The 144179-nt window shown below is 42.3% G+C and overlaps 27 non-coding genes across 27 annotated transcripts; all 27 read left to right on the top strand.

The window, feature by feature from the left end:
* Nucleotides 1-33877: 33877 nt before the first annotated feature.
* On the top strand, nucleotides 33878-33950 carry TRNAV-UAC (transfer RNA valine (anticodon UAC)). The gene has a single exon. It is a non-coding gene; the product is annotated as a tRNA-Val (tRNA).
* A 2395-nt stretch (nucleotides 33951-36345) lies between these two features.
* TRNAV-AAC (transfer RNA valine (anticodon AAC)) lies at nucleotides 36346-36418 on the top strand. The gene has a single exon. It is a non-coding gene; the product is annotated as a tRNA-Val (tRNA).
* A 919-nt stretch (nucleotides 36419-37337) lies between these two features.
* Nucleotides 37338-37410, top strand: TRNAV-UAC (transfer RNA valine (anticodon UAC)). The gene has a single exon. It is a non-coding gene; the product is annotated as a tRNA-Val (tRNA).
* A 2395-nt stretch (nucleotides 37411-39805) lies between these two features.
* On the top strand, nucleotides 39806-39878 carry TRNAV-AAC (transfer RNA valine (anticodon AAC)). The gene has a single exon. It is a non-coding gene; the product is annotated as a tRNA-Val (tRNA).
* Nucleotides 39879-40798: 920 nt separating this feature from the next.
* TRNAV-UAC (transfer RNA valine (anticodon UAC)) lies at nucleotides 40799-40871 on the top strand. Its single transcript has one exon. It is a non-coding gene; the product is annotated as a tRNA-Val (tRNA).
* A 4367-nt stretch (nucleotides 40872-45238) lies between these two features.
* On the top strand, nucleotides 45239-45311 carry TRNAV-UAC (transfer RNA valine (anticodon UAC)). The gene has a single exon. It is a non-coding gene; the product is annotated as a tRNA-Val (tRNA).
* Nucleotides 45312-47706: 2395 nt separating this feature from the next.
* TRNAV-AAC (transfer RNA valine (anticodon AAC)) lies at nucleotides 47707-47779 on the top strand. Its single transcript has one exon. It is a non-coding gene; the product is annotated as a tRNA-Val (tRNA).
* A 919-nt stretch (nucleotides 47780-48698) lies between these two features.
* On the top strand, nucleotides 48699-48771 carry TRNAV-UAC (transfer RNA valine (anticodon UAC)). Its single transcript has one exon. It is a non-coding gene; the product is annotated as a tRNA-Val (tRNA).
* A 1656-nt stretch (nucleotides 48772-50427) lies between these two features.
* Nucleotides 50428-50500, top strand: TRNAV-UAC (transfer RNA valine (anticodon UAC)). Its single transcript has one exon. It is a non-coding gene; the product is annotated as a tRNA-Val (tRNA).
* A 2395-nt stretch (nucleotides 50501-52895) lies between these two features.
* On the top strand, nucleotides 52896-52968 carry TRNAV-AAC (transfer RNA valine (anticodon AAC)). The gene has a single exon. It is a non-coding gene; the product is annotated as a tRNA-Val (tRNA).
* A 919-nt stretch (nucleotides 52969-53887) lies between these two features.
* Nucleotides 53888-53960, top strand: TRNAV-UAC (transfer RNA valine (anticodon UAC)). Its single transcript has one exon. It is a non-coding gene; the product is annotated as a tRNA-Val (tRNA).
* Nucleotides 53961-56605: 2645 nt separating this feature from the next.
* On the top strand, nucleotides 56606-56678 carry TRNAV-UAC (transfer RNA valine (anticodon UAC)). The gene has a single exon. It is a non-coding gene; the product is annotated as a tRNA-Val (tRNA).
* A 2638-nt stretch (nucleotides 56679-59316) lies between these two features.
* TRNAV-UAC (transfer RNA valine (anticodon UAC)) lies at nucleotides 59317-59389 on the top strand. Its single transcript has one exon. It is a non-coding gene; the product is annotated as a tRNA-Val (tRNA).
* Nucleotides 59390-61039: 1650 nt separating this feature from the next.
* Nucleotides 61040-61112, top strand: TRNAV-UAC (transfer RNA valine (anticodon UAC)). The gene has a single exon. It is a non-coding gene; the product is annotated as a tRNA-Val (tRNA).
* Nucleotides 61113-61776: 664 nt separating this feature from the next.
* On the top strand, nucleotides 61777-61849 carry TRNAF-AAA (transfer RNA phenylalanine (anticodon AAA)). Its single transcript has one exon. It is a non-coding gene; the product is annotated as a tRNA-Phe (tRNA).
* Nucleotides 61850-63507: 1658 nt separating this feature from the next.
* Nucleotides 63508-63580, top strand: TRNAV-AAC (transfer RNA valine (anticodon AAC)). The gene has a single exon. It is a non-coding gene; the product is annotated as a tRNA-Val (tRNA).
* Nucleotides 63581-64498: 918 nt separating this feature from the next.
* TRNAV-UAC (transfer RNA valine (anticodon UAC)) lies at nucleotides 64499-64571 on the top strand. Its single transcript has one exon. It is a non-coding gene; the product is annotated as a tRNA-Val (tRNA).
* Nucleotides 64572-69828: 5257 nt separating this feature from the next.
* On the top strand, nucleotides 69829-69901 carry TRNAV-UAC (transfer RNA valine (anticodon UAC)). Its single transcript has one exon. It is a non-coding gene; the product is annotated as a tRNA-Val (tRNA).
* A 1300-nt stretch (nucleotides 69902-71201) lies between these two features.
* TRNAV-AAC (transfer RNA valine (anticodon AAC)) lies at nucleotides 71202-71274 on the top strand. Its single transcript has one exon. It is a non-coding gene; the product is annotated as a tRNA-Val (tRNA).
* Nucleotides 71275-89519: 18245 nt separating this feature from the next.
* Nucleotides 89520-89592, top strand: TRNAA-AGC (transfer RNA alanine (anticodon AGC)). Its single transcript has one exon. It is a non-coding gene; the product is annotated as a tRNA-Ala (tRNA).
* Nucleotides 89593-89771: 179 nt separating this feature from the next.
* Nucleotides 89772-89844, top strand: TRNAV-CAC (transfer RNA valine (anticodon CAC)). The gene has a single exon. It is a non-coding gene; the product is annotated as a tRNA-Val (tRNA).
* Nucleotides 89845-93546: 3702 nt separating this feature from the next.
* Nucleotides 93547-93619, top strand: TRNAV-AAC (transfer RNA valine (anticodon AAC)). The gene has a single exon. It is a non-coding gene; the product is annotated as a tRNA-Val (tRNA).
* Nucleotides 93620-130532: 36913 nt separating this feature from the next.
* Nucleotides 130533-130605, top strand: TRNAV-AAC (transfer RNA valine (anticodon AAC)). The gene has a single exon. It is a non-coding gene; the product is annotated as a tRNA-Val (tRNA).
* Nucleotides 130606-131129: 524 nt separating this feature from the next.
* TRNAV-UAC (transfer RNA valine (anticodon UAC)) lies at nucleotides 131130-131202 on the top strand. The gene has a single exon. It is a non-coding gene; the product is annotated as a tRNA-Val (tRNA).
* A 2441-nt stretch (nucleotides 131203-133643) lies between these two features.
* Nucleotides 133644-133716, top strand: TRNAV-AAC (transfer RNA valine (anticodon AAC)). The gene has a single exon. It is a non-coding gene; the product is annotated as a tRNA-Val (tRNA).
* A 1754-nt stretch (nucleotides 133717-135470) lies between these two features.
* TRNAV-AAC (transfer RNA valine (anticodon AAC)) lies at nucleotides 135471-135543 on the top strand. Its single transcript has one exon. It is a non-coding gene; the product is annotated as a tRNA-Val (tRNA).
* Nucleotides 135544-137006: 1463 nt separating this feature from the next.
* TRNAV-UAC (transfer RNA valine (anticodon UAC)) lies at nucleotides 137007-137079 on the top strand. The gene has a single exon. It is a non-coding gene; the product is annotated as a tRNA-Val (tRNA).
* Nucleotides 137080-144179: the final 7100 nt, after the last annotated feature.

The following is a 144179-nucleotide window of genomic DNA, read 5'->3' on the forward strand; positions in this document are numbered from 1 at the left end:
GTAAGTCACTCTGTGAATCAAACTATTATCACATTTCAGTGTATAGTGTGCATGAACAGCGCCTTCAGATCACTGCTGTTTCTATAATGGCGATAGCCATTTTTTTTTTTTTTTTTCTTGTCTTCCTTCCCTAAGCGCGCGCGTCTTGTGGGGCTGGCCAGCATGTCAGCCAATCACAGACACACACACACCTAAGTGGACTTTGAGGCAGAGAAGCAACGGCATGTGTGATAGGATCTGCATGTCACATGTCCCTGCATTATAAAACCGGACATTTTCTTCACGATCGCCATTATCTGCCTTCTGCGTCTTTGGTGTCAGACATCACTGTCGCAGTTCCGTCCTTTGTCCTATCGCCGATACAGCTGTATGCGCTGCATACACAGCGTTAGACAGCTTAGGGAGAGCACATTCTAGCAGTCCTTTTAAGGGCTCGTACCGGCAGGGTCAGAGAGCCATAGGTGACAGGTCCTGCAAACAGCAACAGCGTCTGTGTAGCCCAGGTCAGGGATTTCCTCCCTGCATTTCACCATTAGGAGGGAATAGAAAGGCAGGCTTCCATTCCTCTACCCAGAGCACCACAATCCTTCCACTGTACCCTCTTGTCCTCTGCACACTCCAACTCATTCTAACTAAGCCATTATACTAGCAAACACTCAGTGTACCTAGTGGCATCCTATCTGTGGCTATTGGACTTTGCTATAGTCCCACTAGTGCAAAGACATTTGCAGAGCACATCTGCCTGCATTGCACACTCCAAGTTTTTTAAACTAAGCAATTTTACTAGCAAACACTCAGTGTACCTAGTGGCATCCTATACGTGGCTATTGGACTTTGCTATAGTCCCACTAGTGCAAAGACATTAGCAGAGCACATCTGCCTGCATTGCACACTCCAAGTTTTTTAAACTCAGCCATTATACTAGCAAACACTCTGTACCTAGTGGCATCCTATACGTGGCTATTGGACTTTGCTATAGTCCCACTAGGGCCAAGACATTTGCAGAGCGCATCTGCCTGCGTTGCACACTCCAACAAATTATAACGAAGCCATTATACTAGCAAACACTCAGTGTACCTAGTGGCATCCTATACGTGGCTATTGGACTTTGCTATAGTCCCACTAGTGCCAAGACATTTGCAGAGCACATCTGCCTGCATTGCACACTCCAAGTTTTTTAAACTAAGCAATTTTACTAGCAAGCACTCAGTGTACCTAGTGGCATCCTATACGTGGCTATTGGACTTTGCTATAGTCCCACTAGTGCAAAGACATTAGCAGAGCACATCTGCCTGCATTGCACACTCCAAGTTTTTTAAACTCAGCCATTATACTAGCAAACACACAGTGTACCTAGTGGCATCCTATACGTGGCTATTGGACTTTGCTATAGTCCCACTAGTGCCAAGACATTTGCAGAGCGCATCTGCCTGCTTTGCACACTCCAACTAATTATAACGAAGCCATTATACTAGCAAACACTCAGTGTACCTAGTGGCATCCTATACGTGGCTATTGGACTTTGCTATAGTCCCACTAGTGCCAAGACATTTGCAGAGCGCATCTGCCTGCGTTGCACACTCCAACTAATTATAACGAAGCCATTATACTAGCACACACTCAGTGTACCTAGTGGCATCCTATACGTGGCTATTGGACTTTGCTATAGTCCCACTAGTGCCAAGACATTTGCAGAGCGCATCTGCCTGCGTTGCACACTACAACAAATTATAACGAAGCCATTATACTAGCAAACACTCAGTGTACCTAGTGGCATCCTATACGTGGCTATTGGACTTTGCTATAGTCCCACTAGTGCCAAGACATTTGCAGAGCGCATCTGCCTGCGTTGCACACTCCAACTAATTATAACGAAGCCATTATACTAGCACACACTCAGTGTACCTAGTGGCATCCTATACGTGGCTATTGGACTTTGCTATAGTCCCACTAGGGCCAAGACATTTGCAGAGCACATCTGCCTGCATTGCACACTCCAAGTTTTTTAAACTAAGCAATTTTACTAGCAAACACTCAGTGTACCTAGTGGCATCCTATACGTGGCTATTGGACTTTGTTATAGTCCCACTAGTGCAAAGACATTAGCAGAGCACATCTGCCTGCATTGCACACTCCAAGTTTTTTAAACTCAGCCATTATACTAGCAAACACTCAGTGTACCTAGTGGCATCCTATACGTGGCTATTGGACTTTGCTATAGTCCCACTAGTGCCAAGACATTTGCAGAGCGCATCTGCCTGCGTTGCACACTCCAACTAATTATAACGAAGCCATTATACTAGCAAACACTCAGTGTACCTAGTGGCATCCTATACGTGGCTATTGGACTTTGCTATAGTCCCACTAGTGCCAAGACATTTGCAGAGCGCATCTGCCTGCGTTGCACACTCCAACTAATTATAACGAAGCCATTATACTAGCACACACTCAGTGTACCTAGTGGCATCCTATACGTGGCTATTGGACTTTGCTATAGTCCCACTAGGGCCAAGACATTTGCAGAGCACATCTGCCTGCATTGCACACTCCAAGTTTTTTAAACTAAGCAATTTTACTAGCAAACACTCAGTGTACCTAGTGGCATCCTATACGTGGCTATTGGACTTTGCTATAGTCCCACTAGTGCAAAGACATTAGCAGAGCACATCTGCCTGCATTGCACACTCCAAGTTTTTTAAACTCAGCCATTATACTAGCAAACACTCAGTGTACCTAGTGGCATCCTATACGTGGCTATTGGACTTTGCTATAGTCCCACTAGTGCCAAGACATTTGCAGAGCGCATCTGCCTGCGTTGCACACTCCAACTAATTATAACGAAGCCATTATACTAGCAAACACTCAGTGTACCTAGTGGCATCCTATACGTGGCTATTGGACTTTGCTATAGTCCCACTAGTGCCAAGACATTTGCAGAGCGCATCTGCCTGCGTTGCACACTCCAACTAATTATAACGAAGCCATTATACTAGCACACACTCAGTGTACCTAGTGGCATCCTATACGTGGCTATTGGACTTTGCTATAGTCCCACTAGTGCCAAGACATTTGCAGAGCGCATCTGCCTGCGTTGCACACTCCAACTAATTATAACGAAGCCATTATACTAGCAAACACTCAGTGTACCTAGTGGCATCCTATACGTGGCTATTGGACTTTGCTATAGTCCCACTAGTGCCAAGACATTTGCAGAGCGCATCTGCCTGCGTTGCACACTCCAACTAATTATAACGAAGCCATTATACTAGCAAACACTCAGTGTACCTAGTGGCATCCTATACGTGGCTATTGGACTTTGCTATAGTCCCACTAGTGCCAAGACATTTGCAGAGCGCATCTGCCTGCGTTGCACACTCCAACTAATTATAACGAAGCCATTATACTAGCAAACACTCAGTGTACCTAGTGGCATCCTATACGTGGCTATTGGACTTTGCTATAGTCCCACTAGTGCCAAGACATTTGCAGAGCGCATCTGCCTGCGTTGCACACTCCAACTAATTATAACGAAGCCATTATACTAGCACACACTCAGTGTACCTAGTGGCATCCTATACGTGGCTATTGGACTTTGCTATAGTCCCTCTAGTGCTAAGACATTTGCAGAGCGCATCTGCCTGCGTTGCACACTCCAACTAATTATAACGAAGCCATTATACTAGCACACACTCAGTGTACCTAGTGGCATCCTATACGTGGCTATTGGACTTTGCTATAGTCCCTCTAGTGCCAAGACATTTGCAGAGCGCATCTGCCTGCGTTGCACACTCCAACTAATTATAACGAAGCCATTATACTAGCACACACTCAGTGTACCTAGTGGCATCCTATACGTGGCTATTGGACTTTGCTATAGTCCCTCTAGTGCCAAGACATTTGCAGAGCGCATCTGCCTGCGTTGCACACTCCAACTAATTATAACGAAGCCATTATACTAGCAAACACTCAGTGTACCTAGTGGCATCCTATACGTGGCTATTGGACTTTGCTATAGTCCCACTAGTGCCAAGACATTTGCAGAGCGCATCTGCCTGCGTTGCACACTCCAACTAATTATACCGAAGCCATTATACTAGCACACACTCAGTGTACCTAGTGGCATCCTATACGTGGCTATTGGACTTTGCTATAGTCCCTCTAGTGCCAAGACATTTGCAGAGCGCATCTGCCTGCGTTGCACACTCCAACTAATTATAACGAAGCCATTATACTAGCACACACTCAGTGTACCTAGTGGCATCCTATACGTGGCTATTGGACTTTGCTATAGTCCCACTAGTGCCAAGACATTTGCAGAGCGCATCTGCCTGCGTTGCACAGTCCAACTAATTATAACGAAGCCATTATACTAGCACACACTCAGTGTACCTAGTGGCATCCTATACGTGGCTATTGGACTTTGCTATAGTCCCACTAGTGCCAAGACATTTGCAGAGCGCATCTGCCTGCGTTGCACACTACAACAAATTATAACGAAGCCATTATACTAGCAAACACTCAGTGTACCTAGTGGCATCCTATACGTGGCTATTGGACTTTGCTATAGTCCCACTAGTGCCAAGACATTTGCAGAGCCCATCTGCCTGCGTTGCACACTCCAACTAATTATAACGAAGCCATTATACTAGCACACACTCAGTGTACCTAGTGGCATCCTATACGTGGCTATTGGACTTTGCTATAGTCCCACTAGTGCCAAGACATTTGCAGAGCGCATCTTCCTGCGTTGCACACTACAACAAATTATAACGAAGCCATTATACTAGCAAACACTCAGTGTACCTAGTGGCATCCTATACGTGGCTATTGGACTTTGTTATAGTCCCACTAGTGCCAAGACATTTGCAGAGCGCATCTGCCTGCGTTGCACACTCCAACTAATTATAACGAAGCCATTATACTAGCACACACTCAGTGTACCTAGTGGCATCCTATACGTGGCTATTGGACTTTGCTATAGTCCCACTAGTGCCAAGACATTTGCAGAGCGCATCTGCCTGCGTTGCACACTCCAACTAATTATAACGAAGCCATTATACTAGCACACACTCAGTGTACCTAGTGGCATCCTATACGTGGCTATTGGACTTTGCTATAGTCCCACTAGTGCCAAGACATTTGCAGAGCGCATCTGCCTGCGTTGCACACTCCAACTAATTATAACGAAGCCATTATACTAGCACACACTCAGTGTACCTAGTGGCATCCTATACGTGGCTATTGGACTTTGCTATAGTCCCACTAGTGCCAAGACATTTGCAGAGCGCATCTGCCTGCGTTGCACACTACAACAAATTATAACGAAGCCATTATACTAGCAAACACTCAGTGTACCTAGTGGCATCCTATACGTGGCTATTGGACTTTGCTATAGTCCCACTAGTGCCAAGACATTTGCAGCACGTCTGCCTGCGTTGCACACTCCAACGAATTATAACTAAGTTACATTGTCAGGGATATTTATTCTTTATTATTCTGCTGTTAATAAAGCTAGACCACCACTGCAATCTTCACCACCTCTCAATTTTTACTACCACATTTTCAGTCCACAATCTTGTCGCAATCAACATGAGTGGCAAAATGACAGATGCTGGTGGAAAGGGGAAGAGGGGTGGTGGAAAAGGCAAAAAATGTTTTGTCAGTGGGGAAGGTGGCAAAGCTCCATTATCATCTGCTGAAGATAGACCATCTACTAGCAAAAGTAAGATGTCTACTACTTATTGTGGACAATCCGATGTGCTCCCTTTTTTACGGACACGAACAAGAGGAACAAAGGTAGATGATGGGCAAAAAAGGAAAATGCTTGAATGGATCTCAAGTGGTCCAACAAGTGCCCTCTCAGCCACTTCAAGTACCGCATCCAAAAAACACCATTCCTCTGAGTTGTCATCCCAATCACACTTGATTTCTCCCAGCTCTGAAGTCTCCATCAGCCCTGCACAGTATGGTGGAACTGAGATGGCTGAGTCTGCAGAGCTGTTCAGTCACACTATAGCCTGGGAATCAGAGGTCTGCTCCCAAGCTACAGTGAGTACAGAACAGGAAATGGTCTGCAGTGATGCCCAGAACCTTTGTGACTCAGATTCAGGCCGTGAGGACCAAGTTTCTGAGCATAATGTTGACCCTTTGTCACAAACTGTAACACCTGTGGTTATAGACAATGAGGAACATACTGATGAAGATGAGACGCAGATACCCGATTGGGATGACAACTTAAATATTCGGTCAGGGCAAGAAGAGGCTCGGTCTGAGGGGGAGGGGAGTGCAAACACAACAATTGATGATGACGTTCTAGATCCCACCTACTGTCAACCCCCAGTCAGGCACTCGAGGAGGTCAACAGAGGCGGTGGAGGAGGATGCAACCGACGACGAAGTTACCTTGCGCCTTCCTGGACAGAGTCGGAGCACTGGTAGCACGTCTACAACTGCATCCTCAGCCACCACTCTGCCTATGAGCATTATTCGGGGTGGATCAACAGGTCGCATGGCCTCTAAGCCTTGCCTAGCCTGGGCCTTTTTTCACATCGAAAAAGATCGCCCAACTCATGTGATATGTAACATTTGTCATGATTCTGTTAGTAGAGGTCAAAACCTCAGCAGTTTGACAACTTCTTCCATGAATCGTCACATGAATAAATATCATAAGTCCCGGTGGGAAGCTCACCGTGCTGCAATGCCGGCTAGCGGAGCGAACCATCCACCGCCCGCCCCTTCCAGTGCATCCGCGCGCTCTTCATCTTCTAGGACTGTGGGGACAGCTGTCACACCTGTTTTTCCACGCAAAACTTCCACCACTGTAACCGCAACAGGCAGTTTGCTTGTAAGGTCGTCAGTTGGTTTGGAAGGGGAAACAAGTGAGTGTGTACAGCTCTCTCAGACATCGATAGCACCAACGTTGGATGAAGGCAACATCATGTCTCCGCCTGCACTTTCCTCACAAACCTGCATTTTTCCAGGGACACCCTACTCAACACCGTCTACACACAGCAGCCAGATCTCTGTCCCTCAGATGTGGTCAAATAAAAGGCCACTTCCTCCGACCCATGACAAAGCTAAGAGGTTGACTCTATCCCTCTGTAAGCTGTTGGCTACCGAAATGCTGCCTTTCCGCCTAGTGGACACACAGGATTTTAGAGACCTTATGTCTGTCGCTGTGCCCCAGTACCAGATGCCTAGTCGCCACTACTTCTCTAAGAAAGGTGTGCCCGCGCTACACCAGCATGTCGCACACAACATCACCGCTTCCTTGAGAAACTCTGTGTGTGAACGGGTGCATTTCACCACCGATACTTGGACCAGTAAGCATGGACAGGGACGTTACATGTCGCTGACTGGGCACTGGGTAACTATGGTGATAGATGGTGAAGGGTCTGCTGCACAAGTCTTGCCGTCCCCACGACTTGTGTGTCAATCCTCTGTCTGTCCAAGTTCCGCCACAGCTTCTGCATCCTCCACCTCATCTGGGTCCTCCACCTCCGCCCCAAGCCTGCCTGGTCAGGCCACCAGCGTTCTCACTGCGCAGAAGGAATCACGCACGCCTCATTACTATGCTGGCAGCCGAGCGCAACGGCATCAGGCGGTCTTTAGCTTGACATGTCTTGGGAATAAGAGTCACACAGCTGAGGAGTTGTGGTCAGCTCTGCGGTCCGAGTTTAATAAATGGTTGTCTCCACTCAACCTGCAGCCTGGTAAGGCCGTGTGCGACAATGCTGCAAACCTGGGTGCGGCCCTTCGCCTGGGCAAGGTGACACACGTACCTTGTATGGCTCACGTGTTGAACCTTGTCGTGCAGCAATTTTTAACACACTATCCCGGCCTAGATGGCCTTCTGAACAGGGCACGAAAACTGTCTGCTCACTTCCGGCGTTCAAGCGCCGCAGCTGAGCGACTTGCATCGCTCCAGAAGTCTTTCGGCCTGCCGGTTCATCGCCTGAAATGCGATGTGGCGACACGCTGGAATTCAACTCTACACATGTTACAGCGACTGTGGCAGCACCGCAGAGCCCTGGTGCAATACGTCATGACGTATAGCCTGGGCCAACGAGATGCAGAGGTGGGGCAGATCACCCTGATGGAGTGGTCTCAGATCAAGGACCTATGCACCCTTCTGCACAGTTTCGACATGGCGACGAATATGTTTAGCTCTGACAATGCCATTATCAGCATGACGATTCCAGTCATTTACATGCTGGAGCACACGCTAAACACTATTCGGAGTCAGGGGGTGGGACAACATGAAGGGGAGGAACTACAGGAGGATTCATATGTGCAAGGGACAACAACATCACCAAGATCCAGACGTTCATCATCACCAACGCAGCAGGCATGGGACCATGGGGAACAGGGATCGACAAGGGCGCATAGTAGCAGGCGAAATGTTGAGCAAGGTGCAGGAGAACATGAAGAAATGGAGGACGAACTGTCCATGGACATGGAAGACTCAGCGGATGAGGGAGACCTTGGTCAAATTTCAGTTGAAAGAGGTTGGGGGGAGATGTCAGAGGAAGAAAGAACGGTTAGCACCTCTATGCCACAAACACAGCGTGGACTTGGTCCGCATGGCTGCGCAAGACACATGAGTGCCTTCTTGTTGCACTACCTCCAACATGACAGTCGTATTGTCAAAATTAGAAGTGATGATGACTACTGGATTGCCACACTATTAGATCCCCGGTACAAGTCCAAATTTTGTGACATAATTCCAGCCATAGAAAGGGACGCACGTATGCAGGAGTATCAGCAGAAGCTGTTACTCGATCTTAGCTCGGCTTTTCCACCAAACAACCGTGCAGGTGCAGGGAGGGAATCTCCCAGTTGTAACTTGACAAACATGGGACGGTCTCGTCATCTTCACCAGTCTACCCGTACCAGTAGGACCGTATCTGGTGCCGGTAACAGCAATTTTATGGAATCTTTTCATAATTTTTTTAGACCCTCTTTTGCAAGGCCACCAGAGACAACAAGTCTGACACATACTCAACGGCTGGAGAGGATGATACAGGAGTATCTCCAAATGAACATCGATGCCATGACTGTGCAACTGGAGCCTTGCTCCTTTTGGGCTTCAAACATAGAAAAATGGCCAGAGCTCTCCAGTTACGCCTTGGAGATTTTGTCGTGTCCAGCTGCCAGCGTTGTCTCTGAACGTGTATTCAGTGCTGCTGGGTGTGTGCTGACAGATAAGCGCACGCGTCTGTCCAGTGACAATGTGGACAGACTGACGTTCATCAAAATGAACAAGTCATGGATCCAGAAGGAATTTACTACCCCTGTGTCATCCTGGGGAGAGTAAATGCTTGTGGATTTGGAATGTGCTTGATGCAAATCAAAACATCCTGTTTGCAACTAGGGCCCAAGTGCTGCCACTGATGGGGTGGGTGTCTGTGTGGCCCAATTTTTGGAAAAAAGGGAGACTCCGCTTGGAGTAACCCTTGCTTGCTGTGTTTTTAAAAGAAGCCAAGATGAACAGAGCTGGGATCAGGAAAGACTTTGCTACCTACCCCGGTGTCATCCTGGGGACGGATAAGAATGGCGTATTTTTGAATGTGCTTGATGCAAATCTAGCTGTGAAGTGTACAACTGGGGCACAACTGCTGCCACTGAAGGGGTGGGTGTGTGTGGGCCCAATTTTTGGAAAAAAGGGAGACTCCGCTTGGAGTAACCCTTGCTTGCTGTGTTTTTAAAAGAAGCCAAGATGAACAGAGCTGGGATCAGGAAAGACTTTGCTACCTACCCCGGTGTCATCCTGGGGACGGATAAGAATGGCGTATTTTTGAATGTGCTTGATGCAAATCAAAACATCCTGTTTGCAACTAGGGCCCAAGTGCTGCCACTGATGGGGTGGGTGTCTGTGTGGCCCAATTTTTTGAAAAAAGGGAGACTCCGCTTGGAGTAACCCTTGCTTGCTGTGTTTTTAAAAGAAGCCAAGATGAACAGAGCTGGGATCAGGAAAGACTTTGCTACCTACCCCGGTGTCATCCTGGGGACGGATAAGAATGGCGTATTTTTGAATGTGCTTGATGCAAATCAAAACATCCTGTTTGCAACTAGGGCCCAAGTGCTGCCACTGATGGGGTGGGTGTCTGTGTGGCCCAATTTTTGGAAAAAAGGGAGACTCCGCTTGGAGTAACCCTTGCTTGCTGTGTTTTTAAAAGAAGCCAAGATGAACAGAGCTGGGATCAGGAAAGACTTTGCTACCTACCCCGGTGTCATCCTGGGGACGGATAAGAATGGCGTATTTTTGAATGTGCTTGATGCAAATCAAAACATCCTGTTTGCAACTAGGGCCCAAGTGCTGCCACTGATGGGGTGGGTGTCTGTGTGGCCCAATTTTTGGAAAAAAAGGGAGACTCCGCTTGGAGTAACCCTTGCTTACATTGTTTTTAAAAGAAGCCAAGATGAACAAGTCATGGATCAGCAAAGACTTTATCTACGTACCCCGGTGTCATCCTGGGGACGGATAAGAATGGCGTATTTTTGAATGTGCTTGATGCAAATCAAAACATCCTGTTTGCAACTAGGGCCCAAGTGCTGCCACTGATGGGGTGGGTGTCTGTGTGGCCCAATTTTTGGAAAAAAAGGGAGACTCCGCTTGGAGTAACCCTTGCTTACATTGTTTTTAAAAGAAGCCAAGATGAACAAGTCATGGATCAGCAAAGACTTTATCTACGTACCCCGGTGTCATCCTGGGGACGGATAAGAATGGCGTATTTTTGAATGTGCTTGATGCAAATCAAAACATCCTGTTTGCAACTAGGGCCCAAGTGCTGCCACTGATGGGGTGGGTGTCTGTGTGGCCCAATTTTTGGAAAAAAAGGGAGACTCCGCTTGGAGTAACCCTTGCTTACATTGTTTTTAAAAGAAGCCAAGATGAACAAGTCATGGATCAGCAAAGACTTTATCTACGTACCCCGGTGTCATCCTGGGGACGGATAAGAATGGCGTATTTTTGAATGTGCTTGATGCAAATCAAAACATCCTGTTTGCAACTAGGGCCCAAGTGCTGCCACTGATGGGGTGGGTGTCTGTGTGGCCCAATTTTTGGAAAAAAGGGAGACTCCGCTTGGAGTAACCCTTGCTTGCTGTGTTTTTAAAAGAAGCCAAGATGAACAGAGCTGGGATCAGGAAAGACTTTGCTACCTACCCCGGTGTCATCCTGGGGACGGATAAGAATGGCGTATTTTTGAATGTGCTTGATGCAAATCAAAACATCCTGTTTGCAACTAGGGCCCAAGTGCTGCCACTGATGGGGTGGGTGTCTGTGTGGCCCAATTTTTGGAAAAAAAGGGAGACTCCGCTTGGAGTAACCCTTGCTTACATTGTTTTTAAAAGAAGCCAAGATGAACAAGTCATGGATCAGCAAAGACTTTATCTACGTACCCCGGTGTCATCCTGGGGACGGATAAGAATGGCGTATTTTTGAATGTGCTTGATGCAAATCAAAACATCCTGTTTGCAACTAGGGCCCAAGTGCTGCCACTGATGGGGTGGGTGTCTGTGTGGCCCAATTTTTGGAAAAAAGGGAGACTCCGCTTGGAGTAACCCTTGCTTGCTGTGTTTTTAAAAGAAGCCAAGATGAACAGAGCTGGGATCAGGAAAGACTTTGCCACCTACCCCGGTGTCATCCTGGGGACGGATAAGAATGGCGTATTTTTGAATGTGCTTGATGCAAATCTAGCTGTGAAGTGTACAACTGGGGCACAACTGCTGCCACTGAAGGGGTGGGTGTGTGTGGGCCCAATTTTTGGAAAAAAGGGAGACTCCGCTTGGAGTAACCCTTGCTTGCTGTGTTTTTAAAAGAAGCCAAGATGAACAGAGCTGGGATCAGGAAAGACTTTGCTACCTACCCCGGTGTCATCCTGGGGACGGATAAGAATGGCGTATTTTTGAATGTGCTTGATGCAAATCTAGCTGTGAAGTGTACAACTGGGGCACAACTGCTGCCACTGAAGGGGTGGGTGTGTGTGGGCCCAATTTTTGGAAAAAAGGGAGACTCCGCTTGGAGTAACCCTTGCTTGCTGTGTTTTTAAAAGAAGCCAAGATGAACAGAGCTGGGATCAGGAAAGACTTTGCTACCTACCCCGGTGTCATCCTGGGGACGGATAAGAATGGCGTATTTTTGAATGTGCTTGATGCAAATCAAAACATCCTGTTTGCAACTAGGGCCCAAGTGCTGCCACTGATGGGGTGGGTGTCTGTGTGGCCCAATTTTTGGAAAAAAGGGAGACTCCGCTTGGAGTAACCCTTGCTTGCTGTGTTTTTAAAAGAAGCCAAGATGAACAGAGCTGGGATCAGGAAAGACTTTGCTACCTACCCCGGTGTCATCCTGGGGACGGATAAGAATGGCGTATTTTTGAATGTGCTTGATGCAAATCAAAACATCCTGTTTGCAACTAGGGCCCAAGTGCTGCCACTGATGGGGTGGGTGTCTGTGTGGCCCAATTTTTGGAAAAAAAGGGAGACTCCGCTTGGAGTAACCCTTGCTTACATTGTTTTTAAAAGAAGCCAAGATGAACAAGTCATGGATCAGCAAAGACTTTATCTACGTACCCCGGTGTCATCCTGGGGACGGATAAGAATGGCGTATTTTTGAATGTGCTTGATGCAAATAAAAACATCCTGTTTGCAACTAGGGCCCAAGTGCTGCCACTGATGGGGTGGGTGTCTGTGTGGCCCAATTTTTGGAAAAAAGGGAGACTCCGCTTGGAGTAACCCTTGCTTGCTGTGTTTTTAAAAGAAGCCAAGATGAACAGAGCTGGGATCAGGAAAGACTTTGCTACCTACCCCGGTGTCATCCTGGGGACGGATAAGAATGGCGTATTTTTGAATGTGCTTGATGCAAATCTAGCTGTGAAGTGTACAACTGGGGCACAACTGCTGCCACTGAAGGGGTGGGTGTGTGTGGGCCCAATTTTTGGAAAAAAGGGAGACTCCGCTTGGAGTAACCCTTGCTTGCTGTGTTTTTAAAAGAAGCCAAGATGAACAGAGCTGGGATCAGGAAAGACTTTGCTACCTACCCCGGTGTCATCCTGGGGACGGATAAGAATGGCGTATTTTTGAATGTGCTTGATGCAAATCAAAACATCCTGTTTGCAACTAGGGCCCAAGTGCTGCCACTGATGGGGTGGGTGTCTGTGTGGCCCAATTTTTGGAAAAAAGGGAGACTCCGCTTGGAGTAACCCTTGCTTGCTGTGTTTTTAAAAGAAGCCAAGATGAACAGAGCTTGGATCAGGAAAGACTTTGCTACCTACCCCGGTGTCATCCTGGGGACGGATAAGAATGGCGTATTTTTGAATGTGCTTGATGCAAATCAAAACATCCTGTTTGCAACTAGGGCCCAAGTGCTGCCACTGATGGGGTGGGTGTCTGTGTGGCCCAATTTTTGGAAAAAAGGGAGACTCCGCTTGGAGTAACCCTTGCTTGCTGTGTTTTTAAAAGAAGCCAAGATGAACAGAGCTGGGATCAGGAAAGACTTTGCCACCTACCCCGGTGTCATCCTGGGGACGGATAAGAATGGCGTATTTTTGAATGTGCTTGATGCAAATCTAGCTGTGAAGTGTACAACTGGGGCACAACTGCTGCCACTGAAGGGGTGGGTGTGTGTGGGCCCAATTTTTGGAAAAAAGGGAGACTCCGCTTGGAGTAACCCTTGCTTGCTGTGTTTTTAAAAGAAGCCAAGATGAACAGAGCTGGGATCAGGAAAGACTTTGCTACCTACCCCGGTGTCATCCTGGGGACGGATAAGAATGGCGTATTTTTGAATGTGCTTGATGCAAATCTAGCTGTGAAGTGTACAACTGGGGCACAACTGCTGCCACTGAAGGGGTGGGTGTGTGTGGGCCCAATTTTTGGAAAAAAGGGAGACTCCGCTTGGAGTAACCCTTGCTTGCTGTGTTTTTAAAAGAAGCCAAGATGAACAGAGCTGGGATCAGGAAAGACTTTGCTACCTACCCCGGTGTCATCCTGGGGACGGATAAGAATGGCGTATTTTTGAATGTGCTTGATGCAAATCAAAACATCCTGTTTGCAACTAGGGCCCAAGTGCTGCCACTGATGGGGTGGGTGTCTGTGTGGCCCAATTTTTGGAAAAAAGGGAGACTCCGCTTGGAGTAACCCTTGCTTGCTGTGTTTTTAAAAGAAGCCAAGATGAACAGAGCTGGGATCAGGAAAGACTTTGCTACCTACCCCGGTGTCATCCTGGGGACGGATAAGAATGGCGTATTTTTGAATGTGCTTGATGCAAATCAAAACATCCTGTTTGCAACTAGGGCCCAAGTGCTGCCACTGATGGGGTGGGTGTCTGTGTGGCCCAATTTTTGGAAAAAAAGGGAGACTCCGCTTGGAGTAACCCTTGCTTACATTGTTTTTAAAAGAAGCCAAGATGAACAAGTCATGGATCAGCAAAGACTTTATCTACGTACCCCGGTGTCATCCTGGGGACGGATAAGAATGGCGTATTTTTGAATGTGCTTGATGCAAATCAAAACATCCTGTTTGCAACTAGGGCCCAAGTGCTGCCACTGATGGGGTGGGTGTCTGTGTGGCCCAATTTTTGGAAAAAAGGGAGACTCCGCTTGGAGTAACCCTTGCTTGCTGTGTTTTTAAAAGAAGCCAAGATGAACAGAGCTGGGATCAGGAAAGACTTTGCTACCTACCCCGGTGTCATCCTGGGGACGGATAAGAATGGCGTATTTTTGAATGTGCTTGATGCAAATCTAGCTGTGAAGTGTACAACTGGGGCACAACTGCTGCCACTGAAGGGGTGGGTGTGTGTGGGCCCAATTTTTGGAAAAAAGGGAGACTCCGCTTGGAGTAACCCTTGCTTGCTGTGTTTTTAAAAGAAGCCAAGATGAACAGAGCTGGGATCAGGAAAGACTTTGCTACCTACCCCGGTGTCATCCTGGGGACGGATAAGAATGGCGTATTTTTGAATGTGCTTGATGCAAATCAAAACATCCTGTTTGCAACTAGGGCCCAAGTGCTGCCACTGATGGGGTGGGTGTCTGTGTGGCCCAATTTTTGGAAAAAAGGGAGACTCCGCTTGGAGTAACCCTTGCTTGCTGTGTTTTTAAAAGAAGCCAAGATGAACAGAGCTGGGATCAGGAAAGACTTTGCTACCTACCCCGGTGTCATCCTGGGGACGGATAAGAATGGCGTATTTTTGAATGTGCTTGATGCAAATCAAAACATCCTGTTTGCAACTAGGGCCCAAGTGCTGCCACTGATGGGGTGGGTGTCTGTGTGGCCCAATTTTTGGAAAAAAGGGAGACTCCGCTTGGAGTAACCCTTGCTTGCTGTGTTTTTAAAAGAAGCCAAGATGAACAGAGCTGGGATCAGGAAAGACTTTGCTACCTACCCCGGTGTCATCCTGGGGACGGATAAGAATGGCGTATTTTTGAATGTGCTTGATGCAAATCTAGCTGTGAAGTGTACAACTGGGGCACAACTGCTGCCACTGAAGGGGTGGGTGTGTGTGGGCCCAATTTTTGGAAAAAAGGGAGACTCCGCTTGGAGTAACCCTTGCTTGCTGTGTTTTTAAAAGAAGCCAAGATGAACAGAGCTGGGATCAGGAAAGACTTTGCTACCTACCCCGGTGTCATCCTGGGGACGGATAAGAATGGCGTATTTTTGAATGTGCTTGATGCAAATCAAAACATCCTGTTTGCAACTAGGGCCCAAGTGCTGCCACTGATGGGGTGGGTGTCTGTGTGGCCCAATTTTTGGAAAAAAAGGGAGACTCCGCTTGGAGTAACCCTTGCTTACATTGTTTTTAAAAGAAGCCAAGATGAACAAGTCATGGATCAGCAAAGACTTTATCTACGTACCCCGGTGTCATCCTGGGGACGGATAAGAATGGCGTATTTTTGAATGTGCTTGATGCAAATCAAAACATCCTGTTTGCAACTAGGGCCCAAGTGCTGCCACTGATGGGGTGGGTGTCTGTGTGGCCCAATTTTTGGAAAAAAGGGAGACTCCGCTTGGAGTAACCCTTGCTTGCTGTGTTTTTAAAAGAAGCCAAGATGAACAGAGCTGGGATCAGGAAAGACTTTGCTACCTACCCCGGTGTCATCCTGGGGACGGATAAGAATGGCGTATTTTTGAATGTGCTTGATGCAAATCAAAACATCCTGTTTGCAACTAGGGCCCAAGTGCTGCCACTGATGGGGTGGGTGTCTGTGTGGCCCAATTTTTGGAAAAAAGGGAGACTCCGCTTGGAGTAACCTATGCTTGCTGTGTTTTTAAAAGAAGCCAAGATGAACAGAGCTGGGATCAGGAAAGACTTTGCTACCTACCCCGGTGTCATCCTGGGGACGGATAAGAATGGCGTATTTTTGAATGTGCTTGATGCAAATCTAGCTGTGAAGTGTACAACTGGGGCACAACTGCTGCCACTGAAGGGGTGGGTGTGTGTGGGCCCAATTTTTGGAAAAAAGGGAGACTCCGCTTGGAGTAACCCTTGCTTGCTGTGTTTTTAAAAGAAGCCAAGATGAACAGAGCTGGGATCAGGAAAGACTTTGCTACCTACCCCGGTGTCATCCTGGGGACGGATAAGAATGGCGTATTTTTGAATGTGCTTGATGCAAATCTAGCTGTGAAGTGTACAACTGGGGCACAACTGCTGCCACTGAAGGGGTGGGTGTGTGTGGGCCCAATTTTTGGAAAAAAGGGAGACTCCGCTTGGAGTAACCCTTGCTTGCTGTGTTTTTAAAAGAAGCCAAGATGAACAGAGCTGGGATCAGGAAAGACTTTGCTACCTACCCCGGTGTCATCTTGGGGACGGATAAGAATGGCGTATTTTTGAATGTGCTTGATGCAAATCAAAACATCCTGTTTGCAACTAGGGCCCAAGTGCTGCCACTGATGGGGTGGGTGTCTGTGTGGCCCAATTTTTGGAAAAAAAGGGAGACTCCGCTTGGAGTAACCCTTGCTTACATTGTTTTTAAAAGAAGCCAAGATGAACAAGTGATGGATCAGCAAAGACTTTATCTACGTACCCCGGTGTCATCCTGGGGACGGATAAGAATGGCGTATTTTTGAATGTGCTTGATGCAAATCAAAACATCCTGTTTGCAACTAGGGCCCAAGTGCTGCCACTGATGGGGTGGGTGTCTGTGTGGCCCAATTTTTGGAAAAAAGGGAGACTCCGCTTGGAGTAACCCTTGCTTGCTGTGTTTTTAAAAGAAGCCAAGATGAACAGAGCTGGGATCAGGAAAGACTTTGCTACCTACCCCGGTGTCATCCTGGGGACGGATAAGAATGGCGTATTTTTGAATGTGCTTGATGCAAATCAAAACATCCTGTTTGCAACTAGGGCCCAAGTGCTGCCACTGATGGGGTGGGTGTCTGTGTGGCCCAATTTTTGGAAAAAAAGGGAGACTCCGCTTGGAGTAACCCTTGCTTGCTGTGTTTTTAAAAGAAGCCAAGATGAACAGAGCTGGGATCAGGAAAGACTTTGCTACCTACCCCGGTGTCATCCTGGGGACGGATAAGAATGGCGTATTTTTGAATGTGCTTGATGCAAATCTAGCTGTGAAGTGTACAACTGGGGCACAACTGCTGCCACTGAAGGGGTGGGTGTGTGTGGGCTCAATTTTTGGAAAAAAGGGAGACTCCGCTTGGAGTAAACCTTGCTTGCTGTGTTTTTAAAAGAAGCCAAGATGAACAGAGCTGGGATCAGGAAAGACTTTGCTACCTACCCCGGTGTCATCCTGGGGACGGATAAGAATGGCGTATTTTTGAATGTGCTTGATGCAAATCAAAACATCCTGTTTGCAACTAGGGCCCAAGTGCTGCCACTGATGGGGTGGGTGTCTGTGTGGCCCAATTTTTGGAAAAAAGGGAGACTCCGCTTGGAGTAACCCTTGCTTGCTGTGTTTTTAAAAGAAGCCAAGATGAACAGAGCTGGCATCAGGAAAGACTTTGCTACCTACCCCGGTGTCATCCTGGGGACGGATAAGAATGGCGTATTTTTGAATGTGCTTGATGCAAATCAAAACATCCTGTTTGCAACTAGGGCCCAAGTGCTGCCACTGATGGGGTGGGTGTCTGTGTGGCCCAATTTTTGGAAAAAAGGGAGACTCCGCTTGGAGTAACCCTTGCTTGCTGTGTTTTTAAAAGAAGCCAAGATGAACAGAGCTGGGATCAGGAAAGACTTTGCTACCTACCCCGGTGTCATCCTGGGGACGGATAAGAATGGCGTATTTTTGAATGTGCTTGATGCAAATCTAGCTGTGAAGTGTACAACTGGGGCACAACTGCTGCCACTGAAGGGGTGGGTGTGTGTGGGCCCAATTTTTGGAAAAAAGGGAGACTCCGCTTGGAGTAACCCTTGCTTGCTGTATTTTTAAAAGAAGCCAAGATGAACAGAGCTGGGATCAGGAAAGACTTTGCTACCTACCCCGGTGTCATCCTGGGGACGGATAAGAATGGCGTATTTTTGAATGTGCTTGATGCAAATCAAAACATCCTGTTTGCAACTAGGGCCCAAGTGCTGCCACTGATGGGGTGGGTGTCTGTGTGGCCCAATTTTTGGAAAAAAAGGGAGACTCCGCTTGGAGTAACCCTTGCTTGCTGTGTTTTTAAAAGAAGCCAAGATGAACAGAGCTGGGATCAGGAAAGACTTTGCTACCTACCCCGGTGTCATCCTGGGGACGGATAAGAATGGCGTATTTTTGAATGTGCTTGATGCAAATCAAAACATCCTGTTTGCAACTAGGGCCCAAGTGCTGCCACTGATGGGGTGGGTGTCTGTGTGGCCCAATTTTTGGAAAAAAAGGGAGACTCCGCTTGGAGTAACCCTTGCTTACATTGTTTTTAAAAGAAGCCAAGATGAACAAGTCATGGATCAGCAAAGACTTTATCTACGTACCCCGGTGTCATCCTGGGGACGGATAAGAATGGCGTATTTTTGAATGTGCTTGATGCAAATCAAAACATCCTGTTTGCAACTAGGGCCCAAGTGCTGCCACTGATGGGGTGGGTGTCTGTGTGGCCCAATTTTTGGAAAAAAGGGAGACTCCGCTTGGAGTAACCCTTGCTTGCTGTGTTTTTAAAAGAAGCCAAGATGAACAGAGCTGGGATCAGGAAAGACTTTGCTACCTACCCCGGTGTCATCCTGGGGACGGATAAGAATGGCGTATTTTTGAATGTGCTTGATGCAAATCTAGCTGTGAAGTGTACAACTGGGGCACAACTGCTGCCACTGAAGGGGTGGGTGTGTGTGGGCCCAATTTTTGGAAAAAAGGGAGACTCCGCTTGGAGTAACCCTTGCTTGCTGTGTTTTTAAAAGAAGCCAAGATGAACAGAGCTGGGATCAGGAAAGACTTTGCTACCTACCCCGGTGTCATCCTGGGGACGGATAAGAATGGCGTATTTTTGAATGTGCTTGATGCAAATCAAAACATCCTGTTTGCAACTAGGGCCCAAGTGCTGCCACTGATGGGGTGGGTGTCTGTGTGGCCCAATTTTTGGAAAAAAGGGAGACTCCGCTTGGAGTAACCCTTGCTTGCTGTGTTTTTAAAAGAAGCCAAGATGAACAGAGCTGGGATCAGGAAAGACTTTGCTACCTACCCCGGTGTCATCCTGGGGACGGATAAGAATGGCGTATTTTTGAATGTGCTTGATGCAAATCAAAACATCCTGTTTGCAACTAGGGCCCAAGTGCTGCCACTGATGGGGTGGGTGTCTGTGTGGCCCAATTTTTGGAAAAAAGGGAGACTCCGCTTGGAGTAACCCTTGCTTGCTGTGTTTTTAAAAGAAGCCAAGATGAACAGAGCTGGGATCAGGAAAGACTTTGCTACCTACCCCGGTGTCATCCTGGGGACGGATAAGAATGGCGTATTTTTGAATGTGCTTGATGCAAATCTAGCTGTGAAGTGTACAACTGGGGCACAACTGCTGCCACTGAAGGGGTGGGTGTGTGTGGGCCCAATTTTTGGAAAAAAGGGAGACTCCGCTTGGAGTAACCCTTGCTTGCTGTGTTTTTAAAAGAAGCCAAGATGAACAGAGCTGGGATCAGGAAAGACTTTGCTACCTACCCCGGTGTCATCCTGGGGACGGATAAGAATGGCGTATTTTTGAATGTGCTTGATGCAAATCAAAACATCCTGTTTGCAACTAGGGCCCAAGTGCTGCCACTGATGGGGTGGGTGTCTGTGTGGCCCAATTTTTGGAAAAAAAGGGAGACTCCGCTTGGAGTAACCCTTGCTTACATTGTTTTTAAAAGAAGCCAAGATGAACAAGTCATGGATCAGCAAAGACTTTATCTACGTACCCCGGTGTCATCCTGGGGACGGATAAGAATGGCGTATTTTTGAATGTGCTTGATGCAAATCAAAACATCCTGTTTGCAACTAGGGCCCAAGTGCTGCCACTGATGGGGTGGGTGTCTGTGTGGCCCAATTTTTGGAAAAAAGGGAGACTCCGCTTGGAGTAACCCTTGCTTGCTGTGTTTTTAAAAGAAGCCAAGATGAACAGAGCTGGGATCAGGAAAGACTTTGCTACCTACCCCGGTGTCATCCTGGGGACGGATAAGAATGGCGTATTTTTGAATGTGCTTGATGCAAATCAAAACATCCTGTTTGCAACTAGGGCCCAAGTGCTGCCACTGATGGGGTGGGTGTCTGTGTGGCCCAATTTTTGGAAAAAAGGGAGACTCCGCTTGGAGTAACCCTTGCTTGCTGTGTTTTTAAAAGAAGCCAAGATGAACAGAGCTGGGATCAGGAAAGACTTTGCTACCTACCCCGGTGTCATCCTGGGGACGGATAAGAATGGCGTATTTTTGAATGTGCTTGATGCAAATCTAGCTGTGAAGTGTACAACTGGGGCACAACTGCTGCCACTGAAGGGGTGGGTGTGTGTGGGCCCAATTTTTGGAAAAAAGGGAGACTCCGCTTGGAGTAACCCTTGCTTACATTGTTTTTAAAAGAAGCCAAGATGAACAAGTCATGGATCAGCAAAGACTTTATCTACGTACCCCGGTGTCATCCTGGGGACGGATAAGAATGGCGTATTTTTGAATGTGCTTGATGCAAATCAAAACATCCTGTTTGCAACTAGGGCCCAAGTGCTGCCACTGATGGGGTGGGTGTCTGTGTGGCCCAATTTTTGGAAAAAAGGGAGACTCCGCTTGGAGTAACCTATGCTTGCTGTGTTTTTAAAAGAAGCCAAGATGAACAGAGCTGGGATCAGGAAAGACTTTGCTACCTACCCCGGTGTCATCCTGGGGACGGATAAGAATGGCGTATTTTTGAATGTGCTTGATGCAAATCTAGCTGTGAAGTGTACAACTGGGGCACAACTGCTGCCACTGAAGGGGTGGGTGTGTGTGGGCCCAATTTTTGGAAAAAAGGGAGACTCCGCTTGGAGTAACCCTTGCTTGCTGTGTTTTTAAAAGAAGCCAAGATGAACAGAGCTGGGATCAGGAAAGACTTTGCTACCTACCCCGGTGTCATCCTGGGGACGGATAAGAATGGCGTATTTTTGAATGTGCTTGATGCAAATCTAGCTGTGAAGTGTACAACTGGGGCACAACTGCTGCCACTGAAGGGGTGGGTGTGTGTGGGCCCAATTTTTGGAAAAAAGGGAGACTCCGCTTGGAGTAACCCTTGCTTGCTGTGTTTTTAAAAGAAGCCAAGATGAACAGAGCTGGGATCAGGAAAGACTTTGCTACCTACCCCGGTGTCATCTTGGGGACGGATAAGAATGGCGTATTTTTGAATGTGCTTGATGCAAATCAAAACATCCTGTTTGCAACTAGGGCCCAAGTGCTGCCACTGATGGGGTGGGTGTCTGTGTGGCCCAATTTTTGGAAAAAAAGGGAGACTCCGCTTGGAGTAACCCTTGCTTACATTGTTTTTAAAAGAAGCCAAGATGAACAAGTGATGGATCAGCAAAGACTTTATCTACGTACCCCGGTGTCATCCTGGGGACGGATAAGAATGGCGTATTTTTGAATGTGCTTGATGCAAATCAAAACATCCTGTTTGCAACTAGGGCCCAAGTGCTGCCACTGATGGGGTGGGTGTCTGTGTGGCCCAATTTTTGGAAAAAAGGGAGACTCCGCTTGGAGTAACCCTTGCTTGCTGTGTTTTTAAAAGAAGCCAAGATGAACAGAGCTGGGATCAGGAAAGACTTTGCTACCTACCCCGGTGTCATCCTGGGGACGGATAAGAATGGCGTATTTTTGAATGTGCTTGATGCAAATCAAAACATCCTGTTTGCAACTAGGGCCCAAGTGCTGCCACTGATGGGGTGGGTGTCTGTGTGGCCCAATTTTTGGAAAAAAAGGGAGACTCCGCTTGGAGTAACCCTTGCTTGCTGTGTTTTTAAAAGAAGCCAAGATGAACAGAGCTGGGATCAGGAAAGACTTTGCTACCTACCCCGGTGTCATCCTGGGGACGGATAAGAATGGCGTATTTTTGAATGTGCTTGATGCAAATCTAGCTGTGAAGTGTACAACTGGGGCACAACTGCTGCCACTGAAGGGGTGGGTGTGTGTGGGCTCAATTTTTGGAAAAAAGGGAGACTCCGCTTGGAGTAAACCTTGCTTGCTGTGTTTTTAAAAGAAGCCAAGATGAACAGAGCTGGGATCAGGAAAGACTTTGCTACCTACCCCGGTGTCATCCTGGGGACGGATAAGAATGGCGTATTTTTGAATGTGCTTGATGCAAATCAAAACATCCTGTTTGCAACTAGGGCCCAAGTGCTGCCACTGATGGGGTGGGTGTCTGTGTGGCCCAATTTTTGGAAAAAAGGGAGACTCCGCTTGGAGTAACCCTTGCTTGCTGTGTTTTTAAAAGAAGCCAAGATGAACAGAGCTGGCATCAGGAAAGACTTTGCTACCTACCCCGGTGTCATCCTGGGGACGGATAAGAATGGCGTATTTTTGAATGTGCTTGATGCAAATCAAAACATCCTGTTTGCAACTAGGGCCCAAGTGCTGCCACTGATGGGGTGGGTGTCTGTGTGGCCCAATTTTTGGAAAAAAGGGAGACTCCGCTTGGAGTAACCCTTGCTTGCTGTGTTTTTAAAAGAAGCCAAGATGAACAGAGCTGGGATCAGGAAAGACTTTGCTACCTACCCCGGTGTCATCCTGGGGACGGATAAGAATGGCGTATTTTTGAATGTGCTTGATGCAAATCTAGCTGTGAAGTGTACAACTGGGGCACAACTGCTGCCACTGAAGGGGTGGGTGTGTGTGGGCCCAATTTTTGGAAAAAAGGGAGACTCCGCTTGGAGTAACCCTTGCTTGCTGTATTTTTAAAAGAAGCCAAGATGAACAGAGCTGGGATCAGGAAAGACTTTGCTACCTACCCCGGTGTCATCCTGGGGACGGATAAGAATGGCGTATTTTTGAATGTGCTTGATGCAAATCAAAACATCCTGTTTGCAACTAGGGCCCAAGTGCTGCCACTGATGGGGTGGGTGTCTGTGTGGCCCAATTTTTGGAAAAAAAGGGAGACTCCGCTTGGAGTAACCCTTGCTTGCTGTGTTTTTAAAAGAAGCCAAGATGAACAGAGCTGGGATCAGGAAAGACTTTGCTACCTACCCCGGTGTCATCCTGGGGACGGATAAGAATGGCGTATTTTTGAATGTGCTTGATGCAAATCAAAACATCCTGTTTGCAACTAGGGCCCAAGTGCTGCCACTGATGGGGTGGGTGTCTGTGTGGCCCAATTTTTGGAAAAAAGGGAGACTCCGCTTGGAGTAACCCTTGCTTGCTGTGTTTTTAAAAGAAGCCAAGATGAACAGAGCTGGGATCAGGAAAGACTTTGCTACCTACCCCGGTGTCATCCTGGGGACGGATAAGAATGGCGTATTTTTGAATGTGCTTGATGCAAATCTAGCTGTGAAGTGTACAACTGGGGCACAACTGCTGCCACTGAAGGGGTGGGTGTGTGTGGGCCCAATTTTTGGAAAAAAGGGAGACTCCGCTTGGAGTAACCCTTGCTTGCTGTGTTTTTAAAAGAAGCCAAGATGAACAAGTCATGGATCAGCAAAGACTTTATCTACGTACCCCGGTGTCATCCTGGGGACGGATAAGAATGGCGTATTTTTGAATGTGCTTGATGCAAATCAAAACATCCTGTTTGCAACTAGGGCCCAAGTGCTGCCACTGATGGGGTGGGTGTCTGTGTGGCCCAATTTTTGGAAAAAAAGGGAGACTCCGCTTGGAGTAACCCTTGCTTACATTGTTTTTAAAAGAAGCCAAGATGAACAAGTCATGGATCAGCAAAGACTTTATCTACGTACCCCGGTGTCATCCTGGGGACGGATAAGAATGGCGTATTTTTGAATGTGCTTGATGCAAATCTAGCTGTGAAGTGTACAACTGGGGCACAACTGCTGCCACTGAAGGGGTGGGTGTGTGTGGGCCCAATTTTTGGAAAAAAGGGAGACTCCGCTTGGAGTAACCCTTGCTTGCTGTGTTTTTAAAAGAAGCCAAGATGAACAGAGCTGGGATCAGGAAAGACTTTGCTACCTACCCCGGTGTCATCCTGGGGACGGATAAGAATGGCGTATTTTTGAATGTGCTTGATGCAAATCTAGCTGTGAAGTGTACAACTGGGGCACAACTGCTGCCACTGAAGGGGTGGGTGTGTGTGGGCCCAATTTTTGGAAAAAAGGGAGACTCCGCTTGGAGTAACCCTTGCTTGCTGTGTTTTTAAAAGAAGCCAAGATGAACAGAGCTGGGATCAGGAAAGACTTTGCTACCTACCCCGGTGTCATCCTGGGGACGGATAAGAATGGCGTATTTTTGAATGTGCTTGATGCAAATCAAAACATCCTGTTTGCAACTAGGGCCCAAGTGCTGCCACTGATGGGGTGGGTGTCTGTGTGGCCCAATTTTTGGAAAAAAAGGGAGACTCCGCTTGGAGTAACCCTTGCTTACATTGTTTTTAAAAGAAGCCAAGATGAACAAGTCATGGATCAGCAAAGACTTTATCTACGTACCCCGGTGTCATCCTGGGGACGGATAAGAATGGCGTATTTTTGAATGTGCTTGATGCAAATCAAAACATCCTGTTTGCAACTAGGGCCCAAGTGCTGCCACTGATGGGGTGGGTGTCTGTGTGGCCCAATTTTTGGAAAAAAGGGAGACTCCGCTTGGAGTAACCCTTGCTTGCTGTGTTTTTAAAAGAAGCCAAGATGAACAGAGCTGGGATCAGGAAAGACTTTGCTACCTACCCCGGTGTCATCCTGGGGACGGATAAGAATGGCGTATTTTTGAATGTGCTTGATGCAAATCAAAACATCCTGTTTGCAACTAGGGCCCAAGTGCTGCCACTGATGGGGTGGGTGTCTGTGTGGCCCAATTTTTGGAAAAAAGGGAGACTCCGCTTGGAGTAACCCTTGCTTGCTGTGTTTTTAAAAGAAGCCAAGATGAACAGAGCTGGGATCAGGAAAGACTTTGCTACCTACCCCGGTGTCATCCTGGGGACGGATAAGAATGGCGTATTTTTGAATGTGCTTGATGCAAATCTAGCTGTGAAGTGTACAACTGGGGCACAACTGCTGCCACTGAAGGGGTGGGTGTGTGTGGGCCCAATTTTTGGAAAAAAGGGAGACTCCGCTTGGAGTAACCCTTGCTTGCTGTGTTTTTAAAAGAAGCCAAGATGAACAGAGCTGGGATCAGGAAAGACTTTGCTACCTACCCCGGTGTCATCCTGGGGACGGATAAGAATGGCGTATTTTTGAATGTGCTTGATGCAAATCAAAACATCCTGTTTGCAACTAGGGCCCAAGTGCTGCCACTGATGGGGTGGGTGTCTGTGTGGCCCAATTTTTGGAAAAAAAGGGAGACTCCGCTTGGAGTAACCCTTGCTTACATTGTTTTTAAAAGAAGCCAAGATGAACAAGTCATGGATCAGCAAAGACTTTATCTACGTACCCCGGTGTCATCCTGGGGACGGATAAGAATGGCGTATTTTTGAATGTGCTTGATGCAAATCAAAACATCCTGTTTGCAACTAGGGCCCAAGTGCTGCCACTGATGGGGTGGGTGTCTGTGTGGCCCAATTTTTGGAAAAAAGGGAGACTCCGCTTGGAGTAACCCTTGCTTGCTGTGTTTTTAAAAGAAGCCAAGATGAACAGAGCTGGGATCAGGAAAGACTTTGCTACCTACCCCGGTGTCATCCTGGGGACGGATAAGAATGGCGTATTTTTGAATGTGCTTGATGCAAATCAAAACATCCTGTTTGCAACTAGGGCCCAAGTGCTGCCACTGATGGGGTGGGTGTCTGTGTGGCCCAATTTTTGGAAAAAAGGGAGACTCCGCTTGGAGTAACCCTTGCTTGCTGTGTTTTTAAAAGAAGCCAAGATGAACAGAGCTGGGATCAGGAAAGACTTTGCTACCTACCCCGGTGTCATCCTGGGGACGGATAAGAATGGCGTATTTTTGAATGTGCTTGATGCAAATCTAGCTGTGAAGTGTACAACTGGGGCACAACTGCTGCCACTGAAGGGGTGGGTGTGTGTGGGCCCAATTTTTGGAAAAAAGGGAGACTCCGCTTGGAGTAACCCTTGCTTGCTGTGTTTTTAAAAGAAGCCAAGATGAACAGAGCTGGGATCAGGAAAGACTTTGCTACCTACCCCGGTGTCATCCTGGGGACGGATAAGAATGGCGTATTTTTGAATGTGCTTGATGCAAATCAAAACATCCTGTTTGCAACTAGGGCCCAAGTGCTGCCACTGATGGGGTGGGTGTCTGTGTGGCCCAATTTTTGGAAAAAAAGGGAGACTCCGCTTGGAGTAACCCTTGCTTACATTGTTTTTAAAAGAAGCCAAGATGAACAAGTCATGGATCAGCAAAGACTTTATCTACGTACCCCGGTGTCATCCTGGGGACGGATAAGAATGGCGTATTTTTGAATGTGCTTGATGCAAATCAAAACATCCTGTTTGCAACTAGGGCCCAAGTGCTGCCACTGATGGGGTGGGTGTCTGTGTGGCCCAATTTTTGGAAAAAAGGGAGACTCCGCTTGGAGTAACCCTTGCTTGCTGTGTTTTTAAAAGAAGCCAAGATGAACAGAGCTGGGATCAGGAAAGACTTTGCTACCTACCCCGGTGTCATCCTGGGGACGGATAAGAATGGCGTATTTTTGAATGTGCTTGATGCAAATGTAGCTGTGAAGTGTACAACTGGGGCACAAGTGCTGCCACTGAAGGGGTGGGTGTGTGTGTGGCCCAATTTTTGGAAAAAAGGGAGACTCCGCTTGGAGTCACCTTGCGGTGTTTTACATGATTTTAGAAGGGCGTGCCATGCCTATATCTGTGTGTCCTCCTCTTTTTCCTTGTCCAGCTGTTTTGTTTTCGCATGAGTATATGTCCTTGTCACTTTCCAATGTGTTTGAGTTGTTTGTCACCTTTAGGACACCTTTGAGGGTGTTTTCTAGGTGTTTTTCTGTGTTTGTGATTGCCTGCCATTGTTTCCTATGCAGTTCGAGTTCGGTTCGTCGAACGTTCGACGAACCGAACTCGAACGGGAGGTCCGTTCGGCGAACCAACCTCGAGCCGAACCGCGACCGGTTCGCTCATCTCTATTCTTGACCAATACACATCCTATCACTCCTGTCATCTATGTTTTACCAAAAATACATAAATCTTTATCTTCTCCCCCTGGTCGCCCTATTGTAGCGTCTACTAACTCGATCCTATCCCCCCTGTCTATTTTCCTGGAAAAAATTCTGACACCACTAACGAGAAAGTTACGTTCTTTTGTACTTGACACAAGTCATTTCCTCAGAATTATTCATAATTTGAAATCAATTCCTCCCCACAGTGAACTAGTGACTCTTGATGTGCAAAGTCTCTACACATCAATAGAACATTCTAAAGGTATAGAGGCAGTAAAAACTCTACTTGTGGATTCTGATTTATCTAGTAACTCAGTTTCACTGTGTTTGGATATTCTGCAATTAGTTCTTCATGAAAATTTCTTTTTGTTTGGTGATCAATATTACCTCCAAATACGGGGCACAGCCATGGGCTCTAACATGGCACCAGCTTATGCCAACTGTTACATGGATCGTTTCGAACATGACCACGTTTACTCTAACATTCTTTTCAATCAATTCGCCACCAATTGGCTAAGGTATATAGACGATATTTTTTTCATCTGGCACGGCTCTCCTGAATGCCTTGATTTGTTCGTTACTCAACTTAATTCAGTTAGGGCTGAACTTCAATTCACGGTTCAATCCAGTACCCAGCAAATTTCATTTCTGGATACTCAAATAATAAAGGATGACACAGGACTTCTCATTACAGATTTATATACCAAACCTACTGATACCAACTCATTACTTCTATATTCCAGTTGCCACCCACGAGCCACTAAGGATAGTTTACCTCGCTCTCAGTTCCAAAGAGTGGCTAGGATAGTCTCAGATACTGCCACACTATCCACTAGACTCGATGATATGTCAAAAAAATTTCAAGATCGGGATTACCCTCTCTCTTTGTTAAGACAAGAGAGACAGAGAACCACACCTGCACGTAACTACAATAATACCAATACTGAACGCATACCATTCGTGCATACATACCATCCTATCATGCCTAAAATCTACGCCTGTATTCGTAGACATTGGTCATTACTTTCTACTGCTTATCCCCAGATTGAAGCTTTCAAAGCGCCAGCTCTTATTTGCACTAAGAGATCACGCAATATTAGGGATAATCTCGTTCGAGCCGATATTGGCAGTTTAACCAGACAGCCTATTCAACAATTCTTGAATACACAAAAAACAGGGACTTTTCCCTGCCTTGGCTGTGCAGCATGTTCTAACGTCATCAAGTCCCCGGTGGTCTTACATCCTCAGTCTGGCAAGAGTTTCCCTATAAAAGGTTTCTTCACGTGCGATTCCAATTTTGTAGTTTATTTGATCAAATGCCCCTGTGGTCTTCTCTATGTTGGTGAGACCTCCCAACATGTGAGAGACAGGATAGCCTCACACAAATCCACCATCAGGTGTAAGAAAACCTGGCTTCCCATCCCACACCATTTTTGTTCAGCTCCCCATACAGTTTCTCAACTTCGATTCCAAGTGATCGAACAGGTTCCTAGACCACGTAGAGGTGGTAATCATATTAGGATTCTCAAAGACCGTGAGTCCTTTTGGATCTTCACCTTACAAACACTACACCCTAAAGGCATGAACCGTGAACTTGATTTAACATTTTGAACTCATGGTAGCATTTTCTTGTTGTCTCTGATTATATTATGACCTTGTTTTCTTTTCCCCAGAACCGCTGACTTGGTATCCCTTGGTAAGTACACCGGCTATCCTCACCCCCTTCTTTTCTACTCTCTACCTCTTTCTACCTCCTTCCCCCCCCCCCACTCCCCTTTCCCACCACCGACTTCAGTACTCATGCTATTTCTACCTACTCTTCTCTATCATCCCTCTTTACTATATATAATAAAAAAAAAATTTCAGGCCACTGTTTACATATTTTCTTTTCTTTTTGCCAATATAGCTTTATTCATAGACATATCTCCCTCTTTTTCCCACTAGTCCTAACCCTTCATTGACATTATTTTTATTTCATCTTTATTATCTGCCTTTATTTTCATTTATTTTATTTATTTTAATCCCTATTGTATTCTTCTTCCTTATTTTCAATTTTATTTTTACTATTTATTTATTTAATTTTTTATTTAATTTTTTCAATCTTTCTTTATTATTATTCTTTTTCCATTTTTTTCTATTTTTTTATTTTTTTCTGTTTTTCTTTATTTTCTCCCCCTTCTATTTTTTCTATTTTTTCTATTTTTTTCATTTTTTATTTTATTTTTCATTTTTATTTTTATATTTATTTTTATTATCATTATTCCTATTATTATTATTATTACTATTTTTATTTTTTATTTTATTTTTATTTACATTTTCATTATTTTATTATTTTTATTATTCACTTCTATCTCAATTCACTTACTTTCAGTTCTTTTTATTTATTTTCTACCTCTTAATTCTTTTCTATTACTGGTCGTTGCCTTCCACTACTTCTTTCATTCATAACTATCTTATCATTTTCATATTCATCCCATCTTCATTATATACACTACCCTACTTCATTCATAGCCCCTTCACCCATATGTAGTTTCCTGTACTTTAGGGTGTACAGCTCATATACATCAACTCTACGCTCTTATTTTACTTCCTCTTTACACATATACAACTCTCTTTCCGTTTCCAAGTCCTCCTCTCCCTTTACTACGCATGCTCTAGACACACTACGCCCATTACGTAACATTACATCTTTTTACTACCCATGCTTTCTGGCTTCACCCAGCCTGTCTACACGTCAGCGCTTTGCACTGTTACACTAGCCGAGCGGTTTTCTCTCACTGCGCATGCGTGATACACGCTACGCAATTTACGTAGAGTTACGCAACTTTTCGGCCCGGTCTACGCATTCTTACTACGCTTGCGCTGACTCTGCATATGTATCTCCCATACACTGCTATAATGTTTAATTCTGCTCTACTGCGCATGAGCCATCTACTTTGAGCTCTCACTGCCACGTCCTCATCTATGACGTGGGATCACATGTCCGATACCAAGCCCCCATATTTCTGATCCCTGATTGGCTGATCTTCTTATCTATCATAGATATATACTCCCCCTCCTCTACTATGCCTTAGGACACGAGATTCAAATAGCAATAGCGCTGCTGCGCCTGCATAACATATATATCCCCAAGGTAACTTCTTTTCCATTATCTCTATGGTTACATTTACTGCATTCTTTGTACTATATCCGTTGTTTACTATGTTCTGTTCTCACCAGGCACTTTTTCCATATACTTCCATGCCTCAGTGCACATCATCCCTCACCCTTCAGTCACCTACTATACAGGTACCGTATCCTAGCCGGTGTACTATACAATTGTATACATTTCTGTCTATTTTGTCCAGAGTAGTTCCATACCAGCATTTAATAATCCCCCCTTTTACCAACAGGAATTTTGTCTGTTTTATTAATACTGAGGTTGCCATATTGATATTTACATTGTTTTCATGCAAAAAATCTTTTTGCATATACTATATTTAAAATGCCACTTAGCTACTATAGCCTATACTTAAATTAAACATGACAGTACTTTATGACCAGTTGTCTTGATCTGTACATAGTTTGTATATATCCTGTATATATTTCTTTAATATGTATATAGTAGTTATTGTATATAACTTTGCTGTATTTTTGACCATATGCTTTGTATCTCTTCACCTAGCGACTTGACTAAGACCCAGGTGGGTCGAAACGTCGTCGGATGTTGCTTGATCACCTGTTTAAAATAAATGATTTTTCACCTTCTTGCAAATTTACATATTGAGTGCAGTGAATCTATTATTATATGACTTTAGGGCATCGCCCTTTTTTCACGTGCACCGCCATCCTCTTTGAATTGAGTGCAGACCATTGTTATATCATCATATGTGGAAAAAAGTAACACATTCAATGTAAACTTCCTTTTAAGCAAAATCCCTTTGTAGGAATAAAACTGGTAAAATATGTAATAAAAATTGTAAATGTTTCATTAACCAAAAATACTTTACTTCAGCAATAAAAAGGCCCCATCAGTCACAATTCTGCTCTGCTAGCCAATACACAGTAACTTTCCATCAGGTTTCATAGAGTAGTGGTCATCACGTCTGCTTAACACGCAGAAGGTTCTGCGTTCAATCCCCAGTAAAACCAATCTGTTCTTGGTGTTGAAATAATACTCAATTAAACTACAATATATGAAGTTCTTGGCTTTGTTGCCGAATGATGGTATGTTTTGGCTTCCATCCCCAACAGAGCTACGAATTTGTTTTTTTTTTCCCTGGCGGTCAAAACTCGTCTCTAATTGCCATTACTTTGCAGGCTTTCAAAGGTTTCATAGTGTAGTGGAAATCACGTCTGCTTTACACGCAGAAGGACCTGGGTTCAATCCCCAGGGAAACCCATGTGTTCTTGGTCTTGAAATAATCCCCTATCAACCTGCAGTATATAAAGTTCTTGGCTTTGTTGCTGAATAACGGGATGTTTTGGCTTCCATCCCCAACAGAGCTACGAATTTGTTTTTTTTTCCCTGGCGGTCAAAACTCGTCTCTAATTGCCATTACTTTGCAGGCTTTCAAAGGCTTCATAGTGTAGTGGAAATCACATCTGCTTTACACACAGAAGGTCCTGGGTTCAATCCCCAGTGAAACCCATGTGTTCTTGGTGTTGAAATAATCCCCTATCAACCTGCAGTATATAAAGTTCTTGGCTTTTTTGCCGAATAACGGGATGTTTTAGCTTCCATCACCAACAGAGCTACGAATTTGTTTTTTTTCCCCTGGCGGTCAAAACTCGACTCTAATTGCCATTACTTTGCAGGATTTCAAAGGTTTCATAGGTCATCACGTCTGCTTCACACGCAGAAGATCCTGGGTTCAATCCCCAGTGAAACCAATCTGTTTTTGGTGTTGAAGTAATTTCCTATCGACTTGTAATATGTGAAATTCTTGGTTTCGTTGCCAAATGACAATACATTTTGGCTTCCATCACAAAGAGAACTACGATTTTGGGTTTCTTTTTTATTGACCATTTTAGCAGAAAACATAATCCCATATTATAAAAATCCTATTTGTTTCAAAATATATAGTTCCCATAAATACAAAAGCAAAAGACCAAACTATGGAGAAAAAAGTAACACATTCAATATAAACTTCAGTTTAAGCAAAATCCTTTTGTAGGAATAAAACTGGTAAAATATGTAATAATAATTGTAAATGTTTTATTAACCAAAAATACTTTCCTTCAGCAATAAAAAGGCCCCGTCAGTCACAATTCTGCTCTGCTAGCGAATACACAGTAACTTTTCGTCAGGTTTCATAGTGTAGTGGTCATCACGTCTGCTTAACACGCAGAAAGTCCTGGGTTCAATCCCCAGTGAAACCAATCTGTTCTTAGTGTTGAAATAATACGCTATCCAACTACAATATATGAAGTTCTCGGTGTTGTTGCCGAATGACGGTATGTTTTGGCTTCCATCACAAACAGAACTACAAATTTTATTTTTTTTTTCCCCTGGCGGTCAAAACTCGTCTCTAAATGCCATTACTTTGCAAGATTTCACAGGTTTCATAGTGGAGTGGTCATCACGTCTACTTCACACGCAGAAGGTCCTGGGTTCAATACCCAGTAAAAACAAGCCGTTTTCGCTGTTGAAGTAATTTGCTATCAACCTGTAATATATGAAATTCTTGGTTTTGTTGCCAACTGATAATATATTTTGGCTTCCCTCACCAAGAGAACTACGATTTTGGGTTTCTTTTTTATTGACCATTTTAGCAGAAAACATAATCCCATATTATAAAAATCCTGTTTGTTTCCAAATATATAGTTCCTTTAAATACAAAAGCAAACAACTAAACTATGTGGAAAAAAGTAACACATTCAATGTAAACTTCCTTTTAAGCAAAATCCCTTTGTAGGAATAAAACTGGTAAAATATGTAATAAAAATTGTAAATGTTTCATTAACCAAAAATACTTTCCTTCAGCAATAAAAAGGCCCCGTCAGTCACAATTCTGCTCTGCTAGCCAATACACAGTAACTTTCCATCAGGTTTCATAGAGTAGTGGTCATCATGTCTGCTTAACATGCAGAAGGTCCTGCGTTCAATCCCCAGTAAAACCAATCTGTTCTTGGTGTTGAAATAATACTCAATTAAACTACAATATACGAAGTTCTTGGCTTTGTTGCCGAATGATGGGATGTTTTGGCTTCCATCCCCAACAGAGCTACGAATTTGTTTTTTTTTTCCCTGGCGGTCAAAACTCGTCTCTAATTGCCATTACTTTGCAGGCTTTCAAAGGTTTCATAGTGTAGTGGAAATCATGTCTGCTTTACATGCAGAAGGACCTGGGTTCAATCCCCAGTGAAACCCATGTGTTCTTGGTGTTGAAATAATCCCCTATCAACCTGCAGTATATAAAGTTCTTGGCTTTGTTGCCGAATAACGGGATGTTTTAGCTTCCATCACCAACAGAGCTACGAATTTGATTTTTTCCCCTGGCGGTCAAAACTCGACTCTAATTGCCATTACTTTGCAGGATTTCAAAGGTTTCATAGTGTAGTGGTCATCACGTCTGCTTCACACGCAGAAGATCCTGGGTTCAATCCCCAGTGAAACCAATCTGTTTTTGGTGTTGAAGTAATTTCCTATCGACTTGTAATATGTGAAATTCTTGGTTTTGTTGCCAAATGACAATACATTTTGGCTTCCATCACAAGGAGAACTACGATTTTGGGTTTCTTTTTTATTGACCATTTTAGCAGAAAACATAATCCCATATTATAAAAATCCTATTTGTTTCAAAATATATAGTTCCCATAAATACAAAAGCAAAAGACCAAACTATGGAGAAAAAAGTAACACATTCAATTTAAACTTCAGTTTAAGCAAAATCCTTTTGTAGGAATAAAACTGGTAAAATATGAAATAATAATTGTAAATGTTTCATTAACCAAAAATACTTTCCTTTAGCAATAAAAAGGCCCCGTCAGTCACAATTCTGCTCTGCTAGCGAATACACAGTAACTTTTTGTCAGGTTTCATAGTGTAGTGGTCATCACGTCTGCTTAACTCGCAGAAAGTCCTGGGTTCAATCCCCAGTGAAACCAATCTGTTCTTAGTGTTGAAATAATACGCTATCCAACTACAATATATGAAGTTCTCGGCTTTGTTGCCTTATGACGGGATGTTTTGGCTTCCATCACAAACAGAACTACAAATTATTTTTTTTTTTTTCCCCTGGCGGTCAAAACTCATCTCTAAATGCCATTACATTGCAGGATTTCACAGGTTTCATAGTGTAGTCGTCATCACGTCTACTTCACACGCAGAAGGTCCTGGGTTCAATCCCCAGTAAAAACAAGCCGTTTCCGCTGTTGAGGTAATTTGCTATCAACCTGTAACATATGAAATTCTTTGTTTTGTTGCCAACTGATAATATATTTTGGCTTTTATCACCAAGAGAACTACGATTTTGGGTTTCTTTTTTATTGACCATTTTAGCAGAAAACATAATCCCATATTATAAAAATCCTGTTTGTTTCAAAATATATAGTTCCTTTAAATACAAAAGCAAACAACTAAACTATGTGGAAAAAAGTAACACATTCAATGTAAACTTCCTTTTAAGCAAAATCCCTTTGTAGGAATAAAACTGGTAAAATATGTAATAAAAATTGTAAATGTTTCATTAACAAAAAATACTTTCCTTCAGCAATAAAAAGGCCCCGTCAGTCACAATTCTGCTCTGCTAGCCAATACACAGTAACTTTTCATCAGGTTTCATAGAGTAGTGGTCATCACGTCTGCTTAACACGCAGAAGGTCCTGCGTTCAATCCTCAGTAAAACCAATCTGTTCTTGGTGTTGAAATAATGCTCAATTAAACTACAAAATATGAAGTTCTTGGCTTTGCTGCCGAATGATGGGATGTTTTGGCTTCCATCCCCAACAGAGCTACAAATTTGTTTTTTTTTTTCCCTGGCGGTCAAAACTCGTCTCTAATTGCCATTACTTTGCAGGCTTTCAAAGGTTTCATAGTGTAGTGAAAATCACGTCTGCTTTAGACGCAGAAGGTCCTGGGTTCAATCCCCAGTGAAACCCATGAGTTCTTGGTGTTGAAATAATCCCCTATCAACCTGCAGTATATAAAGTTCTAGGCTTTGTTGCCGAATAACGGGATGTTTTAGCTTCCATCACCAACAGAACTACGAATTTGTTTTTTTTCTCCTGGCGGTCAAAACTCGTCTCTAATTGCCATTACATTGCAGGATTTCAAAGGTTTCATAGTGTAGTGGTCATCACGTCTGCTTCACACGCAGAAGGTCCTGAGTTCAATCCCCAGTAAAACCAATCTGTTTTTGGTGTGGAAGTAATTTCCTATCGACTTGTAATATGTGAAATTCTTAATTTCGTTGCCAAATGACAATACATTTTGGCTTCCATCACAAAGAGAACTACGATTTTGGGTTTCTTTTTTATTGACCATTTTAGCAGAAAACATAATCCCATATTATAAAAATCCTATTTGTTTCAAAATATATAATTCCCATAAATACAAAAGCAAAAGACCAAACTATGGAGAAAAAAGTAACACATTCAATATAAACTTCAATTTAAGCAAAATCCCTTTGTAGGAATAAAACTGGTAAAATATGTAATAATAATTGTAAATGTTTCATTAACCAAAAATACTTTCCTTCAGCAATAAAAAGGCCCCGTCAGTCACAATTCTGCTCTGCTAGCGAATACACACTAACTTTTCGGCAGGTTTCATAGTGTAGTGGTCATCACGTCTGCTTAACACGCAGAAGGTCCTGGGTTCAATCCCCAGTGAAACCAATCTGTTCTTAGTGTTGAAATAATACGCTATCCAACTACAATATATGAAGTTCTCGGCTTTGTTGCCGTATGACGGGATGTTTTGGCTTCCATCACAAACAGAACTACAAATTATTTTTTTTTTTTTTCCCCTGGCGGTCAAAACTCATCTCTAAATGCCATTACATTGCAGGATTTCACAGGTTTCGTAGTGGAGTGGTCATCACGTCTACTTCACACGCAGAAGGTCCTGGGTTCAATACCCAGTAAAAACAAGCCGTTTTCGCTGTTGAAGTAATTTGCTATCAACCTGTAATATATGAAATTCTTGGTTTTGTTGCCAACTGATAATATATTTTGGCTTCCCTCACCAAGAGAACTACGATTTTGGGTTTCTTTTTTATTGACCATTTTAGCAGAAAACATAATCCCATATTATATAAATCCTGTTTGTTTCAAAATATATAGTTCCTTTAAATACAAAAGCAAACAACTAAACTATGTGGAAAAAAGTAACACATTCAATGTAAACTTCCTTTTAAGCAAAATCCCTTTGTAGGAATAAAACTGGTAAAATATGTAATAAAAATTGTAAATGTTTCATTAACCAAAAATACTTTCCTTCAGCAATAAAAAGGCCCCGTCAGTCACAATTCTGCTCTGCTAGCCAATACACAGTAACTTTCCATCAGGTTTCATAGAGTAGTGGTCATCACGTCTGCTTAACACGCAGGAGGTCCTGCGTTCAATCCCCATTAAAACCAATCTGTTCTTGGTGTTGAAATAATACTCAATAAAACTACAATATACGAAGTTCTTGGCTTTGTTGCCGAATGATGGGATGTTTTGGCTTCCATCCCCAACAGAGCTACGAATTTGTTTTTTTTTCCCTGGCGGTCAAAACTCGTCTCTAATTGCCATTACTTTGCAGGCTTTCAAAGGTTTCATAGTGTAGTGGAAATCATGTCTGCTTTACATGCAGAAGGACCTGGGTTCAATCCCCAGTGAAACCCATGTGTTCTTGGTGTTGAAATAATCCCCTATCAACCTGCAGTATATAAAGTTCTTGGCTTTGTTGCCGAATAACGGGATGTTTTAGCTTCCATCACCAACAGAGCTACGAATTTGATTTTTTCCCCTGGCGGTCAAAACTCGACTCTAATTGCCATTACTTTGCAGGATTTCAAAGGTTTCATAGTGTAGTGGTCATCACGTCTGCTTCACACGCAGAAGATCCTGGGTTCAATCCCCAGTGAAACCAATCTGTTTTTGGTGTTGAAGTAATTTCCTATCGACTTGTAATATGTGAAATTCTTGGTTTTGTTGCCAAATGACAATACATTTTGGCTTCCATCACAAGGAGAACTACGATTTTGGGTTTCTTTTTTATTGACCATTTTAGCAGAAAACATAATCCCATATTATAAAAATCCTATTTGTTTCAAAATATATAGTTCCCATAAATACAAAAGCAAAAGACCAAACTATGGAGAAAAAAGTAACACATTCAATTTAAACTTCAGTTTAAGCAAAATCCTTTTGTAGGAATAAAACTGGTAAAATATGAAATAATAATTGTAAATGTTTCATTAACCAAAAATACTTTCCTTTAGCAATAAAAAGGCCCCGTCAGTCACAATTCTGCTCTGCTAGCGAATACACAGTAACTTTTTGTCAGGTTTCATAGTGTAGTGGTCATCACGTCTGCTTAACTCGCAGAAAGTCCTGGGTTCAATCCCCAGTGAAACCAATCTGTTCTTAGTGTTGAAATAATACGCTATCCAACTACAATATATGAAGTTCTCGGCTTTGTTGCCTTATGACGGGATGTTTTGGCTTCCATCACAAACAGAACTACAAATTATTTTTTTTTTTTTCCCCTGGCGGTCAAAACTCATCTCTAAATGCCATTACATTGCAGGATTTCACAGGTTTCATAGTGTAGTCGTCATCACGTCTACTTCACACGCAGAAGGTCCTGGGTTCAATCCCCAGTAAAAACAAGCCGTTTCCGCTGTTGAGGTAATTTGCTATCAACCTGTAACATATGAAATTCTTTGTTTTGTTGCCAACTGATAATATATTTTGGCTTTTATCACCAAGAGAACTACGATTTTGGGTTTCTTTTTTATTGACCATTTTAGCAGAAAACATAATCCCATATTATAAAAATCCTGTTTGTTTCAAAATATATAGTTCCTTTAAATACAAAAGCAAACAACTAAACTATGTGGAAAAAAGTAACACATTCAATGTAAACTTCCTTTTAAGCAAAATCCCTTTGTAGGAATAAAACTGGTAAAATATGTAATAAAAATTGTAAATGTTTCATTAACAAAAAATACTTTCCTTCAGCAATAAAAAGGCCCCGTCAGTCACAATTCTGCTCTGCTAGCCAATACACAGTAACTTTTCATCAGGTTTCATAGAGTAGTGGTCATCACGTCTGCTTAACACGCAGAAGGTCCTGCGTTCAATCCTCAGTAAAACCAATCTGTTCTTGGTGTTGAAATAATGCTCAATTAAACTACAAAATATGAAGTTCTTGGCTTTGCTGCCGAATGATGGGATGTTTTGGCTTCCATCCCCAACAGAGCTACAAATTTGTTTTTTTTTTTCCCTGGCGGTCAAAACTCGTCTCTAATTGCCATTACTTTGCAGGCTTTCAAAGGTTTCATAGTGTAGTGAAAATCACGTCTGCTTTAGACGCAGAAGGTCCTGGGTTCAATCCCCAGTGAAACCCATGAGTTCTTGGTGTTGAAATAATCCCCTATCAACCTGCAGTATATAAAGTTCTAGGCTTTGTTGCCGAATAACGGGATGTTTTAGCTTCCATCACCAACAGAACTACGAATTTGTTTTTTTTCTCCTGGCGGTCAAAACTCGTCTCTAATTGCCATTACATTGCAGGATTTCAAAGGTTTCATAGTGTAGTGGTCATCACGTCTGCTTCACACGCAGAAGGTCCTGAGTTCAATCCCCAGTAAAACCAATCTGTTTTTGGTGTGGAAGTAATTTCCTATCGACTTGTAATATGTGAAATTCTTAATTTCGTTGCCAAATGACAATACATTTTGGCTTCCATCACAAAGAGAACTACGATTTTGGGTTTCTTTTTTATTGACCATTTTAGCAGAAAACATAATCCCATATTATAAAAATCCTATTTGTTTCAAAATATATAATTCCCATAAATACAAAAGCAAAAGACCAAACTATGGAGAAAAAAGTAACACATTCAATATAAACTTCAATTTAAGCAAAATCCCTTTGTAGGAATAAAACTGGTAAAATATGTAATAATAATTGTAAATGTTTCATTAACCAAAAATACTTTCCTTCAGCAATAAAAAGGCCCCGTCAGTCACAATTCTGCTCTACTAGCCAATACACACTAACTTTTCGGCAGGTTTCATAGTGTAGTGGTCATCATGTCTGCTTAACACGCAGAAGGTCCTGGGTTCAATCCCCAGTGAAACCAATCTGTTCTTAGTGTTGAAATAATACGCTATCCAACTACAATATATGAAGTTCTCGGCTTTGTTGCCGTATGACGGGATGTTTTGGCTTCCATCACAAACAGAACTACAAATTATTTTTTTTTTTTTTCCCCTGGCGGTCAAAACTCATCTCTAAATGCCATTACATTGCAGGATTTCACAGGTTTCGTAGTGTAGTCGTCATCACGTCTACTTCACACGCAGAAGGTCCTGAGTTCAATCCCCAGTAAAAACAAGCCATTTTCGCTGTTGAAGTAAGTTGCTATCAACCTGTAACATATGAAATTCTTTGTTTTGTTGCCAACTGATAATATATTTTGGCTTTTATCACCAAGAGAACTACGATTTTGGGTTTCTTTTTTATTGACCATTTTAGCAGAAAACATAATCCCATATTATATAAATCCTGTTTGTTTCAAAATATATAGTTCCTTTAAATACAAAAGCAAACAACTAAACTATGTGGAAAAAAAGTAACACATTCAATGTAAACTTCCTTTTAAGCAAAATCCCTTTGTAGGAATAAAACTGGTAAAATATGTAATAAAAATTGTAAATGTTTCATTAACAAAAAATACTTTCCTTCAGCAATAAAAAGGCCCCGTCAGTCACAATTCTGCTTTGCTAGCCAATACACAGTAACTTTTCATCAGGTTTCATAGAGTAGTGGTCATCACGTCTGCTTAACACGCAGGAGGTCCTGCGTTCAATCCCCATTAAAACCAATCTGTTCTTGGTGTTGAAATAATACTCAATAAAACTACAATATATGAAGTTCTTGGCTTTGTTGCCGAATGATGGGATGTTTTGGCTTCCATCCCCAACAGAGCTACGAATTTGTTTTTTTTTCCCTGGCGGTCAATACTCGTCTCTAATTGCCATTACTTTGCAGGCTTTCAAAGGTTTCATAGTGTAGTGGAAATCACGTCTGCTTTACACGCAGAAGGTCCTGGGTTCAATCCCCAGTGAAACCCATGCGTTCTTGGTGTTGAAATAATCCCCTATCAACCTGCAGTATATAAAGTTCTTGGCTTTTTTGCCGAATAACGGGATGTTTTAGCTTCCATCACCAACAGAGCTACGAATTTGTTTTTTTTCCCCTGGCGGTCAAAACTCGACTCTAATTGCCATTACTTTGCAGGATTTCAAAGGTTTCATAGTGTAGTGGTCATCACGTCTGCTTCACACGCAGAAGATCCTGGGTTCAATCCCCAGTGAAACCAATATGTTTTTGGTGTTGAAGTAATTTCCTATCGACTTGTAATATGTGAAATTCTTGGTTTCGTTGCCAAATGACAATACATTTTGGCTTCCATCACAAAGAGAACTACGATTTTGGGTTTCTTTTTTATTGACCATTTTAGCAGAAAACATAATCCCATATTATAAAAATCCTATTTGTTTCAAAATATATAGTTCCCATAAATACAAAAGCAAAAGACCAAACTATGGAGAAAAAAGTAACACATTCAATATAAACTTCAGTTTAAGCAAAATCCTTTTGTAGGAATAAAACTGGTAAAATATGTAATAATAATTGTAAATGTTTCATTAACCAAAAATACTTTCCTTCAGCAATAAAAAGGCCCCGTCAGTCACAATTCTGCTCTGCTAGCGAATACACAGTAACTTTTCGTCAGGTTTCATAGTGTAGTGGTCATCACGTCTGCTTAACACGCAGAAAGTCCTGGGTTCAATCCCCAGTGAAACCAATCTGTTCTTAGTGTTGAAATAATATGCTATCCAACTACAATATATGAAGTTCTCGGCATTGTTGCCGAATGACGGTATGTTTTGGCTTCCATCACAAACAGAACTACAAATTTTATTTTTTTTTTCCCCTGGCGGTCAAAACTCGTCTCTAAATGCCATTACTTTGCAGGATTTCACAGGTTTCATAGTGGTGTAGTCATCACGTCTACTTCACACGCAGAAGGTCCTGGGTTCAATACCCAGTAAAAACAAGCCGTTTTCGCTGTTGAAGTAATTTGCTATCAACCTGTAATATATGAAATTCTTGGTTTTGTTGCCAACTGATAATATATTTTGGCTTCCCTCACCAAGAGAACTACGATTTTGGGTTTCTTTTTTATTGACCATTTTAGCAGAAAACATAATCCCATATTATAAAAATCCTGTTTGTTTCCAAATATATAGTTCCTTTAAATACAAAAGCAAAAGACCAAACTATGGAGAAAAAAGTAACACATTCAATATAAACTTCAATTTAAGCAAAATCCCTTTGTAGGAATAAAACTGGTAAAATATGTAATAACAATTGTAAATGTTTCATTAACCAAAAATACTTTCCTTCAGCAATAAAAATACCCCGTCAGTCACAATTCTGCTCTGCTAGCCAATACACAGTAATTTTTCGTCAGGGTTCATAGTGTAGTGGTCATCACGTCTGCTTAACACGCAGAAGGTCCTGGGTTCAATCCCCAGTGAAACCAATCTGGTCTTAGTGTTGAAATAATACACTATCCAACTACAATATATGAAGTTCTCGGCTTTGTTGCCGAATGACGGGATGTTTTGGCTTCCATCACAAACAGAACTACAAATTATTTTTTTTTTCCCCTAACGGTCAAAACTCGTCTCTAAATGCCATTACTTCGCAGGATTTCACAGGTTTCATAGTGGAGTCGTCATCACGTCTACTTCACACGCAGAAGGTCCTGGGTTCAATCCCCAGTAAAAACAAGCTGTTTTCGCTGTTCAAGTAATTTGCTATCAACCTGTAACATATGAAATTCTTTGTTTTGTTGCCAACTGATAATATATTTTGGCTTCCATCACCAAGAGAACTACGATTTTGGGTTTCTTTTGTATTGACCATTTTAGCAGAAAACATAATCCCATATTATAAAAATCCTGTTTGTTAACAAATATATAGTTCCTTTAAATACAAAAGCAAACAACTAAACTATGTGGAAAAAAGTAACACATTCAATGTAAACTTCCTTTTAAGCAAAATCCCTTTGTAGGAATAAAACTGGTAAAATATGTAATAAAAATTGTAAATGTTTCATTAACCAAAAATACTTTCCTTCAGCAATAAAAAGGCCCCATCAGTCACAATTCTGCTCTGCTAGCCAATACACAGTAACTTTCCATCAGGTTTCATAGAGTAGTGGTCATCACGTCTGCTTAACACGCAGAAGGTTCTGCGTTCAATCCCCAGTAAAACCAATCTGTTCTTGGTGTTGAAATAATACTCAATTAAACTACAATATATGAAGTTCTTGGCTTTGTTGCCGAATGATGGTATGTTTTGGCTTCCATCCCCAACAGAGCTACGAATTTGTTTTTTTTTTCCCTGGCGGTCAAAACTCGTCTCTAATTGCCATTACTTTGCAGGCTTTCAAAGGTTTCATAGTGTAGTGGAAATCACGTCTGCTTTACACGCAGAAGGACCTGGGTTCAATCCCCAGGGAAACCCATGTGTTCTTGGTCTTGAAATAATCCCCTATCAACCTGCAGTATATAAAGTTCTTGGCTTTGTTGCTGAATAACGGGATGTTTTGGCTTCCATCCCCAACAGAGCTACGAATTTGTTTTTTTTTTCCCTGGCGGTCAAAACTCGTCTCTAATTGCCATTACTTTGCAGGTTTTCAAAGGTTTCATAGTGTAGTAAAAATCACATCTGCTTTACATGCAGAAGGTCCTGGGTTCAATCCCCAGTGAAACCCATGTGTTCTTGGTGTTGAAATAATCCCCTATCAACCTGCAGTATATAAAGTTCTTGGCTTTTTTGCCGAATAACGGGATGTTTTAGCTTCCATCACCAACAGAGCTACGAATTTGTTTTTTTTCCCCTGGCGGTCAAAACTCGACTCTAATTGCCATTACTTTGCAGGATTTCAAAGGTTTCATAGGTCATCACGTCTGCTTCACACGCAGAAGATCCTGGGTTCAATCCCCAGTGAAACCAATCTGTTTTTGGTGTTGAAGTAATTTCCTATCGACTTGTAATATGTGAAATTCTTGGTTTCGTTGCCAAATGACAATACATTTTGGCTTCCATCACAAAGAGAACTACGATTTTGGGTTTCTTTTTTATTGACCATTTTAGCAGAAAACATAATCCCATATTATAAAAATCCTATTTGTTTCAAAATATATAGTTCCCATAAATACAAAAGCAAAAGACCAAACTATGGAGAAAAAAGTAACACATTCAATATAAACTTCAGTTTAAGCAAAATCCTTTTGTAGGAATAAAACTGGTAAAATATGTAATAATAATTGTAAATGTTTTATTAACCAAAAATACTTTCCTTCAGCAATAAAAAGGCCCCGTCAGTCACAATTCTGCTCTGCTAGCGAATACACAGTAACTTTTCGTCAGGTTTCATAGTGTAGTGGTCATCACGTCTGCTTAACACGCAGAAAGTCCTGGGTTCAATCCCCAGTGAAACCAATCTGTTCTTAGTGTTGAAATAATACGCTATCCAACTACAATATATGAAGTTCTCGGTGTTGTTGCCGAATGACGGTATGTTTTGGCTTCCATCACAAACAGAACTACAAATTTTATTTTTTTTTTCCCCTGGCGGTCAAAACTCGTCTCTAAATGCCATTACTTTGCAAGATTTCATAGGTTTCATAGTGGAGTGGTCATCACGTCTACTTCACACGCAGAAGGTCCTGGGTTCAATACCCAGTAAAAACAAGCCGTTTTCGCTGTTGAAGTAATTTGCTATCAACCTGTAATATATGAAATTCTTGGTTTTGTTGCCAACTGATAATATATTTTGGCTTCCCTCACCAAGAGAACTACGATTTTGGGTTTCTTTTTTATTGACCATTTTAGCAGAAAACATAATCCCATATTATAAAAATCCTGTTTGTTTCCAAATATATAGTTCCTTTAAATACAAAAGCAAACAACTAAACTATGTGGAAAAAAGTAACACATTCAATGTAAACTTCCTTTTAAGCAAAATCCCTTTGTAGGAATAAAACTGGTAAAATATGTAATAAAAATTGTAAATGTTTCATTAACCAAAAATACTTTCCTTCAGCAATAAAAAGGCCCCGTCAGTCACAATTCTGCTCTGCTAGCCAATACACAGTAACTTTCCATCAGGTTTCATAGAGTAGTGCTCATCATGTCTGCTTAACATGCAGAAGGTCCTGCGTTCAATCCCCAGTAAAACCAATCTGTTCTTGGTGTTGAAATAATACTCAATTAAACTACAATATACGAAGTTCTTTGCTTTGTTGCCGAATGATGGGATGTTTTGGCTTCCATCCCCAACAGAGCTACGAATTTGTTTTTTTTTTCCCTGGCGGTCAAAACTCGTCTCTAATTGCCATTACTTTGCAGGCTTTCAAAGGTTTCATAGTGTAGTGGAAATCATGTCTGCTTTACATGCAGAAGGACCTGGGTTCAATCCCCAGTGAAACCCATGTGTTCTTGGTGTTGAAATAATCCCCTATCAACCTGCAGTATATAAAGTTCTTGGCTTTGTTGCCGAATAACGGGATGTTTTAGCTTCCATCACCAACAGAGCTACGAATTTGATTTTTTCCCCTGGCGGTCAAAACTCGACTCTAATTGCCATTACTTTGCAGGATTTCAAAGGTTTCATAGTGTAGTGGTCATCACGTCTGCTTCACACGCAGAAGATCCTGGGTTCAATCCCCAGTGAAACCAATCTGTTTTTGGTGTTGAAGTAATTTCCTATCGACTTGTAATATGTGAAATTCTTGGTTTTGTTGCCAAATGACAATACATTTTGGCTTCCATTACAAAGAGAACTACGATTTTGGGTTTCTTTTTTATTGACCATTTTAGCAGAAAACATAATCCCATATTATAAAAATCCTATTTGTTTCAAAATATATAGTTCCCATAAATACAAAAGCAAAAGACCAAACTATGGAGAAAAAAGTAACACATTCAATTTAAACTTCAGTTTAAGCAAAATCCTTTTGTAGGAATAAAACTGGTAAAATATGAAATAATAATTGTAAATGTTTCATTAACCAAAAATACTTTCCTTTAGCAATAAAAAGGCCCCGTCAGTCACAATTCTGCTCTGCTAGCGAATACACAGTAACTTTTTGTCAGGTTTCATAGTGTAGTGGTCATCACGTCTGCTTAACACGCAGAAAGTCCTGGGTTCAATCCCCAGTGAAACCAATCTGTTCTTAGTGTTGAAATAATACGCTATCCAACTACAATATATGAAGTTCTCGGCTTTGTTGCCTTATGACGGGATGTTTTGGCTTCCATCACAAACAGAACTACAAATTATTTTTTTTTTTTTCCCCTGGCGGTCAAAACTCATCTCTAAATGCCATTACATTGCAGGATTTCACAGGTTTCATAGTGTAGTCGTCATCACGTCTACTTCACACGCAGAAGGTCCTGGGTTCAATCCCCAGTAAAAACAAGCCGTTTCCGCTGTTGAGGTAATTTGCTATCAACCTGTAACATATGAAATTCTTTGTTTTGTTGCCAACTGATAATATATTTTGGCTTTTATCACCAAGAGAACTACGATTTTGGGTTTCTTTTTTATTGACCATTTTAGCAGAAAACATAATCCCATATTATAAAAATCCTGTTTGTTTCAAAATATATAGTTCCTTTAAATACAAAAGCAAACAACTAAACTATGTGGAAAAAAGTAACACATTCAATGTAAACTTCCTTTTAAGCAAAATCCCTTTGTAGGAATAAAACTGGTAAAATATGTAATAAAAATTGTAAATGTTTCATTAACAAAAAATACTTTCCTTCAGCAATAAAAAGGCCCCGTCAGTCACAATTCTGCTCTGCTAGCCAATACACAGTAACTTTTCATCAGGTTTCATAGAGTAGTGGTCATCACGTCTGCTTAACACGCAGAAGGTCCTGCGTTCAATCCCCAGTAAAACCAATCTGTTCTTGGTGTTGAAATAATGCTCAATTAAACTACAAAATATGAAGTTCTTGGCTTTGTTGCCGAATGATGGGATGTTTTGGCTTCCATCCCCAACAGAGCTACAAATTTGTTTTTTTTTTTCCCTGGCGGTCAAAACTCGTCTCTAATTGCCATTACTTTGCAGGCTTTCAAAGGTTTCATAGTGTAGTGAAAATCACGTCTGCTTTAGACGCAGAAGGTCCTGGGTTCAATCCCCAGTGAAACCCATGAGTTCTTGGTGTTGAAATAATCCCCTATCAACCCGCAGTATATAAAGTTCTAGGCTTTGTTGCCGAATAACGGGATGTTTTAGCTTCCATCACCAACAGAACTACGAATTTGTTTTTTTTCTCCTGGCGGTCAAAACTCGTCTCTAATTGCCATTACATTGCAGGATTTCAAAGGTTTCATAGTGTAGTGGTCATCACGTCTGCTTCACACGCAGAAGGTCCTGAGTTCAATCCCCAGTGAAACCAATCTGTTTTTGGTGTTGAAGTAATTTCCTATCGACTTGTAATATGTGAAATTCTTAATTTCGTTGCCAAATGACAATACATTTTGGCTTCCATCACAAAGAGAACTACGATTTTGGGTTTCTTTTTTATTGACCATTTTAGCAGAAAACATAATCCCATATTATAAAAATCCTATTTGTTTCAAAATATATAATTCCCATAAATACAAAAGCAAAAGACCAAACTATGGAGAAAAAAGTAACACATTCAATATAAACTTCAATTTAAGCAAAATTTCTTTGTAGGAATAAAACTGGTAAAATATGTAATAATAATTGTAAATGTTTCATTAACCAAAAATACTTTCCTTCAGCAATAAAAAGGCCCCGTCAGTCACAATTCTGCTCTACTAGCCAATACACACTAACTTTTCGGCAGGTTTCATAGTGTAGTGGTCATCATGTCTGCTTAACACGCAGAAGGTCCTGGGTTCAATCCCCAGTGAAACCAATCTGTTCTTAGTGTTGAAATAATACGCTATCCAACTACAATATATGAAGTTCTCGGCTTTGTTGCCGTATGACGGGATGTTTTGGCTTCCATCACAAACAGAATTACAAATTATTTTTTTTTTTTTTCCCCTGGCGGTCAAAACTCATCTCTAAATGCCATTACATTGCAGGATTTCACAGGTTTCGTAGTGTAGTCGTCATCACGTCTACTTCACATGCAGAAGGTCCTGAGTTCAATCCCCAGTAAAAACAAGCCATTTTCGCTGTTGAAGTAAGTTGCTATCAACCTGTAACATATGAAATTCTTTGTTTTGTTGCCAACTGATAATATATTTTGGCTTTTATCACCAAGAGAACTACGATTTTGGGTTTCTTTTTTATTGACCATTTTAGCAGAAAACATAATCCCATATTATATAAATCCTGTTTGTTTCAAAATATATAGTTCCTTTAAATACAAAAGCAAACAACTAAACTATGTGGAAAAAAGTAACACATTCAATGTAAACTTCCTTTTAAGCAAAATCCCTTTGTAGGAATAAAACTGGTAAAATATGTAATAAAAATTGTAAATGTTTCATTAACAAAAAATACTTTCCTTCAGCAATAAAAAGGCCCCGTCAGTCACAATTCTGCTTTGCTAGCCAATACACAGTAACTTTTCATCAGGTTTCATAGAGTAGTGGTCATCACGTCTGCTTAACACGCAGGAGGTCCTGCGTTCAATCCCCATTTAAACCAATCTGTTCTTAAGGTTGAAATAATACTCAATTAAACTACAATATATGATGTTCTTGGCTTTGTTGCCGAATGATGGGATGTTTTGGCTTCCATCCCCAACAGAGCTACGAATTTGTTTTTTTTTCCCTGGCGGTCAAAACTCGTCTCTAATTGCCATTACTTTGCAGGCTTTCAAAGGTTTCATAGTGTAGTGGAAATCACGTCTGCTTTACACGCAGAAGGTCCTGGGTTCAATCCCCAGTGAAACCCATGCGTTCTTGGTGTTGAAATAATCCCCTATCAACCTGCAGTATATAAAGTTCTTGGCTTTTTTGCCGAATAACGGGATGTTTTAGCTTCCATCACCAACAGAGCTACGAATTTGTTTTTTTTCCCCTGGCGGTCAAAACTCGACTCTAATTGCCATTACTTTGCAGGATTTCAAAGGTTTCATAGTGTAGTGGTCATCACGTCTGCTTCACACGCAGAAGATCCTGGGTTCAATCCCCAGTGAAACCAATATGTTTTTGGTGTTGAAGTAATTTCCTATCGACTTGTAATATGTGAAATTCTTGGTTTCGTTGCCAAATGACAATACATTTTGGCTTCCATCACAAAGAGAACTACGATTTTGGGTTTCTTTTTTATTGACCATTTTAGCAGAAAACATAATCCCATATTATAAAAATCCTATTTGTTTCAAAATATATAGTTCCCATAAATACAAAAGCAAAAGACCAAACTATGGAGAAAAAAGTAACACATTCAATATAAATTTCAGTTTAAGCAAAATCCTTTTGTAGGAATAAAACTGGTAAAATATGTAATAATAATTGTAAATGTTTCATTAACCAAAAATACTTTCCTTCAGCAATAAAAAGGCCCCGTCAGTCACAATTCTGCTCTGCTAGCGAATACACAGTAACGTTTCGTCAGGTTTCATAGTGTAGTGGTCATCACGTCTGCTTAACACGCAGAAAGTCCTGGGTTCAATCCCCAGTGAAACCAATCTGTTCTTAGTGTTGAAATAATATGCTATCCAACTACAATATATGAAGTTCTCGGCATTGTTGCCGAATGATGGTATGTTTTGGCTTCCATCACAAACAGAACTACAAATTTTATTTTTTTTTTCCCCTGGCGGTCAAAACTCGTCTCTAAATGCCATTACTTTGCAGGATTTCACAGGTTTCATAGTGGTGTAGTCATCACGTCTACTTCACACGCAGAAGGTCCTGGGTTCAATACCCAGTAAAAACAAGCCGTTTTCGCTGTTGAAGTAATTTGCTATCAACCTGTAATATATGAAATTCTTTGTTTTGTTGCCAACTGATAATATATTTTGGCTTCCCTCACCAAGAGAACTACGATTTTGGGTTTCTTTTTTATTGACCATTTTAGCAGAAAACATAATCCCATATTATAAAAATCCTGTTTGTTTCCAAATATATAGTTCCTTTAAATACAAAAGCAAAAGACCAAACTATGGAGAAAAAAGTAACACATTCAATATAAACTTCAATTTAAGCAAAATCCCTTTGTAGGAATAAAACTGGTAAAATATGTAATAACAATTGTAAATGTTTCATTAACCAAAAATACTTTCCTTCAGCAATAAAAATACCCCGTCAGTCACAATTCTGCTCTGCTAGCCAATACACAGTAATTTTTCGTCAGGGTTCATAGTGTAGTGGTCATCACGTCTGCTTAACACGCAGAAGGTCCTGGGTTCAATCCCCAGTGAAACCAAACTGGTCTTAGTGTTGAAATAATACACTATCCAACTACAATATATGAAGTTCTCGGCTTTGTTGCCGAATGACGGGATGTTTTGGCTTCCATCACAAACAGAACTACAAATTATTTTTTTTTTCCCCTAACGGTCAAAACTCGTCTCTAAATGCCATTACTTCGCAGGATTTCACAGGTTTCATAGTGTAGTGGAAATCATGTCTGCTTTACATGCAGAAGGACCTGGGTTCAATCCCCAGTGAAACCCATGTGTTCTTGGTGTTGAAATAATCCCCTATCAACCTGCAGTATATAAAGTTCTTGGCTTTGTTGCCGAATAACGGGATGTTTTAGCTTCCATCACCAACAGAGCTACGAATTTGATTTTTTCCCCTGGCGGTCAAAACTCGACTCTAATTGCCATTACTTTGCAGGATTTCAAAGGTTTCATAGTGTAGTGGTCATCACGTCTGCTTCACACGCAGAAGATCCTGGGTTCAATCCCCAGTGAAACCAATCTGTTTTTGGTGTTGAAGTAATTTCCTATCGACTTGTAATATGTGAAATTCTTGGTTTTGTTGCCAAATGACAATACATTTTGGCTTCCATTACAAAGAGAACTACGATTTTGGGTTTCTTTTTTATTGACCATTTTAGCAGAAAACATAATCCCATATTATAAAAATCCTATTTGTTTCAAAATATATAGTTCCCATAAATACAAAAGCAAAAGACCAAACTATGGAGAAAAAAGTAACACATTCAATTTAAACTTCAGTTTAAGCAAAATCCTTTTGTAGGAATAAAACTGGTAAAATATGAAATAATAATTGTAAATGTTTCATTAACCAAAAATACTTTCCTTTAGCAATAAAAAGGCCCCGTCAGTCACAATTCTGCTCTGCTAGCGAATACACAGTAACTTTTTGTCAGGTTTCATAGTGTAGTGGTCATCACGTCTGCTTAACACGCAGAAAGTCCTGGGTTCAATCCCCAGTGAAACCAATCTGTTCTTAGTGTTGAAATAATACGCTATCCAACTACAATATATGAAGTTCTCGGCTTTGTTGCCTTATGACGGGATGTTTTGGCTTCCATCACAAACAGAACTACAAATTATTTTTTTTTTTTTCCCCTGGCGGTCAAAACTCATCTCTAAATGCCATTACATTGCAGGATTTCACAGGTTTCATAGTGTAGTCGTCATCACGTCTACTTCACACGCAGAAGGTCCTGGGTTCAATCCCCAGTAAAAACAAGCCGTTTCCGCTGTTGAGGTAATTTGCTATCAACCTGTAACATATGAAATTCTTTGTTTTGTTGCCAACTGATAATATATTTTGGCTTTTATCACCAAGAGAACTACGATTTTGGGTTTCTTTTTTATTGACCATTTTAGCAGAAAACATAATCCCATATTATAAAAATCCTGTTTGTTTCAAAATATATAGTTCCTTTAAATACAAAAGCAAACAACTAAACTATGTGGAAAAAAGTAACACATTCAATGTAAACTTCCTTTTAAGCAAAATCCCTTTGTAGGAATAAAACTGGTAAAATATGTAATAAAAATTGTAAATGTTTCATTAACAAAAAATACTTTCCTTCAGCAATAAAAAGGCCCCGTCAGTCACAATTCTGCTCTGCTAGCCAATACACAGTAACTTTTCATCAGGTTTCATAGAGTAGTGGTCATCACGTCTGCTTAACACGCAGAAGGTCCTGCGTTCAATCCCCAGTAAAACCAATCTGTTCTTGGTGTTGAAATAATGCTCAATTAAACTACAAAATATGAAGTTCTTGGCTTTGTTGCCGAATGATGGGATGTTTTGGCTTCCATCCCCAACAGAGCTACAAATTTGTTTTTTTTTTTCCCTGGCGGTCAAAACTCGTCTCTAATTGCCATTACTTTGCAGGCTTTCAAAGGTTTCATAGTGTAGTGAAAATCACGTCTGCTTTAGACGCAGAAGGTCCTGGGTTCAATCCCCAGTGAAACCCATGAGTTCTTGGTGTTGAAATAATCCCCTATCAACCCGCAGTATATAAAGTTCTAGGCTTTGTTGCCGAATAACGGGATGTTTTAGCTTCCATCACCAACAGAACTACGAATTTGTTTTTTTTCTCCTGGCGGTCAAAACTCGTCTCTAATTGCCATTACATTGCAGGATTTCAAAGGTTTCATAGTGTAGTGGTCATCACGTCTGCTTCACACGCAGAAGGTCCTGAGTTCAATCCCCAGTGAAACCAATCTGTTTTTGGTGTTGAAGTAATTTCCTATCGACTTGTAATATGTGAAATTCTTAATTTCGTTGCCAAATGACAATACATTTTGGCTTCCATCACAAAGAGAACTACGATTTTGGGTTTCTTTTTTATTGACCATTTTAGCAGAAAACATAATCCCATATTATAAAAATCCTATTTGTTTCAAAATATATAATTCCCATAAATACAAAAGCAAAAGACCAAACTATGGAGAAAAAAGTAACACATTCAATATAAACTTCAATTTAAGCAAAATCCCTTTGTAGGAATAAAACTGGTAAAATATGTAATAATAATTGTAAATGTTTCATTAACCAAAAATACTTTCCTTCAGCAATAAAAAGGCCCCGTCAGTCACAATTCTGCTCTACTAGCCAATACACACTAACTTTTCGGCAGGTTTCATAGTGTAGTGGTCATCATGTCTGCTTAACACGCAGAAGGTCCTGGGTTCAATCCCCAGTGAAACCAATCTGTTCTTAGTGTTGAAATAATACGCTATCCAACTACAATATATGAAGTTCTCGGCTTTGTTGCCGTATGACGGGATGTTTTGGCTTCCATCACAAACAGAATTACAAATTATTTTTTTTTTTTTTCCCCTGGCGGTCAAAACTCATCTCTAAATGCCATTACATTGCAGGATTTCACAGGTTTCGTAGTGTAGTCGTCATCACGTCTACTTCACATGCAGAAGGTCCTGAGTTCAATCCCCAGTAAAAACAAGCCATTTTCGCTGTTGAAGTAAGTTGCTATCAACCTGTAACATATGAAATTCTTTGTTTTGTTGCCAACTGATAATATATTTTGGCTTTTATCACCAAGAGAACTACGATTTTGGGTTTCTTTTTTATTGACCATTTTAGCAGAAAACATAATCCCATATTATATAAATCCTGTTTGTTTCAAAATATATAGTTCCTTTAAATACAAAAGCAAACAACTAAACTATGTGGAAAAAAGTAACACATTCAATGTAAACTTCCTTTTAAGCAAAATCCCTTTGTAGGAATAAAACTGGTAAAATATGTAATAAAAATTGTAAATGTTTCATTAACAAAAAATACTTTCCTTCAGCAATAAAAAGGCCCCGTCAGTCACAATTCTGCTTTGCTAGCCAATACACAGTAACTTTTCATCAGGTTTCATAGAGTAGTGGTCATCACGTCTGCTTAACACGCAGGAGGTCCTGCGTTCAATCCCCATTTAAACCAATCTGTTCTTAAGGTTGAAATAATACTCAATTAAACTACAATATATGATGTTCTTGGCTTTGTTGCCGAATGATGGGATGTTTTGGCTTCCATCCCCAACAGAGCTACGAATTTGTTTTTTTTTCCCTGGCGGTCAAAACTCGTCTCTAATTGCCATTACTTTGCAGGCTTTCAAAGGTTTCATAGTGTAGTGGAAATCACGTCTGCTTTACACGCAGAAGGTCCTGGGTTCAATCCCCAGTGAAACCCATGCGTTCTTGGTGTTGAAATAATCCCCTATCAACCTGCAGTATATAAAGTTCTTGGCTTTTTTGCCGAATAACGGGATGTTTTAGCTTCCATCACCAACAGAGCTACGAATTTGTTTTTTTTCCCCTGGCGGTCAAAACTCGACTCTAATTGCCATTACTTTGCAGGATTTCAAAGGTTTCATAGTGTAGTGGTCATCACGTCTGCTTCACACGCAGAAGATCCTGGGTTCAATCCCCAGTGAAACCAATATGTTTTTGGTGTTGAAGTAATTTCCTATCGACTTGTAATATGTGAAATTCTTGGTTTCGTTGCCAAATGACAATACATTTTGGCTTCCATCACAAAGAGAACTACGATTTTGGGTTTCTTTTTTATTGACCATTTTAGCAGAAAACATAATCCCATATTATAAAAATCCTATTTGTTTCAAAATATATAGTTCCCATAAATACAAAAGCAAAAGACCAAACTATGGAGAAAAAAGTAACACATTCAATATAAATTTCAGTTTAAGCAAAATCCTTTTGTAGGAATAAAACTGGTAAAATATGTAATAATAATTGTAAATGTTTCATTAACCAAAAATACTTTCCTTCAGCAATAAAAAGGCCCCGTCAGTCACAATTCTGCTCTGCTAGCGAATACACAGTAACGTTTCGTCAGGTTTCATAGTGTAGTGGTCATCACGTCTGCTTAACACGCAGAAAGTCCTGGGTTCAATCCCCAGTGAAACCAATCTGTTCTTAGTGTTGAAATAATATGCTATCCAACTACAATATATGAAGTTCTCGGCATTGTTGCCGAATGATGGTATGTTTTGGCTTCCATCACAAACAGAACTACAAATTTTATTTTTTTTTTCCCCTGGCGGTCAAAACTCGTCTCTAAATGCCATTACTTTGCAGGATTTCACAGGTTTCATAGTGGTGTAGTCATCACGTCTACTTCACACGCAGAAGGTCCTGGGTTCAATACCCAGTAAAAACAAGCCGTTTTCGCTGTTGAAGTAATTTGCTATCAACCTGTAATATATGAAATTCTTTGTTTTGTTGCCAACTGATAATATATTTTGGCTTCCCTCACCAAGAGAACTACGATTTTGGGTTTCTTTTTTATTGACCATTTTAGCAGAAAACATAATCCCATATTATAAAAATCCTGTTTGTTTCCAAATATATAGTTCCTTTAAATACAAAAGCAAAAGACCAAACTATGGAGAAAAAAGTAACACATTCAATATAAACTTCAATTTAAGCAAAATCCCTTTGTAGGAATAAAACTGGTAAAATATGTAATAACAATTGTAAATGTTTCATTAACCAAAAATACTTTCCTTCAGCAATAAAAATACCCCGTCAGTCACAATTCTGCTCTGCTAGCCAATACACAGTAATTTTTCGTCAGGGTTCATAGTGTAGTGGTCATCACGTCTGCTTAACACGCAGAAGGTCCTGGGTTCAATCCCCAGTGAAACCAAACTGGTCTTAGTGTTGAAATAATACACTATCCAACTACAATATATGAAGTTCTCGGCTTTGTTGCCGAATGACGGGATGTTTTGGCTTCCATCACAAACAGAACTACAAATTATTTTTTTTTTCCCCTAACGGTCAAAACTCGTCTCTAAATGCCATTACTTCGCAGGATTTCACAGGTTTCATAGTGGAGTCGTCATCACGTCTACTTCACACGCAGAAGGTCCTGGGTTCAATCCCCAGTAAAAACAAGCTGTTTTTGCTGTTCAAGTAATTTGCTATCAACCTGTAACATATGAAATTCTTTGTTTTGTTGCCAACTGATAATATATTTTGGCTTCCATCACCAAGAGAACTACGATTTTGGGTTTCTTTTGTATTGACCATTTTAGCAGAAAACATAATCCCATATTATAAAAATCCTGTTTGTTAACAAATATATAGTTCCTTTAAATACAAAAGCAAACAACTAAACTATGTGGAAAAAAGTAACACATTCAATGTAAACTTCCTTTTAACCAAAATCCCTTTGTAGGAATAAAACTGGTAAAATATGTAATAAAAATTGTAAATGTTTCATTAACCAAAAATACTTTCCTTCAGCAATAAAAAGGCCCCATCAGTCACAATTCTGCTCTGCTAGCCAATACACAGTAACTTTCCATCAGGTTTCATAGAGTAGTGGTCATCACGTCTGCTTAACACGCAGAAGGTCCTGCGTTCAATCCCCAGTAAAACCAATCTGTTCTTGGTGTTGAAATAATACTCAATTAAACTACAATATATGAAGTTCTTGGCTTTGTTGCCGAATGATGGGATGTTTTGGCTTCCATCCCCAACAGAGCTACGAATTTGTTTTTTTTTTCCCTGGCGGTCAAAACTCGTCTCTAATTGCCATTACTTTGCAGGCTTTCAAAGGTTTCATAGTGTAGTGGAAATCACGTCTGCTTTACACGCAGAAGGACCTGGGTTCAATCCCCAGGGAAACCCATGTGTTCTTGGTCTTGAAATAATCCCCTATCAACCTGCAGTGTATAAAGTTCTTGGCTTTGTTGCTGAATAACGGGATGTTTTGGCTTCCATCCCCAACAGAGCTACGAATTTGTTTTTTTTTTCCCTGGCGGTCAAAACTCGTCTCTAATTGCCATTACTTTGCAGGCTTTCAAAGGTTTCATAGTGTAGTGGAAATCACATCTGCTTTACACGCAGAAGGTCCTGGGTTCAATCCCCAGTGAAACCCATGTGTTCTTGGTGTTGAAATAATCCCCTATCAACCTGCAGTATATAAAGTTCTTGGCTTTTTTGCCGAATAACGGGATGTTTTAGCTTCCATCACCAACAGAGCTACGAATTTGTTTTTTTTCCCCTGGCGGTCAAAACTCGACTCTAATTGCCATTACTTTGCAGGATTTCAAAGGTTTCATAGGTCATCACGTCTGCTTCACACGCAGAAGATCCTGGGTTCAATCCCCAGTGAAACCAATCTGTTTTTGGTGTTGAAGTAATTTCCTATCGACTTGTAATATGTGAAATTCTTGGTTTCGTTGCCAAATGACAATACATTTTGGCTTCCATCACAAAGAGAACTACGATTTTGGGTTTCTTTTTTATTGACCATTTTAGCAGAAAACATAATCCCATATTATAAAAATCCTATTTGTTTCAAAATATATAGTTCCCATAAATACAAAAGCAAAAGACCAAACTATGGAGAAAAAAGTAACACATTCAATATAAACTTCAGTTTAAGCAAAATCCTTTTGTAGGAATAAAACTGGTAAAATATGTAATAATAATTGTAAATGTTTTATTAACCAAAAATACTTTCCTTCAGCAATAAAAAGGCCCCGTCAGTCACAATTCTGCTCTGCTAGCGAATACACAGTAACTTTTCGTCAGGTTTCATAGTGTAGTGGTCATCACGTCTGCTTAACACGCAGAAAGTCCTGGGTTCAATCCCCAGTGAAACCAATCTGTTCTTAGTGTTGAAATAATACGCTATCCAACTACAATATATGAAGTTCTCGGTGTTGTTGCCGAATGACGGTATGTTTTGGCTTCCATCACAAACAGAACTACAAATTTTATTTTTTTTTTCCCCTGGCGGTCAAAACTCGTCTCTAAATGCCATTACTTTGCAAGATTTCACAGGTTTCATAGTGGTGTAGTCATCACGTCTACTTCACACGCAGAAGGTCCTGGGTTCAATACCCAGTAAAAACAAGCCGTTTTCGCTGTTGAAGTAATTTGCTATCAACCTGTAATATATGAAATTCTTTGTTTTGTTGCCAACTGATAATATATTTTGGCTTCCCTCACCAAGAGAACTACGATTTTGGGTTTCTTTTTTATTGACCATTTTAGCAGAAAACATAATCCCATATTATAAAAATCCTGTTTGTTTCCAAATATATAGTTCCTTTAAATACAAAAGCAAAAGACCAAACTATGGAGAAAAAAGTAACACATTCAATATAAACTTCAATTTAAGCAAAATCCCTTTGTAGGAATAAAACTGGTAAAATATGTAATAACAATTGTAAATGTTTCATTAACCAAAAATACTTTCCTTCAGCAATAAAAATACCCCGTCAGTCACAATTCTGCTCTGCTAGCCAATACACAGTAATTTTTCGTCAGGGTTCATAGTGTAGTGGTCATCACGTCTGCTTAACACGCAGAAGGTCCTGGGTTCAATCCCCAGTGAAACCAAACTGGTCTTAGTGTTGAAATAATACACTATCCAACTACAATATATGAAGTTCTCGGCTTTGTTGCCGAATGACGGGATGTTTTGGCTTCCATCACAAACAGAACTACAAATTATTTTTTTTTTCCCCTAACGGTCAAAACTCGTCTCTAAATGCCATTACTTCGCAGGATTTCACAGGTTTCATAGTGGAGTCGTCATCACGTCTACTTCACACGCAGAAGGTCCTGGGTTCAATCCCCAGTAAAAACAAGCTGTTTTTGCTGTTCAAGTAATTTGCTATCAACCTGTAACATATGAAATTCTTTGTTTTGTTGCCAACTGATAATATATTTTGGCTTCCATCACCAAGAGAACTACGATTTTGGGTTTCTTTTGTATTGACCATTTTAGCAGAAAACATAATCCCATATTATAAAAATCCTGTTTGTTAACAAATATATAGTTCCTTTAAATACAAAAGCAAACAACTAAACTATGTGGAAAAAAGTAACACATTCAATGTAAACTTCCTTTTAACCAAAATCCCTTTGTAGGAATAAAACTGGTAAAATATGTAATAAAAATTGTAAATGTTTCATTAACCAAAAATACTTTCCTTCAGCAATAAAAAGGCCCCATCAGTCACAATTCTGCTCTGCTAGCCAATACACAGTAACTTTCCATCAGGTTTCATAGAGTAGTGGTCATCACGTCTGCTTAACACGCAGAAGGTCCTGCGTTCAATCCCCAGTAAAACCAATCTGTTCTTGGTGTTGAAATAATACTCAATTAAACTACAATATATGAAGTTCTTGGCTTTGTTGCCGAATGATGGGATGTTTTGGCTTCCATCCCCAACAGAGCTACGAATTTGTTTTTTTTTTCCCTGGCGGTCAAAACTCGTCTCTAATTGCCATTACTTTGCAGGCTTTCAAAGGTTTCATAGTGTAGTGGAAATCACGTCTGCTTTACACGCAGAAGGACCTGGGTTCAATCCCCAGGGAAACCCATGTGTTCTTGGTCTTGAAATAATCCCCTATCAACCTGCAGTGTATAAAGTTCTTGGCTTTGTTGCTGAATAACGGGATGTTTTGGCTTCCATCCCCAACAGAGCTACGAATTTGTTTTTTTTTTCCCTGGCGGTCAAAACTCGTCTCTAATTGCCATTACTTTGCAGGCTTTCAAAGGTTTCATAGTGTAGTGGAAATCACATCTGCTTTACACGCAGAAGGTCCTGGGTTCAATCCCCAGTGAAACCCATGTGTTCTTGGTGTTGAAATAATCCCCTATCAACCTGCAGTATATAAAGTTCTTGGCTTTTTTGCCGAATAACGGGATGTTTTAGCTTCCATCACCAACAGAGCTACGAATTTGTTTTTTTTCCCCTGGCGGTCAAAACTCGACTCTAATTGCCATTACTTTGCAGGATTTCAAAGGTTTCATAGGTCATCACGTCTGCTTCACACGCAGAAGATCCTGGGTTCAATCCCCAGTGAAACCAATCTGTTTTTGGTGTTGAAGTAATTTCCTATCGACTTGTAATATGTGAAATTCTTGGTTTCGTTGCCAAATGACAATACATTTTGGCTTCCATCACAAAGAGAACTACGATTTTGGGTTTCTTTTTTATTGACCATTTTAGCAGAAAACATAATCCCATATTATAAAAATCCTATTTGTTTCAAAATATATAGTTCCCATAAATACAAAAGCAAAAGACCAAACTATGGAGAAAAAAGTAACACATTCAATATAAACTTCAGTTTAAGCAAAATCCTTTTGTAGGAATAAAACTGGTAAAATATGTAATAATAATTGTAAATGTTTTATTAACCAAAAATACTTTCCTTCAGCAATAAAAAGGCCCCGTCAGTCACAATTCTGCTCTGCTAGCGAATACACAGTAACTTTTCGTCAGGTTTCATAGTGTAGTGGTCATCACGTCTGCTTAACACGCAGAAAGTCCTGGGTTCAATCCCCAGTGAAACCAATCTGTTCTTAGTGTTGAAATAATACGCTATCCAACTACAATATATGAAGTTCTCGGTGTTGTTGCCGAATGACGGTATGTTTTGGCTTCCATCACAAACAGAACTACAAATTTTATTTTTTTTTTTCCCCTGGCGGTCAAAACTCGTCTCTAAATGCCATTACTTTGCAAGATTTCACAGGTTTCATAGTGGAGTGGTCATCACGTCTACTTCACTCGCAGAAGGTCCTGGGTTCAATACCCAGTAAAAACAAGCCGTTTTCGCTGTTGAAGTAATTTGCTATCAACCTGTAATATATGAAATTCTTGGTTTTGTTGCCAACTGATAATATATTTTGGCTTCCCTCACCAAGAGAACTACGATTTTGGGTTTCTTTTTTATTGACCATTTTAGCAGAAAACATAATCCCATATTATAAAAATCCTGTTTGTTTCCAAATATATAGTTCCTTTAAATACAAAAGCAAACAACTAAACTATGTGGAAAAAAGTAACACATTCAATGTAAACTTCCTTTTAAGCAAAATCCCTTTGTAGGAATAAAACTGGTAAAATATGTAATAAAAATTGTAAATGTTTCATTAACCAAAAATACTTTCCTTCAGCAATAAAAAGGCCCCGTCAGTCACAATTCTGCTCTGCTAGCCAATACACAGTAACTTTCCATCAGGTTTCATAGAGTAGTGGTCATCATGTCTGCTTAACATGCAGAAGGTCCTGCGTTCAATCCCCAGTAAAACCAATCTGTTCTTGGTGTTGAAATAATACTCAATTAAACTACAATATATGAAGTTCTTGGCTTTGTTGCCGAATGATGGGATGTTTTGGCTTCCATCCCCAACAGAGCTACGAATTTGTTTTTTTTTTCCCTGGCGGTCAAAACTCGTCTCTACTTGCCATTACTTTGCAGGCTTTCAAAGGTTTCATAGTGTAGTGGAAATCATGTCTGCTTTACATGCAGAAGGACCTGGGTTCAATCCCCAGTGAAACCCATGTGTTCTTGGTGTTGAAATAATCCCCTATCAACCTGCAGTATATAAAGTTCTTGGCTTTGTTGCCGAATAACGGGATGTTTTAGCTTCCATCACCAACAGAGCTACGAATTTGATTTTTTCCCCTGGCGGTCAAAACTCGACTCTAATTGCCATTACTTTGCAGGATTTCAAAGGTTTCATAGTGTAGTGGTCATCACGTCTGCTTCACACGCAGAAGATCCTGGGTTCAATCCCCAGTGAAACCAATCTGTTTTTGGTGTTGAAGTAATTTCCTATCGACTTGTAATATGTGAAATTCTTGGTTTTGTTGCCAAATGACAATACATTTTGGCTTCCATCACAAAGAGAACTACGATTTTGAGTTTCTTTTTTATTGACCATTTTAGCAGAAAACATAATCCCATATTATAAAAATCCTATTTGTTTCAAAATATATAGTTCCCATAAATACAAAAGCAAAAGACCAAACTATGGAGAAAAAAGTAACACATTCAATATAAACTTCAGTTTAAGCAAAATCCTTTTGTAGGAATAAAACTGGTAAAATATGAAATAATAATTGTAAATGTTTCATTAACCAAAAATACTTTCCTTCAGCAATAAAAAGGCCCCGTCAGTCACAATTCTGCTCTGCTAGCGAATACACAGTAACTTTTTGTCAGGTTTCATAGTGTAGTGGTCATCACGTCTGCTTAAAACGCAGAAAGTCCTGGGTTCAATCCCCAGTGAAACCAATCTGTTCTTAGTGTTGAAATAATACGCTATCCAACTACAATATATGAAGTTCTCGGCTTTGTTGCCTTATGACGGGATGTTTTGGCTTCCATCACAAACAGAACTACAAATTATTTTTTTTTTTTTCCCCTGGCGGTCAAAACTCATCTCTAAATGCCATTACATTGCAGGATTTCACAGGTTTCATAGTGTAGTCGTCATCACGTCTACTTCACACGCAGAAGGTCCTGGGTTCAATCCCCAGTAAAAACAAGCCGTTTCCGCTGTTGAGGTAATTTGCTATCAACCTGTAACATATGAAATTCTTTGTTTTGTTGCCAACTGATAATATATTTTGGCTTTTATCACCAAGAGAACTACGATTTTGGGTTTCTTTTTTATTGACCATTTTAGCAGAAAACATAATCCCATATTATAAAAATCCTGTTTGTTTCAAAATATATAGTTCCTTTAAATACAAAAGCAAACAACTAAACTATGTGGAAAAAAGTAACACATTCAATGTAAACTTCCTTTTAAGCAAAATCCCTTTGTAGGAATAAAACTGGTAAAATATGTAATAAAAATTGTAAATGTTTCATTAACAAAAAATACTTTCCTTCAGCAATAAAAAGGCCCCGTCAGTCACAATTCTGCTCTGCTAGCCAATACACAGTAACTTTTCATCAGGTTTCATAGAGTAGTGGTCATCACGTCTGCTTAACACGCAGAAGGTCCTGCGTTCAATCCCCAGTAAAACCAATCTGTTCTTGGTGTTGAAATAATGCTCAATTAAACTACAAAATATGAAGTTCTTGGCTTTGTTGCCGAATGATGGGATGTTTTGGCTTCCATCCCCAACAGAGCTACAAATTTGTTTTTTTTTTTCCCTGGCGGTCAAAACTCGTCTCTAATTGCCATTACTTTGCAGGCTTTCAAAGGTTTCATAGTGTAGTGAAAATCACGTCTGCTTTAGACGCAAAAGGTCCTGGGTTCAATCCCCAGTGAAACCCATGAGTTCTTGGTGTTGAAATAATCCCCTATCAACCTGCAGTATATAAAGTTCTAGGCTTTGTTGCCGAATAACGGGATGTTTTAGCTTCCATCACCAACAGAGCTACGAATTTGTTTTTTTTCTCCTGGCGGTCAAAACTCGTCTCTAATTGCCATTACATTGCAGGATTTCAAAGGTTTCATAGTGTAGTGGTCATCACGTCTGCTTCACACGCAGAAGGTCCTGAGTTCAATCCCCAGTGAAACCAATCTGTTTTTGGTGTTGAAGTAATTTCCTATCGACTTGTAATATGTGAAATTCTTAATTTCGTTGCCAAATGACAATACATTTTGGCTTCCATCACAAAGAGAACTACGATTTTGGGTTTCTTTTTTATTGACCATTTTAGCAGAAAACATAATCCCATATTATAAAAATCCTATTTGTTTCAAAATATATAATTCCCATAAATACAAAAGCAAAAGACCAAACTATGGAGAAAAAAGTAACACATTCAATATAAACTTCAATTTAAGCAAAATCCCTTTGTAGGAATAAAACTGGTAAAATATGTAATAATAATTGTAAATGTTTCATTAACCAAAAATACTTTCCTTCAGCAATAAAAAGGCCCCGTCAGTCACAATTCTGCTCTACTAGCCAATACACACTAACTTTTCGGCAGGTTTCATAGTGTAGTGGTCATCATGTCTGCTTAACACGCAGAAGGTCCTGGGTTCAATCCCCAGTGAAACCAATCTGTTCTTAGTGTTGAAATAATACGCTATCCAACTACAATATATGAAGTTCTCGGCTTTGTTGCCGTATGACGGGATGTTTTGGCTTCCATCACAAACAGAACTACAAATTATTTTTTTTTTTTTCCCCTGGCGGTCAAAACTCATCTCTAAATGCCATTACATTGCAGGATTTCACAGGTTTCGTAGTGTAGTCGTCATCACGTCTACTTCACACGCAGAAGGTCCTGGGTTCAATCCCCAGTAAAAACAAGCCATTTTCGCTGTTGAAGTAAGTTGCTATCAACCTGTAACATATGAAATTCTTTGTTTTGTTGCCAACTGATAATATATTTTGGCTTCCATCACCAAGAGAACTACGATTTTGGGTTTCTTTTTTATTGACCATTTTAGCAGAAAACATAATCCCATATTATATAAATCCTGTTTGTTTCAAAATATATAGTTCCTTTAAATACAAAAGCAAACAACTAAACTATGTGGAAAAAAGTAACACATTCAATGTAAACTTCCTTTTAAGCAAAATCCCTTTGTAGGAATAAAACTGGTAAAATATGTAATAAAAATTGTAAATGTTTCATTAACAAAAAATACTTTCCTTCAGCAATAAAAAGGCCCCGTCAGTCACAATTCTGCTTTGCTAGCCAATACACAGTAACTTTTCATCAGGTTTCATAGAGTAGTGGTCATCACGTCTGCTTAACACGCAGGAGGTCCTGCGTTCAATCCCCATTAAAACCAATCTGTTCTTGGTGTTGAAATAATACTCAATTAAACTACAATATATGAAGTTCTTGGCTTTGTTGCCGAATGATGGGATGTTTTGGCTTCCATCCCCAACAGAGCTACGAATTTGTTTTTTTTTCCCTGGCGGTCAAAACTCGTCTCTAATTGCCATTACTTTGCAGGCTTTCAAAGGTTTCATAGTGTAGTGGAAATCACGTCTGCTTTACATGCAGAAGGTCCTGGGTTCAATCCCCAGTGAAACCCATGCGTTCTTGGTGTTGAAATAATCCCCTATCAACCTGCAGTATATAAAGTTCTTGGCTTTTTTGCCGAATAACGGGATGTTTTAGCTTTCATCACCAACAGAGCTACGAATTTGTTTTTTTTCCCCTGGCGGTCAAAACTCGACTCTAATTGCCATTACTTTGCAGGATTTCAAAGGTTTCATAGTGTAGTGGTCATCACGTCTGCTTCACACGCAGAAGATCCTGGGTTCAATCCCCAGTGAAACCAATATGTTTTTGGTGTTGAAGTAATTTCCTATCGACTTGTAATATGTGAAATTCTTGGTTTCGTTGCCAAATGACAATACATTTTGGCTTCCATCACAAAGAGAACTACGATTTTGGGTTTCTTTTTTATTGACCATTTTAGCAGAAAACATAATCCCATATTATAAAAATCCTATTTGTTTCAAAATATATAGTTCCCATAAATACAAAAGCAAAAGACCAAACTATGGAGAAAAAAGTAACACATTCAATATAAACTTCAGTTTAAGCAAAATCCTTTTGTAGGAATAAAACTGGTAAAATATGTAATAATAATTGTAAATGTTTCATTAACCAAAAATACTTTCCTTCAGCAATAAAAAGGCCCCGTCAGTCACAATTCTGCTCTGCTAGCGAATACACAGTAACTTTTCGTCAGGTTTCATAGTGTAGTGGTCACACGTCTGCTTAACACGCAGAAGGTTCTGAGTTCAATCCCCAGTGAACCCAATCTGTTCTTAGTGTTGAAAAAATACGCTATCCAACTACAATATTTGAAGTTCTCGGCTTTGTTGCCGAATGACGGGATGTTTTGGCTTCCATCACAAACAGAACTACAAATTATTTTTTTTTTTCCCCTGGCGGTCAAAACTCGTCTCTAAATGCCATTACTTTGCAGGATTTCACAGGTTTCATAGTGGAGTCGTCATCACGGCTACTTCACATGCAGAAGGTCCTGGGTTCAATCCCCAGTAAAAACAAGCCGTTTTCGTTGTTGAAGTAATTTGCTATCAACCTGTAACATATGAAATTCTTTGTTTTGTTGCCAACTGATAATATATTTTGGCTTCCATCACCAAGAGAACTACGATTTTGGGTTTCTTTTTTATTGACAATTTTAGCAGAAAACATAATCCCATATTATAAAAATCCTGTTTGTTTCAAAATATATAGTTCCTTTAAATACAAAAGCAAACAACTAAACTATGTGGAAAAAAGTAACAAATTCAATATAAACTTCAATTTAAGCAAAATCCCTTTGTAGGAATAAAACTGGTAAAATATGTAATAAAAATTGTAAATGTTTCATTAACCAAAAATACTTTCCTTCATCAATAAAAATGCCCTGTCAGTCACAATTCTGCTCTGCTAGCCAATACACAGTAACTTTCCATCAGGTTTCATAGAGTAGTGGTCATCACGTCTGCTTAACGCGCAGAAGGTCCTCTGTTCAATCCCCAGTAAAACCAAACTGTTCTTGGTGTTGAAATGATACTCAATTAAACTACAATATATGAAGTTCTTGGCTTTGTTGCCGAATGATGGGATGTTTTGGCTTCCATCCCCAACAGAGCTACGAATTTGTTTTTTTTTTTTTCCCTGGCAGTCAAAACTCGTCTCTAATTGCCATTACTTTGCAGGCTTTCTAAGGTTTCATAGTGTAGTGGAAACCACGTCTGCTTTACACGCAGAAGGTCCTGGGTTCAAGCCCCAGTGAAACCCACGTGTTCTTGGTGTTGAAATAATCCCCTATCAACCTGCAGTATATAAAGTTCTTGGCTTTGTTGCCGAATAACGGGATGTTTTAGCTTCCATCACCAACAGAGCTACGAATTTGTTTTTTTTTCCCTGGCGATCAAAACTCGTCTCTAATTGCCATTACTTTGCAGGATTTCAAAGGTTTCATAGTGTAGTGGTCATCACGTCTGCTTCACATGAAGAAGGTCCTGGTTCAATCCCCAGTGAATCCAATCTGTTTTTGGTGTTGAAGTAATTTCCTATCGACTTGTAATATGTGAAATTCTTGGTTTCGTTGCCAAATGACAATACATTTTGGCTTCCTTCACAAAGAGAACTACGATTTTGGGTTTCTTTTTTATTGACCATTTTAGCAGAAAACATAATCCCATATAATAAAAATCCTACTTGTTTCAAATTATATAGTTCCCATAAATACAAAAGCAAAAGACCAAACTATGGAGAAAAAAGTAACACATTCAATATAAACTTCAATTTAAGCAAAATCCCTTTGTAGCAATAAAACTGGTAAAATATGTAATAATAATTGTAAATGTTTCATTAACTAAAAATACTTTCCTTCAGCAATAAAAAGGCCCCGTCAGTCACAATTCTGCTCTGCTAGCCAATACACAGTAACTTTCTGTCACGTTTGATAGTGTAGTGGTCACACGTCTGCTTAACACGCAGAAGGTCCTGAGTTCAATCCCCAGTGAAACAAATCTGTTCTTAGTGTTGAAATAATACGCTATCCAACTACAATATTTGAAGTTCTCGGCTTTGTTGCCGAATGACGGGATGTTTTGGCTTCCATCACAAACAGAACTACAAATTATTTTTTTTTTACCCTGGCGGTCAAAACTCATCTCTAATTGCCATTACTTTGCAGGCTTTCTAAGGTTTCATAGTGTAGTGGAAATCACGTCTGCTTTACACGCTGAAGGTCCTGGGTTCAATCCCCAGTGAAACCCATGTGTTCTTGGTGTTGAAATAATCCCCTATCAACCTGCAGTATATAAAGTTCTTGGCTTTATTGCCGAATAACGGGATGTTTTAGCTTTCATCACCAACAGAGCTACGAATTGGTTTTTTTTCCCTTGGCGGTCAAAACTCGTCTCGAATTGCCATTACTTTGCAGGATTTCAAAGGTTTCATAGTGTAGTGGATTTAAGCTAAATCCCTTTGTAGGAATAAAACTGGTAAAATATGTAATAATAATTGTAAATGTTTCATTAACCAAAAAAACTTTTTTGGTTAAAAACATAATCCCATATTATAAAAATCCTATTTGTTTCAAAATATATAGTTCCCATAAATACAAAAGCAAAAGACCAAACCATGGAGAAAAAAGTAACACATTCAATATAAACTTCAATTTAAGCAAAATCCCTTTGTAGGAATAAAACTGGTAAAATATGTAATAATAATTGTAAATGTTTCATTAACCAAAAATACTTTCCTTCAGCATAAAAAAGGCCTCGTCAGTCACAATTCTGCTCTGTTAGCCAATACACAGTAATTTTTCGTCAGGTTTCATAGTGTAGTGGTCATCACGTCTGCTTAACACGCAGAAGGTCCTGGATTCAATCCCCAGTGAAACCAATCTGTTCTTAGTGTTGAAATAATACGCAATCCAACTACACTATATGAAGTTCTCGGCATTGTTGCCAAATGATGGTATGTTTTGGCTTCCATCACAAACAGAACTACAAATTATTTTATTTTTTTTCCCCTGTTGGTCAAAACTCGTCTCTATGTGCCATTACTTTGCAGGATTTCATAGGTTTCATAGTGGAGTGGTCATCACGTCTACTTCACACGCAGAAGGTCCTGGGTTCAATCCCCAGTAAAGACAAGCCGTTTTCGCTGTTGAAGTAATTTGCTATCAACCTGTATTATATGAAATTTTTTGTTTTGTTGCCAACTGATAATATATTTTGGCTTCCCTCACCAAGAGAACTACGATTTTGGGTTTCTTTTTTATTGACCATTTTAGCAGAAAACATAATCCCATATTATAAAAATCCTGTTTGTTTAAAAATATATAGTTCCTTTAAATACAAAAGCAAACAACTAATCTATGTGGAAAAAAGTAACACATTCAATGTAAACTTCCTTTTAAGCAAAATCCCTTTGTAGGAATAAAACTGGTAAAATATGTAATAAAAATTGTAAATGTTTCATTAACCAAAAATACTTTCCTTCAGCAATAAAAAGGCCCCGTCAGTCACAATTCTGCTCTGCTAGCCAATACACAGTAACTTTCCATCAGGTTTCATAGAGTAGTGGTCATCACGTCTGCTTAACACGCAGAAGGTCCTGCGTTCAATCCCCAGTAAAACCAATCTGTTCTTGGTGTTGAAATAATACTCAATAAAACTACAATATATGAAGTTCTTGGCTTTGTTGCCGAATGATGGGATGTTTTGGCTTCCATTCCCAACAGAGCTACGAATTTGGTTTTTTTTTTCCCTGGCGGTCAAAACTCGTCTCTAATTGCCATTACTTTGCAGGCTTTCAAAGGTTTCATAGTGTAGTGGAAATCACGTCTGCTTTACACGCAGAAGGTCCTGGGTTCAATCCCCTGTGAAACCCATGTGTTCTTGGTGTAGTAATAATCCCCTATCAACCTGCAGTATATGAAGTTCTTGGCTTTGTTGCCGAATAATGGGATGTTTTAGCTTCCATCACCAACAGAGCTACGAATTTGTTTTTTTTCCCGTGGCGGTCAAAACTCGTCTCTAATTGCCATTACTTTGCAGGATTTCAAAGGTTCCATAGTGTAGTGGTCATCACGTCTGCTTCACACGCTGAAGGTCCTGGGTTCAATCCCCAGTGAAACCAATCTGTTTTTGGTGTTGAAGTAAATTCCTGTCGACTTGAAATATGTGAAATTCTTGGTTTCGTTGCCAAATGACAATACATTTTGGCTTCCATCACAAAGAGAACTACGATTTTGGGTTTCTTTTTTATTGACCATTTTAGCAGAAAACATAATCCCATATTATAAAAATCCTATTTGTTTCAAATTATATAGTTCCCATAAATACAAAAGCAAAAGACCAAACTATGGAGAAAAAAGTAACACATTCAATATAAACTTCAATTTAAGCAAAATCCCTTTGTAGGAATAAAACTGGTAAAATATGTAATAATAATTGTAAATGTTTCATTAACCAACAATACTTTCCTTCAGCAATAAAAAGGCCCCGTCAGTCACAATTCTGCTCTGCTAGTAAATAAACAGTAACTTTTTGTCAGGTTCCATAATGTAGTGGTCATCACGTCTGCTTAACATGCAGAAAGTCCTGGGTTCAATCCCCAGTGAAACCAATCTGTTCTTTGTGTTGAAATAATTTGCTATCCAACTACAATATATGAAGTTCTCGGCATTGTTGCCGAATGATGGTATGTTTTGGCTTCCATCACAAACAGAACTACAAATTATTTTTTTTTTTTCCCCTGGCGGTCAAAACTCATCTCTAAATGCCATTACTTTGCAGGATTTCACAGGTTTCATAGTGGAGTGGTCATCACGTCTGCTTTACACGCAGAAGGTCCTGGGTTCAAGCCCCAGTGAAACCCATGTGTTCTTGGTGTTGAAATAATCCCCTATCAACCTGCAGTATATAAAGTTCTTGGCTTTGTTGCCGAATAACGGGATGTTTTAGCTTCCATCACCAACAGAGCTACGAATTTGTTTTTTTTCCCCTGGCGGTCAAAACTCGTCTCTAATTGCCATTACTTTGCAGGATTTCAAAGGTTTCATAGTGTAGTGGATTTAAGCTAAATCCCTTTGTAGGAATAAAACTGGTAAAATATGTAATAATAATTGTAAATGTTTCATTAACCAAAAATACTTTTTTGGTTAAAAACATAATCCCATATTATAAAAATCCTATTTGTTTCAAAATATATAGTTCCCATAAATACAAAAGCAAAAGACCAAACTATGGAGAAAAAAGTAACACATTCAATATAAACTTCAATTTAAGCAAAATCCCTTTGTAGGAATAAAACTGGTAAAATATGTAATAATAATTGTAAATGTTTCATTAACCAAAAATACTTTCCTTCAGCAATAAAAAGGCCTCGTCAGTCACAATTCTGCTCTGTTAGCCAATACACTATAACTTTTCGGCAGGCTTCATAGTGTAGTGGTCATCACGTCTGCTTAACACTCAGAAGGTCCTAAGTTCAATCCCCAGTGAAACCTATCTGTTCTTAGTGTTGGAATAATACGCTATCCAACTACACTATATGAAGTTCTCGGCATTGTTGCCGAATGATGGTATGTTTTGGCTTCCATCACAAACAGAACTACAAATTATTTTTTTTTTTTTCCCCTGGCGGTCAAAACTCATCTCTAAATGCCATTACTTTGCAGGATTTCACAGGTTTCATAGTGGAGTGGTCATCACGTCTACTTCACACGCAGAAGGTCCTGGGTTCAATCCCCAGGAAAAACAAGCTGTTATCGCTGTTGAAGTAATTTGCTATCAACCTGTAGTATATGAAATGCTTGGTTTTGTTGCCAACTGATAATTTATTTTGGCTTCCCTCACCAAGAGAACTACGATTTTGGGTTTCTTTTTTATTGACCATTTTAGCAGAAAACATAATCCCATATTATAAAAATCCTGTTTGTTTCAAAATATATAGTTCCTTTAAATACAAAAGCAAACAACTAAACTATGTGGAAAAAAGTAACACATTCAATGTAAACTTCCTTTTAAGCAAAATCCCTTTCTAGGAATAAAACTGGTAAAATATGTAATAATAATTGTAAATGTTTCATTAATCAAAAATACTTTCCTTCAGCAATAAAAAGGCCCCGTCAGACACAATTCTGCTCTGCTAGCCAATACACAGTAACTTTTTGTCAGGTTTCATAGTGTAGTGGTCATCACGTCTGCTTAACACGCAGAAGGTCCTGGGTTCAATCCCCAGTGAAACCAATCTGTTCTTAGTGTTGAAATAATACGCTATCCAACTACAATATATGAAGTTCTGGCATTGTTGCCGAATGACGGTATGTTTTGGCTTCCATCACAAACAGAACTACAAATTATTTTTTTTTTTCCCCTGGCTGTCAAAACTCATCTCTAAATGCCATTACTTTGCAGGATTTCACAGGTTTCATAGTGGAGTGGTCATCACTATTGATGAGCGAGCATGCTTGTTACTACTCGGTACTCGCACGAGTATCACTGTACTCGGGCTGCTCGGCGGGGACCGAGTAATCTCGCGATACTCGTGCTGTACTCGTGGTCTTCATCCCTGCATGTTGGCGCTCTTTTGAGAGCCAGCCCTCATGCAGGGATTAGCTGGCAGACCACTGCAATGCCACAGCCCTGTTAGTTGTGGAATTGCAGTGATTGGCCGGCCTGCACAGCGTGACCGAGCCTTTGTACCGGCCGGCGCGCTGTGCTCTGCTCACAGCTATCCAGACAGTCAGTGCAGGGAGAGTGTCGCTGCTTCAGGGAAAGGTTTGCGGCCCTTTATAGTTAGTTCCGGAGCAGGGCTGAAAACAGTGTGACCAGAAGTCCTTCTCAGGACTATTCTAGTTGTATACAGGCAGGCAGGGTATAACAAGGTCGGAGTACAGTAGCAGAGTCCTTCTCAGGACTATTGTTGCTATATACAGGCAGGGTATAGCCAGGTCGGAATACAGGCTAGTGACCAGAAGAGTCCTTGTCAGGACTATTGTAGCAGTATACAGGCAGGCAGGCAGGGTATATAGCCATTCCTAGTGGTGACCGTATACCAGCCTTCATCATATCTGGGGCTGGTGTACACAGTCTAAAACAGTCCAGATAGTGTCAGACTTCTCAGTAATTGTCGCTCCTAAAAACCTGTTAGGTTCTTATTGCGTCCGTGCTTGCATTTAAAAACAGCACGTGTGTGTCTGTCGGTGGCAGCGTACAGGTGCACGTTTTGCACAAACTATTATATAACGCACAAGTCTAGTGAATAATACACGTCAGTCAGCAGTGGCTGATAGTGTCAGACTTCTCAGTAATTGTCGCTCCTAAAAACCTGTTAGGTTCTTATTGCGTCCGTGCTTGCATTTAAAAACAGCACGTGTGTGTCTGTCGGTGGCAGCGTACAGGTGCACGTTTTGCACAAACTATTATATAACGCACAAGTCTAGTGAATAATACACGTCAGTCAGCAGTGGCTGATAGTGTCAGACTTCTCAGTAATTGTCGCTCCTAAAAACCTGTTAGGTTCTTAGTGCGTCCGTGCTTGCATTTAAAAACCGCACGTGTGTGGCAGTAGGTGGAAGTGTCAGGCTCCATATTGTCCCTGGATAGAGACGTGCATGATGGCCTGTAAACCTGAAGTGCCCATTGTAAGGCAGTGGGTCTATTGTAGTATAGCCCTTAGGCAGGGCAGCCAAAAATTTGGAGGCTCCACATTGTCCCTGGATAGAGATGTGCATAAGGGCCTCAAAACATTGTTCCCATTGCAAAGAAGCGGGTTTCCTGTCGTTGTAATGCCCATTCTGAAAGAATGGTCGAAAAAATTTACCACTGGGGGTATACCTGAAACAACGGCCTAACTATTGTAACGGTCATCATGATGGCGCATGAGGAGAAGGAGGAGCAGTCCAGCGATTAGCCAAAGTCCAGAAGTGTGTTACCATGGGTGAGTGGAGGTACATGGCAAATTCCCGTTACAAACTTTAAATTTCGCTGTCATTTGCTGGTGGTGTGGTGAAGTCTGGCCCAATCCAACCCTTGTTCATCTTGATCAGAGTCAGCCTGTCAGCATTTACAGTTGACAGGCAGGTGCGTTTATCTGTAATGATTCCACCTGCGGCACTAAAAACAAGCTCTGACAAAACGCTAGCGGCAGGGCAGGCCAGGACTTCCAAGGCGTAGAGAGCCAATTCATGCCACGTGTCCAGCTTGGATACCCATTAATTGTAAGGCACAGAGGAATGTCGGAGTACAGTTGTTTGATCTGCAAGGTACTCCTTGAGCATCTGGGCAAACTTAGGATTTTTTGTGGCACTACCCCGCACCTCAGGGGCTGTGGTATGTGAGGGCCTGAGAAAACTGTCCCACATCTTAAAGACTGTTCCCCTACCTCTGGCGGATTGGACTTGTGCCCCTCTCGGCTGTACGGCTTGGTTGTCCACTGATTCCTGACCTATGCTGCTAGCGTTTTGTGAGGGTAATGCTTTGCCTACTTCCGTGACTATGGCCTTCTGGAACTGCTGCATTTTGCCAGACCTCTTCGCCTCGGGAATAAGAGACATAAAGTTCTCATTTTAGCGTGGGTCTAACAGTGTTACCAACCAGTAATGATTGTCGGCAAAGATGTTCTTAACACGAGGGTCACGAGACAGGCAGCTTACCATAAAGTCAGCCATGTGTGCCAGACTCTTAACAGCCATCACTTCAGTATCCTGACCAACACGATGACTGAACATGCTGTCCTCCTCCTCCTCCTCCTCATCTACCCTGTCCTCTGGCCAGCCACGCTGAACCGAGGATATGACTGCATGTCATATCCTCAATTTGGCCAGAGAGTTGCTCCATGTCTTCATCCTCCTCCTCGTCATAGTCCTCCACTGCACGTTGTGATGAGACGAGGCTGGGCTGTGTGTTATCACCCACACCCACTACTGTTTCTTGCTCAAACTCATCGCGCTCCGCCTGCAATGCATCATGGTTGTTTTTTGAGCAGAGACCATTTTAGAAGGCAGAGAAGCGGTATGGTGATGCTAATAATGTCATCATCGCCGCTCACCATCTTGGTGGAGTCCTCAAACTTTTGGCGGATGGTACATAGGTCGGACATCCATCTCCACTCCTCAGGTGTTATGTGTGGAGTTTGACCCATTTCCCGACGGCTTAGGTGATGCAGGTACTCAACAACTGCCCTCTTCTGCTCACATATCATGACCAACATGTGCAGAGTTGAATTCCAACACGTGGGGACATCACACACCAGTCTGTGAGCCGGAAGATGCAAATGGCGCTGAAAGCCGGCAAGGCCGGCTGAAGCAGTAGGTGACTTTCGAAAATGTGCAGACAGGCGGCGAACGTTTACCAGCAGATCAGACAGCTCTGGGTATGACTTTAGAAACCGCTGAACCACGAGGTTGAGCACATGGGCCACGCATGGAACATGTGTCAGCTGGCCTCGCCTCAAAGCCGCCACCAGGTTCCGGCCATTGTCACACACAACCTTTCCTGGCTTTAGGTTCAGAGGTGTGAGCCAGTGATCTGCCTGCTGTTTCAGAGCTGTCCACACCTCTTCTGCATTGTGGGGTTTGTCACCTATGCAGATTAGCTTCAGCACAGCCTGTTGCCGCTTCGCCGAGGCAGTGCTGCAGTGCTTCTGTGTCGCCCTGGACAAGCCAGGGGCCACAGAGCACAACACTTACACACCCCACACTCCCTGCAGGCATATCATAGTCAAAACACCAAATCCTTGTTGCCTTCCCCAGGGGCTGTTGTCCACACCAGGGGGTGGAGCCAGGCGGTTGGTCTCCACCCACCAAGGAGGAGGGAAAACACAGGCAGTGAGAGTTAAGCTAAGGAAGTGGAAGGAGGAAAGTAGTAGAGAGGAGAAAAGTGACAGCAAAGAGCCTGAAGTTGGTCCGGGTGTGTGGCCCGGACAGGATAGCAAGGTTGGCAGGATGTGGTGACCGTCTGCAGTGGAGGCCGATTGGAGTCTGCCGTAAGGACCGTGGATGGGTGGTGACCCGGCCGTACCGGACCGGTATACAAAGAGAAGACAGCACCATTGGCAGGGGCCTTTCGGATCCCGGCAAGGCTTGGTGTCGCCGTGAATTTGCCAAATCCGTTAGTGAAGGGGACCTCAGGGTTTCCAAACAGCCAAGTCACGATAGAAGGCAACCGTCCAACCGTGAAGGGGAGACACCGCCACCGCCAAGGGCAACCGTCTCCCAGGGCCAGCGCCTGTGGGCAAAAGGGGCTCCTCCAGCCCATATCCAGGTCAGGGAGCGGGTTACCGGTGGGAAACCATCACTACCAACACTGAACTTAGGTGCAGGGAGAGACAGTCATCACTAACCTGCAGGGAGGAACAACCGCAGCCGTCCGAGGGACCCGTCCATCCAGCCACTGGTTTTACCGTGAACTGTGTCATCATCATTGGGCTGAGTGAGTACCTCCGTGCCGTGCGGCACAGCGCTGCCCCTGCGACCCTGCACCTCATCAGGCCCCGCAACCCGCCTGTCATTTATCTCTACCCCATCACCGGGCCCCGGGACAACCAACCCCCCTACCCACGGAGGGGAGAAATAACAACAAAGCTGCTCCCTGTCACAGGCTCCCGGGATCCACGTCCAGAGCAGCGGTGGTGTCCACACAATCACCACAACCGTGGGTGGCGTCACGGACAATATCCCCAAAACCCAAACCACCCCTTTTCAATCACGGGCGAGGAGCGCCGCTCGAGCCACCGGGATCCGGCCATCACTCAAGCCACCGAGCAGCAGCAGCCGTAGAGCAGCGGCAGCCGGACCCGAGCAGTGGGAGAGCGCAGCGTCCCCTCCTCCGCCCGCGACACTTACAGCTTGGGACTGGTGTGGAGGGTACAGTGGATGAGGATGCGCAGGAGGAGGAGGAGGCTGAGGAGCATGACATTCCGGAGCTGTAGAGTGTGGGTGAAACCCTGACTGAGGTAGGGCCTGCAAAACTTGGTGTGTGAAGGACGTGTTCCGTCCCTCGCTCAGACTGGGTCCCAGCTTCCACAATATTAACCCAGTGTGACGTCAACGAGATGTAGCGGCCTTGCCCACATGCACTTGTCCACGTGCCTGTGGTTAGGTGGACTTTGGGTGAAACAGCGTTGTTCAGGGCACGTGTGATGTTTTGTGACACGTGGTTATGCAATGCGGGGACGGCACACCGGGAGAAATAGTGGCGGCTGGGGACCGAGTAACGTGGGACAGCTGCCACCATCAGGTCGCGGAATGCTTCTGTCTCAACCAGCCTAAAAGGCAACATTTCCAGCGCAAGCAGTCGTGAAATGTTAGCATTTAGAAGTGTGGCATGTGGGGCGTTGGCAGTGTATTTGCGCCTGCGTTCAAAGGTTTGCTGAATGGATAACTGAACGCTGCGCTGGGACAAGGACGTGCTTGATGATGGTGTTATTTCTGCGTGGGCAACTGCAGGTGCAGGGCCGGAGGAGGCTTGTTTGCGGGCAGCATGGACAGGGGATTGGCTCGCATGCGCAACAAGCGAAGATGTAGCAGTGACATCAGCAAGCACTGCTCCTCGACTCCGTTGTACATCCCACAAAGTCGGGTGCTTGGCTGACATGTGCCTGATCATTCTGGTGGTGGTCAGGCTGCTAGTTTTGGTACCCCTGCTGATGCTGGCACGGCAGGTGTTGCAAATGGCCTTTTTAGAATCATCTGGAGCCAACTTAAAAAACTGCCAGACTCGGGAAGACCTAACATTTGTACAGGCACCTTGTGTCGTGTTGTTCCGGGGAACAGTTGCCTGACGTCTGCCTGGGGCCACCACCCTGCTTCTTACTGCCTGTTGGGATGCTACGCCTCCCTCCCCCTGTGCACTGCTGTCCTCGCTCTGCATATCCTCCTGCCAGGTTGGGTCAGTTACTGGATCATCCACCACGTCGTCTTCCTCTTCCACACCCTGCTCCTCCTGACTTCCTGACAATTGTGTCTCATCATCGTCCACCCCTTGTTGAGACACGTTGCCAACTTCGTGAGAAAATGGCTGCTCAAATATTTGGGCATCTGTACATACAATCTCGTCATGGCCCACTTCAACAGGAGCTGGCGAGAGGCCAGAATGTGTGAATGGAAACGTGAACGAACAGCTCTTCCGAGTGTCCAAGTGTGGGATCAGTAATGTCCGTGGACGTGTACTCGGCCTGGTGGTAGGAAGGAGGATCAGGTTCTAAAATGTGCGGTGCAGTATCACGGCTACTGACACTTGACCGTGTGGAAGACAGAGTGTTTGTGGTGGTGCCAATCTGACTGGAAGCATTATCCGCTATCCAACTAACAACCTGTTGACACTGGTCTTGGTTCAAGAGCGGTGTACTGCTGCGGTCCCCAAGAATTTGGGACAGGACGTGCGAGCGAGTAGATGTGGCCCTTTGTTGTGGCGAAATTAGAGCTTGCACACGACCTCGGTCTCTGCCTGCACCACCATCACGTCCACTTCCTTGTTCGTTGCCAACGCCCTTGCGCATTTTGCAATGCTGTGCTGATGTGTATTCACTAGACTTGTGCGTTATATCCAAGTTTTTGCAAAACGCACACAAGTGCAGCGGAAAGCTGCCACCAACAGGCACACACGTGCGGTTTTTAAATGCAAGCACGGAGGCACTAAGAACCTAACAGGTCTCTATCCAGGGACAACGTGGAGCCTCCCAATTTTTGGCTGCCCTGCCAAAGGGCTATACTACAATAGACCCACTTCCTTACAATGGGCACTTCAGGTTTACAGGCCCTCATGCACGTCTCTATCTAGGGACAATGTGGCGCCTCCCAATTTTTGGCTGCCCTGCCAAAGGGCTATACTACTGTCACGCTCCCCGGGTCCTCGGCTCCCCTTCCCGGGTCCTCTGTTCCGCTCCCCGGGTCCTCAGCCCCGCTCCCCGGCTCACCTGCCACGCTCCCCGCTCTCCAGCCTCCGGTGCCCGTCCTTCCCAGGCCCCCTGGTCTCCGATCCCGGCGCCCGACGGCTTCCCAGGCCCTGGCCGGTTCCCCTGCGTCCTCCTCTCAGCTTCCTTCCCTGGCTTCTGGCACCCGGGCCGCGCGCATGCGCATTAGGGCGCGCGCGCGGTCACTGACCCTTTCTTAAAGGGCCAGCGTCCATTAACAGGAAATGAGGCTAATCAGGTACAGGGTATAAAGGGGTTTATTGTCCAAGGGGGCGGGGCCTGATCTTCGTGTTTCCTAAGCTAGGAGTCAGGTCTCCTGGTGTCTCTGTGCATATACTCACCTATCTCTCTTGTAGAGCCGTGCCTGCCTCGCCTTCCAGTCCTGCCGTATCCTGAACCCCAAACGCTGTCCATCTGCCATCCTGACAGTCCGCACCATCCCGGATCCCTGCGGTGACTCGTCATCTCGCTCCAAAGGTTCCGGACCCCGCCTGACATCATCTCGGCTTCCGAACCTGAGCTGCGTCACCCGGACTACCATCAGTGACTCCGTGGTCCCAGGGACTTCTCCGCTATACTCGTGTGCACGGACTGTTCTGCTGTTTATAGTGTTCCAGCTACCGGACTCTTTACTACCATCTAGGAGTTCGTCCCAGTGGATCCACCTCCTGGGTCTGCCCGTCCACCTGGCCGTGACAGTAAGATCAGGCCATGGATCCCGCTGCAGCACTAGCAGCCGTACAGGAGGAACTCCAACGCCAGCGTGAAGTCCAGACCCGCATGCTGCAATTCATGTCTTCTGTGGACGCTCGCCTGAACACGCTACAAGCGGCAGTTACGACTTCAACATCCAGGGCTTCCACTAGTCAATCCACGGATCCAGCTCCTGTGGCGACTTCTTCAGATACCACCAGACTTCGGTTGGCTTCACCACCCCGGTACGCCGGAGACCCCAAGACCTGCAGGGGATTCTTAAACCAATGCTCCCTCCATTTCACGCAGCTGCCGCATTTGTTTGCCTCCGACCAAGCCAAGGTCGCCTTCATCATGTCCCATCTAGAGGGTGAGGCACTGGCGTGGATGAACCCCTTGTGGGAGAAGGGGGATCCTGTGACCACGAACATCCAGGACTTCCTGCAGGCATTCCGTGGTACCTTTGATGAGCCCGGACGCGCCTCCGCGTCTGCTTCGTCTCTTCTCCGGTTACGTCAGGGGACTCTGACGGTGGGTCAATACGCGATCCGGTTTCGCACCCTGGCCTCAGAACTCGGGTGGAACAACGAGGCCCTAACCGCCGCCTTCTGGGAAGGACTCTCAGGGCGAATTAAAGACGAGCTGGCGGGTCGTGACGTACCGACCACCCTAGATGCCCTGATTGCCCTAGCGACTCGAGTGGACATTCGCTTTCAGGAGCGATCCAAGGAAGTGTCCCGTGAGAGACGTCCGGTACGGCATTCCTCTCCTCCGCAGAAACCCTCCGTACTTCAGTCATCGACAGCTGGGGCTCCCGTCCACGAGCCCATGCAGATCGACCGAGTGCGTCAGTCTGAACAACGTCGAGCAGAGCGGCTCGCCAAGGGTCTCTGCTTTTACTGCGGTGAGGGCACACACCTGCTACGCTCCTGTCCAGAGAGGCCGGGAAACTCCAAAGCCTAGGGTTGGTAGGAGAGGCCACCCTAGGTGCTGGGACTCTCTCTGACCCGGTTACATGGACAGTGCAAGTGACAACGGGAGAGACGCGGTTCACGGCTAATGCCTACCTCGATTCCGGGGCAGCAGGCAATTTCATCCAGCAGGCCACGGTGGACAAGTACCGGGTGCCTGTTATTCCACTCGACAAGCCCCTAGTGATTGCCTCGGTGGATGGGAGACCCCTCTCTGACACCATCTCCTGGATCACCAGGCCGGTCGAACTGCGTATCGGTGCCCTTCACACCGAGAACATCGCTTTCTACGTCCTCCCACACATGTCCCACCAGATCCTGCTGGGACTTCCATGGTTGCGGACACACGAACCATCAGTTAGCTGGGGCACTGGCGAAATCATCCGATGGGGCTCTTCGTGTCATGAGAGGTGCCTAAAGTCCATACAACCCATCCGACGACCTCCGGTTCCAGAGAACCTACCGGGGCTGCCCTCGGCCTATTGGTCCTTTGCAGATGTCTTTGATAAAAAGGAATCCGAGGTACTGCCGCCACATCGTCCATACGATTGTGCCATCGACCTGCTCCCAGGAACAACACCACCACGAGGACGGATATATCCTTTATCTCCAGCCGAAACAAGGGCCATGTCTGCTTACATCTCAGAGAGCCTGGCAAGGGGGTTCATTCAAAGATCCTCCTCTCCTGCTGGAGCAGGTTTCTTCTTTGTCAAGAAGAGAGAGGGCGACTTACGCCCATGCATAGACTACCGGGGTTTGAATCAAATCACCGTAAAAAACAAGTACCCTCTGCCGCTCATTCCCGAATTGTTTGACCGGCTTAGAGGAGCTCGTGTGTTCACCAAGCTGGATCTTCGGGGTGCTTACAATCTGGTACGCATCCGCTCTGGTGACGAATGGAAAACCGCGTTCAATACGCGCGATGGACATTATGAATACTGCGTGATGCCCTTCGGCCTGTGTAACGCTCCTGCCGTCTTTCAAGAACTGGTGAACGACGTGTTCCGGGACCTTCTCTACATCTGTGTGGTAGTGTATCTAGATGACATCCTTGTCTTCTCTCCGGACCTCCAAACCCACAGAGAAAACGTACAGCTGGTTCTACAAAGACTGAGAGAGAATCGTCTGTACGCAAAGTATGAGAAGTGTGTCTTTGAGCAGTCTTCTCTCCCCTTTCTGGGGTACATCATCTCTGATACTGGACTGCAGATGGATCCCAAGAAGGTCTCCGCCATTCTCAACTGGCCTCCTCCTTCTGGACTGAAGGCAATCCAACGCTTCCTGGGATTCGCCAACTACTACCGCCAGTTTATACCTCACTTCTCTGCCTTGACTGCTCCTCTCTCCGCTTTGACTAAGAAGGAGGCTAATCCAAAGGACTGGTCACCTGCGGCTGACGCCGCGTTTGGCTCTCTGAAGCGGGCTTTTGCTTCCTCTCCTGTACTCCACCGTCCGGAGTTAAACCTCCAGTTCACCTTGGAGGTGGATGCCTCCTCCTCAGGAGCCGGAGCAGTGCTCATGCAAAAGTCCTCCTCCGGGAAGATGGTGACTTGCGGATTCTTCTCCAAGGGCTTCTCAGCACCTGAACGCAACTACACCATCGGTGACCGAGAGCTCTTGGCAGTCAAACTGGCTTTGGAGGAATGGCGCTACCTCCTGGAAGGTGCAGTGTACCCCGTGATTATTTACACGGACCACAAGAACTTGGAATACCTACGGTCCGCTCAGCGTCTGAACCCACGGCAAGCCAGGTGGTCCCTATTCTTTGCCAGGTTTGATTTCCAGCTTCACTTCCGACCCGCGGACAAGAACGTACGCGCTGATGCCTTGTCCAGGTCTTTCATGCCCATGGAGCAGGAGGAAGAGACTACCCAACCCATCATTTGTCCTAGTAAAATCATTCCGGTGGCCCCTGTCACCCTGGCCCAGATACTGCCCGGGAAGACCTATGTCTCCGAGGTAGACAGGAAAAAAGTGTTACACTGGGGTCATGCCTCGAAAACAGCCGGTCATGCTGGTCAGAAAAAGACATGGGGTGCGATTGTACGTCATTATTGGTGGCCATCTGTCAGGGCCAGGCGGTCGGGCAGACCCAGGAGGTGGATCCACTGGTCCGAACTCTAAGATGGTGGTAATGAGTCCGGTAGCTGAAGCACTATGGGCAGCAGAACAGTCCGTGCAAGTGTGTAATGGAGAAGTCCCTGGGACCACGGAGTCACAGATGGTAGTCCGGGTGACGTAGCTCAGGTTCGGAAGCCGAGATGAGGTCAGGCGGGGTCCGGAACCTTTGGAGCGAGATGACGGGTCACCGCAGGGATCCGAGATGGTACGGACTGTCAGATGGCAGACGGACAGCGTGAGGGGTTCGGGATTCAGCAGGACCGGATGCCGAGGCAGGATCAGCTCTAGAAGAGAGATACGTGAGTATGGCAAGGAGACACAAGGAGACCTGACTCCTAGCTTGGAAGACACGAAGATCAGGCCCCGCCCCCTTGGACAATAAACCCTTATATACCCTGTACCTGTTTAGCTTCATTTCCTGTTAATGGACGCTGGCCCTTTAAGAAAGGGTCAGTGACCGGGCGCGCGCCCTAATGCGCATGCGCGCCGCCCGTGTGCCAGAAGCCAGGGAAGGAAGCTGAGGGGAGGACGCAGGGGAGCCGGCCAGGGCCTGGGAAGCCGTCAGACGCCGGGATCGGAGGCCAGGGAACCTGGGAAGGACGGGCACCGGAGGCTGGGGAGCGGGGAGCGTGGCAGGTGAGTCGGGGAGCGGGGCTGAGGACCCGGGGAGCGGAGCAGAGGACCCGGGGAGGGGAGCCGAGGACCCGGGGAGCGTGACACCATCCCTTCGCACGGACGTCGCTGCTTTTGTATCCGCCTGTTCCTCTTCCTGTCACGCTCCCCGGGTCCTCGGCTCCCCTTCCCGGGTCCTCTGTTCCGCTCCCCGGGTCCTCAGCCCCGCTCCCCGGCTCACCTGCCACGCTCCCCGCTCTCCAGCCTCCGGTGCCCGTCCTTCCCAGGCCCCCTGGTCTCCGATCCCGGCGCCCGACGGCTTCCCAGGCCCTGGCCGGCTCCCCTGCATCCTCCTCTCAGCTTCCTTCCCTGGCTTCTGGCACCCGGGCCGCGCGCATGCGCATTAGGGCGCGCGCGCGGTCACTGACCCTTTCTTAAAGGGCCAGCGTCCATTAACAGGAAATGAGGCTAATCAGGTACAGGGTATAAAGGGGTTTATTGTCCAAGGGGGCGGGGCCTGATCTTCGTGTTTCCTAAGCTAGGAGTCAGGTCTCCTGGTGTCTCTGTGCATATACTCACCTATCTCTCTTGTAGAGCCGTGCCTGCCTCGCCTTCCAGTCCTGCCGTATCCTGAACCCCGAACGCTGTCCATCTGCCATCCTGACAGTCCGCACCATCCCGGATCCCTGCGGTGACTCGTCATCTCGCTCCAAAGGTTCCGGACCCCGCCTGACATCATCTCGGCTTCCGAACCTGAGCTGCGTCACCCGGACTACCATCAGTGACTCCGTGGTCCCAGGGACTTCTCCGCTATACTCGTGTGCACGGACTGTTCTGCTGTTTATAGTGTTCCAGCTACCGGACTCTTTACTACCATCTAGGAGTTCGGCCCAGTGGATCCACCTCCTGGGTCTGCCCGTCCACCTGGCGTGACAACTACAATAGACCCACTTCCTTACAATGGGCACTTCAGGTTTACAGGCCCTCATGCACGTCTCTATCTAGGGACAACGTGGCGCCTCCCAATTTTTGGCTGCCCTGCCAAAGGGCTATACTACAATAGACCCACTTCCTTACAATGGGCACTTCAGGTTTACAGGCCCTCATGCACGTCTCTATCTAGGGACAATGTGGCGCCTCCCAATTTTTGGCTGCCCTGCCAAAGGGCTATACTACAATAGACCCACTTCCTTACAATGGGCACTTCAGGTTTACAGGCCCTCATGCACGTCTGTATGCAGGGGCATTGGTGAACCTCCCAATTTTTGGCTGCCCTGCCAAAGGAAAATACTACAAAGACTCACTTCCTCAAAATGGGCACATTAGACTCAAGAGGCCTTCATGTACGTCTCTTCTCAGGGACATCGGAGTGCCACACAATGTTTTACGTAAAATCTTTCATGTATTAATCTCAAAAAGTAACATACACCAGCTCTATCTCACTATTGGGTATGTGCCCTGAACATTTCTGCCATGAAAAATCATTTTGGGGTCATTTTGGAAGGTTTTCTGGTGAGTCCGTAAAAATGGCATAAAACGCGGACAAAATTGTTCACAGCTGTGACTTTTGAGTGATAAATGCTTCAAGGGGTCTTCCCCATGCTGTTGCCATGTCATTTGAGCACTCTTCTGAGACTTTTGTGACATTTTTAGGGTTTCTCCATGCTGCCGGGGGTCATTTCACAAAAATACTCGGGTCTCCCATAGGATAACATTGGGCTCGTTGCTCGGGCCGAGTACACGAGTATCTTGGGATGCTCGGCCCGAGCCTCGAGCACCCGAGCTTTTTAGTACTCGCTCATCACTAGTCATCACGTCTACTTCACATGCAGAAGGTTCTGGGTTCAATCCCCAGGAAAAACAAGCCGTTTTCGCTGTTGAAGTAATTTGCTATCAACCTGTAATATATGAAATTCTTGGTTTTGTTGCCAACTGATAATATATTTTGGCTTCCCTCACCAAGAGAACTACGATTTAAGGTTTCTTTTTTATTGACCATTTTAGCAGAAAACATAATCCCATATTATAAAAATCCTGTTTGTTTCAAAATATATAGTTCCTCTAAATACAAAAGCAAACAACTAAACTATGTGGAAAAAAGTAACACATTCAATGTAAGCTTCCTTTTAAGCAAAATCCCTTTGTAGGAATAAAACTGGTTAAATATGTAATAAAAATTGTAAATGTTTCATTAACCAAAAATACTTTCCTTCAGCAATAAAAAGGCCCCGTCAGTCACAATTCTGCTCTGCTAGCCAATACACAATAACTTTCCATCGGATTTCATAGAGTAGTGGTCATCACGTCTGCTTAACACACAGAAGGTCCTGCGTTCAATCCCCAGTGAAACCAATCTGTTCTTGGTGTTGAAACAATACTCAATTAAACTACAATATATGAAGTTCTTGGCTTTGTTGCCGAATGATGGGATGTTTTGGCTTCCATCCCCAACAGAGCTACGAATTTGTTTTTTTTTTCCCTGGCGGTCAAAACTCGTCTCTAATTGCCATTACTTTGCAGGGTTTCAAAGGTTTCATAGTGTAGTGGAAATCACGTCTGCTTAACACGCAGAAGGTCCTGGGTCCAATCCCCAGTGAAACCCATGTGCTCTTGATGTTGAAATAATCCCCTATCAACCTGCAGTATATAATGTTCTTGGCTTTGTTGCTGAATAACAGGATGTTTTAGCTTCAATCACCAACAGAGCTACGAATTTGTTTTTTTTCCCCTGGCGGTCAAAACTCGTCTCTAATTGCCATTACTTTGCAGGATTTCAAAGGTTTCATAGTGTAGTGGTCATCACGTCTGCTTCACACGCAGCAAGTCCTGGGTTCAATCCCCAGTGAAACCAATCTGTTTTTGGTGTTGAAGTAATTTCCTATCGACTTGTAATATGTGAAATTCTTGGTTTCGTTGCCAAATGACAATACATTGTGGCTTCCATCACAAAGAGAACTACGATTTTGGGTTTCTTTTTTATTGACCATTTTAGCAGAAAACATAATCCCATATTATAAAAATCCTATTTGTTTCAAAATATATGGTTCCCATAAATACAAAAGCAAAAGACCAAACTATGGAGAAAAAAGTAACACATTCAATATAAACTTCAGTTTAAGCAAAATCCCTTTCTAGGAATAAAATTGGTAAAATATGTAATAATAATTGTAAATGTTTCATTAACCAAAAATACTTTCCTTCAGCAATAAAAAGGCCCCGTCAGTCACAATTCTGCTCTGCTAGCCAATACACAGTAACTTCTTGTCAGGTTTTATAGTGTAGTGGTCGTCACGTCTGCTTAACATGCAGAAGGTCCTGGGTTCAATCCCCAGTGAAACCAATCTGTTCTTAGTGTTGAAATAATACGCTATCCAACTACAATATATGAAGTTCTCGGCATTGTTGCCGAATGACGGTATGTTTTGGCTTCCATCACAAACAGAACTACAAATTATTTTTTTTTTCCCCTGGCTGTCAAAACTCGTCTCTAAATGCCATTACTTTGCAGGATTTCACAGGTTTCATAGTGGAGTGGTCATCACGTCTACTTCACATGCAGAAGGTTCTGGGTTCAATCCCCAGTAAAAACAAGCCGTTTTCGCTGTTGAAGTAATTTGCTATCAACCTGTAATATATGAACTTCTTGGTTTTGTTGCCAACTGATAATATATTTTGGCTTCCCTCACCAAGAGAACTACGCTTTTGGGTTTCTTTTTTATTGACCATTTTAGCAGAAAACATACTCCCATATTATAAAAATCCTGTTTGTTTCAAAATATATAGTTCCTTTAAATACAAAAGCAAACAACTAAACTATGTGGAAAAAAGTAACACATTCAATGTAAACTTCCTTTTAAGCAAAATCACTTTGTAGGAATAAAACTGGTAAAATATGTAATAAAAATTGTAAATGTTTCATTAACCAAAAATACTTTCCTTCAGCAATAAAAAGGCCTCGTCAGTCACAATTCTGCTCTGCTAGCCAATACACATTAACTTTCTATCTGGTTTCATAGAGTAGTGGTCATCACGTCTGCTTAACACGCAGGAGGTCCTGCGTTCAATCCCCAGTAAAACCAATCTGTTCTTGGTGTTGAAATAATACTCAATTAAACTACAATATATGAAGTTCTTGGCTTTGTTGCCGAATGATGGGATGTTTTGGCTTCCATCCCCAACAGAGCTACGAATTTGTTTTTTTTTCCCTGGCGGTCAAAACTCGTGTCTAATTGCCATTACTTTGCAGGCTTTCTAAGGTTTCATAGTGTAGTGGAAATCACATCAGCTTTACACGCAGAAGGTCCTTGGTTCAATCCCCAGTGAAACCCATGTGTTCTTGGTGTTGAAATAATCCCCTATCAACCTGCAGTATATAAAGTTCTTGGCTTTGTTGCCGAATAACGGGATGTTTTAGCTTCCATCACCAACAGAGCTACGAATTTGTTTTTTTTTCCCCTGGCGGTCAAAACTCGTCTCTAATTGCCATTACTTTGCAGGATTTCACAGGTTTCATAGTGTAGTAGTCATCACGTCTGCTTCACACACAGAAGGTCCTGGGTTCAATCCCCAGTGAAACCAATCTGTTTTTGGTGTTGAAGTAATTTTCTATCGACTTGTAATATGTGAAATTCTTGGTTTCGTTGCCAAATGACAATACATTTTGGCTTCCATCACAAAGAGAACTACGATTTTGGGTTTCTTTTTTATTGACCATTTTAGCAGAAAACATAATCCCATATTATAAAAATCCTATTTGTTTCAAAATATATAGTTCCCATAAATACAAAAGCAAAAGACCAAACTATGGAGAAAAAAGTAACACATTCAATATAAACTTCAATTTAAGCAAAATCCCTTTGTAGGAATAAAACTGGTAAAATATGTAATAATAATTGTAAATGTTTCATTAACCAAAAATACTTTCCTTCTGCAATAAAAAGGCCCCGTCAGTCACAATTCTGCTCTGCTAGCCAATACACAGTTACTTTTTGTCAGGTTTCATAGTGTAGTGGTCATCAAGTCTGCTTAACACGCAGAAGGTCCTGGGTTCAATCCCCAGTGAAACCAATCTGTTCATAGTGGTGAAATAATACGCTATCCAACTACAATATATGAAGTTCTCGGCTTTGTTGCCGAATGACGGGATGTTTTGGCTTCCATCACAAACAGAACTACAAATTATTTTTTTTTTCCCCTGGCGGTCAAAACTCGTCTCTAAATGCCATTACTTTGCAGGATTATAAAAATCCTATTTGTTTCAAAATATATAGTTCCCATAAATACAAAAGCAAAAGACCAAACTATGGAGAAAAAAGTAACACATTCAATATAAACCTCAATTTAAGCAAAATCCCTTTGTAGGAATAAAACTGGTAAAATATGTAATAATAATTGTAAATGTTTCAATCCCCAGTGAAACCAAGCTGTTTTTGGTGTTGAAGTAATTTCCTATCGACTTGTAATATGTGAAATTCTTGGTTTCGTTGCCAAATGACAATTCATTTTGGCTTCCATCACAAAGAGAACTACGATCAATATAAACTTCAATTTAAGCAAAATCCCTTTGTAGGAATAAAACTGGTAAAATATGTAATAATATTTGTAAATGTTTCATTAACAAAAAATACTTTCCTTTAGCAATAAAAAGGCCCCGTCAGTCACAATTCTTCTCTGCTAGCCAATACACAGTAACTTTTCGTCAGGTTTCATAGTGTAGTGGTCATCACGTCTGCTTAACATGCAGAAAGTCCTGGGTTCAATCCCCAGTGAAATCAATCTGTTCTTAATGTTGAAATAATACCCTATCCAACTACAATATATGAAGTTCTCGGCGTTGTTGCCGAATGACGGTATGTTTTGGCTTCCATCACAAACAGAACTACAAATTATTTATTTTTTTTTCCCCTGGCGGTCAAAACTCGTCTCTAAATGCCATTACTTTGCAGGATTTCACAGGTTTCATAGTGGAGTGGTCAACACGTCTACTTCACACGCAGAGGGTCCTGAATTCAATCCCCAGTAAAAACAAGCCGTTTTCGCTGTTGAAGTAATTTGCTATCAACCTGTAATATATGAAATTCTTGGTTTTGTTGCCAACTGATAATATATTTTGGCTTCCCTCACCAAGAGAACTACGATTTTGGGTTTCTTTTTTATTGACCATTTTAGCAGAAAACATAATCCCATATTATAAAAATCCTGTTTGTTTCAAAATATATAGTTCCTTTAAATACAAAAGCAAACAACTAAACTATGTGGAAAAAAGTAACACATTCAATGTAAACTTCCTTTTAAGCAAAATCCCTTTGTAGGAATAAAACTGGTAAAATATGTAATAAAAATTGTAAATGTTTCATTAACCAAAAATACTTTCCTTCAGCAATAAAAAGGCCCCGTCAGTCACAATTCTGCTCTGCTAGCCAATACACAGTAACTTTCCATCAGGTTTCATAGAGTAGTGTTCATCACGTCTGCTTAACACGCAGAAGGTCCTGCGTTCAATCCCCAATAAAACCAATCTGTTCTTGGTGTTGAAATAATACTCAATTATACTACAATATATGAAGTTCTTGGCTTTGTTGCCGAATAACGGGATGTTTTAGCTTCCATCACCAACAGAGCAACGAATTTGTTTTTTTTCCACTGGCGGTCAAAACTCGTCTCTAATTCCCATTACTTTGCAGGATTCCAAAGGTTTCATAGTGTAGTGGTCATCACGTCTACTTCACACGCAGAAGGTCCTGGGTTCATTTCCTAGTGAAACCAATCTGTTTTCGGTGTTGAAGTAATTTCCTATCGACTTGTAATATGTGAAATTCTTGGTTTCGTTGCCAAATGACAATACATTTTGGCTTCCATCACAAAGAGAACTACGATTTTGGGTTTCTTTTTTATTGACCATTTTAGCAGAAAACATAATCCCATATTATAAAAATCCTATTTGTTTTAAAATATATAGTTCCCATAAATACAAAAGCAAACGACTAAACTATGTAGAAAAAAGTAACACATTCAATAAAAAATTCAATTTAAGCAAAATCCCTTTGTAGGAATAAAACTAGTAAAATATATAATAATAATTGTAAATGTTTCATTAACCAAAAATACTTTCCTTCAGCAATAAAAAGGCCCCGTCAGTCACAATTCTGCTCTGCTAGCCAATACACAGTAACTTTTTGTCAGGTTTCATAGTGTAGTGGCCATCACGTCTGCATAGCATGCAGAAGGTCCTGGGTTCAATCCCCAGTGAAATCAATCTGTTCTTAGTGTTGAAATTATACGCTATCCAGCTACAATATATGAAGTTCTCGGCTTTGTTGCTGAATGACGGGATGTTTTGGCTTCCATCACAAACAGAACTACAAATTATTATTTTTTTTTCCCCTGGCGGTCAAAACTCGTCTCTAATTGCCATTACTTTGCAGGATTTCAAAGGTTTCATAGTGTAGTGGTCATCACGTCTGCTTCACACGCAGAAGGGCCTGGGTTCAATCCCCAGTGAAACCAATCTGTTTTTGGTGTTGAAGTAATTTCCTATCGACTTGTAATATGTGAAATTCTTGGTTTCGTTGCCAAATGACAATACATTTTGGCTTCCATCACAAAGAGAACTACGATTTTTGGTTTCTTTTTTATTGACCATTTTAGCAGAAAACATAATCCCATATTATAAAAATCCTATTTGTTTCAAAATATATAGTTCCCATAAATACAAAAGCAAAAGACCAAACTATGGAGAAAAAAGTAACACATTCAATATAAACTTCAATTTAAGCAAAATCCCTTTGTAGGAATAAAACTGGTAAAATATGTAATAATAATTGTAAATGTTTCATTAACAAAAAACACTTTCCTTTAGCAATAAAAAGGCCCCGTCAGTCACAATTCTTCTCTGCTAGCCAATACACAGTAACTTTTCGTCAGGTTTCATAGTGTAGTGGTCATCATGTCTGCATAACATGCAGAAAGTCCTGGGTTCAATCCCCAGTGAAACCAATCTGTTCTTAGTGTTGAAATAATACCCAATCCAACTACAATATATGAAATTCTCGGCATTGTTGCCGAATGACGGTATGTTTTGGCTTCCATCACAAACAGAACTACAAATTATTTTTTTTTTTCCCCTAGCGGTCAAAACTCGTCTCTAAATGCCATTACTTTGCAGGATTTCACAGGTTTCATAGTGGAGTGGTCATCACATCTACTTCACACGCAGAGGGTCCTCCTGGGTTCAATCCCCAGTAAAAACAAGCCATTTTCGCTGTTGAAGTAATTTGCTATCAACCTGTAATATATGAAATTCTTAGTTTTGTTGCCAACTGATAATATATTTTGGCTTCCCTCACCAAGAGAACTACGATTTTGGGTTTCTTTTTTATTGACCATTTTAGCAGAAAACATAATCCCATATTATAAAAATCCTGTTTGTTTCAAAATATATAGTTCCTTTAAATACAAAAGCAAACAACTAAACTATGTGGAAAAAAGTAACACATTCAATGTAAACTTCCTTTTAAGCAAAATCCTTTTGTAGGAATAAAACTGGTAAAATATGTAATAAAAATTGTAAATGTTTCATTAACCAAAAATACTTTCCTTCAGCAATAAAAAGGCCCCGTCAGTCACAATTCTGCTCTGCTAGCTAATACACAGTAACTTTCCATCAGGTTTCATAGAGTAGTGGTCATCACGTCTGCTTAACACGCAGAAGGTCCTGCGTTCAATCCCCATTAAAACCAATCTGTTCTTGGTGTTGAAATAATACTCAATTAAACTACAATATATGAAGTTCTTGGCTTTGTTGCCGAATGATGGGATGTTTTGGCTTCCATCCCCAACAGAGCTACGAATTTATTTTTTTTTTCCCTGGCGGTCAAAACTCGTCTCTAATTGCCATTACTTTGCAGGCTTTCAAAGGTTTCATAGTGTAGTGGAAATCACGTCTGCTTTACACGCAGAAGGTCCTGGGTTCAATCCCCAGAGAAACCCATGTGTTCTTGGTGTTGAAATAATCCCCTATCAACCTGCAATATGTAAAGTTCTTGGCTTTGTTGCCGAATAACGGGATGTTTTAGCTTCCATCACCAACAGAGCTACGAATTTGTTTTTTTCCCCTGGCGGTCAAAACTCATCTCTAATTGCCATTACTTTGCAGGATTACAAAGGTTTCATAGTGTAGAGGTCATCACGTCTGCTTCACACGCAGAAGGTCCTGGGTTCAATCCCCAGTGAAACCAATCTGTTTTTGGTGTTGAAGTAATTTCCTATCGACTTGTAATATGTGAAATTCTTGGTTACGTTGCCAAATGACAATACATTTTGGCTTCCATCACAAAGAGAACTACGATTTTGGGTTTCTTTTTTATTGACCATTTTAGCAGAAAACATAATCCCATATTATAAAAATCCTATTTGTTTCAAAATATATAGTTCCCATAAATACAAAAGCAAAAGACCAAACTATGGAGAAAAAAGTAACACATTCAATATAAACTTCAATTTAAGCAAAATCCCTTTGTAGGAATAAAACTGGTAAAATATGTAATAATAATTGTAAATGTTTCATTAACAAAAAATACTTTCCTTTAGCAATAAAAAAGCCCCGTCAGTCACAATTCTTCTCTGCTAGCCAATACACAGTAACTTTTCGTCAGGTTTCATAGTGTAGTGGTCATCACGTCTGCTTAACATGCAGAAAGTCCTGGGTTCAATCCCCAATGAAACCAATCTGTTCTTAGTGTTGAAATAATACCCTATCCAACTACAATATATGAAGTTCTCGGCATTGTTGCCGAATGACGGTATGTTTTGGCTTCCATCACAAACAGAACTACAAATTATTTTTTTTTTTTCCCCTGGCGGTCAAAACTCGTCTCTAAATGCCATTACTTTGCAGGATTTCACAGGTTTCATAGTGGAGTGGTCAACACGTCTACTTCACACGCAGAGGGTCCTGAATTCAATCCCCAGTAAAAACAAGCCGTTTTCGCTGTTGAAGTAATTTGCTATCAACCTGTAATATATGAAATTCTTGGTTTTGTTGCCAACTGATAATATATTTTGGCTTCCCTCACCAAGATAACTACGATTTTGGGTTTCTTTTTTATTGACCATTTTAGCAGAAAACATAATCCATATTATAAAAATCCTGTTTGTTTCAAAATATATAGTTCCTTTAAATACAAAAGCAAACAACTAAACTATGTGGAAAAAAGTAACACATTCAATGTAAACTTCCTTTTAAGCAAAATCCTTTTGTAGGAATAAAACTGGTAAAATATGTAATAAAAATTGTAAATGTTTCATTAACCAAAAATACTTTCCTTCAGCATTAAAAAGGCCCCGTCAGTCACAATTCTGCTCTGCTAGCCAATACACAGTAACTTTCCATCAGGTTTCATAAAGTAGTGGTCATCACGTCTGCTCAACACGCAGAAGGTCCTGCGTTCAATCCCCAGTAAAACCAATCTGTTCTTGGCGTTGAAATAATACTCAATTAAACTACAATATATGAAGTTCTTGGCTACAATCCCCAGTGAAACCCATGTGTTCTTGGTGTTGAAATAATCCCCTATCAACCTGCAATATATAAAGTTCTTGGCTTTGTTGCCGAATAACGGGATGTTTTAGCTTCCATCACCAACAGAGCTACGAATTTGTTTTTTTTCCACTGGCGGTCAAAACTCGTCTCTAATTGCCATTACTTTGCAGGATTTCAAAGGTTTCATAGTGTAGTGGTCATCACGTCTGCTTCACACGCTTAAGGTCCTGGGTTCAATCCCCAGTGAAACCAATCTGTTATTGGTGTTGAAGTAATTTCCTATCGACTTATAATATGTGAAATTCTTGGTTTCGTTGCCAAATGACAATACATTTTGGCATCCATCACAAAGAGAACTACGATTTTGGGTTTCTTTTTTATTGACCATTTTAGCAGAAAACATAATCCCATATTATAAAAATCCTATTTGTTTCAAAATATATAGTTCCCATAAATACAAAAGCAAAAGACCAAACTATGGAGAAAAAAGTAACACATTCAATATAAACTTCAATTTAAGCAAAATCCCTTTGTAGGAATAAAACTGGTAAAATGTGTAATAATAATTGTAAATGTTTCATTAACCAAAAATACTTTCCTTCAGCAATAAAAAGGCCCCGTCAGTCACAATTCTGCTCTGCTAGCCAATACACAGTAACTTTTCGTCAGGTTTCATAGTGTAGTGGTCATCACGTCTGCTTAACACGCAGAAGGTCCTGGGTTCAATCCCCAGTGAAACCAATCTGTTAATGGTGTTGAAATAATACGCTATCCAACTACAATATATGAAGTTCTCGGCTTTGTTGCCGAATGACGGGATGTTTTGGCTTCCATCACAAACAGAACTACAAATTATTTTTTTTTTTCCCCTTGCGGTCAAAACTCGTCTCTAAATGCCATTACTTTGCAGGATTTCACAGGTTTCATAGTGGAGTCGTCATCACGTCTACTTCATACGCAGAAGGTCCTGGGTTCAATCCCCAGTAAAAACAAGCCGTTTTCGCTGTTTAAGTAATTTGCTATCAACCGGTAACATATGAAATTCTTTGTTTTGTTGCCAACTGATAATATATTTTGGCTTCCATCACCAAGAGAACTACGATTTTGGGTTTCTTTTTTATTGACCATTTTAGCAGAAAACATAATCCCATATTATAAAAATCCTGTTTGTTTCAAAATATATAGTTCCTTTAAATACAAAAGCAAACAACTAAACTATGTGGAAAAAAGTAACACATTCAATGTAAACTTCCTTTTAAGCAAAATCCCTTTGTAGGAATAAAACTGGTAAAATATGTAATAAAAATTGTAAATGTTTCATTAACCAAAAATACTTTCCTTCAGCAATAAAAAGGCCCCGTCAGTCACAATTCTGCTCTGCTAGCCAATACACAGTTACTTTCCATCAGGTTTCATAGAGTAGTGGTCATCACGTCTGCTTTACACGCTGAAGGTCCTGGGTTCAATCCCCAGTGAAACCGATGTGTTCTTGGTGTTGAAATAATATCCTATCAGTCTGCAATATATGAAGTTCTTGGCTTTGTTGCCGAATAACGAGATGTTTTAGCTTCCATCACCAACAGAGCTACGAATTTGTTTTTTTTTCCCCTGGCGGTCAAAACTCGTCTCTAATTGCCATTACTTTGCAGGATTTCAAAGGTTTCATAGTGTAGTGGTCATCACATCTACTTCACACGCAGAAGGTTCTGGGTTCATTTCCTTGAGAAACCAATCTGTTTTTGGTGTTGAAGTAATTTCCTATCGACTTGTAATATGTGAAATTCTTGGTTTCGTTGCCAAATGACAATACATTTTGGCTTCCATCACAAAGAGAACTACGGTTTTGGGTTTCTTTTTTTATTGACCATTTTAGCAGAAAACATAATCCCATATTATAAAAATCCTATTTGTTTTAAAATATATAGTTGCCATAAATACAAAAGCAAACGACTAAACTATGTAGAAAAAAGTAACACATTCAATGTAAACTTCAATTTAAGCAAAATCCCTTTGCAGGAATAAAACTAGTAAAATATATAATAAAAATTGTAAATTTTTCATTAACCAAAAATACTTTCCTTCAGCAATAAAAAGGCCCCGTCAGTCACAATTCTGCTCTGCTAGCCAATACACAGTAACTTTTCGTCAGGTTTCACAGTGTAGTGGTCATCACGTCTGCTTAACATGCAGAAGGTCCTGGGTTCATTCCCCAGTGAAACCAATCTGTTCTCAGTGTTGAAATAATACGCTATCCAACTACAATATATGAAGTTCTCGGCTTTGTTGCCGAATGATGGGATGTTTTGGCTTCCATCACAAAGAGAACTACAAATTATTTTTTTTTTTTTCCCCTGGCGGTCACAACTCGTCTCTAAATGCCATTAATTTGCAGGATTTCACAGCTCTCATAGTGGAGTGGTCATCACGTCTACTTCACACGCAGAAGGTCCTGGGTTCAATCCCCAGTAAAAACAAGCCGTTTTTGCTGTTGAAGTAATTTGCTATCAACCTGTAATATATGAAATTCTTGGTTTTGTTGCCAACTGATAATATATTTTGGCTTCCATCACCAAGAGAACTACGATTTTGGGTTTCTTTTTTATTGACCATTTTAGCAGAAAACATAATCCCATATTATAAAAATCCTGTTTGTTTCAAAATATATAGTTCCTTTAAATACAAAAGCAAACGACTAAACTGTGTAGAAAAAAGTAACACATTCAATATAAACTTCAATTTAAGCAAAATCCCTTTGTAGTAATAAAACTGGTAAAATATGTAATAAAAATTGTAAATGTTTCATTAACCAAAAATACTTTCCTTCAGCAATAAAAATGCCCTGTCAGTCACAATTCTGCTCTGCTAGCCAATACACAGTAACTTTTCTTCAGAATTTATAGTGTAGTGGTCATCACGTCTGCTTAACACGCAGAAAGTCCTGGGTTCAATCACCAGTGAAACTAATCTGTTCTTAGTGTTGAAATAATACGCTATCCAACTACAATATATGAAGTTCTCGGCTTTGTTGCCGAATGACGGGATGTTTTGGCTTCCATCACAAACAGAACTACAAATTATTTTTTTTCCCCTGGCGGTCAAAACTTGTCTCTAAATGCCATTACTTTGCAGGATTTCATAGCTTTCATAGTGGAGTGGTCAACACGACTACTTCACACGCAGTAGGTCCTGGGTTCAATCACCAGTAAAAACAATCCATTTTCGCTGTTGAAGTAATTTGCTATCAACCTGTAATATATGAAATTCTTGGTTTTGTTGCCAACTGATAATATATTTTGGCTTCCATCACCAAGAGAACTACGATTTTGGGTTTCTTTTTTATTGACCATTTTAGCAGAAAACATAATCCCATGTTATAAAAATCCTGTTTGTTTCAAAATATATAGTTCCCATAAATACAAAAGCAAAAGACCAAACTATGGAGAAAAAAGTAACACATTCAATATAAACTTCAATTTAAGCAAACTCCCTTTGTAGGAATAAAACTGGAAAAACATGTAATAACAATTGTAAATGTTTCATGAACCAAAAATACTTTCCTTCAGCAATAAAAAGGCCCCGTCAGTCACAATTCTGCTGTGCTAGCCAATACACAATAACTTTCCATCAGGTTTCATAGAGTAGTGGTCATCACGTCTGCTTAACACGCAGAAGGTCCTGCGTTCAATCTCCAGTAAAACCAATCTGTTCTTCGTGTTGAAATAATACCCAATTAAACTACAATATTTGAAGTTCTTGGCTTTGTTGCCGAATGATGGGATGTTTTGGCTTCCATCACCAACAGAGCTACGAATTTTTGTTTTTTTTTCCCTGGCGGTCAAAACTCGTCTCTAATTGCCATTACTTTGCAGACTTTCAAAGGTTTCATAGTGTAGTGGAAATCACGTCTGCTTTACACGCTGAAGGTCCTGGGTTCAATCCCCAGTGAAACCCATGTGTTCTTGGTGTTGAAATAATATCCTATCAGCCTGCAATATATGAAGTTCTTAACTTTGTTGCCGAATAACGAGATGTTTTAGCTTCCATCACCAACAGAGCTACGAATTTGTTTTTTTTCCCCTGGCGGTCAAAACTCGTCTCTAATTGCCATTACTTTGCAGGATTTCAAATGTTTCATAGTGTAGTGGTCATCACGTCTACTTCACACGCAGAAGGTCCTGGGTTCATTTCCTAGTAAAACCAATCTGTTTTTGGTGTTGAAGTAATTTCCTATCGACTTGTAATATGTGAAATTCTTGGTTTCGTTGCCAAATGACAATACATTTTGGCTTCCATCACAAAGAGAACTACGATTTTGGGTTTCTTTTTTTATTGACCATTTTAGCAGAAAACATAATCCCATATTATAAAAATCCTATTTGTTTTAAAATATATAGTTCCCATAAATACAAAAGCAAACGACTAAACTATGTAGAAAAAAGTAACACATTCAATGTAAACTTCAATTTAAGCAAAATCCCTTTGTAGGAATAAAACTAGTAAAATATATAATAAAAATTGTAAATTTTTCATTAAACAAAAATACTTTCCTTCAGCAATAAAAAGGCTCCGTCAGTCACAATTCTGCTCTGCTAGCCAATACACAGTAACTTTTCGTCAGGTTTCACAGTGTAGTGGTCATCACGTCTGCTTAACATGCAGAAGGTCCTGGGTTCATTCCCCAGTGAAACCAATCTGTTCTCAGTGTTGAAATAATACACTATCCAACTACAATATATGAAGTTCTCGGCTTTGTTGCCGAATGATGGGATGTTTTGGCTTCCATCACAAACAGAACTACAAATTATTTTTTTTTTTTTCCCCTGGCGGTCACAACTCGTCTCTAAATGCCATTACTTTGCAGGATTTCACAGCTTTCATAGTGGAGTGGTCATCATGTCTACTTCACACGCAGAAGGTCCTGGGTTCAATCCCCAGTAAAACCAAGCCGTTTTTGCTGTTGAAGTAATTTGCTATCAACCTGTAATATATGAAATTCTTGGTTTTGTTGCCAACTGATAATATATTTTGGCTTCCATCACCAAGAGAACTACGATTTTGGGTTTCTTTTTTATTGACCATTTTAGCAGAAAACATAATCCCATATTATAAAAATCCTGTTTGTTTCAAAATATATAGTTCCTTTCAATACAAAAGCAAACGACTAAACTATGTAGAAAAAAGTAACAAATTCAATGTAAACTTCCATTTAAGCAAAATCCCTTTGTAGGAATAAAACTGGTAAATATGTAATAAAAATTGTAAATGTTTCATTAACCAAAAATACTTTCCTTCAGCAATAAAAAGGCCCCGTCAGTCACAATTCTGCTCTGCTAGCCAATACACAGTAACTTTTCATCAGGTTTTATAGTGTAGTGGTCATCACGTCTGCTTAACACGCAGAAGGTCCTGGGTTCAATCACCAGTGAAACCAATCTGTTCTTAGTGTTGAAATAATACGCTATCCAACTACAATATATGAAGTTCTCGGCTTTGTTGCCGAATGACGGGATGTTTTGGCTTCCATCACAAACAGAACTACAAATTATTTTTTTCCCCTGGCGGTCAAAACTCGTCTCTAAATGCCATTACTTTGCAGGATTTAATAGCTTTCATAGTGGAGTGGTCATCACGTCTACTTTACACGCAGTAGGTCCTGGGTTCAATCACCAGTAAAACCTATCCGTTTTCGCTGTTGAAGTAATTTGCTATCAACCTGTAATATATGAAATTCTTGGTTTTGTTGCCAACTGATAATATATTTTGGCTTCCATCACCAAGAGAACTACGATTTTGGGTTTCTTTTTTAATGACCATTTTAGCAGAAAACATAATCCCATGTTATAAAAATCCTGTTTGTTTCAAAATATATAGTTCCCATAAATACAAAAGCAAAAGACCAAACTATGGAGAAAAAAGTAACACATTCAATATAAACTTCAATTTAAGCAAACTCCCTTTGTAGGAATAAAACTGGTAAAATATGTAATAACAATTGTAAATGTTTCATGAACCAAAAATACTTTCCTTCAGCAATAAAAAGGCCCCGTCAGTCACAATTCTGCTCTGCTAGCCAATACACAGTAACTTTCCATCAGGTTTCATAGAGTAGTGGTCATCACGTCTGCTTAACACGCAGAGGGTCCTGCGTTCAATCTCCAGTAAAACCAATCTGTTCTTCGTGTTGAAATAATACCCAACTAAACTACAATATTTGAAGTTCTTGGCTTTGTTGCCGAATGATGGGATGTTTTGGCTTCCATCACCAACAGAGCTACGAATTTGGTTTTTTTTTTCCCTGGCGGTCAAAACTCGTCTCTAATTGCCATTACTTTGCAGACTTTCAAAGGGTTCATAGTGTAGTGGAAATCACGTCTGCTTTACACGCTGAAGGTTCTGGGTTCAATCCCCAGTGAAACCCATGTGTTCTTGGTGTTGAAATAATATCCTATCAGCCTGCAATATATGAAGTTCTTGGCTTTGTTGCCGAATAACGAGATGTTTTAGCTTCCATCACCAACAGAGCTACGAATTTGTTTTTTTTCCCCTGGCGGTCAAAACTCGTCTCTAATTGCCATTACTTTGCAGGATTTCAAAGGTTTCATAGTGTAGTGGTCATCACGTCTACTTCACACGCAGAAGGTCCTGGGTTCATTTCCTAGTGAAACCAACTGTTTTTGGTGTTGAAGTAATTTCCTATCGACTTGTAATATGTGAAATTCTTGGTTTCGTTGCCAAATGACAATACATTTTGGCTTCTATCACAAAGAGAACTACGATTTTGGGTTTCTTTTTTATTGACCATTTTAGCAGAAAACATAATCCCATATTATAAAAATCCTATTTGTTTTAAAATATATAGTTCCCATAAATACAAAAGCAAACGACTAAACTATGTAGAAAAAAGTAACATATTCAATAAAAACTTCAATTTAAGCAAAATCCCTTTGTAGGAGTAAAACTAGTAAAATATATAATAAAAATTGTAAATGTTTCATTAACCAAAAATACTTTCCTTCAGCAATAAAAAGGCCCCGTCAGTCACAATTCTGCTCTGCTAGCCAATACACAGTAACTTTCCATCAGGTTTCATAGAGTAGTGGTCATCACGTCTGCTTAACACGCAGAAGGTCCTGCGTTCAATCTCCAGTAAAACCAATCTGTTCTTCGTGTTGAAATAATACCCAACTAAACTACAATATTTGAAGTTCTTGGCTTTGTTGCCGAATGATGGGATGTTTTGGCTTCCATCACCAACAGAGCTACGAATTTGGTTTTTTTTTCCCTGGCGGTCAAAACTCGTCTCTAATTGCCATTACTTTGCAGACTTTCAAAGGTTTCATAGTGTAGTGGAAATCACGTCTGCTTTACAAGCTGAAGGTTCTGGGTTCAATCCCCAGTGAAACCCATGTGTTCTTGCTGTTGAAATAATATTCTATCAGCCTGCAATATATGAAGTTCTTGGCTTTGTTGCCGAATAACGAGATGTTTTAGCTTCCATCACCAACAGAGCTACGAATTTGTTTTTTTTTCCCCTGGCGGTCAAAACTCGTCTCTAATTGCCATTACTTTGCAGGATTTCAAAGGTTTCATAGTGTAGTGGTCATCACGTCTACTTCACACGCAGAAGGTCCTGGGTTCATTTCCTAGTGAAACCAATCTGTTTTTGGTGTTGAAGTAATTTCCTATCGACTTGTAATATGTGAAATTCTTGGTTTCGTTGCCAAATGACAATACATTTTGGCTTCTATCACAAAGAGAACTACGATTTTGGGTTTCTTTTTTATTGACCATTTTAGCAGAAAACATAATCCCATATTATAAAAATCCTATTTGTTTTAAAATATATAGTTCCCATAAATACAAAAGCAAACGACTAAACTATGTAGAAAAAAGTAACATATTCAATAAAAACTTCAATTTAAGCAAAATCCCTTTGTAGGAGTAAAACTAGTAAAATATATAATAAAAATTGTAAATGTTTCATTAACCAAAAATACTTTCCTTCAGCAATAAAATGGCCCCGTCAGTCACAATTCTGCTCTGCTAGCCAATACACAGTAACTTTTCGTCAGGTTTCACAGTGTAGTGGTCATCACGTCTGCTTAACACGCAGTAGGTCCTGGGTTCAATCCCCAGTGAAACCAATCTGTTCTCAGTGTTGAAATAATACGCTATCCAACTACAATATATGAAGTTCTCGGCTTTGTTGCCGAATGATGGGATGTTTTGGCTTCCATCACAAACAGAACTACAAATTATTTTTTTTTTTTCCCCTGGCGGTCACAACTCGTCTCTAAATGCCATTACTTTGCAGGGTTTCACAGCTTTCATAGTGGAGTGGTTATCACGTCTACTTCACATGCAGAAGGACCTGGGTTCAATCCCCAGTAAAAACAAGCAGTTTTTGCTGTTGAAGTAATTTGCTATTAGCCTGTAATATATGAAATTCTTTGTTTTGTTGCCAACTGATAATATATTTTGGCTTCCATCACCAAGAGAACTACGATTTTGGGTTTCTTTTTTATTGACCATTTTAGCAGAAAACATAATCCTATATTATAAAAATCCTGTTTGTTTCAAAATATATAGTTCCTTTAAATACAAAAGCAAACGACTAAACTATGTAGAAAAAAGTAACAAATTCAATGTAAACTTCCATTTAAGCAAAATCCATTAGTAGGAATAAAACTGGTAAAATATGTAATAACAACTGTAAATGTTTCATTAATTAAAAATACTTTCCTTCAGCAATAAAAAGGCCCCGTTAGTCACAATTCTGCTCTGCTAGCCAATACACAGTAACTTTCCATCAGGTTTCATAGAGTAGTGGTCATCACGTGTGCTTAACACGCAGAAGGTCCTGCGTTCAAACCCCAGTAAAACCAATCTGTTCTTGGTGCTGAAATAATACCCAATTAAACTACAATATATGAAGTTCTAGGCTGTGTTGCCGAATGATGGGATGTTTTGGCTTCCATCACCAACAGAGCTACGAATTTGTTTTTTTTTTCCCTGGCGGTCAAAACTCGTCTCTAATTGCCATTACTTTGCAGGCTTTCAAAGGTTTCATAGTGTAGTGGTCATCACGTCTGCTTCACATGCAGAAGGTCCTGGGTTCAATCGCCAGTGAAACCCATGTGTTCATGGTGTTGTAATAATTCCATATCAACCTGCAATATATTAAGTTCTTGGCTTTGTTGTCGAATAATGGGATGTTTTAGCTTCCATCACCAACAGAGCTACGAATTTGTTTTTTTTCCACCTGGCGGTCAAAACTCGTCTCTAATTGCCATTACTTTGCAGGATTTCAAAGGTTTCATAGTAAAGTGGTCATCACGTCTGCTTCACACGCAGAAGGTCCTGGGTTCAATCCCCTGGGAAACCAATCTGTTTTTGGTGTTGATGTAATTTCCTATTGACTTGTAATATGTGATATTCTTGGTTTCGTTGCCAAATGACAATACATTTTGGATTCCATCACAAAGAGAACTTCGATTTTGGGTTTCTTTTTTATTGACCATTTTAGCAGAAAACATAATCCCATATTATAAAAATCCTATTTGTTTTAAAATTTATAGTTCCCATAAATACAAAAGCAAACGACTAAACTATGTAGAAAAAAGTAACACATTCAATGTAAACTTCAATTTAAGCAAAATCCCTTTGTAGGAATAAAACTGGTAAAATATATAATAAAAATTGTAAATGTTTCATTAACCAAAAATACTTTCCTTCAGCAATAAAAAGGCCCCATCAGTCACAATTCTGCTCTGCTAGCCAATGCACAGTAACTTTCCATCAGGTTTCATAGTGTAGTGCTCATCACGTCTGCTTAACACGCAGAAGGTCCTAGGTTGAATCCCCAGGAAAACCAATCTGTTCATGGTGTTGAACTAAAACCTTAACAACCCGCAATATATGAAGTTCTTGGCTTTGTCGCCGAATGACGGGATGTTTTGGCTTCCATCACCAACAGAGCTACGAATTTGTTTTTTTTCCCCTGGCGGTGAAAACTCGTCTCTAATTGCCATTACTTTGCAGGATTTCACAGCTTTCATAGTGGAGTGGTCATCACGTCTACTTCACATGCAGAAGATCCTGGGTTCAATCCCCAGTAAAAACAAGCCGTTTTCGCTGTTTAAGTAATTTGCTATCAACCTGTAATATATGAAATTCTTGGTTTTGTTGCCAACTGATAATATATTTTGGCTTCCATCACCAAGAGAACTACGATTTTGGGTTTCTTTTTTATTGACCATTTTAGCAGAAAACATAATCCCATATTATAAAAATCCTGTTTGTTTCAAAATATATAGTTCCTTTAAATACAAAAGCAAACGACTAAACGATGTAGAAAAAAGTAACACATTCAATGTAAACTTTAGTGATGAGCGAGCATGCTTGTTACTACTCAGTACTCGCACGAGTATCACTGTACTCGGGCTACTCGGCGGGGACCGAGTAATCTCGCGATACTCGTGCTGTACTCGTGGTCTTCATCCCTGCATGTTGGCGCTCTTTTGAGAGCCAGCCCTCATGCAGGGATTGGCTGGCAGACCACTGCAATGCCACAGCCCTGTTAGTTGTGGAATTGCAGTGATTGGCCGGCCCGCACAGCGTGACCGAGCCTTTATACCGGCCGGCGCGCTGTGCTCTGCTCACAGCTATCCAGACAGTCAGTGCAGGGAGAGTGTCGCTGCTTCAGGGAAAGATTTGCAGCCCTTTATAGTTAGTTCCGGAGCAGGGCTGCAAACAGTGTGACCAGAAGTCCTTCTCAGGACTATTCTAGTTGTATACAGGCTTTCAAGGTATAGCCAGGTCGGAGTACAGTAGCAGAGTCCTTCTCAGGACTATTGTTGCTATATACAGGCAGGGTATAGCCAGGTCGGAATACAGGCTAGTGACCAGAAGAGTCCTTGTCAGGACTATTGTAGCAGTATACAGGCAGGCAGGCAGGCAGGGTATATAGCCATTCCTAGCGGTGACCGTATACCAGCCTTCATCATATCTGGGGCTGGTGTACACAGTCTAAAACAGTCCAGATAGTGTCAGACTTCTCAGTAATTTTTTCTCCTAAAAACCTGTTAGGTTCTTATTGCGTCCATGCTTGCATTTAAAAACCGCACGTGTGTGCCTGTCGGTGGCAGCGTACAGGTGCACGTTTTGCACAAACTATTATATAACGCACAAGTCTAGTGTATAATACACGTCAGTCAGCAGTGGCTGATAGTGTCAGACTTCTCAGTAATTGTCGCTCCTAAAAACCTGTTAGGTTCTTATTGCGTCCATGCTTGCATTTAAAAACCGCACGTGTGTGCCTGTCGGTGGCAGCGTACAGGTGCACGTTTTGCACAAACTATTATATAACGCACAAGTCTAGTGTATAATACACGTCAGTCAGCAGTGGCTGATAGTGTCAGACTTCTCAGTAATTGTCGCTCCTAAAAACCTGTTAGGTTCTTATTGCGTCCATGCTTGCATTTAAAAACCGCACGTGTGTGCTTGTCGGTGGCAGCGTACAGGTGCACAATTTGCACAAACTATTATATAACGCACAAGTCTAGTGTATAATACACGTCAGTCAGCAGTGGATGATAGTGTCAGACTTCTCAGTAATTGTCGCTCCTAAAAACCTGTTAGGTTCTTATTGCGTCCATGCTTGCATTTAAAAACCGAACGTGTGTGCCTGTCGGTGGCAGCGTACAGGTGCACGTTTTGCACAAACTATTATATAACGCACAAGTCTAGTGTATAATACACGTCAGTCAGCAGTGGCTGATAGTGTCAGACTTCTCAGTAATTGTCGCTCCTAAAAACCTGTTAGGTTCTTATTGCGTCCATGCTTGCATTTAAAAACCGCACGTGTGTGCCTGTCGGTGGCAGCGTACAGGTGCACGTTTTGCACAAACCATTATATAACGCACAAGTCTAGTGTATAATACACGTCAGTCAGCAGTGGCTGATAGTGTCAGACTTCTCAGTAATTGTCGCTCCTAAAAACCTGTTAGGTTCTTATTGCGTCCATGCTTGCATTTAAAAACCGCACGTGTGTGCCTGTCGGTGGCAGCGTACAGGTGCACGTTTTGCACAAACTATTATATAACGCACAAGTCTAGTGTATAATACACGTCAGTCAGCAGTGGCTGATAGTGTCAGACTTCTCAGTAATTGTCGCTCCTAAAACCCTGTTAGGTTCTTATTGCATCCATGCTTGCATTTAAAAACCGCACGTGTGTGCCTGTCGGTGGCAGCGTACAGGTGCACGTTTTGCACAAACTATTATATAACGCACAAGTCTAGTGTATAATACACGTAAGTCAGCAGTGGCTGATAGTGTCAGACTTCTCAGTAATTGTCGCTCCTAAAAACCTGTTAGGTTCTTATTGCGTCCATGCTTGCATTTAAAAACCGCACGTGTGTGCCTGTCGGTGGCAGCGTCAGGCTCCACATTGTCCCTGGATAGAGATGTGCATAAGGGCCTCAAAACATTGTTCCCATTGCAAAGGAGCGGGTATCCTGTTGTTGTAATGTCCATTCTGAAAGAATGGTCGAAAAAATTTACCACTGGGGGTATACCAGAAACAACGGCCTAACTATTGTAACGGTCATCATGATGGCGCAAGAGGAGAAGGAGGATCAGTCCAGCGATTAGCCAAAGTCCAGAAGTGTGTACCCATGGGTGAGTGTAGGTACATGGCAAACTTTAAATTCTGCTCTCATTTGCTGTTGGTGTGGTGAAGTCTGGCCCAATCCAACCCTTGTTCATCTTGATCAGAGTCAGCCTGTCAGCATTTACAGTTGACAGGCAGGTGCGTTTATCTGTAATGATTCCACCTGCGGCACTAAAAACACGCTCTGACAAAATGCTAGCGGCAGGGCAGGCCAGGACTTCCAAGGCGTAGAGAGCCAATTCATGCCACGTGTCCAGCTTGGATACCCATTAATTGTAAGGCACAGAGGAATGTCGGAGTACAGTTGTTTGATCTGCAAGGTACTCCTTGAGCATCTGGGCAAACTTAGGATTTTTTGTGGCACTACCCCGCACCTCAGGGGCTGTGGTATGTGAGGGCCTGAGAAAACTGTCCCACATCTTAAAGACTGTTCCCCTACCTCTGGCAGATTGGACTTTTGCCCCTCTCGGCTGTACGCCTTGGTTGTCCACTGATTCCTGACCTATGCCGCTAGCGTTTTGTGAGGGGAATGCTTTGCCTACTTCCGTGACTATGGCCTTCTGGAACTGCTGCATTTTGCCTGACCTCTTCGCCTCGGGAATAAGAGACATAAAGTTCTCCTTGTAGCGTGGGTCTAACAGTGTTACCAACCAGTAATGATTGTCGGCAAAGATGTTCTTAACGCGAGGGTCACGAGACAGGCAGCTTACCATAAAGTCAGCCATGTGTGCCAGACTCTTAACAGCCATCACTTCAGTATCCTGACCAACACGATGACTGAACATGCTGTCCTCCTCCTCCTCCTCCTCCTCCTCCTCCTCCTCCTCATCTACCCTGTCCTCTGGCCAGCCACGCTGAACCGAGGATATAACTGCATGTCATATCCTCAATTTGGCCAGAGAGTTGCTCCATGTCTTCATCCTCCTCCTCGTCATAGTCCTCCACTGCACGTTGTGATGAGACGAGGCTGGGCTGTGTGTTATCACCCACACCCACTACTGTTTCTTGCTCAAACTCATCGCGCTCCGCCTGCAATGCATCATGGTTGTTTTTTGAGCAGAGACCATTTTAGAAGGCAGAGAAGCGGTATGGTGACGCTAATAATGTCGTCATCGCCACTCACCATCTTGGTGGAGTCCTCAAACATTTGGCGGATGGTACATAGGTCGGACATCCATCTCCACTCCTCAGGTGTTATGTGTGGAGTTTGACCCATTTCCCGACGGCTTAGGTGATGCAGGTACTCAACAACTGCCCTCTTCTGCTCACATATCATGACCAACATGTGCAGAGTTGAATTCCAACGCGTGGGGACATCACACACCAGTCTGTGAGCCGGAAGATGCAAATGGCGCTGAAAGCCGGCAAGGCCGGCTGAAGCAGTAGGTGACTTTCGAAAATGTACAGACAGGCGGCGAACTTTTACCAGCAGATCAGACAGCTCTGGGTATGACTTTAGAAAACGCTGAACCACGAGGTTGAGCACATGGGCCACGAATGGAACATGTGTCAGCTGGCCTCGCCTCAAAGCCGCCACCAGGTTCCGGCCATTGTCACACACAACCTTTCCTGGCTTTAGGTTCAGAGGTGTGAGCCAGTGATCTGCCTGCTGTTTCAGAGCTGTCCACACCTCTTCTGCATTGTGGGGTTTGTCACCTATGCAGATTAGCTTCAGCACAGCCTGTTGCTGCTTCGCCGAGGCAGTGCTGCAGTGCTTCTGTGTCGCCCTGGACAAGCCAGGGGCCACAGAGCACAACACTTACACACCCCACACTCCCTGCAGGCATATCATAGTCAAAACACAAAATCCTTGTTGCCTTCCCCAGGGGCTGTTGTCCACACCAGGGGGTGGAGCCAGGCGGTTGGTCTCCACCCACCAAGGAGGAGGGAAAACACAGGCAGTGAGAGTTAAGCTAAGGAAGTGGAAGGAGGAAAGTAGTAGAGAGGAGAAAAGTGACAGCAAAGAGCCTGAAGTTGGTCCGGGTGTGTGGCCCGGACAGGACAGCAAGGTTGGCAGGATGTGGTGACCGTCTGCAGTGGAGGCCGATTGGAATCTGCCGTAAGGACCGTGGACGGGTGGTGACCCGGCCGTACCGGACCGGTATACAAAGAGAAGACAGCACCATTGGCAGGGGCCTTTCGGATCCCGGCAAGGCTTGGTGTCGCCGTGAATTTGCCAAATCTGTTAGTGAAGGGGACCTCAGGGTTTCCAAACAGCCAAGTCATGATAGAAGGCAACCGTCCAACTGTGAAGGGGAGACACCGTCACCGCCAAGGGCAACCGTCTCCCAGGGCCAGCGCCTGTGGGCAAAAGGGGCTCCTCCGGCCCATATCCAGGTCGGGGAACGGGTTACCGGTGGGAAACCATCACTACCAACACTGAACTTAGGTGCAGGGAGAGACAGTCATCACTAACCTGCAGGGAGGAACAACCGCAGCCGTCCGAGGGACCCGTCCATCCAGCCACTTGTTTTACCGTGAACTGTGTCATCATCATTGGGCTGAGTGAGTACCTCCGTGCCGTGCGGAACAGCGCTGCCCCTGCGACCCTGCACCTCATCAGGCCCCGCTACCTGCCTGTCATCCATCTCTACCCCATCACCGGGCCCCGGGACAACCAACCCCCCTACCCACGGAGGGGAGAAATAACAACAAAGCTGCTCCCTGTCACAGGCTCCCGGGATCCCCGTCCAGAGCAGCGGTGGTGTCCACACAATCACCACAACCGTGGGTGGCATCACGGACAATATCCCCAAAACCCAAACCACCCCTTTTCACTCACGGGCGAGGAGCGCCGCTCGAGCATCCGGGATCCGGCCATCGCTCGAGCCACCGAGCAGCAGCAGCCGTAGAGCAGCGGCAGCCGGACCCGAGCAGTGGGAGAGCGCAGCGTCCCCTCCTCCGCCCGCGACACTTCCAGCTTGGGACTGTTGTGGAGGGTAAAGTGGATGAGGATGCGCAGGAGGAGGAGGAGGCTGAGGAGCATGACATTCCGGAGCTGTAGAGTGTGGGTGAAACCCTGACTTAGGTAGGGCCTGCAAAACTTGGTGTGTGAAGGAGGTGTTCCGTCCCTCGCTCAGACTGGGTCCCAGCTTCCACAATATTAACCCAGTGTGACGTCAACGAGATGTAGCGGCCTTGCCCACATGCACTTGTCCACGTGCCTGTGGTTAGGTGGACTTTGGCTGAAACAGCGTTGTTCAGGGCACGTGTGATGTTTTGTGACACGTGGTTATGCAATGCGGGGACGGCACACCGGGAGAAATAGTGGCGGCTGGGGACCGAGTAACGTGGGACAGCTGCCACCATCAGGTCGCGGAATGCTTCTGTCTCAACCAGCCTAAAAGGCAACATTTCCAGCGCAAGCAGTCGCGAAATGTTAGCATTTAGAAGTGTGGCATGTGGGGCGTTGGCAGTGTATTTGCGCCTGCGTTCAAAGGTTTGCTGAATGGATAACTGAACGCTGCGCTGGGACAAGATGTAGCAGTGACATCAGCAAGCACTGCTCCTCGACTCTGTTGTACATCCCACAAAGTCGGGTGCTTGGCTGACATGTGCCTGATCATTCTGGTGGTGGTCAGGCTGCTAGTTTTGGTACCCCTGCTGATGCTGGCACGGCAGGTGTTGCAAATGGCCTTTTTAGAATCATCTGGAGCAAACTTAAAAAAATGCCAGACTCGGGAAGACCTAACATTTGTACAGGCACCTTGTGTCGTGTTGTTCCGGGGAACAGTTGCCTGACGTCTGCCTGGGGCCACCACCCTGCTTCTTACTGCCTGTTGGGATGCTACGCCTCCCTCCCCCTGTGCACTGCTGTCCTCGCTCTGCATATCCTCCTGCCAGGTTGGGTCAGTTACTGGATCATCCACCACGTCGTCTTCCTCTTCCGCACCCTGCTCCTCCTGACTTCCTGACAATTGTGTCTCATCATCGTCCACCCCTTGTTGAGACACGTTGCCAACTTCGTGAGAACGTGGCTGCTCAAATATTTGGGCATCTGTACATACAATCTCGTCATGGCCCACTTCAACAGGAGCTGGCGAGAGGCCAGAATGTGTGAATGGAAACGTGAACGAACAGCTCTTCCGAGTGTCCAAGTGTGGGATCAGTAATGTCCGTGGACGTGTACTCGGCCTGGTGGTAGGAAGGAGGATCAGGTTCTAAAATGTGCTGTGCAGTATCACGGCTACTGACACTTGACCGTGTGGAAGACAGAGTGTTTGTGGTGGTGCCAATCTGACTGGAAGCATTATCCGCTATCCAACTAACAACCTGTTGACACTGGTCTTGGTTCAAGAGCGGTGTACTGCTGCGGTCCCCAAGAATTTGGGACAGGACGTGCGAGCGAGTAGATGTGGCCCTTTGTTGTGGCGAAATTAGAGCTTGCACACGACCTCGGTCTCTGCCTGCACCACCATCACGTCCACTTCCTTGTTCGTTGCCAACGCCCTTGCGCATTTTGCAATGCTGTGCTGATGTGTATTAACTAGACTTGTGCGTTATATCCAAGTTTTTGCAAAACGCACACAAGTGCAGCGGAAAGCTGCCACCAACAGGCACACACGTGCGGTTTTTAAATGCAAGCACGGAGGCACTAAGAACCTAACAGGTCTCTATCCAGGGACAACGTGGAGCCTCCCAATATTCGGCTGCCCTGCCAAAGGGCTATACTACAATAGACCCACTTCCTTACAATGGGCAATTCAGGTTTACAGGCCCTCATGCACGTCTCTATGCAGGGGCATTGGTGAACCTCACAATTTTGGACTGCCCTGGCAAAGGAAAATACTACAAAGACTCACTTCCTCAAAATGGGCACATTAGACTCAAGAGGCCTTCATGTACGTCTCTTCTCAGGGACATCGGAGTGCCACACAATGTTTTACGTAAAATCTTTCATGTATTAATCTCAAAAAGTAACATACACCAGCTCTATCTCACTATTGTGTATGTGCCCTTAACATTTCTGCCATGAAAAATCATTTTGGGGTCATTTTGGAAGGTTTTCTGATGAGTCCGTAAAAATGGCGTAAAACGCGGACAAAATTGTTCACAGCTGTGACTTTTGAGTGATAAATGCTTCAAGGGGTCTTCCCCATGCTGTTGCCATGTCATTTGAGCACTCTTCTGAGACTTTTGTGACATTTTTAGGGTTTCTCCATGCTGCCGGGGGTCATTTCACAAAAATACTCGGGTCTCCCATAGGATAACATTGGGCTCGGTGCTCGGGCCGAGTACAAGAGTATCTTGGGATGCTCGGCCCGAGCCTCGAGCACCCGAGCTTTTTAGTACTCGCTCATCACTAGAGTTGAGCGCGGTTCGTGGTTCGTGGTTCTCCAGTTCTAGGCTCGAGTGATTTTGGGGCCTGTTCTAGATCGAACTAGAACTCGAGCTTTTTGCAAAAGCTCGATAGTTCTAGAAACGTTCGAGAACGGTTCTAGCAGCAAAAAACCAGCTAAATCCTAGCTTGGTTTCTGCTGTAATAGTGTAAGTCACTCTGTGAATCACACTATTATGACATTTCAGTGTATTGTGTGCGTGAACAGCGCCTTCAGATCACTGCTGTTTCTATAATGGCGATCGCCATTTTTTTTTTTTTTTCTTGTCTTCCTTCCCTAAGCGCGCGCGTCTTGTGGGGCGGGCCAGCATGTCAGCCAATCCCAGACACACACACAGCTAAGTGGACTTTGAGCCAGAGAAGCAACGGCATGTGTGATAGGATGTCCATGTCACATGTCCCTGCATTATAAAACCGGACATTTTCTTCCAGGACGCCATTATCTGCCTTCTGCGTCTTTGGTGTCAGACATCACTGTCGCAGCTCCGTCCTCCTGAGTCCTATCGCCGATACAGCTGTATGCGCTGCATACACAGCTTAGGGAGAGCACTTTATAGCAGTCCTTTTAAGGGCTCAAACCGGCAGGGTCAGAGAGCCATAGGTGACAGGTCCCGAAAACAGCGCCAGCGTCTGTGTAGCCAAGGTCAGGGATTTCCTCCCTGCATTTCACCATTAGAAGGGAATAGAAAGGCAGGCTTCCATTCCTCTACTCAGAGCACCACAATCCTGCCACTGTACCCTCCTGTCCTCTGCACACTCCAACTCATTATAACTAAGCCATTATACTAGCAAACACTCAGTGTACCTAGTGGATCCTAAACGTGGCTATTGGACTTTGCTATAGTCCCACTAGTGCAAAGATATTTGCAGAGCACATCTGCCTGCATTGCACACTCCAACTTTTTTAAACTAAGCAATTTTACTAGCAAACACTCAGTGTACCTAGTGGCATCCTATACGTGGCTATTGGACTTTGCTATAGTCTCACTAGTGCAAAGACATTTGCAGAGCACGTCTGCCTGCATTGCACACTCCAACTTTTTTAAACTAAGCCATTATACTAGCAAACACTCAGTGTACCTAGTGGCATCCTAAACGTGGCTATTGGACTTTGCTATAGTCCCACTAGTGCAAAGACATTTGCAGAGCACGTCTGCCTGCATTGCACACTCCAACTTTTTTAAACTAAGCCATTATACTAGCAAACAGTCAGTGTACCTAGTGGCATCCTAAACGTGGCTATTGGACTTTGCTATAGTCCCACTAGTGCAAAGACATTTGCAGAGCACGTCTGCCTGCATTGCACACTCAAACTTTTTTAAACTCAGCCATTATACTAGCAAACACTCAGTGTACCTAGTGGCATCCTAAACGTGGCTATTGTACTTTTGTCTATTCACACTATTGGAACGATATTTGCAGCACGTCTGCCTGCATTGCACACTCAAACTTTTTTAAATTCAGCCATTATACTAGCAAACACTCAGTGTACCTACTGGCATCCTAAACGTGGCTATTGTACTTTTGTCTATTCACACTATTGGAACGATATTTGCAGCACGTCTGCCTGCATTGCACACTCAAACTTTTTTAAATTCAGCCATTATACTAGCAAACACTCAGTGTACCTACTGGCATCCTAAACGTGGCTATTGTACTTTTGTCTATTCACACTATTGGAACGATATTTGCAGCACGTCTGCCTGCATTGCACACTCAAACTTTTTTAAATTCAGCCATTATACTAGCAAACACTCAGTGTACCTACTGGCATCCTAAACGTGGCTATTGTACTTTTGTCTATTCACACTATTGGAACGATATTTGCAGCACGTCTGCCTGCATTGCACACTCAAACTTTTTTTAAACTCAGCCATTATACTAGCAAACACTCAGTGTACCTAGTGGCATCCTATACGTGGCTATTGTACTTTTGTCTATTCACACTATTGGAACTATATTTGCAGCACGTCTGCCTGCATTGCACACTCAAACTTTTTTAAACTCAGCCATTATACTAGCAAACACTCAGTGTACCTACTGGCATCCTAAACGTGGCTATTGTACTTTTGTCTATTCACACTATTGGAACGATATTTGCAGCACGTCTGCCTGCATTGCACACTCAAACTTTTTTAAACTCAGCCATTATACTAGCAAACACTCAGTGTACCTACTGGCATCCTAAACGTGGCTATTGTACTTTTGTCTATTCACACTATTGGAACGATATTTGCAGCACGTCTGCCTGCATTGCACACTCAAACTTTTTTAAATTCAGCCATTATACTAGCAAACACTCAGTGTACCTACTGGCATCCTAAACGTGGCTATTGGACTTTTGTCTATTCACACTACTGCAAATCTATGTGCACCACCTCTGCATGACAACCTCCTGCTCTGTTTTTAATAAGCTATAATGATAGCACAAAATACTGCCATTTAGTGGCATCATAGAACTGGCTGTTGTATTCCATTAGTGCCCCACTGGTGACAAGCTATTTCTAGCACCTCTACATCACACCCTCATGCACATTTTGCTACGCTAATGTTATAGCAAACTCATGGAATTCATTGCTGCATTTCATAATTCGGAGGGATAGAAAGTCAGGCTTCCTTTAGCTTTTCCTTCTGTTCATAGACAGCATCTCCAAGAGCAATTTCCCCTCCACGTCTAAGTGTGGAGAGGCAGCTAGTGTGCATGCGTGTGCCGATGTACCCCAGCTGCAGCATAATTACAGTGTTTTGCGTAGTGAGTATGCTCAGCCTGACTGTGTTATTCCTGACGCTAAGTCTTCTTTTCGGGATACAGCGCATGCTCCCACACTAAGTGTGAAAAGCCTCTTTGCACAGGTGCTTGCATTGCGTTCCGGGTCTAAGTCCTGTTTTGTGCCTAGACACCATGCTAAAGCTGATAGTCTTTTTTCAGAGACTGTATTTCATGCTACTGAGCATGCTCAGGCACTTCCTGCATCAGAGACTAGGTCCGGTAATGAACTCTTTGGCCCTGGCCCTGATGTGGGGGTCCCATATAGACCACAGGGCATCAGGTGTCCTCCCAAATGGCTTGCAGAGGCCCACACCTATGACTTGTCACCGCATTATTGATGGTCAGACGATGACTGGTGAGGTGTTTGGGTCATGGCAGCCATGAGGTCATCATTGAAGTTGCGTTTCCAAATAGGACGCTAGTTATGCCACTCATGACGTGTCACTCTACTTTTGTCTCCAGGAGGTGCATTGTGGTTCACCCTGGTTTGGGGCGGACCCAGGTTATAAAAGGGGCTGGAGCCAACAAGGAGGTGCGCAGTCTTCTATTATGCTCCGAAAGAGCACACCTCCATGTGTTGAACCCATTGCGGCTTTAGGCCAGAGGTAGGCAGGGATAGGGTGGTGGATGCAGGCCACCACCACAGTTGGTAACGCAGAACGGTTAAGACCAGCTCCTGTCCTACCAGTCCTGCTTGTGCAGCCCAGTGGCATTAACAGGCCTGCTGCTGCTGATGCGCCTGCTGTCCACAGGTGTGGCCCCTACGCACACGGTCAGCGTACTCAATGGCCCCTGTGTTGTTAACAGGGAGTTCCTGGGCTGGGTGGGCATGTGGACCTTGTGACTCTAACAGGGCTCACAGTCTCCAGATCCGAATGGCGTCTAACTCGTTTCAGGCTACTATTAGTTTCATAGCCACACAGCTCTGTATCCTCCACCAAACCTTCCATTTGCCAACCTCTCCTTTTCCAACTGGGAGCACGGTGGACACTGACTGCTGATGGGGATATATACCTTTCTCTTTCTTTTCTTATTAATTTTCGTTATATAGCGGTCACAGATTATATACCACTTTATCCAAATCAGCCAGTCCCATTGTAACAGATGGTGTTTCTTCAGCAAATGTTACAGTTGCTTAACCACCAAATCCACGGACCAAAACTTTTTTCCCCTTTCCAACACACCTGTTCCCCTTTCCAACAGCATCTGTCCTTTTTAAACTCATTTTGGGATATGACCAAAAGTGCAACTGTGCAGGGACACCGTACTCAACGCCATCTCAGCACAGCAGCCATCCCTCGGTCCCTCCGATGTGGACAAGTAAAAGACCATTTCCTCCTATCCATGACAAAGCGTTGAGATTCACTCTGTGCAGCACTGGTGTTTAGTGGAAAAGTAGATCTATGATTGCGTACCACATTCTGCAGATACTCCTGTATACGTGCGTCCATTTCTATGGCAGGAATTAGTTCGCCAAATTTTGTCTTGTACCGGGGATCTAACAGTGTGGCAACCCAGTATTCAGGATTACTTCAAATTCATACAATCCGAGGGTCATGTAGGTAGTGCAGCAAGAAGGCGCTCATGTGTCTTGTGCATCCAGGAGGACCAAGTCCTTAGTGTGTTGGTGGCAGAGATTTGAGAATCGTGCATCCTTCCTCTGCCCTCTCCCCACAACCTCGCACAACCGAAATGTGAGCAAGCTCTCACTCATCTGCTGAGTCTTCCATGCCCATCGCCAGTTCGTCCTCCATTTCTTCATGGGCTCCTGCACTTTCATCAACACTTTTTGCTGATACTATGCGCCCTTGTTAATCCCTCTCCCTCACCATGACTGCCGCATAGGTGCCGCTGACCATCTGGACCTCGTAGATCTTGTTATCCCTTCCGCATATGACTCCTCCTGTACTTCCTCCCCTTCCTCTTGTCCCAACACCTGACTCCGAATAATAATTACAGTGTGCTCCATCATGTAGATGACCAGAATTGTCACGCTGAGAATGACATTGCCAGTGCAAAACATCTTCGTCGACATTTGTGAACTGTCTAGCAGGGTGCATAGGTCCTTGATCTGACACCACTCCAGCAGCGTGATCTGCACCACCTCTTGATCAAGTTATCCCAGGATATATGTCATACCGTATTTCAGCAGGGCTCTGCGGTGCTGCCACACACGCTGCAACATGTGCAGATTCCAATTCCTGCGTGTCGGAACATCGCATTTCCGGCGTTTAACTGCCAGACCCTAAGACTTCCGGAGTGATGAAAGTTGTTGAGCTGCTATGTGCGCACGATGGAAGTGAGCACATAGCGAGCGTGCCCGCTGCACAAGGCCATGTAGGCCGTGATGGTGTTTTAAAAATTGCTGGAGAATTCGGTTCAACACATGAGCCATACAAGGCACGTGTGTCACATTGCCCTGAGGATGGCCCGCAGCCAGGTTTGCATCATTGCCGCACACGGCTGTTAAGTCACCAACGGAGTCCGCTCCGTCAATTTGTACTCCGGTCGCCAGGTGACAACGTGTTCCTTTCATGAATAGTGCTGATGATGGGAGAGGAGTCGATGCCAGCGGCGCAGGTGGACGCAGGTTATGCTCACCCACTGGGCTGCATTACCTTGACAGATGCAGAATCTCTGGCTGAATGTAGCTGGTGGGTATCTCACAGATGAAATACCATCATTCAGCTACAACCAATGGGAAGACACCACACCCTTTTTTGTGCCCATCCTGTCTGCAGACCACTGCCAGACATAGCTATGAACCTCTGGTTAATTTTACCCCCAGTTCAGTTTTAGGATTTGTGTGCTTGTTACCTGACTACTTTTCCTGCTTGCTGTTTATGTACCTTGTTGGCCGATCCGCATTTCACCTCTGCTTGTTTTCTGATTAAGTCCTGGCCGTCCCATTGTGTTCCTGTTCCTCAATTAATGTTTTGACCCTGCCTGACTACTATTCTCTGGAATAGCGGTGTGACTCACATTTCCCATACATTTCAAAGTAAAACTTTGACCGCCTGATGGCATTGAGCTCTGCTGCCAGCATAGTAAGGAGGTGTGTGGTAGTCCTTGTGCGCAGTTGCAAGGAAGGGTGGCCTGACCACACAGGGTTTGCGCCAAGGTGGAGGACCCACACGAGGTTGAAGAGGCTGAAGCAGTGTATTAACTTCTACATACAGAAGAAGGATTGAAACAACTCGTGGGGACGGCAAGACTTGTACAGCAGACCCTTCTCCATCTCTCACCATAGTTTGCCAGTGCCCAGTCAGTGACATGTAATGACCCTGTCTATGCTTACTGGTCCAAGTATCTGTGTTGAAATGCACCCTGTCGCACACAGAGTTTCTCAAGGAAGTGGTGATGTTGTGTGCGACATGCTGGTGTAGCGCGGGCATGCTTTTCTTGGAGAAGCAGTGGTGATTGGGCATCTGGTACTGGGGCACAGCGACAGACATAAGGTCTGTAAAATCCTGTGTGTCCACTAGGCGTAAAGGCAGCATTTCGGTAGCCAACAGCTTACAGAGGGATAGAGTCAACCACTTAGCTTTGTCATGGGTCGCAGTAAGTGGCCTTTTATTTGACCACATCTGAGGGACAGAGATCTGGCTGCTGTCTGTAGACGGTGTTGAGTAGGGTGTCCCTGGAAAAATGCAGGTTTGTGAGGAAAGTGCAGGCGGAGACATGATGTTGCCTTCATCTTGCCTTCAGATCTGTTCATCTTGTATCATTTTTAAAAAACACAGCAAGCAAGGGTTACTCCAAGCGGAGTCTACCTTTTTTCCAAAAATTGGGCACACAGACACCCCATCAGTGGCAGCACTTGTGCCCTAGTTGCAAACAGGATGTTTTGATTTGCATCAAGCACATTCAAAAATACGCCATAATTAACCATCCCCAGCATGACACCGGGGTAGGTAGATAAAGTCTTTGCTGAACCATGACTTGGTCATCTTGGCTCCTTTTAAAAACAATGTAAGCAAGGGTTACTCAAAGTGGAGCCTCCCTTTTTTCCAAAAATTGTGCCCCACACACACCCACCCATTCAGTGGCAGCAGTTGTGCCATAGTTGTACACTTCACAGCTAGATTTGCATCAAGCACATTCCAAATCCACAAGCATTTACTCTCCCCAGGATGACACAGGGGTTGTAAATTCCTTCTGGATCCATGACTTGTTAATTTGGATGAACGTCAGTCTGTCCACATTGTCACTGGACAGACGCGTGCGCTTATCTGTCAGCACACACCCAGCAGCACTGAAGACACGTTCAGAGACAACGCTGGCAGCTGGACACGACAAAATCTCCAAGGCGTAACTGGATAGCTCTGGCCATTTTTCTAGATTTGAAGCCCAAAATGAGCAAGGCTCTATTTGCAAAGTCATGGCATCGATGTTCATTTGTAGATACTCCTGTATCATCCTCTCCAGCCGTTGACTATGTGTCAGACTTGTTGTCTCTGGTGGCCTTGCAAAGGAGGGTCTAAAAAAATTATGAAGAGATTCCATTAAATTGCTGTTACCAGCACTAGATACGGTCCTACTGGTACGTGTAGACTGTTGAAGCTGACGAGACCGTCCCATGTTTGTCAAGTTACAACTGGGAGATTCCCTCCCTGCACCTGCACGGTTGTTTGGTGGAAAAGCCGATCTAAGATCGAGTAACAGCTTCTGCTGATACTCCTGCATAAGTGCGTACCTTTCTATGGCTGGAATTATGTCACAAAATTTGGACTTGTACCGGGGATCTAATAGTGTGGCAAGCCAGTAGTCATCATCACTTCTAATTTTGACAATACGAGGGTCATGTTGGAGGTAGTGCAACAAGAAGGCACTCATGTGTCTTGCGCAGCCATGCGGACCAAGTCCACGCTGTGTTTGTGGCATAGAGGTGCTACCCGTTCTTTCTTCCTCTGACATCTCCCCCCAACCTCTTTCAACTGAAATTTGACCAAGGTCTCCCTCATCTGCTGAGTCTTCCATGTCCATGGACAGTTCGTCCTCCATATCTTCATGTCCTCCTGCACCTTCCTCAACATCTCGCCTGCTACCATGCGCCCTTGTTGATCCCTGTCCCCCATGGTCCCATGCCTGCCGCGTTGGTGATGATGAACGTCTGGACCTTGGTGATGTTGTTGTATCTTGCGCATATGAATCCTCCTGTAGTTCCTCCCCTTCCTGTTGTCCCACCCCCTGACTCCGAATAGTGTTTAGCGTGTGCTCCAGCATGTAAATGACTGGAATCGTCATGCTGATAATGGCATTGTCAGCGCTAAACATATTCGTCGCCATGTCGAAACTGTGCAGAAGGGTGCATAGGTCCTTGATCTGAGACCACTCCATCAGGGTGATCTGCCCCACCTCTACATCTCGTTGGCCCAGGCTATACGTCATGACGTATTGCACCAGGGCTCTGCGGTGCTGCCACAGTCGCTGTAACATGTGGAGAGTTGAATTCCAGCGTGTCGCCACATCGCATTTCAGGCGATGAACCGGCAGGCCGAAAGACTTCTGGAGCGATGCAAGTCGCTCAGCTGCGGCGCTTGAACGGCGGAAGTGAGCAGACAGTTTTCGTGCCCTGTTCAGAAGGCCATCTAGGCCGGGATAGTGTGTTAAAAATTGCTGGACGACAAGGTTCAACACGTGAGCCATACAAGGTACGTGTGTCACCTTGCCCAGGCGAAGGGCCGCACCCAGGTTTGCAGCATTGTCGCACACGGCCTTACCAGGCTGCAGGTTGAGTGGAGACAACCATTTATTAAACTCGGACCGCAGAGCTGACCACAACTCCTCAGCTGTGTGACTCTTATTCCCAAGACATGTCAAGCTAAAGACCGCCTGATGCCGTTGCGCTCTGCTGCCAGCATAGTAATGAGGGGTGCGTGATTCCTTCTGCGCAGTGAGAACGCTGGTGGCCTGACCAGGCAGGCTTGGGGCGGAGGTGGAGGACCCAGATGAGGTGGAGGATGCAGAAGCAGTGGCGGAACTTGGACAGACAGAGGATTGACACACAAGTCGTGGGGACGGCAAGACTTGTGCAGCAGACCCTTCACCATCTATCACCATAGTTACCCAGTGCCCAGTCAGCGACATGTAACGTCCCTGTCCATGCTTACTGGTCCAAGTGTCGGTGGTGAAATGCACCCGTTCACACACAGAGTTTCTCAAGGAAGCGGTGATGTTGTGTGCGACATGCTGGTGTAGCGCGGGCACACCTTTCTTAGAGAAGTAGTGGCGACTAGGCATCTGGTACTGGGGCACAGCGACAGACATAAGGTCTCTAAAATCCTGTGTGTCCACTAGGCGGAAAGGCAGCATTTCGGTAGCCAACAGCTTACAGAGGGATAGAGTCAACCTCTTAGCTTTGTCATGGGTCGCAGGAAGTGGCCTTTTATTTGACCACATCTGAGGGACAGAGATCTGGCTGCTGTGTGTAGACGGTGTTGAGTAGGGTGTCCCTGGAAAAATGCAGGTTTGTGAGGAAAGTGCAGGCGGAGACATGATGTTGCCTTCATCCAACGTTGGTGCTATCGATGTTTGAGAGAGCTGTACACAAACACTTGTTTCCCCTTCCAAACCAACTGACGATCTACCAAGCAAACTGCCTGTTGCGGTTACAGTGGTGGAAGTTGTGGGTGGAAAAACAGGTGTGACAGCTGTCCCCACAGTCCTAGAAGATGACGAGCGCGCGGATGCACTGGAAGGGGCAGGCGGTGGATGGTTGGCTCCGCTAGGCCGCATTGCAGCACGGTGAGCTTCCCACCAGGCCATATGATATTTATTCATGTGACGATTCATGGAAGAAGTTGTCAAACTGCTGAGGTTTTGACCTCTAGTAAGATAACCATGCCAAATGTTACAGATCACATAATTTGGGCGATCTTTTTTTATGTCAAAAAAGGACCAGGCTAGGCAAGGCTTAGAGGCCATGCGACCTGTTGATCCACCCCGAATAATGCTCAGAGGCAGAGTGGTGGCTGAGGATGCAGTTGTAGACGTGCTACCAGTGCTCCGACTGTGTCCAGGAAGGCGCAAGGTTACTTCGACGTCGGTTGCATCCTCCTCCACCGCCTCTGTTGACCTCCTCGAGTGTCTGACTGTGGGTTGACAGTAGGTGGGATCTAGAACTTCATCATCAATTGTTGTGTTTGCACTCCCCTCCCCCTCAGACCGAGCATCTTCTTGCCTTGACCGAATATTTAAGTTGTCATCCCAATCGGGTATCTGCGTCTCATCTTCATCAGTATGTTCCTCATTGTCTATAACCACAGTTGTTGGAAAGGCAGCATTTTGGTAGCCAACAGTTTGCAGATGATGAAAGTCAACCTCCAAGCCATGTCATGACCTTCTAAAAGCATGTAAAACACAGCGAGGGGACTCCAACCACAGTCTCCCTCGTTTCCCCTAACTGGGCCACACACACCCCACTTGACTGGCATCGGTTGACCCCCCCTTTTGAAAAAGAAAAAGATGCTTTGCATGAAGCACTCTCAAAAATACGCGTGCCTTTCCCGTCCCCTGGCTGACCCAGGGGAAGAAAAGTCCTCTGAGAGCCATGACTTGTTCATCTTGGTTCTTTTAGAGACACAGCGAGGGGACTCCAACCACAGTCTCCCTCGTTTCCACTAACTGGGCCACACACACCCCACTTGACTGGCATCGGTTGACCCCCCCTTTTGAAAAAGAAAAAGATGCTTTGCATGAAGCACTCTCAAAAATACGCGTGCCTTTCCCGTCCCCTGGCTGACCCAGGGGAAGAAAAGTCCTCTGAGAGCCATGACTTGTTCATCTTGGTTCTTTTAGAGACACACCGAGGGGACTCCAACCACAGTCTCCCTCGTTTCCACTAACTGGGCCACACACACCCCACTTGACTGGCATCGGTTGACCCCCCTTTTGAAAAAGAAAAAGATGCTTTGCATGAAGCACTCTCAAAAATACGCGTGCCTTTCCCGTCCCCTGGCTGACCCAGGGGAAGAAAAGTCCTCTGAGAGCCATGACTTGTTCATCTTGGTTCTTTTAGAGACACAGCGAGGGGACTCCAACCACAGTCTCCCTCGTTTCCACTAACTGGGCCACACACACCCCACTTGACTGGCATCGGTTGACCCCCCTTTTGAAAAAGAAAAAGATGCTTTGCATGAAGCACTCTCAAAAATACGCGTGCCTTTCCCGTCCCCTGGCTGACCCAGGGGAAGAAAAGTCCTCTGAGAGCCATGACTTGTTCATCTTGGTTCTTTTAGAGACACAGCAAGGGGACTCCAACCACAGTCTCCCTCGTTTCCACTAACTGGGCCACACACACCCCACTTGACTGGCATCGGTTGACCCCCCCTTTTGAAAAAGAAAAAGATGCTTTGCATGAAGCACTCTCAAAAATACGCGTGCCTTTCCCGTCCCCTGGCTGACCCAGGGGAAGAAAAGTCCTCTGAGAGCCATGACTTGTTCATCTTGGTTCTTTTAGAGACACAGCGAGGGGACTCCAACCACAGTCTCCCTCGTTTCCACTAACTGGGCCACACACACCCCACTTGACTGGCATCGGTTGAGCCCCCTTTTGAAAAAGAAAAAGATGCTTTGCATGAAGCACTCTCAAAAATACGCGTGCCTTTCCCGTCCCCTGGCTGACCCAGGGGAAGAAAAGTCCTCTGAGAGCCATGACTTGTTCATCTTGGTTCTTTTAGAGACACAGCGAGGGGACTCCAACCACAGTCTCCCTCGTTTCCACTAATTGGGCCACACACACCCCACTTGACTGGCATCAGTTGATCCCCTATAGAATGTAAGCCCGCAAGGGTAGGGCCCTCTTCCCTCTGTACTAGTCTGTCTACTGTAACTTGTATATGTATTTTGTATGTAACCCCCTTCTCATGTACAGCACCATGGAATTAATGGTGCTCTATAAATAAATAATAATAATAATAATAATCCCCCTTTTCAAAATGAAAAAGATGCTTTGCATGAAGCACTCTCAAAAATACGCGTGCCTTTCCCGTCCCCTGGCTGACCCAGGGGAAGAAAAGTCCTCTGAGAGCCATGTCCACATTGTCAGTGGACAGACATGTGTGCTTATCTGCCAGCAGACCCCCAGCAGCACTGAAGACAGGTTCCGAGAGAACGCTGGCTGCAGGACACGACAAGATCCCCAAGGCGTACGTGGCGAGCTCAGGCAATTTATCAAGATTGGAAGCCTAAAATGAGCAGGGCTCAAGTTGCACAATAATGGAATTGATGTTTCCTTGCATATACTCATATATCTGTGTGTCCTCCTCTTTTTCCTTGTCCTGCTCTTTTGTTTTCACATGAGTATATGTCCTTGTCACTTTCCCATGTGTTGTGAGTTGTTTGTCACCTTTTGGACACCTTTGAGGGTGTTTTCTAGGTGTTTTTCTGTGTTTGTGATTGCCTGCCATTGTTTCCTATGCAGTTCGAGTTCGGTTCGTCGAACGTTCGACGAACCGAACTCGAACGGGACCTCCGTTCGGCGAACCGACCTCGAGCCGAACCGGGACCGGTTCGCTCATCTCTACTCATCACTAGTAAACTTCCATTTAAGCAAAATCCCTTAGTAGGAATAAAACTGGTAAAATATGTAATAACTAGAGATGAGCGAACTGGTCCCGGTTCGGCTCGAGGCGGTTCGCCGAACGGATTTCCAGTTCGAGTTCAGTTCGTCGAACGTTCGACGAACCGATCTCGAAGGTATAGGCTATAATGGGAGGCAATCACAAACATATAAAAATGCATGATAAATGTACACAAACAGTTAATAAACATTGCCATAACACTTACCGGTCCCCGCGATCCCTTCTGCACTCTGTCTCCTGCCGCTATTCCATCCGATGATCGCTGAATCCTCCCGGCGACCGGCACTGCCAGCAGAGATGCAGGACCTATCGTGACGTCAAAATAGCCATGTGACCAGTCACGTGGCTATTATCTCATTGGCTACAGACTGGTCACATGACTATGACACGTCATGTAGGACCTGCGAGTGCATCTCTCCGGTACACGGTACACAAATGTGTATCGCCGTGTACCGGCGACATGCTCTACCACACGGTCGACTCCCCGTTCCGTTAGGGACCGGCTGACACAGCCGGTCATTAACGGAGATCACCGTTGCCATAGCAACGCAGTTAGCGGTGACGTCACCGCTAACCGCGGCTCCGAGAGCACCATTGCTATGGTAACGCGTCTGTCAGCGGTACCGCTGTTACCACTGACAGCCAGCACTGATCACTCACGGAGTGAAGGCTGCACGATTGTAGTGAGCATTGTAGTGAGGATGAGGTTCCCCAGCCCCAAGTGATGAGATGGTGAACCTCATCCTTCCTCACTACAATCGTCACTACTACTACACTAGAAAGAAGACAGAAGAGCAGGATCGTGGAGGGCTGACAGGGGGTAATAAAGATGGAGTCTCTAATGTGTCTGTGTATTTATTTCTATTAAAGTATTTTTTCTCTGTGTGGTGTTTTTTTTTAACCCTTTATTGGAGATTCTTAATGGCCGGGTCAAACGTGCCTGACATTAAGAATCTCTGGCTTAATACTGGCTAGTAAAACAAAGCCAGTATTAACTCATGATTACCCAACAAGCCACCCGGCTCCAGGGCTGTTGGAAGAGTTGGATACAGCGCCAGATGATGGCGCTTCTATGAGAGCGCCATTTTCTGGGACGGCTGCGGACTGAAATCCGCAGCAGAGGCGCCCAGAAACCTCGGGTTAGCCTGTGCTGCGGATTCCAATCCCCAGCTGCCTAGTTGTACCCGGCTGGACACAAAAATGGGGCGAAGCCCACGTCATTTGTTTTTTAATTATTTCATGAAATAAGTGAAATAATTAAAAAAAAACGGGTTTCCCTATATTTTTGGTTCCCAGCCGGGTACAAATAGGCAACTGGGGGTTGGAGGCAGCCCGTGGCTGCCTGCTGTACCTGGCAAGCATACAAAAATATGGCGAAGCCCACGTCATTTTTTTGGTGGGCAAAAAAATTCTGCATACAGTCCTGGATGGAGTATGCAGAAGTTTTTTGCCCCCTGAAAAAATTATGTGGGCTTCGCCATATTTTTGTATGCTAGCCAGGTACAGCAGGCAGGTACGGCTGCCCCCAACCCCCAGTTGCCTATTTGTACCCGACTGGGAACCATAAATAAAGGGAAGCCCTTTTTTTATTATTTCATGAATTTCACAACTAGGCAGCTGGGGATTGGAATCCGCAGCACAGGTTGGCCTGAGCTTTCTGGGCCCCACTGCTGCGAATTGCAGTCTGCAGCCGCCTCAGAAAATGGCATTTTCATAGAAGCGCCATCTTCTGGCGCTGTATCCAACTCTTCCAGCACCTGCCTGCTATACCTGGCTAGCATACAAAAATATGGCGAAGCTCACGTCCTTTTTTTGTAGTTTTTTGGCAAAAAAAATAAAAAATGCTTCCCTGGATTTTCCATTGCCATTGAAGGTAACATCAAGCAGTGGGGGTTAGCAGCCAGTAGCTGCTTGGATTACCCTTAGCTAGCAATACAAAAAATGCAGCAGGAGCCCATATATATTTTTATTAATTATTTATTTAAATAACTAAAAACAAAATGGGCTTCCCTGTATTTTGATTGCTGGACATCACAGTGCTGTAAAAATAAATCTTTAAAAAAATGACGTAGCGCTCCGCGGTATTTTTGATTCTCAGCGCAAATAAAGCAGACAGCTATGGGTTGCCACCCCCATCTGCCTGCCGTTACCTTGTTTGGCAATCAAAATACAGGGAAGCCCATTAATTTTTTCTATTTAAAAAATAGTTAAAAAAAAAAATGACGTTGGGTCCCCCCATTTTTGATAGCCAGCTAGGGTAAAGCAGATGGCTGTAGCCTGAAAACCACAGCTGGCAGCTTTACTATGGTTGGGGATCCAATGTGGAGGTTCCCTCAGACTCTTTTTTATAATTATTTTATAAATATTATTAATTACACAATAAAAGTAGGGTCCCCCCCAAATTGGATCACCAGCCAAGGTAAAGCGGACAGCTGTGGTCTGGTATTCTCAGGGTGGGAAGGTCCATAGTTATTGGGCCTTCACAGCCTAAAAATAGCAGGCCGCAGGCACCCCAGACGTGGCGCATCCACTAGATGCGCCAATCCTGGCGCTTCACCCCAGCTCATCCCGTGCCCTGGTGCAGTGGCAAACGGGGTAATAAATCGGGTTGATACTAGCTGTAAAGTCACCTGAGATCAAGCCCAGCAGTTTGTGATGTCATGGCGTCTATTAGATACCCAACATCATAAACTGTCAGTACTAACAAAAAAAAAAAAATCGACAAAAGAAATTTATTTGAAAAAACAGTCCCCAAAACATTTCCTCTTTCACCAATTTATTGTAAGAAAAAAAATAAAGGGGTCCCACGACGACTCTGGACCGTCTAGAATATGGGGGGGAGACACTCAGGGAACGTATCCCCCATTTTCTAGGAGTGCGGACCCTTCATGTGAGGAGTGTGGGTGCAATGAATCTGCACTCACTCTTCTCGGGTCCACAGCAGCAGAGTCCATGTCGTAATGGTTGCTACCAAAGCTGCAATGCCCTGCTCATGAGGTAAGGGCATGCCTAATCAGGAGAACTACTGTAGAGGAAGCTCTGCTCACTGGTATATAGGTGCTCAGAGGTAATAATAGATAAAATTAGTGCGTAACCTCGGCACTCTAAATCTCCCAGACTAAGTCAGTAAGTCACAACGGATAGTAATGCAAAATCACTCTTTATTGGTCCGTATTAAGAAAAACATTTTTTTTCATAAGCATATATGTTTTTGTCCAAAACAAGTTACAAATGACGTTTCGGCCTGAGCCTTCGTCAGATTGGACTTATCTGAATGTAATCATGAAAAATGACAATATTCAGTATCACATAAGAGTGAGAGAACAATAACATAAATCGAACAATGTAGAGGTACAATTGGGATGCAGCAAAAAAATTGCAACACAGCAAGAAATGAAACACATGATACAAATGTCATAATACAGTACAAGGACAATATAGTAATGACAAATATGGGGTCAGAGTAGGCTTAGACAGCTCTGGTACGAAAGAGATGTCAATCATAAAGTAACATGTGCAGTAGGTGTAGAGCTACAGTATGCATGGCAGAGCTAATGGGTAGACCGACCATAGAAAAAGTAGAGAAAAAGTGGAGAAAAAATGTAGAAAAAGTGGAGAAAAAGTGGAGAAAAAGTGGAGAAAAAGTGGAGAAAAAGTGGAAAAAACAATGGAGAAAACAATGGAGAAAACAATGGAGAAAAAATGGAGAAAAAGTGGAGAAAAAATGGAGAAAAAGTGGAGAAAAAGTGGAGAAAAAGTGGAGAAAAAGTGGAAAAAAATGGAGAAAAAAGTGGAGAAAAAGTGGAGAAAAAGTGGAGAAAAAGTGGAGAAAAAGTGGAGAAAAAAATGGAGAAAAAGTGGAGCACCATTTGGTGCCTTTCATGTGGCACTAAGGGGTGCTTAGCTTTGTATTTAGCCAAAAAAATGAAAACAAAAATGACGTAGGATTCCCCCTAGTTTTGTAGCCATCTAGGGTAAAGCAGACGGCTGCAGACCACAGCTGGCAACCTCACCTTGGCTGGTAATCCAAAACTGAGGGCACCCCACGCTGTTATTTTAAATTAAATAAATAATTTAAAAAAAAAAACACGTAGGGGTCCCCCCAAAATTGGATCACCAGCCAAGGTAAAGCAGACAGCTGGGGTCTGATATTCTCAGACTAGGGAGGTCCATGGTTATTGGACTCTCCCCAGCCTAAAAATAGCAGGCCGCAGCCGCCCCAGAAGTGGCGCATCCATTAGATGCGCCAATCCTGGTGCTTCGCCCCAGCTCATCCCGCGCCCTGATGCGGTGGCAAACGGGGTAATATATGGGGTTAATACCAGATGTGTAAGTCACCTGGCATCAAGCCCTGGGGTTGGTGAGGTCAGGCGTCTATCAGATACCCGACATCACCAACCCAGTCAGTAATAAAAAAAAATAGACGACAAACACATTTTTATTTGAAAAAACACTCCCCAAAACATTCCCTCTTTAACCAATTTATTAGAATGAAAAACAAATCCAGGTCTGCTGTAATCCAAGGGGTTGCCATGACGATCCACACTGTCCCAGTCAATGAAGAGCAGGATGTTCCCCATTGGCTGGGAGAGCAATGCAGTGACCTGAGCTAACATCAATGGGTCAGCCCAGGTCACTGCAGGGGATGACAAGTGCTGCTGTCAGCGAGGTACATTACCTGCACTGATCTCCAGCACACTGACAGCCCCTGTCACTGAGTTCAATGACCGGCGCCTTCACAGCAAGTCTCGCGAGAGGTCCGTGACGTCACCGCTAGTCAGTCTCGGGTCGGAAGCGAGAGGTGATGTGACAAGCGGCGGCCATGGAGGACAGTGACAGCGCTGAGGTCGGGATGGCGGGACTTCATCACCGCAGGTAAGCCGAGCGGGACCGTGTGTGTGTGTGTGTGTGTGTATGTGAGTGTGTGTGTGTATGTGAGTGTGTACATGCCGCGGGCAGGAGGGGGCGGAGCGAGCTGAGCGGGGAAGTGTGGGCTTCCTGCACGTAACTAGGATAAATATCGGGTTACTAACCAAAGCGCTTTGCTTGGATACCCGATGTTTATCTTGGTTACCAGCTTCTGGCAGGCTGCCAGCGATGGCTCCTGCACACTGTAGCTGTAAAAAGCCCTGCTTTTTGCTGCTAGAACCGTTCTCGAACGTTTCTAGAACTACCGAGCTTTTGCAAAAAAGCTCGAGTTCTAGTTCGATCTAGAACACCCCCAAAAATCACTCGAGCCCCGAACTGGAGAACCTCGAACCACGAACCGCGCTCAACTCTAGTAATAACAAATGTAAATGTTTCATTAACCAAAAATACTTTCCTTCAGCAATAAAAAGGCCCCGTCAGTCACAATTCTGCTCTGCTAGCCAATACACAGTAACTTTCCATCAGGTTTCATAGAGTAGTGGTCATCACGTCTGTTTAATACGCAGAAGGTCCTGCGTTCAATCCCCAGTAAAACCAATCTGTTCTTGCTGTTGAAATAATACCCAATTAAACTACGATATATGAAGTTCTTGGCTTTGTTGCCGAATGATGGGATGTTTTGGCTTCCATCACCAACAGAGCTACGAATTTCTTTTTTTTTTCCCTGGCGGTCAAAACTCGTCTCTAATTGCCATTACTTTGCAGGCTTTCAAAGGTTTCATAGTGTAGTGGAAATCACGCGCAGAAGGCCTAGGTTCAATCCTCAGTGAAACCCATGTGTTCTTGGTGTTGAAATAATATCCCATCAACCTGCAATCTATAAAGTTCTTGGCTTTGTTGCCGAATAACAGGATGTTTTAGCTTTAATCAACAACAGAGCTACGAATTTGTTTTGTTTTCCCTGGCGGTCAAAACTCGTCTCTAATTGCCATTACTTTGCAGGATTTCAAAGGTTTCATAGTGTAGTTTTCATCACGTCTGCTTCACACGCAGAAGGTCCTGGGTTCAATCCCCAGTAAAAACAAGCCGTTTTCGCTGTTGAATTAATATGCTATACACCTGTAATATATGAAATTCTTGGTTTTGTTGCCACTGATAATATATTTTGGCTTCCATCACCAAAAGAACTACGATTTTGGGTTTCTTTTTTATTGACCATTTTAGCAGAAAACATAATCCCATATTATAAAAATCCTGTTTGTTTCAAAAAATATAGTTCCCATAAATACAAAAGCAAAAGACCAAACTATGGAGAAAAAAGTAACACATTCAATATAAACTTCAATTTAAGCAAAATCCCTTTGTAGGAATAAAACTGGTAAAATATGTAATACAAATTGTAAATGTTTCATTAACCAAAAATACTTTCCTTCAGCAATAAAAAGGCCCCGTCAGTCACAATTCTGCTCTGCTAGCCAATACACAGTAACTTTTCATCAGGTTTCACAGTGTAGTGGTCATCACGCCTGCTTAACACGCAGAAGGTCCTGGGTTCAATCCCCAGTGAAACCAATCTGTTCTTAGTGTTGAAATAATACGCTATCCAACTACAATATATGAAGTTCTCGGCTTTGTTGCCGAATGATGGGATGTTTTGGCTTCCATCACAAACATAACTACAAATTATTTTTTTTTTTCCCCTGGCGGTCAAAACTCGTCTCTAAATGCCATTACTTTGCAGGATTTCACAGCTTTCATAGTGGAGTGGTCATCACGTCTACTTCACACACAGAAGGTACTGGGTTCAATCCCCAGTAAAAACAAGCTGTTTTTGCTGTTGAAGTATTTTGCTATCAACCTGTTATATATATGTTTTTTTTCCCCTGGCGGTCAAAACTCGTCTCTAATTGCCATTACTTTGCAGGCTTTCAAAGGTTTCATAGTGTAGTGGTCATCACATCTGCTTCACACGCAGAATGTTCTGGGTTCAATCCCCAATGAAACCAATCTGTTTTTGGTGTTGAAGTAATTTCCTATCGACTTGTAATATGTGAAATTCTTGGTTTCGTTGCCAAATGACAATACATTTTGGCTTCCATCACAAAGAGAACTACGATTTTGGGTTTCTTTTTTATTGACCATTTTAGCAGAAAACATAATCCCATATTCTAAAAATCCTATTTGTTTCAAAAAATATAGTTCCCATAAATACAAAAGCAAAAGACCAAACTATGGAGAAAAAAGTAACACATTCAATATAAACTTCAATTTAAGCAAAATCCCTTTGTAGGAATAAAACTGGTAAAATATGTAATAATAATTGTAAATGTTTCATTTACCAAAAATACTTTCCTTCAGCAATAAAAAGGCCCCGTCAGTCACAATTCTGCTCTGCTAGCCAATACACAGTAACTTATCGTCAGGTTTCATAGTGTAGTGGTCATCACGTCTGCTTAACACGCAGAAGGTCCTGGGTTCAATCCCCAGTGAAACCAATCTGTTCTTAGTGTTGAAATAATACGCTATCCAACTGCAATATATGAAGTTCTGCTTAACACGCAGAAGGTACTGCGTTCAATCCTCAGTAAAACCAATCTGTTCTTGGTGTTGAAATAATACTCAATTAAACTACAATATATGAAGTTCTTGGCTTTGTTGCCGAATGATGGGATGTTTTGGCTTCCATCCCCAACAGAGCTACGAATTTGTTTTTTTTTTCCCTGGCGGTCAAAACTCGTCTCTAATTGCCATTACTTTGCAGGCTTTCAAAGTTTTCATAGTGTAGTGGAAATCACGTCTGCTTTACACGCAGAAGGTCCTGGGTTCAATCCCCAGTGAAACCCATGTGTTCTTGGTGTTGAAATAATCCACTATCAACCTGCAGTATGTAAAGTTCTTGGCTTTGTTGCCGAATAACGGGATGTTTTAACTTCCATCACCAACAGAGCTACGAATTTGTTTTTTTTCCCCTGGCGGGCAAAACTCGTCTCTAATTGCCATTAGTTTGCAGATTTTCAAAGGTTTCATAGTGTAGTGGTCATCACGTCTGCTTTACTCGCAGAAGGTCCTGGGTTCAATCCCCAGTGAAACCAATCTGTTTTTGGTGTTGAAGTAATTTCCTATCGGCTTGTAATATGTGAAAGTCTTGGTTTCGTTGCCAAATGACAATACATTTTGGCTTCCATCACAAAGAGAACTACGATTTTGGGTTTCTTTTTTATTGACCATTTTAGCAGAAAACATAATCCCATATTATAAAAATCCTATTTGTTTCAAAATATATAGTTCCCATAAATACAACAGCAAACGACTAAACTATGTAGAAAAAAGTAACACAATCAATGTAAACTTCCTTTTAAGCAAAATCCCTTTGTAGGAATAAAATTGGTAAAATATGTAATAAAAATTGTAAATGTTTCATTAACCAAAAATACTTTCCTTCAGCAATAAAAAGGCCCCGTCAGTCACAATTCTGCTCTGCTAGCCAATACACAGTAACTTATCGTCAGGTTTCATAGTGTAGTGGTCATCACATCTGCTTAACACGCAGAAGGTCCTGGGTTCAATCCCCAATGAAACCAATCTGTTCTTAGTGTTGAAATAATACGCTATCCAACTACAATATATGAAGTTCTCGGCTTTGTTGCCGTATGACGGGATGTCTTGGCTTCCATCACAAACAGAACTACAAATTATTATTTTTTTCCCCTGGCGGTCAAAACTCGTCTCTAAATGCCATTACTTTGCAGGATTTCACAAGTTTCATAGTGGAGTCGTCATCACGTCTACTTCACACGCAGAAGGTCCTGGGTTCAATCCCCTGTAAAATCAAGCCGTTTTCGCTGTTGAAGTAATTTGCTATCAACCTGTAACATATGAAATTCTTTGTTTTGTTGCCAACTGATAATATATTTTGGCTTTTATTACCAAGAGAACTACGATTTTGGGTTTCTTTTTTATTGACCATTTTAGCAGAAAACATAATCCCATATTATAAAAATCCTGTTTGTTTCAAAATATATAGTTCCTTTAAAAACAAAAGCAAACAACTAAACTATGTGGAAAAAAGTAACACATTCAATGTAAACTTCCTTTTAAGCAAAATCCCTTTGTAGGAATAAAACTGGTAAAATATGTAATAAAAATTGTAAATGTTTCATTAACGAAAAATACTTTCTTCAGCAATAAAATGGCCCCGTCAGTCACAATTATGCTCTGCTAGCCAATACACAGTAACGTTCCATCAGGTTTCATAGAGTAGTGGTCATCACGTCTGCTTAACGTGCAGAAGGTCCTGCGTTCAATCCCCAGTAAAACCAATCTGTTCTTGGTGTTGAAATAATACTCAATTAAACTACAATATATGAAGTTCTTGGCTTTGTTGCCGAATGATGGGAAGTATTTTGATATCAACCTGTAACATATGAAATTCTTTCCTTTGTTGCCAACTGATAATATATTTTGGATTCCATCACCAAGAGAACTACGATTTTGGGTTTCTTTTTTATTGACCATTTTAGCAGAAAACATAATCCCATATTATAAAAATCCTATTTGATTCAAAATATATAGTTCCCATAAATGCAAAAGCAAAAGACCAAACTATGGAGAAAAAAGTAACACATTCAATATAAACTTCAATTTAAGCAAAATCCCTTTGTAGGAATAAAACTGGTAAAATATGTAATAAAAAATGTAAATGTTTCATTAACAAAAAATACTTTCTTCAGCAATAAAAAGGCCCCGTCAGTCACAATTCTGCTCTGCTAGCCAATACACAGTAACTTTCCATCAGGTTTCATAGAGTAGTGGTCATCACGTCTGCTTAACGCGCAGAAGGTCCTGCGTTCAATTCCCAGTAAAACCAATCTGTTCTTGGTGTTGAAATAATACTCAATTAATCTACAATATATGAGGTTCTTGGCTTTGTTGCCGAATAACGGGATGTTTTAGCTTCCAGCACCAACAGAGCTACGAATTTGTTTTTTTTTCCCCTGGCGGTCAAAACTCGTCTCTAAATGCCATTACTTTGCAGGATTTCACAGGTTTCATAGTGGAGTCGTCATCACGTCTACTTCACACGCAGAAGGTCCTGTGTTCAATCCCCAGTAAAAACAAGCCGTTTTCGCTGTTGAAGTAATTTGCTATCAACCTGTAACATATGAAATTCTTTGTTTTGTTGCCAACTGATAATATATTTTGGCTTTTATCACCAAGAGAACTACGATTTTGGGTTTCTTTTTTATTGACCATTTTAGCAGAAAACATAATCCCATATTCTAAAAATCCTATTTGTTTCAAAAAATATAGTTCCCATAAATACAAAAGCAAAAGACCAAACTATGGAGAAAAAAGTAACACATTCAATATAAACTTCAATTTAAGCAAAATCCCTTTGTAGGAATAAAACTGGTAAAATATGTAATAATAATTGTAAATGTTTCATTTACCAAAAATACTTTCCTTCAGCAATAAAAAGGCCCCGTCAGTCACAATTCTGCTCTGCTAGCCAATACACAGTAACTTATCGTCAGGTTTCATAGTGTAGTGGTCATCACGTCTGCTTAACACGCAGAAGGTCCTGGGTTCAATCCCCAGTGAAACCAATCTGTTCTTAGTGTTGAAATAATACGCTATCCAACTACAATATATGAAGTTCTGCTTAACACGCAGAAGGTACTGCGTTCAATCCTCAGTAAAACCAATCTGTTCTTGGTGTTGAAATAATACTCAATTAAACTACAATATATGAAGTTCTTGGCTTTGTTGCCGAATGATGGGATGTTTTGGCTTCCATCCCCAACAGAGCTACGAATTTGTTTTTTTTTTCCCTGGCGGTCAAAACTCGTCTCTAATTGCCATTACTTTGCAGGCTTTCAAAGTTTTCATAGTGTAGTGGAAATCACGTCTGCTTTACACGCAGAAGGTCCTGGGTTCAATCCCCAGTGAAACCCATGTGTTCTTGGTGTTGAAATAATCCCCTATCAACCTGCAGTATATAAAGTTCTTGGCTTTGTTGCCGAATAACGGGATGTTTTAGCTTCCATCACCAACAGAGCTACGAATTTGTTTTTTTTTCCCCTGGCTGTCAAAACTCGTCTCTAATTGCCATTACTTTGCAGATTTTCAAAGGTATCATAGTGTAGTGGTCATCACGTCTGCTTCACACGCAGAAGGTCCTGGGTTCAATCCCCAGTGAAACCAATCTGTTTTTGGTGTTGAAGTAATTTCCTATCGACTTGTAATATGTGAAATTCTTGGTTTCGTTGCCAAATGACAATACATTTTGGCTTCCATCTCAAAGAGAACTACGATTTTGGGTTTCTTTTTTATTGACCATTTTAGCAGAAAACATAATCCCATATTATAAAAATCCTATTTGTTTCAAAATATATAGTTCCCATAAATACAACAGCAAACGACTAAACTATGTAGAAAAAAGTAACACAATCAATGTAAACTTCAATTTAAGCAAAATCCCTTTGTAGGAATAAAACTGGTAAAATATGTAATAATAATTGTAAATGTTTCATTAACCAAAAATACTTTCCTTCAGCAATAAAAAGGCCCCGTCAGTCACAATTCTGCTCTGCTAGCCAATACACAGTAACTTATCGTCAGGTTTCATAGTGTAGTGGTAATCACGTCTGCTTAACACGCAGAAGGTCCTTGGTTCAATCCCCAGTGAAACCAATCTGTTCTTAGTGTTGAATTAATATGCTATCCAGCTACAATATATGAAGTTCTCGGCTTTGTTGCCGTATGACGGGATGTTTTGGCTTCCATCACAAACAGAACTACAAATTATTATTTTTTTTCCCCTGGTGGTCAAAACTCGTCTCTAAATGCCATTACTTTGCAGGAGTTCACAAGTTTCATAGTGGAGTCGTCTTCACGTCTACTTCACAAGCAGAAGGTCCTGAGTTCAATCCCCAGTAAAAACAAGCCGTTTTCGCTGTTGAAGAAATTTGCTATCAACCTGTAACATATGAAATTCTTTGTTTTGTTGCCAACTGATAATATATTTTGGCTTTTATTACCAAGAGAACTACGATTTTGGGTTTCTTTTTTATTGACCATTTTAGCAGAAAACATAATCCCATATTATAAAAATCCTGTTTGTTTCAAAATATATAGTTCCTTTAAATACAAAAGCAAACAACTAAACTATGTGGAAAAAAGTAACACATTCAATGTAAACTTCCTTTTAAGCAAAATCCCTTTGTAGGAATAAAATTGGTAAAATATGTAATAAAAATTGTAAATGTTTCATTAACCAAAAATACTTTCCTTCAGCAATAAAAAGGCCCCGTCAGTCACAATTCTGCTCTGCTAGCCAATACACAGTAACTTATCGTCAGGTTTCATAGTGTAGTGGTCATCACATCTGCTTAACACGCAGAAGGTCCTGGGTTCAATCCCCAGTGAAACCAATCTGTTCTTAGTGTTGAAATAATACGCTATCCAACTACAATATATGAAGTTCTCGGCTTTGTTGCCGTATGACGGGATGTCTTGGCTTCCATCACAAACAGAACTACAAATTATTATTTTTTTCCCCTGGCGGTCAAAACTCGTCTCTAAATGCCATTACTTTGCAGGATTTCACAAGTTTCATAGTGGAGTCGTCATCACGTCTACTTCACACGCAGAAGGTCCTGGGTTCAATCCCCAGTAAAAACAAGCTGTTTTCGCTGTTGAAGTAATTTGCTATCAACCTGTAACATATGAAATTCTTTGTTTTGTTGCCAACTGATAATATATTTTGGCTTTTATTACCAAGAGAACTACGATTTTGGGTTTCTTTTTTATTGACCATTTTAGCAGAAAACATAATCCCATATTATAAAAATCCTGTTTGTTTCAAAATATATAGTTCCTTTAAATACAAAAGCAAACAACTAAACTATGTGGAAAAAAGTAACACATTCAATGTAAACTTCCTTTTAAGCAAAATCCCTTTGTAGGAATAAAACTGGTAAAATATGTAATAAAAATTGTAAATGTTTCATTAACGAAAAATACTTTCTTCAGCAATAAAATGGCCCCGTCAGTCACAATTCTGCTCTGCTAGCCAATACACAGTAACTTTCCATCAGGTTTCATAGAGTAGTGGTCATCACGTCTGCTTAACGCGCAGAAGGTCCTGCGTTCAATCCCCAGTAAAACCAATCTGTTCTTGGTGTTGAAATAATACTCAATTAAACTACAATATATGAAGTTCTTGGCTTTGTTGCCGAATGATGGGAAGTATTTTGATATCAACCTGTAACATATGAAATTCTTTCCTTTGTTGCCAACTGATAATATATTTTGGATTCCATCACCAAGAGAACTACGATTTTGGGTTTCTTTTTTATTGACCATTTTAGCAGAAAACATAATCCCATATTATAAAAATCCTATTTGATTCAAAATATATAGTTCCCATAAATGCAAAAGCAAAAGACCAAACTATGGAGAAAAAAGTAACACATTCAATATAAACTTCAATTTAAGCAAAATCCCTTTGTAGGAATAAAACTGGTAAAATATGTAATAAAAAATGTAAATGTTTCATTAACAAAAAATACTTTCTTCAGCAATAAAAAGGCCCCGTCAGTCACAATTCTGCTCTGCTAGCCAATACACAGTAACTTTCCATCAGGTTTCATAGAGTAGTGGTCATCACGTCTGCTTAACGCGCAGAAGGTCCTGCGTTCAATCCCCAGTAAAACCAATCTGTTCTTGGTGTTGAAATAATACTCAATTAAACTACAATATATGAAGTTCTTGGCTTTGTTGCCGAATGATGGGATGTTTTGGCTTCCATCCCGAACAGAGCTACGAATTTGTTTTTTTTTTCCCTGGCGGTCAAAACTCGTCTCTAATTGCCATTACTTTGCAGGCTTTCAAAGGTTTCATAGTGTAGTGGAAATCACGTCTGCTTTACACGCAGAAGGGCCTGGGTTCAATCCCCAGTGAAACCCATGTGTTCTTGGTGTTGAAATAATCCCCTATCAACCTGCAGTATATTAATTTCTTGGCTTTGTTGCCGAATAACGGGATGTTTTAGCTTCCATCACCAACAGAGCTACGAATTTGTTTTTTTTCCCCTGGCAGTCAAAACTCGTCTCTAATTGCCATTACTTTGCAGAATTACAAAGGTATCATAGTGTAGTGGTCATCACGTCTGCTTCACACGCAGAAGGTCCTGGTTTCAATCCCCAGTGAATCCAATCTGTTTTTGGTGTTGAAGTAATTTCCTATCGACTTGTAATATGTGAAATTCTTGGTTTCGTTGCCAAATGACAATACATTTTGGCTTCCATCACAAAGAAAACTACGATTTTGGGTTTCAATTTAAGCAAAATCCCTTTGTAGGAATAAAACTGGTAAAATATGTAATAATAATTGTAAATGTTTCATTAACCAAAAATACTTTCCCTCAGCAATAAAAAGGCCCTGTCAGTCACAATTCTGCTCTACCAGCCAATACACAGTAAATTTTCGTCAGGTTTCACAGTGTAGTGGTCATCACATCTGCTTAACACGCAGAAGGTCCTGGGTTCAATCCCCAGTGAAACAAATCTGTTCTTAGTGTTGAAATAATACGCTATCCAACTACAATATATGAAGTTCTTGGCTTTGTTGCCGTATGACGGGATGTCTTGGCTTCCATCACAAACAGAACTACAGATTATTATTTTTTTCCCCTGGCGGTCAAAACTCGTCTCTAAATGCCATTACTTTGCAGGATTTCACAGGTTTCATAGTGGAGTCGTCATCACGTCTACTTCACACGCAGAAGGTTCTGGGTTCAATCCCCAGTAAAAACAAGCCGTTTTCGCTGTTGAAGTAATTTGCTATCAACCTGTAACATATGGAATTCTTTATTTTGTTGCCAACTGATAATATATTTTGGCTTTTATTACCAAGAGAACTACGATTTTGGGTTTCTTTTTTATTGACCATCAGGTTTCATAGAGTAGTGGTCATCACGTCTGCTTAACGCGCAGAAGGTCCTGCGTTCAATCCCCAGTAAAACCAATCTGTTCTTGGTGTTGAAATAATACTCAATTAAACTACAATATATGAAGTTCTTGGCTTTGTTGCCGAATGATTGGAAGTAATTTGATATCAACCTGTAACATATGAAATTCTTTCCTTTGTTGCCAACTGATAATATATTTTGGCTTCCATCACCAAGAGAACTACGATTTTGGGTTTCTTTTTTATTGACCATTTTATCAGAAAACATAATCCCATATTTTAAAAATCCTGTTTGCTTCAAAATATATAGTTCCTATAAATACAAAATCAAACAACTAAACTATGTGGAAAAAAGTAACACATTCAATGTAAACTTCCTTTTAAGCAAAATCCCTTTGTAGGAATAAAATTGGTAAAATATGTAATAAAAATTGTAAATGTTTCATTAACCAAAAATACTTTCCTTCAGCAACAAAAAGGCCCCGTCAGTCACAATTCTGCTCTGCTAGCCAATACACAGTAACTTTCCATCAGGTTTCATAGAGTAGTGGTCATCACGTCTGCTTAACACGCAGAAGCTCCTGCGTTCAATCCCCAGTAAAACCAATCTGTTCTTGGTGTTGAAATAATACTCAATTAAACTACAATATATGAAGTTCTTGGCTTTGTTGCCGAATAACGGGATGTTTTAGCTTCCATCACCAACAGAGCTACGAATTTGTTTTTTTTCCCCTAGCGGTCAAAACTCGTCTCTAATTGCCATTATTTTGCAGGATTTCAAAGGTTTCATAGTGTAGTGGTCATCACGTCTGCTTCACACGCAGAAAGTCCTGGGTTCTATCCCCAGTGAAACCAATCTGTTTTTGGTGTTGAAGTAATTTCCTATCGACTTGTAATATGTGAAATTCTTGGTTTCGTTGCCAAATGACAATACATTTTGGCTTTCATCACAAAGAGAACTACGATTTTGGGTTTCTTTTTATTGACCATTTTAGCAGAAAACATAATCCCATATTATAAAAATCCTATTTGTTTCAAAATATATAGTTCCCATAAATACAAAAGCAAAAGACCAAACTATGGAGAAAAAAGTAACACATTCAATATAAACTTCAATTTAAGCAAAATCCCTTTGTAGGAATAAAACTGGTAAAATATGTAATAATAATTGTAAATGTTTCATTAACCAAAAATACTTTCCTTCAGCAATAAAAAGGCCCCGTCAGTCACAATTCTGCTCTGCTAGCCAATACACAGTAACTTTTTGTCAGGTTTCATAATGTAGTGGTCATCACTAGAGTTGAGCGCGGTTCACGGTTCGAGGTTCTCCAGTTCTAGGCTCGAGTGATTTTTGGGGGTGTTCTAGATAGAACTAGAACTCGAGCTTTTTGCTAAAATTCAATAGTTCTAGAAACGTTCGAGAACGGTTCTAGCAGCAAAAAGCAGGGCTTTTTACAGCTACAGTGTGCAGGAGCCATCGCTGGCAGCCTGCCACAAGCTGGTAACCAAGATAAACATCGGGTATCCAACCAAAGCGCTTTGGTTAGTAACCCGATGTTTATCCTAGTTACGTGCAGGAAGCCCACACTTCCCCGCTCAGCTCGCTCCGCCCCCTCCTGCCCGCGGCATGTACACACACACACACACACACACACACACACACGGTCCCGCTCGGCTTACCTGCGGTGATGAAGTCCCGCCATCCCGACCTCAGCGCTGTCACTGTCCTCCATGGCCGCCGCTTGTCACATCACCTCTCGCTTCCGACCCGAGACTGACTAGCGGTGACGTCACGGGCCTCTCGCGAGACTTGGTGTGAAGGATCCGGTCATTGAACTTAGTGACAGGGGCTGTCAGCAGTGCTGGAGATCAGCGCAGGTAATGTACCTCGCTGACAGCAGCACTTGTCATGCCCTGCAGTGACCTGGGCTGACCCATTGATGTTAGCTCAGGTCACTGCATTGCTCTCCCAGCCAATGGGGAACATCCTGCTCTTCATTGACTGGGACAGTGTGGATCGTCATGGCAACCCCTAGGATTACACCAGACCTGGATTTGTTTTTCATTCTAATAAATTGGTTAAAGAGGGAATGTTTTGGGGAGTGTTTTTTCAAATAAAAATGTGTTTGTCGTCTATTTTTTTTTATTACTGACTGGGTTGGTGATGTCGGGTATCTGATAGACGCCTGACCTCACCAACCCAAGGGCTTGATGCCAGGTGACATTACACATCTGGTATTAACCCCATATATTACCCCGTTTGCCACCGCACCAGGGCGCGGGATGAGCTGGGGCGAAGCACCAGGATTGGCGCATCTAATGGATGCGCCACTTCTGGGGCGGCTGCGGCCTGCTATTTTTAGGCTGGGGAGAGTCCAATAACCATGGACCTCCCTAGTCTGAGAATATCAGGCCCCAGCTGTCTGCTTTACCTTGGCTGGTGATCCAATTTTGGGGGGACCCCTACGTGTTTTTTTTTTAAATTATTTATTTAATTTAAAATAACTGCGTGGGGTGCCCTCAGTTTTGGATTACCAGCCAAGGTGAGGTTGCCAGCTGTGGTCTGCAGGCTGCAGCCGTCTGCTTTACCCTAGCTGGCTACAAAACTAGGGGGAATCCTACGTCATTTTTCTTTTCATTTTTTTGGCTAAATACAAAGCTAAGCACCCCTTAGTGCCACATGAAAGGCACCAAAGGGTGCTCCACTTTTTCTCCATTTTTTCTCCACTTTTTCTCCACTTTTTCTCCACTTTTTCTTCATTTTTTTCTCCATTTTTTCTCCACTTATTCTCCATTTATTCTCCACTTATTCTCCACTTTTTCTCCACTTTTCCTTCACTTTTTCTCCACTTTTTATCCATTTGTTCTCCACTTATTCTCCATTTTTTCTCCACTTATTCTCCACTTTTTCTCCACTTTTTCTCCACTTTTTTATCCATTTTTTCTCCACTTATTCTCCACTTTTTCTCCACTTTTCCTTCACTTTTTCTCCACTTTTTATCCATTTTGTCCTCCACTTTTTCTCCACTTTTTCTCCACTTTTTCTTCATTTTTTTCTCCATTTTTGCTCCACTTATTCTCCACTTATTCTCCACTTATTCTCCACTTTTTCTCCACTTTTCCTTCACTTTTTCTCCACTTTTTATCCATTTTTTCTCCACTTTTTCTCCACTTTTTCTCCATTTTTTCTCCACTTTTTCTCCACTTTTTCTCCATTTTTTCTCCACTTTTTCTCCACTTTTTCTCCACTTTTTCTCCATTTTTTTCTCCACTTATTCTCCACTTTTTCTCCATTTTTTCTCCACTTTTTCTTCATTTTTTCTCCATTTTTTCTCCACTTATTCTCCATTTTTTCTCCACTTATTCTCCACTTCTTCTCCAATTTTTTATCCATTTTTTCTCCACTTATTCTCCACTTTTTCTCCACTTTTCCTTCACTTTTTCTCCACTTTTTATCCATTTTTTCACCACTTATTCTCCACTTTTTCTCCACTTTTTCTTCATTTTTTTCTCCATTTTTTCTCCACTTATTTACTATTTTTTCTCCACTTATTCTCCACTTTTTCTCCACTTTTTCTCCACTTTTTCTACATTTTTTCTCCACTTTTTCTCCACTTTTTATCCACTTTTTCTCCACTTTTTCTCCACTTTTTCTTCACTTTTTATCCATTTTTTCTCCACTTTTTCTCCACTTTTTCTCCATTTTTTTCTCCATTTTTTCTCCACTTTTTCTTCATTTTTTTCTCCATTTTTTCTCCACTTATTCTCCATTTTTTCTCCACTTATTCTCCACTTTTTCTCCACTTTTTTATCCATTTTTTCTCCACTTATTCTCCACTTTTTCTCCACTTTTCCTTCACTTTTTCTCCACTTGTTATCCATTTTTTCTCCACTTTTTCTCCACTTTTTCTTCATTTTTTTCTCCATTTTTTCTCCACTTATTCTCCACTTATTCTCCACTTATTCTCCACTTTTTCTCCACTTTTTCTTCATTTTTTTTCTCCATTTTTTCTCCACTTATTCTCCATTTTTTCTCCACTTATTCTCCACTTTTTCTCCACTTTTTCTCCACTTTTTATCCACTTTCTCTCCACTTTTTCTACATTTTTTTCTACATTTTTTCTCCACTTATTCTCCACTTATTCTCCACTTATTCTCCACTTTTTCTCCACTTTTTCTCCACTTTTTCTACATTTTTTCTCCACTTTTTCTCCACTTTTTCTACATTTTTTCTCCACTTTCTCTCCACTTTTTCTACATTTTTTCTCCACTTTTTCTTCATTTTTTTCTCCACTTTTTCTACATTTTTTTCTACATTTTTTCTCCACTTATTCTCCACTTTTTCTCCACTTTTTCTCCACTTTTTCTCCACTTTTTCTCCATTTTTTCTCCATTTTTTCTCCACTTTTTCTCCATTTTTTCTCCACTTATTCTCCACTTTTTCTCCACTTTTTCTCCACTTTTTCTACATTTTTTCTCCATTTTTTCTCCACTTTTTCTCCACTTTTTCTCCACTTTTTCTCCACTTTTTCTCCACTTTTTCTACATTTTTTCTCCACTTTTTCTCCACTTTTTCTACATTTTTTCTCCACTTTTTCTCTACTTTTTCTACATTTTTTCTCCACTTTTTCTTTATTTTTTTCTCCACTTTTTCTACATTTTTTTCTCCATTTTTTCTCCACTTATTCTCCACTTATTCTCCACTTATTCCCCACTTTTTCTCCACTTTTTCTCAACTTTTTCTACATTTTTTCTCCACTTTTTCTCCACTTTTTCTACATTTTTTCTCCACTTTTTCTCCACTTTTTCTACATTTTTTCTCCACTTTTTCTTCATTTTTTTCTCCACTTTTTCTACATTTTTTTCTCCATTTTTTCTCCACTTATTCTTTACTTTTTCTCCACTTTTTCTACATTTTTTCTCCATTTTTTCTCCACTTTTTCTCCACTTTTTATCCACTTTTTCTCCACTTTTTCTCCACTTTTTCTTCATTTTTTTCTCCATTTTTTTTCCACTTATTCTCCATTTTTTCTCCACTTTTCCTTCACTTTTTCTCCACTTTTTATCCATTTTTTCTCCACTTTTTCTCCACTTTTTCTCCACTTTTTCTACATTTTTTCTCCACTTTTTCTCTACTTTTTCTATGGTCGGTCTACCCATTAGCTCTGCCATGCATACTGTAGCTCTACACCTACTGCACATGTTACTTTATGATTGACATCTCTTTCGTACCAGAGCTGTCTAAGCCTACTCTGACCCCATATTTGTCATTACTATATTGTCCTTGTACTGTATTATGACATTTGTATCATGTGTTTCATTTCTTGCTGTGTTGCAATTTTTTTGCTGCATCCCAATTGTACCTCTACATTGTTCGAGTTTATGTTATTGTTCTCTCACTCTTATGTGATACTGAATATTGTCATTTTTCATGATTACATGCAGATAAGTCCAATCTGACGAAGGCTCAGGCCGAAACGTCATTTGTAACTTGTTTTGGACAAAAACATATATGCTTATGAAAAAAAATGTTTTTCTTAATACGGACCAATAAAGAGTGATTTTGCATTACTATCCGTTGTGACTTACTGACTTAGTCTGGGAGATTTAGAGTGCCGAGGTTACTCACTAATTTTATCTATTATTACCTCTGAGCACCTATATACCAGTGAGCAGTGCTTCCTCTACAGTAGTTCTCCTGATTAGGCATTAGCCTTACCTCATGAGCAGGGCATTGCAGCTTTGGTAGCAACCATTACGACATGGACTCTGCTGCTGTGGACCCGAGAAGAGTGAGTGCAGATTCATTGCACCCACACTCCTCACATGAAGGGTCCGCACTCCTAGAAAATGGGGGATACGTTCCCTGAGTGTCTCCCCCCCATATTCTAGACGGTCCAGAGTTGTCGTGGGACCCCTTTATTTTTTTTCTTACAATAAATTGGTGAGAGAGGAAATGTTTTGGGGACTATTTTTTCAAATAAATTTCTTTTGTCGATTTTTTTTTTTGTTAGTACTGACAGTTTATGATGTTTGGTATCTAATAGACGCCATGACATCACAAACTGCTGGGCTTGATCTCAGGTGACTTTACAGC

Source organism: Anomaloglossus baeobatrachus, chromosome 2 (assembly GCF_048569485.1).
Source record: "Anomaloglossus baeobatrachus isolate aAnoBae1 chromosome 2, aAnoBae1.hap1, whole genome shotgun sequence".
NCBI classification, from domain to species: Eukaryota; Metazoa; Chordata; class Amphibia; order Anura; family Aromobatidae; genus Anomaloglossus; species Anomaloglossus baeobatrachus.